Here is a 144,179-nt window from a genome sequence, read left to right as displayed (position 1 = left end):
GTGTGGCAGGAAATGCTCACTGGAGTTTACTGCTTGGGGCAGAGATAAGATTGAGGCCATTTAGCTACAAATAGAATGCACTGCGTGCCCCATTCCCTTCACTGAGGCTCTGGTAGAGGCAAAGAAGTCCCAGCTGTCAAGTCTGAAATTCCCAGGTGCATCAATCCCAGATTACTTTAACTATTGTTAATTCCTGGCACCTCACAACTCATTGCCCCACACCAGTGCATCTTAATAGCATGGCTGAGAAGCATGGATTTAACCTACATGTTTAAGGTCAACCAAAGAATCCGTTTGAAATCTAGAAATATCCACAGATCCAGATGCCAACGGCCAAACGAAAAAAAATCCCCAAAAAGCAGGACAGACAATAATGGTCAAGTTCATCGTGAATCTTTCCAAATCCAAGACTGGATCTGCACTCCTCTCCAGCCCAAAAGGAATTGGGGCCTGAGATGGTCTTTTCTGATCAGAGCTAAAGTATAGTGGGAAGAGCAGTAGACTCAGAGACCAGAGAACTGAATTCAATCCAACCTCTGTCACCAGCTCACCAAGAGGGAATGCTGAGTGGAGAGGTCGTGCAAAAAAAAAAAAAAAGGGACTTTGGAGCTAGACAGAACTGGGTTCAAATCCCAGCTCACTCAATTACTCTTCTTGTAACCCAGGGCAAAGCACTCCAGTTTTTTGTGCCTCATTTTTCTTGTCTGTAAAAAAAAAAAGGATAACAACATTTACTTATCAGGAATTCATTATAAGAATTAAATGAGACATATGTAGGCACTCAATAAAGGTCAGTTGCTGCTGTGTGGCCTGGGACAAATCATTTAACATCTCTGCACCTCAGTTTCCTCTTTTGTAAAGTAACAGAAATGGGTTACATAATTTCTAGAACTCTTAACAACAGGGAATTCTGAGATCCTAGACCTCAGATCTGAGATCCCAGATGTCAGATCCTAGCAAAGGATAATAAACATAAGGAATAAATAACTAAGGAAAATTCGACACGAGGGGTTGATTAGATCTTGCCAGAATGGTTATGGCGAAAGCAATACAGACCAAGCAGATTGGAAAGGCAGCCATCGCCCAGGAACTTATGGAAAGTAGATGTTCCCCAGAGAGCTGGGTACAGGGAGTAGCTCTCAGACCCTTCACGCAGGTCATTTCCACAGACGGAATAAATGGAGAGAAAGAAAAAGAACATTACACCCAAAAATATTTTAAGACCATAAGAAGTAGACTCAATTAAAACAAATGTTTTAATGGAGCAAAAAGCAAAATGGACTGACGCTTAATTTTGATGCTGGTTCTGTCACTAACTTGGTTTGCAGTTTTGCTTTGGCTACCAGGAAGCTCACAGTCAAATTTATTGTTCATGTTTAGTAACCCTTTAGAAGTTCTTATAGCCTACATGTTATGACTGCAATTCCACTTACCCCTTTCACTCAGCCATTATACTTGATTTTCCATAATCACAGTTTTGGGTTTTTTTTAGATTTTCCTATTTCATTGTATCTATTCTTGTAATCCACTTGAATTACTTTATGAAACAAGGCAGAATATAAATAAATAGAAATCATTTTGTGAGTCACTCAACTACTTTACATGTTCTTTTCCTGTGTTTAAAATAAGAGTTGGGGACTCTGTCCAACATTCCTTTCAGCTCTAACCCTGTTAATTCTAGTCTTTCATTTCTGCACCTCAAAGGCCATAATATTAGGTGGTCTTTATAGAGCCTTGACTTAGTAAATATGGACAGCACTGGGCTCTGCAATATGTTTTACCTGTTCCTTATACCTTTATTAGGAGTCACTTATGCTCTGGAAGATTATTGTCAGTAGAACTAATGAATTTTAAATGACTCATTTTGAAGATTTCCTTCCATCCTATAACTATTAGTTGGTCCATTAGTATCCTTAGAATTGGAGCTATCACTCTAACACTTGAATAGGGCTGAATGTTTGTATAGAAACTATTAACTTGACTAACAGTTTGAAATGATCCCACTTTGATCTTTAGCAACCCTGTGTGATAAGTCAAGCTGGGGACACATCTGCATTTTGTAGATAAGGAAAGGGAAATACAAAGAGATTCAGTGACTTACTCAAAGTCACATAAGTAATAATCAGCACGAGGACTTCAACTCTGATCTTCTGACTCTACTCCTTGGCCCTCTGCAACCTCCCAGCCTCAATAAAAGACTGGGAGGGGATGCTTCCAGGTCACACACCTCCTGTGACAGCCTCTTTGTTGTGTTGCCCTGGAGAGCCACCCGCTCCAGTCCCATGGAATGCCATAGAATTGGTCTTATCCCTCTTTCACATACAGACCTTCTACTTTTTGAAAACAGTAATCCTGTACCCTTTAAACCTTGTATTCCTGAGCTAAACATCAGAGTCAAATTCCCTGAGAGCTACTTTATCTGTGAGGTACAAGAAATTCAGTGGCTAGGGTCCATTGCTTTTCAGGGGCCTATGGAAAAAAAACAAAAAGGTTCCAAGCTACAGATGACAAAATTGAAATTAATAGCCATTTAATTAACTACCTGAAAAATGTAACATTATGTCAATGTCATTGTTAAATTTATTATTCATTTATAAATTTATTACAGGTGAGAACATTTGTAGATTAGATCCTCTTGTTTTGCAAGAATTCCTGAGTAGGCACACTGATTGATTTGTGCCTACTCAGGAGAGTAGACAAAGACAATTGTAAATTGAATAATCATGTATAGGCAAATAACTTCAAAGGCAAAAGTATAAAAATCCCTTCAACATTTTTATGGAAAATTTTACATTTAATTCAAGGTGTGGGTGCATTTTAATTTGTTTGATCTAAGTGACGATGCCTCCAAAAGAGTCTACATAAAGCTTAAAATGGTCCTGAGTCTTCCACGGCCTAAATTTCTCCATGTAGGCCAAGATAACTTTTAGTAAAAGTACTCCTTGTGGCTTCACAGTTTATGTAATTTCTTCTAGGTGCTGAATTTAACCAGTAAATTGAACCCCATTTACATTTGTTTGGAAGAAAATGAAGTTTCTGGGAGCACTCTGGGTCCTGCCACAATTCCACTAACATGACCTATTGTGTCAGAAGCTTCCTCTCTCCACAACACACAAATCTAATCTCTTCTAGACATGATGAGAAACTGCTGTAACTCTGGCAAAAGAGCCATTGAAGTCAGGCACATTGCCAAGGGCACGGTTTTAATTGCCTCAAGGAGCCCTGGGGTGCACCGGCAGCATCCTAAATATATTGTAGGTTAAAACCATCTTGCATCCAGACACAGACTGTTAATTCTATTAAACTTCTTCTATTCAAGTGATATGCCAGGTATCGAAAATGGGCAATTCTTTAAAGGTACAATGGCTCTGTGAGTGCTGCTTTCACAGGGCCTAACGTGAGACCATCTGGCACGAAAGCTTCATCTGTGATGCCCTCAGAAGTCACCAAGAGGAAAAGCTGGGAGGATCTGCTTGTGAATTCCTAGGGCTGGTAATGAATGACAAACCTGCTTTCTAGAGGGCTGGGCCTATGGGTCTTGGCTTCAATCCCAGGCCTGCGGGAAGTCGTGGGGAGCTGGATGATTGAGGCAATAGTACTGATGGTCTCTGCCAAAGCCACAGCCAATTCTAGAACTGGCTTCCCTGCTGGGAAGATGAAAGCCTGAGTTTTATTTGGGTTCTAGGAGGACCTCTAGAGTTCCTCTTCCTGAGGCAGGAAACAAAGCAAGTTCTTAAAGGGGGCGGGGTAGGGAACATGGGGCTCTGCATCAAGGTGTGTGTAGAAAAAGCTTCTGCCCAAAGCTACTCTGTTCTCAGAGGCTCAGCATCCTGAATGAGGATGCATTTGCCTCACAAAAGCCCTGTTTCAGTCAAGCCCTTTGGAGTCTATCCAGGGTGACCACCTGCCCTATTTTCTAAGTCTACTTGTTCCATCTCTGTGCTTCAAACCTGAGTTTGCCTCTGTCCCAGCCCTTTAGATTGATGTTCAAATCAGCTTGGGTCTAGTCCCTGGCTTCCCTGATGCTGTCTGCAGGCTTCCCTGTACTCCCAAAGCCAGTCCTGACTCCAAAACCCAGCCAGGCCTGCAGAGCTTCACCATCTCTGGTTGTCCAGGCAAAAACTCTGAATGCTGTAATGCAGAGATCACTAGAGCTTCTACGTAGAGAAGCTTCAAGGGTCAGCCAAGACCCTTGAAGAAGGGAGACAAGTTTGGCCATGAAGCAATAAACCACCTTTAGAAACTCAACGGCAGTTACTGGGTGCCTATGGAACAGTGCTAGGCACTGTGGGTACAGCAAGCTCTGCCTTCACAGAGCTTAGGGTCACCTTCAGACCTGCTGAACAGACCCTCCACTTCCTTACCTTCTTCTGGTAGCATGGTGTTTTGGCTTCCAGGGCAGCTTACCTCTTTCCAGTTCTGATATGGGCAATAAGAGAAGTCACACCTGTGTGGACCAACACCACCGGGAATAGCAATAAAACAAGGGATCAGACAGCCAAGGTACATTCCATCCCTTCCACCTGATTCTTTCTAGTTTATGCATTGTTGCTCTAGGAACCCCAGGATCTATGGGTACCTCCAGCATAGATCCATCAAGTTGCAGCTGTAGAGCAAAAGGAAAAAATATATAATAGATGATAAATACCCTAGGGCTGTTTGGTGTACTAAACATTGAACTTGATCTTCCCACTGGAATAAGGAGAAGTAATTTACCTCATTAGAGAGTACATGGCAGCAAGAAAAATATAGCTCATGAACCATATTTATTTTCCATTAATCTTAAAACAACATCCCTCATCCAGATTAAAATACCCAAAACCAAGGGCGTATGATTTGATTAAAGAGAAACATCCCTGAATCATGGGGTTGACTCCTGGAGGGGTAAAACAAGGAGACCAATTATTTGCTCTCTTATTACAGATTCCAAGATAAAACTCCTCCCACCTATGACCATGGATGGATACTGGCATCTCTGAATCTTTCAAAGCTTGGAATATCTAACTTGAATCTTTCCACAGTATCATTTAATCCTTATTCTCTTATGCTACCCTCAGTGATATTAAATTTTGAAGATTAATACACATCGTTTAGGTGGTAGACCTTAAAAACCAAGAGCCGATTTAACATTTTTCAATATTAAATTATTCTTAAATTGGGAACTTCATGGTCTTCTCTATATTTACTGTAATCAGGTGTGCCTCACTTTGTAGAATAAATGCATCCCAGAAGGTTCACCTTTAGAGTGAACTTTCCCCCTCTGAGAGTCATATAAAACCAATCCCAAGACAAAATGAAATCATCTTCAATGATGAAATCCTTTTTTAATCATGCATTTTAAAGGAGAAATTTTTGATAAAATAATAATACACTTATGAAAACAAAGTTTCTTTTGTCTGGCAGGATCCTTCTAGAGATAAAGGAAAAAACAGCAATTATAGCTTAAGAACAGAACATCCTAGACTAAGAATTCACTCAGCTTTTATCAAATCTCTTCACTGTCATTGTACAAGAGAATAACAGGAAATTCTCTTTGGGTGCTCAGACCTTGTTTCCTAGCAATCTATGGAGGCTGAAGGCTCTTAAGAATAAGCAATAGAGCTAAGACCGGGGAAGGGTAGAGACCAAGGTCCCAAATATGAGAAGAAGTGGACCAATGAGGCAGTCATGAGAAGGGGGCCTCCCTCATATGTGTTCAGTGTTACCTGTTATGCAATTTAAAATCAGGCTTTAGATGTCATATAATAATTCCTTTAATCAACCAGAAACCACACATATCCACAAAGGTTGAGAAGAGGAGACAGAACAGGTAAGAAAAAAAGTAACTGTTTAATAAAAGAGAGCCCAAAAGTTGAGTGTTATGAGTCAGGTTGTAGAGGAGCCAGGAGTTCAGTACCTGATCCTACCGTAAGATACCAGTTGGAGAGAGAGAAAGAGAGAAAGTGTGTATGCGTGTACATGTGTGCATGCCTGTATATGTGCACACACAAATAACGGTGTAATAACAGCCTCATGACTTTGGCAAAGGTTGATACAGACTAACTCAGAAGAAAAGATAAGGGAGAATCGGAATGCAAATCTAAATATACAGCATATTTTCACTGATGTAAAAGTAAAGGACATTTACCCAACTTTAACTTTGGTTATTCCTGGGATTGTGGATAATTGTGGATGGCTTTTCTTTGCAGGTTTTGTATTTTCCTGATTTTTACAATGAGCATGTATCTTTGACTTCCATGTATAAAGATGAAATGTGTTATTTTAAAAAAGAAAGAAAAGGTTTGAGATCAAGGAAGAGCAAGCAGAGACAAATTCCTCTAAGAAGAGAAAACCAAGAGAGGAAACAACTGCCAATTCCATCAAGAAGCTGTGGATGAAGTTGGCAGAGAAAATGTTAAAATCCACCTAAGAGGCTGAGCCTAAACAGAAGCCAGGGTTGGGCCTAAGGAGGGCTCTGGAAGTGAAACAAAGCAGGAGCCATAAAAGTGGTAGGACTCATTAGTGCAGCTCTGTAACTGTAATTTAACCTGCCTGTGTGTATTGGTATCATCCAAATTGCTCCACACTTTAATAAAATAGACCTTGGACCTATATTACCAACCGAATGTGTGAACTCAAGACCCACTCCAGAAGGGCATATGAGGAATGGAAGAGAAAGACAACCACCCCAAAAGGTGCAATCTAGAGAGGACAGCCCCTAATGCCAGTGGAAAGAGACCATGACAAACACGTCCCAGGAGTACGCTGGTAGGGACCCAGAGCAACAGCTTCCAACCTAGACAGACACCCAGACACAATAGCATCCCGAAGGCAGACCCAGGTCTGGAGTGGGGGAGACTCTGCAGACCACCTCCCCTGCCCCGCCGCCCCAGTGTGAGAATTGCAATTCAATCTTTCCTTCCCAGTGACTGTAACACAATCCAGGACACGACAACCTAAAAGTGGACCTTTAAGGGATGTATATGATGTACATGATGAAAGAAAAGCAAGTCATGTATGTTAGCTCCCAGCCTTTCTCCTCCTCCCATGCTTAACAGAATTTTGTTTGGACCATTCTCACCCAACTTCCACCCATGGACCATCCTGCTTTGTGAAATAAGCCCTTTGGGGCCTGGTAATGCAGAGGAAGGAAATTGGGGAGTAGGTAAGAAGCATAGGGTCTAGAGCTTGGGAGGGGGGCTATGGAGGGTTTTGCTGGAGGAAGGCTGGGTAAGGGAGATGGAGCAGCTTCAGTGTGAAGGAAATAGATGAGAGAGAAAAGGATATGTGGGATATTTCTGTGGTCTCTTTATCTCCCCTTGCAGAGTTCTAGAAAGGCAGCTAGATGGCTGAGATATTTGGAAATTACTTTTGAAAATTGGACTGTATTACTTTAACCACAGTGCTCTGAGACCGTCCCACAAGGAAGAGCCTTTTTAAGGATTGAACGTTGATGAGGCACATCTCATTCCTGTAGGGACCTTGGGGTTCAGAGGTGAAGTTAACTAGAGTCCAATAAAACCACAGCAAACAGCTTTACTTCCTAAGGTTCTTGTGTGTACTGGCTAAAATAAGGGTCCTTAGCCCTTACTGTTTCCCCCTGGGATTCTTTTGCTAACAGAATTGTCCCTGAAGCTCTTAACTCTGAAAGCTGCTCAAATTTCTCTGACAGTACAGAAAGTATAAAAGTGCATAGTGTTGAAAGTGATGGTAGAAAAATTATAATGTCTTCCCTAAGCTTGAGCTGTGCAGAAATGTCTACTCTGGGTATATTTTAAAGAATGAATAACCAAATCTGAAATATTCTTGTATCTAGAGCATGGTGCTAGACAATCTTATACACTGGTACTCTCTAATGTGAGCCCTTTAATAAAATCAAGTGTATTTAGCTGTATCAGCAGGAATAATGTGCTATTCTTTGTACACTAAGATGGTGCTACTAATCTTATATGCATTTACCCATATATGAAAGGTACACCCTGGTACCTTCTGGAGGTCGTCGTAAGAGCTCAATAGTAAACCCTGAGTCTTGGTGAACAGTCAAGAGCTAAATGGTAGCAAATTACTTCCTTGATGTGGTACAGGAATATTCACTGCATAGTACAATCAAGGAAAAAGATAGCAGGAATGTGGTGTGTGCTACCATCAGATCTCCAGTGACCCTGACAGCCATCAGGAATCCATTGATACAATCTTTCCTGCTGAACCAGGTATAGTCCCAGAATCCTTACTGCAGTTCCCCAGGCAGTGAGAGCTGGCATATGAGAGGAAATCTATTTGCCATTCCTACTCTGTGAGATGATTAAGGCCAAAATGTTAATTTGGGGATGAGTAGGGATTTTAGTGTTGATAATGCAGAGACAAACTGATACCAGAGTTGGCCTTCTGCAAAGGTCATAGACAGGGCATGAACAAGTGGCAGGTGGCAGAAAATGTCCCCCTGCACATAATCATCCCTTGGAATCCACAAACCTCTCCCATTTTACCTCTTGGTGTTAGGCACTGAGTGTCGCTGTTCAAACAAAGGAAAGAGTACCAGTTCAGGAAAGAGTAACAGTTTGAGCTATTGCCTTTCATAAACACCTTAGTTCAAATTAAATCTTCACATCAACAAGCCAGATACTTGGAAAGACCCTGAAGGATTAGGGTTCAAACTGGATCTGGTTTGAAGAAGCAAATGAGCATGGATTAGTCAAAGAAGGTGCCAAGGGCTGGGTGCAGAACACCGCTTCCCACCCACAGCTCTCTAGAGGGTCAGCCTTGGAACAAGGACGTTCTCCTTTGTAAACTGAGCATCAAATACTCAGGTGGCGATCAAAATTCCATAGTAAACAGCTGATGAAAAACATCTGATGAGGACTTTACCTTTAGTAAATGAAATTGAAATTTAAGACATGTTTGTTTTATCTTACTTTTTAATTAGGTTATAACTGGTGCAACCATGTACTAAGTCTTTGAAGAATTCAAATATTTATGCTAGGATGGCATAAATAGGGCCAACGAAAAGGTCATAATAATAGCATAAAATATCTTTCACTTCACACTTGATTTCTGTAGTACAATCTTAAAGAAGGTCACTACTCCAAAATTAGTCAAGGGATTACTAATTTACCAATATTAACATCTTTTGGTATTCAAATCATTTGCTTTGAAGACTATAATGTCATAATCCTTACTGGCTTTCTCTTCTCTAGTTGTTAATTTATCTGACTTTCCCAAGCTTCATGTATGTATAATGTGAGCATTACTCCAACATCATTTTCTCCAACTTCATGAAATCCTGAAGTGTTTGCAAGACAATTTCACTTCAGAACCTATTTATATTGATTTTGTATTTATACTATCAGATGTTACAATATCCATCAGTAAAACTGACTGGAAAAAATGTGTTGATAGGTGAAGAGATGGAGGTGCTAGCATTAAGCAGGAGGATATTTGAGAGAAGACAAATTGCACAAGTTAGTGAGTGATTATTTTCATGTGATGGTAAATTTTGCTTCCCTGTGAAACTACATAATCATTGTGAATGAGACAATAAACACTCAGATATTGAGGATGCCTGTATTATGCAACCCTCCTTCCTGGGCTACTGCTGACTGGATCAGAGAAGGACACCTGACCCAACTATATCAATCATTTTCTCTTTCCTAGAAATTTGAATATATATATACACACACTTATATACATATATATGTATATATATACACACTCATATATATACATATATATGTACACACACACACACACACACACATATATATCTTTGTCTTGAGTCTTGATTGGGTGCAGTGGCTCATGACTGTAATCCCAGCACTTTGGGAGGCTGAGACAGGAGATCACTTGAATCACTTGAGGCCAGGACTTTGACACTAGCCTGGACAACATAGCAAGACCTCATCTCTACAAATAATGTAAAAATTAACCAGGCCTGGTGGCACACACCTGTAGTCCTGGCTGTGCAGGAGCTGAGGCAGAAGAATACTTGAGCCCAGGAATTTGAGGCTGCAGTGACCTGAGATCATGCCACTATACTCCAGTCTAAGTGACAGTGAGGAATTTGAGGCTGCAGTGAGCTAAGATCATGCCACTAGACTCCAGCTTGAGTGACTGAAAAACAAAAAAAATGTATCTCAATCCCAAATATATGTATTATATATGATCTCTGAACTTTTTGACTATACATCTCTATCAGTAAAAAAATGTAACTACATAGTTTCAATAGGTATATTTTTATTTACAAACTGTATTCATAATTACATTGATAAATTATATGAATAAAATTTTTAAATCTTTTTTAAAAATGTAAAAGAGGAATGAAAGTATTTTGTTGTTTTTTGTTTGTTTTTATTATTTTTTCTTTGAGTGAAGGTATTTTTAATATTTTTAGTTTATAACTAATAAAAAAGTATTCTCTATAACAAAATTATAAATATTTTAATTTTTAATACTAATTTATTATTCATTGTTTTAAAATACTTCATTTAATTCTATGATGCAAAAGTTCACATTTGATGCTGTATAGGTTCAGTTTATTCCAAGAGTTGGTTTTAATGGCAGTACAACTGAAAACCTAATTCAGAGTGACAAATAGGTCCAAATGAAATAAAAGACACATCACTGGCCAGGTTTTTTATTTTTTAATCCCAACCACTATGCAAAGGCTTTTGTTGATATTAGGTTCACAAATTCTTACTTTCTCATGTCAATCAGTTCTCAAAAACTAATCAAACCCACTGACTTTCCTGGAGATGTTTACACAGTTAGAAAATTCTGTTTTTTAAACTACCAACATCATTTTTTATGGAATTAGAAAAAAAGCTCTTCTAAACTATATATGGAACCAAAAAAGAGCCTGAATAGCCAAAGCAAACCTAAGCAAAAAGGACAAAACTGGAGGCATCACATTACCTGACCTGAAACTATACTGCAAAGCTATGGTAACCAAAAGAGCATGGCACTGGAGCAAAAATAGACACATAGACCAATGAAACAGGATAGAGAACCCAGAAATAATGCTGCACACCTACAACCATCTGATCTTTAACAAAGTCGACAATGACCATGACGAAAGGACTCCCTATTCAATAAATGCTGCTGGGATAACTGGCTAGCCACATGCATAAGAATGAAACTAGACCCCTGCCTTTCCCCTTATACAAAAATCAACTCAAGATAGATTAAAGACTTAAATCTAATATCTACAACTATAAAAAACTATTGGGGTGATGGCTCACCCCTGTAATCTCAGCACTTGAGGGGCTAAAGCAGGAGGATCACTTGAGCCCAAAAGTTCAAGATCAGCCTGAGAAACGTAGGGAGACCCAGTCCCCAGGAAAAAAAAAAATTTAATTAGCTAGGTGTGGAGGCATGCACTGTGGCCCCAGCTACTCGGAAGGCTGAGGTGGGAGGATTGCTTGAGCCCAGGAGGTTGAGGTTGCAGTGAGCCAAGATTGTGCCACTGCACTCTAGCCTGAGTGACAGAGCAAAACCCTATCTCAAAAAAAATAAACAATAAAACTAGAAAAATCCTAGAAGAAAATGTAGAAATATCATTCTGGACATCAACCTTGGCAAAGAATTTATGACTAAGTTTCCAAAAGCAAAAATTGACAAGTGGGACCTAATTAAACAAAAGAGCTTCTGCACAGCAAAAGAAGAAACTATTAGCAGAGTAAAAAGATAACCTATAGAATGGGAGAAAATAATTTGCAAACTATGCATCCAACAAAAATCTAATATTCAGAATCTATAAGAAACTTAATTCAACAAGAAAAAAACGAATAACCTCATTAAAAAGTGGGTGAAGGACATGAACATTTTTCAAAAGAAGACATACATGTGGCCAAACAAGCATATGAAAAAATGCTCAACCTCACTAACATTAAAGAAATGCAAATCAAAACCACAATGAGATACCATCTCACGCCAGTCAGAATGGCTATTATTAAGGAGTCAAAAAATAACAGATGTTGGCAAGGTTGCAGAGAAAAGGGAACGCTTATACATTGTCAGGAATGTAAATTAGTTCAGACACTAAGGAAGCAGTTTGGAGAGTTCTCAAAGAATTTAAAACAGAACTACCATTCAACCCAGCAATCCCATTACTGGGTGTATACCCAAAGGAAAATAAATCATTCTACCATAAAGACACATGCATTTGTATATTCATCACAGCACAATACACAATAGCAAAGACATGAAACCAATCTAGATGCTCATCAACATTGAGTACACATGGACATAAAGATGGAAACAACACACGCTGGAGACTACTATTAGGGGGAGGGCAAGAGAGAGGTTAAGGGTCAAAAAACTACCTATTGGGTACTGTGCTTACTACGTGGATGACAGAATCATTCGTACACCAAATCTTAGCAACACACAATTTACTCAAGTAACAAACCTGCTCACGTACTCTCTGAAACTAAAATAAAAATTGAGAAATAAATAAATAAATAAATACATACATACATACATACATAGCTGATCACATAGGTTGTGTTTAAAATTTTTTAAAAGAAAACTGTGGTTTTTGAAGGGCAGAACTATCAAGATTTTTATGGACGAGACTCATTTTTCAACAATAAAATTGCATAGTAATAGAAACAATGCCAAACACCTATTTTCAAGATGTTCTTTCCCTAGGAAGAGTTCTTTTGAAAAGCAGATATAATACTTTCTCTCTCACTAACAAAACATCATCTTTTCCTTGAAGAAACAGAATAAACTTATTTTAAATAGCTGTTAGTATTACAGAAAAGGTCAGTGGATTTAGAATAAGTTTCTTCTTGAAAAAGAAAAGTATATAACTCATCTTTAAGAAAGGCCATCCTTTTTTTAACTTTTAAGTTCAGGGGTACATGTGCAAGTTTGTTACATAGGTAAATTGCATGTCATGGGGGTTTAGTGTACAGATTATTTTGTAACCCAGGTAATAAGCATAGTATCCAATAGGTAGTTTTTCAATCTTCACCTTCCTCCCACCCTCCACCCTCTAGGAGGCCCCAGTGTCTGTTGTTCCTTTCTTTGTGTTCATGTGTACTCAATGTTTAGCTCCCACTTATAAGTGGGAACATGCAGTATTTGGTTTTCTGTTACTACATTAGTTCGCTTAGGATAATGGCCTCTAGCTGCATCCATGTTGCTGCAAAGGACATGATCTCATTCTTTTTATGGCTACATAGTATTCCATGGTGTAAATGTACCACATTTTCTTTATCTAGTCTACTATTGATGGGTGTCTAGGTTGATTCCATGTCTTTGCTATTGTGAATAGTGCTGCAATAAACATACACGTGCTTGTATCTTTATGGTAGAACAATTTATACTCCTTTGGGTATATACCCACTAATGAGATTCCTGGGTCGAATGGTAGTTCTGTTTTAAGTTCTTTGAGAAATCACCAAACTGCCTTCCACAATGGCTGAACTAATTTACATTCCCACCAACCGTGTGTAAGCATTCCCTTTTCTCCACAACCTGGCCAACATTTATTATTTTTTGACTTTTTAATAATAGCCATTATGACTATGTGAGATGGTATCTTACTGTGGTTTTGATTTGCATTTAGTAAGGTTGAGCATTTTTTCATATGCTTGTTTGGCCACATGTATGTCTTCTTTTGAAAAATGTCTGTTCATGTCCTTTCCCCACTTTTTAATGAGATTATTTGTATCTTTCTTGTTGAATTGTTTAAGTTTCTTGTAGATCCTGAATATTAGACCTTTGTTGAATGCATACTTTGCAAATATTTTCTACCATTCTGTAGGTTGTCTAGTCACTCTGTGGTTTCTTTTGCTGTGCAGAAGCTCTTTAGTTTATTAGGTCCTGTTTGTCAATTTTTGGTTTTGTTCCAATTGCTTTGGGTATCTTCATCATGAAATTTTTGCCAGGGGCTATGTCCAGAATGGTACTTCCTAGGTTGTCTTCCAGGGTTTTTATAGTTTTAGGTTTTACATTTAAGTCTTTAATTTATCTCGAGTTGGTTTTTGTATATGGTGTAAGAAAGAGTCCAGTTTCAATCTTCTGCATATGACTAGCCAGTTATCCCAGCAGCGTTTATTAAATCAGGAGTCCTTTTCCTGTTGCTTTTGTTGACTTTGTTGAAAATCAGATGGTTGTAGATGTGCGACTTTATTGCTGGGCTGTCTATTCTGTTCTGTTGGTCTGTGTGTCTGTTTTTGTACCAGTGCCATGCTGTTTTGGTTACTGTAACCTTGTAGTATAGTTTGAAGTCAGGAAATGTGATGCCCCCAGCTTTGTTCTTTGTGCTTAGAAATGTTTTTGCTATTTGGGCTCATTTTTGGTTCCACATAAATTTTAGGATATTTTTCCTAATTCTGTAAAGAATGTCATTGGTAGTTTGATAGAAATAGCATTGAATCTGTACATTGCTTTCAGCAGTATGGCCATTTTAACAATGTTGATTCTTCCTGTCCATTCAGTGAGCATGGAATGTTTTTCCATTTGTATAATCTCTGATTTCTTTCAGCAGTGTTTTATAATTCTTATTGTGGAGATCTTTCACCTCTTTGGTTAGCTATATTCCTAGGTATTGTATGGAAAGACCATTGTTTTGCCACAAGATGACCAGAAAATTTCTTGTGACTTTGCATAATAGACCCTCTTATTTTTACAAAATATTGGAGTGATTCTGCTACTAAAGTCCTTGTTTTTATAAAATTAACCACATAAATGACCTCCTGTGACGGTACCCTTTTGACTTCAAGTCTTTTCTGAACTAGATTGTCTATGAATAACAGTGAATGGATTTCACACAGGGAGTTTATACTCTAGTCTTACCCTTGAACTATTTTTATTCCAATTATAGCAAGTACTCCATTAGTGGTTACACATCAGCATAAAACATTATTTTATTAAAGAGTTCATTTCTCGTGTGACAATGGCCGACAGCTGTGTGTCTGTGCATTGACCTGGGCAGCAGAAATGCCTCAAACCGGCTGGCCGTGGTGGCTCACCCCTGTAATCCCAGCACTTTGGGAGGCCGAGGCGGGTGAATCACGAGGTCAGGAGATCGAGACCATCCTGGCTAACACAGTGAAACCCCGTCTCTACTAAAAATACAGAAAATTAGCCAGGCGTGGTGGTGGGCGCCTGTAGTCCCAGCTACTCCAGAGGCTGAGGCAGGAGAATGGCGTGAACCCAGGAGGCGGAGCTTGCAGTGAGCAGAGATCACGCCACTGCACTCTAGCCTGGGCGACAGAGCGAGACTCCGTCTCAAAAAAAAAAAAAGAAATGCCTCAAACCTTAGATGTTCAGTTTCAATGAGTCATTTTGCCAGCAGCAAACAAGATGTGAGTGAACATTTGTCCATCATCAGGAATCTAGGAGCCACATTTCCCACTTGTCCCCTTCACAAAAGAAAGAAGCTGTTTATTGACAGTAGAGACAGCTGTTACATTAACATGTGAGAAAGTATCAATTATCATGACAAGAAAGTACAGAGCAAAAAAAAAAGTGAGAAAAAATGATCACTGGTGGAATTATTTAAATCCTTTCTCTTTATCAGGGCTACTCTGCAGCAAATATCCTGTAATCACTCTGAAGAGCTCTGAAAATGGGTTATTTAGCTTCCTAGTCCTATGATCTAATGCGACCAGATGGAATTTGCCCTTTAAAAAAAAATCCTTTTCTCTCTTTTATTCTCAAGTGATATCACAGTAATGATGAGCTGGATACCCAAAGTCTAGTTATTAGTTTTAAATGCTCAAATGGCTCAGCCTACCTACACTCTCAAAATCATCTGATTCACCGGAGGGGATTAAGAAAATGTACTGGAGTGTTAGAATGGATTTCCAAAGGAATCACATTTTTACCTCAGATCAGAGGTTCTTGGCCATAGCTACAAGCTTTGGCTCTTATTCTCACCTTACATGAAGTATTTTGGGATGTTTCTCACTGTTTCAAAGATTTGAAATTTAATTTGAAGTAGCTGAATAGAAATGACATTTCCTAAATTAAAAAATTAGCACTAACTGTATGACACCCTTCATACAAATACTTTTTAATCTTAAAATAGACAAAGCTCCTCTGACTACAAATGAAATTTAAATCAGAACCTGGAACACCACCTCTAGTAGGCCAGTCTTTCCTTGCCATCCCTGAGTGAGTGGGGTCTCTGGTAAAGGGTATCAATCCTACATATATGTTATTAGCAGCATTGCTTTCTGTTTCTTAAGATAGGATGACAAGAAATCTTGCTTTCTCAAGCCTGTTTGGAGGTGAGAGTATTCAATTCAGCACACATGTGTTGAGTTCCTGCTTTGTGCGAAGACTTGGTCTCAATACTGCGAGGGCGTAGAGTTCATACTCAGGAAAGAAGAGACATGTTCATTTAAAAAAAATGATGCTAGGAAGCTCAATATTATGAGTTACTAACTATTGAAAGGGTTTAGTTCCAAAATTCTAAATTATTAAATTATAACATTTAGTCAGCAGAATAATCCAGGCTAAAAGCTAAACTCATTTTTCTCCTTTGATCAAAACTAAAATTTCTGTAGGTTGAAAGTAGAGAAGGAAAAGGTATAAGGGCACAGAAAAGACAAATGCAGTAGGTATACTTTACTATTAACTGAGCTTTTAACACTTTCATAAGTATTATATAACTCAGTGTTTGCCTTTTTGAAGGGGCACAAAATGGGGAAGTGGAGTGACTCAGGGCAGCTGGTGTTTTAATGACAGGTCCTCCAGGACAGCAATGGGGCTGAATCATCAGGATCTACTCTCTGGTCTTGACTCAGTCAGGTCTGACAGCACTAGACCCAAGAAGAGTAGCCTCTCCATGACAAACTCATACTAAGTGAGCCAAACCAATTCCTAAACCCAGAAAGCCAATCTATTCATCTTGCAACCAAACCACACCTTATTCCACAGCAAATTTAAGGCCACTTAGAAATATGTGGGCAAGTTATCAGAGAAAATAAATTCAAAATTTAAAAACAGAAGAGGCAAATAACAAATAAAAATAAGACAGCAAGATGGCACTGGGAGTGAAGTAAGCTCACAATGTATAGAGAGAGGTATATGTTCTTGCAGAATAGCCTCCTTATAGCTGGAATCACAAGGCATACACAGTGAGTTACACGGTGCCGCCATCATCGTATCAAGATACCAGAGAAGCCAATCAGAAGATTATTCAGAACAAAGGAAATATAATGGGCTGGGGAGAGACATTCCCCTAAACTCTAGAAAAACCTGAGATCTGGTTCCTCAAACAAGACCCACAGCCACAGTAATTCAGTCTCCAGGCCCAGGGTTCCTCCCTGGACAGTGCCACAGAACTGCTTCTCTGCACCCACTTATTTGGGTTCACACTTCCCTTCACTGATACATGAGGGATCACTGAGGACATAAAGCATCCTCAGGCACTCCACGAATTCCTCATATGAGTCTTAGACACTCTTTGTCTAGTCCCATCTTTATCTTTGTCTTTCATCAGACCAATCCTTCAAATGTATCAGGTAAAATACACTAGCTATGAACTAGATAGATGACTTTCTCAAAGACAACAGAAGTATTTGTAATCCATCAGGGATCTTGGAATAGGTTAAAATAAGAAGAGTGGCTCCAGATACAAATTCTCTTTAAGAGATCCTACTGCCATCAATAAGACATACTCTAAGTTTCTGCACAAAACTTAGCATGCCCCTTGACAGTAATTCAGCAAGTGGGAATTACTGGTAATTTGGAATTTCTAAAGAAGTGGAATTTCTAAAGAAGAAATGCAAAATAGAAAAAAAAAAAAACCCTATGTCCAAATATATCTATTGTCAAAAGATATCCATGTTGTTTATAAAAACAAATAACTAGAAACAATCCAAATGCCTAAGAATTGAGAAACTGATAAGTAAACTACTGTTTCGATTGAGTGCTATATTATACATCACTAAAATGATGTATATTATTTTACATCATTTTAGTGATATAGAAATATATATAGAAGTTCTATACCTCTATATATAGAGGTATAGAAACTTGTGTATACATTAGAATTGCAACTTTTGGAGCTGTGCGCAGTGGCTCACACCTGTAATCCCAGCACTTTGGGAGGCGGAGGCAGGCAGATCACCTGAGGGCAGGAGTTCAAGACCAACCTGGCCAACATGGTGAAACCTCATCTCTACTAAAAATACAAAAATTAGCTGGGCATGGTGGGAGTGCCTGTAATCCCAGCTACTCAGGAGGCTGAGGCAGGAGAATCACTTGAACCCAGCAGGCAGAGGCTGCAGTGTGCCAAGATGGTGCCACTGCACTCCAGCCTGGGTGATAGAATAAGACTCTGCCTAAAAAAAAAAAAAAAAAGAATTGCAACTTTTGGAGAAAAGTTCCTGTGCATGGGATAAAACGGTTAAAAAGAAAATCAATCAAATGCTAACAATTGTTTTAGAATGGGATCATGGGTAATCTTTTAAAATCTATTTTACAAATTTTCTTTTACTGTGGTCCTATTATGAAATATAGGTAAACAAATAAAAACATTCAAACTAACTTAAAACTTATGACACATATTGAACAAGTCTTTAAACTGTTGTAAATAGATAGATAATTAGATAGACAGATGGAGATCATGAGAAGGCTGTGTTCGTGAGGATATAGGAGAATATCTCCCTGGGAATCATTTGCAATGGGGAGAAGGAGTAGGGAGACTCACAGTAGGGTAGGAGGTGCTACAATAGTAGATGGGGCTGATACAGACAGGAGACAGGGAAGTACTTGGTAGAAAAGGGCAGTTCCCTGGCAAAGGCCCCACCCCCACGCCTGGAAACCCACAGCCCTAAATGGGAACAGGCATTCCTATTTTCAGGCCCATATGTTGCCTTTTGGCCTGCCAAGGCCCCTGTCCTGTACCCATATAAACCGCAAGCCCCAAGCTCCATGAGCAGATGAGCAGATGAACAGAAGAGCAGAAGAGTGGCAGAATGGTGCAGCAGAGAAGGGAGAGGAGAAGGGGCATCTGAATGTTGGGAGTTCAGCTGGGCATGGTCAGAGAGGAGATAAGCGCTAGATGGCCAAACTCCAGGGGAAGGTCATCTTCCCACTCCATCCCCTTTCTAGCTCCCCACCCATTCCACTGAGGGTGACCTCAATCACCCAGTAAAATCCCTGCATTCACTGTCTTTCAAGTCCATGTGCGATCTGATTTTTCCTGGATGCTGGACAAGAGCTCAGGATACAGAAAGCTGTCACACTGGCCCTCTGCCTTGCAAAAAGGCAGAGGGTCCACTGAGCTGTTTGATATTTAAGCTGTACATGGATGGCAAAGCTAAAACAGCGCACTGTAACACACACCCACTTGGGCTTTGGGAATCACAGGCATTCACTCCTAGAGCTTCCATGGCACTGGAAGCCAAAAAAGCACTTGCCCCAGCTCCTGCACCTGCCCGTTTGCATGCTCCCCATCCCATAAGGGGTTTGAGTGCTCACAGTAGCCAAACAGACCAGCCACACCCTGTTGCATGTCCTGTGAGTGGGGGCAGGGAACTCCCATTTTAGGGCAAAAGCGCATATATACTATATACTGCCTGTTTTATTATTCCAACTTTTTTTTTTTTCTGGGATTACTTGAGATTTTTATTTTCTGATTGGCATTTCCATGGACTTGCCAAATTGTCTATAATGAACTTACACTACTTTTACAACTGGAAAAACAAATTCCATTAAACAAAGAAACAGAAACCCAGGTGAAACTGTCAGCCCTACCATCTGCAGCATTTGGGGGCCCATTTCTGCTCAGAGCCCACTCCTCTCTGCTTACTTGGGATCTCCTGGCTTGAAGGCTCCTTAATCCTTAGAACATCCTGTACAACTTCATTTTTACCTGAACATTGATAAAACCAAGGTGCTACACTATTTAAAAATCACTGCTTAGACCAGATAATAGTAAATACAAACAATTTCCAGATCTCTCTCCAAAGTCATTTCTCAAAATATCTCTACTAATCCCTAATGGAATCGAAGTAGTCTAGAACTCCCTCCCATCCCTGGCCTCCTATCAAAGACTTACTTCTGAGGCAGCTGAGAGATCTTCAGATGTAAAATAAAAGACAATCATAAATCTAAGATCCTATCTGATTCTCCCTGCTTTAATTCCTGGCCTTTAAATGCAACATCTGCCACTAGAAAAGAAAAAAATAAAAGTAAGTTTCAGTTCATCTGTCATATTTCTGCCTTCTCCATTAAAGGCATCTATTTTACATATCGTCTTGAGATTTGGCACTATTCAGAGAGATTTAAATATCTTGTATTAGTTTGCTAGGGTTGTCATAACAAAGACCACAGACTGAGTGACTCAAGTAACAAATTTCTTTTCTCACAGTTCTGGAGGCTAGAAGTTCAAGATCAAGGTGTCAGTAGGATTGGTTTCGTTCTGAGGCTGCTCTCCTTGGCTTTTAGATGTTTTCTTCTCTCTGTGTCTTCACATAATCTTTCCCTTGTTCATATCCATGTCCTAATAGTATCTTTTTACAACACCAGTCATATTTGTATTAGGATCTACCCTAAGACCTCATTTTATCTTAATTACCACTTTAAGGGCCCTATCTCCAAATATAGTTATATTCTGAAGTATTAGGGGTTAGGACTTCAACCTACTAACTTTGGGAAGGACACAGTTCCACCCACAACAAACCTGAATGCTGCTTTCTAGAAACTTTCCATCTAAAACAACACGGATGAGCAAAAACCAAATTAAGCAAGCACTGAGGAACTCCTGAATGGTGCTTCGGTCCAGTGCAATTAGCACTAGGATTATGGAGACTTTCATTGCCAATATTTTACCCTTAATTTAAATCATGTCATGAACCATGTCACACAGGAATTTCTAGCATTATGCTTTTCTGTTCCTAAATCCAGCATCACCACATGGCACCATAAGCTCTCAAATCCTTCATGTTGGGCCCTGAACTGCTTTGTAACTGACCTTTGATCCTCCCAGAAGGGATCTTCTGAAGTGTTACAGAAAGCATGATTTAATCACTCCATAGACACACACACCCACCTGTGTAAATAGGCCCCTTCTCTGCTACAGGCTTAGAAAACAAAAACAAGACTACTTCACGGATTTATCTCTACCTTCAAATAGCCCTAAGTTGCTCAGAAATAACAACAGAAGGGAGAGGAAGCTCTCCTTTCACTATACACTTTTTCAGTGTCTACTGAATTCATTGCATAGCAAAGGTATCATAGGTGAGACAAAGTGAAAAAGAACATAGCCCAGACTTCCAACTACTGGAGGACTTGACAGCTTGGCCACCAGCACACCTCCAGAAGAAATTCCCATTTGGTTTTGTGCTTTTTCCCTCCAGAAGATAGGTAGGTCGTAAGGATGCTGATGAGATACCTTTCCCCAATTCTCATTGCCTTATCTTTTTAAATACCAATCCTTTATTTGGACTGCAAAAGTTTTTCGCTAATAGATGGCTATCATTCACTAATAGGTGGCTGTATTTAAAATACAGATTTAAACAGAAGATATTTTCCCTACAAGATTCCAAGAATTAGTTAAGGAGAGTAGTTATGATGCAAACAACCTATTGACAAAAGCATCATCAAACAAAGATGTCTGAATTTGTCATTCTGATAAAATGACCCACAATAGGAATCTTTACAGAGCAAGTTTTCTTCCCATCCTCCCAATTCAGTATATCACATCTCCCTCTCCAACACACAAAAATCAATTTGCAGAGATAAATTTACATATAAATAAAAGTATGCCTGCAGCTTGCAAGTTCAATCAATAAAGCCACAAGCATTTGTTAAATGCTTCCTATATGCCTAGTTATGTTTTAAGTGCTTGGAGGTACAAAAGAGCTACATGGAATCTCTCTGGATTCATTTAAAACCTATTTTGTTACATTGAAAATATATCAAACGTTCCAAAGAAAAAAAAAAGAGAGACAAAGCCTCTTCAGGAAACTTTTCCTTTTGCCAGCCTTTGAAGCTCATGTTAAATACTATAGAAGAGTTTTTGAAACTTAGATTCTTAAAGGGAAAAATAATAGGTTGGCCTGAGGTTTGAAAGAAATGTTGTAACAGCCACTGTGAGGCATTCTTCAGGGAAAATCGTGCTTTCAGTGTTTATAAGTTATTCATTAGAAAACTCAGGGTCTAGCTGGCTGACACTGTAGGTGCCAAGGCAAAACTTTCATCCTCACTGGAAGCTAGGAGCTATAAAGCCAGGTGTGGGGTGTGATGTGTTTCTGGAGGGCAGTTCTAAATCACAAGAACATAAAGAAAGGGAGAGAGAACAAGAGCTAGAGATAGAGCCAGCCTTGCTGTTTTGTCCATGAAAGGAAATGGTACATGTCAGAGGAAGAGCTGCTTAGCAGAACTCATTAGCAGAGGGAGGAAGCAAGGAAAAGACCTCATTTTGAGAAGATAATCACAAGAGCTCAGAGCCAATACCATAATTTTTAAACTCAAAAACCAGAACTGTACAGCCTTAAGACTCTGATGCAAATAAGATATTCAGAGTTAGAGACCCAGCATTATTAAGTAGATGATTATAAGGAGAGAGTGTGTTTGAACACTTTTATTATGTTTAAAGACAAGCGATTACAGACATCCCACCTTTTGCATGGTTCTAATGTGTATGAATTTCAGTTACCATAGTTTATTTAAATAACATCAGTCACCCAACAAAACAACTCAAAGTGCAGTTACCACTGTATATTAATGGTGAGCAATCACATAAAGTACAAACTTTGCGCTAAACTAAGCCCACAAATCTGGTGACAGATGGGCATCATGATCAGTAACCAATCACATCACTTCTTTCAAAGTCTGTCAGTGACTGGTCACCACACATCTGTTATTCGGTTCAGGCACAGACAATAAAGCATAGAGTTGTGTCACCTTCTTGTCCCCAGTGATAAATTCATATAAAATTTTACAACAAATCTGAAAGTGCAGCAAAGAAATGAAAAGTGGTAACGTAGAAAATTGAAATTGGTGTGATGAGAAGATTTGAAAGTGGGTTCTTGGTCTCACTGACTTCAAAAATGAAGCCGTGAACCCTGCGGTGAGTGTTACAGTTCTTAAAGATGTTGTGTCTGGAGTTTGTTCCTTCAGATGTTCAGATGTGTCTGGAGTTTCTTCTTTCTGATGGGTTCGTGGTCTACGCTAACTTCAGGAGTAAAGCTGCAGACCTTCGCAGTGAGTGTTACAGCTCTTAAAGTGGTGCGGACCCAAAGAATGAGCAGCAGCGAGATTTATTGCGAAGAGCGAAAGCACAAAACTTCTACAGCCTGGAAGGGGACCCAAGCAGGTTGCCGCTGCTGGCTGGGGTGGCCTGCTTTTATTCCTTTGTTTGGCCCCACTCACATCCTGCTGATTGGTCCATTTTACAGAGAGCTGAATGGTCCATTTTTACAGAGTGCTGATTGGTGTGTTTACAAACCTTTAGCTAGACACAGTGCTGATTGGTGCGTTTTTACAGAGTGCTGATTGGTGCATTTACAAACCTTTAACTAGACACAGAGCACTGATTGGTGCATTTACAATCCTTTAGCTAGACAGAAAAGTTCTCTAGGTCCCCACCCGATTAGCTAGACACAGAGCACTGATTGGTGCGTTTACAAACCTTTAGCTAGACACAGAGCGCTGATTGGTGCATTTACAATCCTTTAGCTAGACAGAAAAGTTCTCCAAGTCCCCACCCGACCCAGAAGACCAGCCAGCTTCACCTCTCACTTTGAATCGAGGGCTGCGATAAAACATAATCTCAATCAGTTCAGCTAGCATCCCAAAGTGTGATCGTTGCCATGCTGAAAGAAAACAGTGATTCTAAGGAAGCCAAAGAAACTTCTATTGCCAATAAAGACTGGTTTCATCATTTCAGATGCCAGAATGAATGATTTACGGTAAGCTATCTGATTAAGTAGCTGGTGAAAATAAGTATTCTGCCGTGCAATTTGAAACAAGATTTCAAGAATTAGTTAAGGAAAGTAGGTTATGATGCTCTCAAACAAGAGAATGGCTATGACAAAAGCACGAAGATGTCCCAGAGAAAGGGATGCTGGCAAAAATGTCAGGTTAAAGAAACTCTCAAAGATATTTCACAACATTGAAAGTGCAGAAGATAAAATGTTAAAAGTGAATCCAAACTTGAAAGGATGATGACAATTTGCCAAGGAATAAAAAAGGATGAAATACTGGGAAGGGCTACAACGTGGACAAACCTTGAAATATTATGCAAAGCCAGCCATAAACGATCACTTACTATCTGATTCCATTTATATGAAATGTCCAGAATAGGCAAATCTATATAGATACAGAAAGTAAATTAATGGTTGTCTAGGGCTGAGGAGGGTATGATGAGAGGGTAGGAGGGTGATAGATAAAGGTTCTGAGATTTAAACTGTTTCTGTTTAACGTTATCAGAGAGCTGTCAAAAATATCTAGAATTTGAAAGGCTGATTCCAAAGAAAAAAGAAGCTGACTAAGTGAGTCCAATATTCCGTATACTTCTTTTGCCCTCAAGGCATTAATGACTCCTAGGGTGGCCAGGGTTGTAGGGGGCAGAGATTAGGGTTGCTGAGAAGGCAGGCAGAGAATGAATGCTAAGAGACAAAGAAGCTGGCAATCTTGTGGGGCTGGGTTGGAGCCTGCCAAGACAGCCGGGACCTAAATAGCCAAGATTCCTGAAGAGAGGAGGCTGGGGAAGACAGCCTGATACTCAGTAACTTTCCCTTCAACACTGAAAAAATAGGAATAATTATCTAGCAAGACTAATAAAAAAAAGAGAGATCAAGCACAAATTACATAAGTAAGGGAACAAAAATGGCCTCACTGCAAAAATGGCCTACACCCCACAAACATCAAAGAGTTACTAATGGGATATTAGAACAACCCCAGGCCAATAAATTTGGAAAATTAGATGAAATGGACAAACTCCTGGAAAAATAAAACTTATTAAAACTGCCTCAGAAAGATCAGAAAATCTGAATGGTGCTTTAGCTATTAAAGAAACTGAATCTATCATTTTAAGTCTTTCCACAAAGAAATCTCCAGATCCAGTTGGTCGTACTGATGAATTCTTCCACTGAGGAAGAAGAAAGACTAATACTAAGAAACTTCTCTCAGAGAAAACAATCTATAAAGAAGGGAATTGATCAAGTTTACTAGTAAACAAGATCAATATACAACAAAACACCAAAAATAAACTACTAAAAATGAAATTTGAGGCCGGGCATGGTGGCTTACGCCCATAATCCTAGCACTTTGAGAGGCCAAGGCAGGTGGATTGCTTCAGCTCAGGAGTTCAAGACTAGCATGGGCAACGTGGCAAGACTCCGTGTCTAAAAAATACAAAAATTAACCAGGCATGGTGGTGCATGCCTGCAGTCCCAGCTCCTTGGGAGGCTGAGGCAGGAGGATGGCTTGAGCCCAAGAGGTGAGGTTACAGTGAGCCAAGATCGTGCCACTGCACTCCAGCCTGGACAACAGAGTGAAAATTATATGATAGTGGCTCTCATCTGCTCCCCGCACCCGACCACTGGGGTAGATTTTAATTTTTTAAAAATAATCATCTGATGCTGAATTTAAAACTTCGGAGGGAATCAAAAGAGAAGGTCTTGCACTCCTGTTATCCAACAGACATAAATACATGTGTGTTTTCCTTTTAGGCAGAAAACAAGAACAACATTCCTGACATTCAACTATAAGGAAGCCCAATACCCCAGGTGCCATAAGACTTCCAGTATGCCTGCCTGAGCTTTGAAAAAGAGGAGAGGAAGCCAAGTCATCCAGCAGATCGGACCCACAAGCTCATCCTCTAGTTTTTTTCAAGGGGCACCATTCCTGTAAGAAAAACTTTCTTGGGCTTGGCTGGAGAATCTTCCAGAAATGTAAACCAAAGGGTAAGAGCCAAAGACTAAGAACCCTGGCTGGCGAGAGTCAGAGGGCCAGCATTTAGTGTAAAGCCTGCTCTAAACACTGTTAACACTTCCTCTCCACCACTGCATCAATGATTGTTTGAAAAAGTGATTGTTTGAACAAGTGTATCAGTGATTGTTTGAACAAGTATAAAAAAGGTTTATTAATGCCTTTAATAAAAAAGGAACATACAAATATCAATCCAAAAGACCTCTAAGTTCTCAAAATATAAATGGGCAACAAAACTGGATAGAATTTACAGAAAAAAATGTCTAATACAAATACAAATGTCTAGTAACCACATGAAAAGCGTTTGCCTGGAGTAGAAATCAAAATTAAAATGAATTACCAGTTTTTGCTGGACATATTACCAGAGATGTTTTTAATAAACATTTTCCACAAAAAAAAGAGTGACACAGGCACTCTTATATCTGATGGTGGGAGTATATTAATACATCTTCAAAATCTATAAAATGTTAACAGATAAGAAAGAGATCCTGACAGGGCTGATTCTAACCTCAATATTGCAAAGAAACAAATGCTGTGGGGATAGAGTGAGAGTTAATATGTCCTGGCGCACCTCATGTCTAAATATGCTGAAACAGCTTCTATTTAAAATAAGCACTGTCCTCCAGCTGTAGCAAATGGGAAGACAAGTATCTTTATGCTGTTGATCTGGTTTTCCTATCATGATTCACGAATGACTTTAAGAAAGAGCTAAATCAACTGGCAAACTACATTAGAAAGAAGAGTTTAGGGCCAGGTGTGGTGGCACATGTCTGTATTCCCAGTACTTTGGGAAGCCAAGTTGGGCGGATTGCTTGAAGCCAGGAGTTTGAGACCAGCCTGGCCAACATGGTGAAACCCTGTCTCTACTAAAAATACAAAACAGGCCAGGCACAGTGGCTCATGCCTGTAATCCCAGGGCTTTGGGAGGCCAAGGTGGGCAGATCACCTGAGGTCAGGAGTTCAAGACCAGCCTGCCCAACATAGTGAAACCCTGTCTCTACTAAAAATACAAAAATTAGCCAGGCATGGTGGCAGGTGCCTGTAGTCCCAGCTACTCACAAGACTGAGGTAGAAGAATCGCTTGAACCCAAGAAGCAGAGGTTGCAGTGAGCCCAGATCATACCACTACACTCCAGCCTGGGTGACAGAGCAAGATTCCGTCTCAAAAAAAATAAATAAATAAATAAATATACAAAAATTATCTGGGTGTGCACTCCAGCCTGGGTGTCAGAGAAAGACTCTGTCTCAAAAAAAAAAAAACACACAAGAGTTGAGGTAGAACACATTCAGATTGACAGTATATTCCTGATATATCCCTCCAGTAATACACACACACACACACACACACACTTGCACTCACACATGCACACTTGCTTCATGCAATTCTTTCTTCTTCATTTTTATGCCTTTTCAAAACATACCTCCTTTCAATCCCCTAACTTCTGTTCAGCCACATTCCCCTCTCTACCAGCCAGTTTTCCTCTGTCTGACCTTAAATACCCCAAATGCTTTACATCCTTGGCTTTCTTCTCTTTCAGTCTTACACCTTCTTGATCAATATGAGATTCTCAGACTCTGCTATTGCTTCAAGAACCCTTATCTCTATGCAATTTCCAAATCCATACCTCCAACTCTGTATGAACTTCCCTCACAAATACTAGATCAATATTTCTTGTATCGACTTTAAATGTACACACCTAAAATGAAATTTTCCTTTCTTACCCCCATCTCAACTTATTTCTGTCCTATATTTATTTATTCATTTGTTTATTCACTCATTCCACAAATAGCTAACAAATACTAGGCATTATTATTGCTTGGTACTTATTGTTGACCACTTGTTCTTCCAAATAGACATGTAAGAATCAACCTTCATTCTCCTCAGTCCTTTACTTGCTCAGGTCAACTGTGTGTACTAACTCACACAGGTGCCTTAGATTCAGCCCTTTTCTTCATTCCCACTAACATTTCAGCCCTAGCCCTCATCCTCTCTCACCAGGATGCCTGCAGCAACTCCTATATATTTTCCTTGCCAGTAAAGTCAGTCCATCTTGCACACAGTTGGCAGAATTATCTTCCTAAAAATTGGACCATGTCACTTCCAGTTCTGAAAAGCCTTTCATAGCCCGTAGCAATGGTGGGATCTGTGTATCAACCACATAAGAACCAGGCGGGGGAGCTCCTTAAGCTATTGCTTGCTGAGCCCCAGACCTACTGCAACCATCTCCTTGGAGAGAAGACTTAGGAATTCCCTTTTTTAATGAGCTCCCCAGGTGATTCTTGTACCCATGAAAGGTAGAGAGCCATGCGCCTGCAGAAGAGAATCCAAGTTCCTTAGGCAGAAATACAAGGTCCTTTACTCCCTTGGCCCAACTGGTCTCAGTTCTCTCCACTCTATACTGTTCACCCTACACACCAGTCACACTGAATTTCTCACTCTTGTCTAGACACTTTGGTCCCTCCACACCTCCATGCCTGTCTCTATACTCCGCGTCCCTGCCTTCTCCTCCACCTAGTAAAACCCTGATCCCCCTTCCTCTGAGAATCCTTCCCTGACCAACACTTGCTGCCCCACCAGAGATGTCTCCTGCCCCATCAGAGTTGTACCATATGTATTATATATGACATAATATTCTATATATTATATAGAATAGAGATTCATATTGGTTCTGTTTCTGTGGAAACCAATAAATATGTATTATTTAGACATACATAATAGAAGATATTCTCTCTCCCTCTAGAGAGATTTACTATAGCATTTATTATAATGAATTGACTCATGTGATTATGGAGGCTAAGAAATCCCAAGATCTGCAGTTGGCAAGCTGGAGACCCAGGAGAGCTGATGTGTGGTTCCTGTCCAAATCTGAAAAAGGCCTGAGAACCAGGAGATTTTATACACACACACACACACACACACACACACACACACACACATACACACACATCTGTTTCTCTGGAGAACTTTGACTAATACAGTCACAAAGCAGCCATTTGAAAAATGTTTCTATATTTGTTCCATTGAAAACACTGTCCATTAGCAAACAATAGGTTTCTGAAAAAAAGAGAAAAGAAAACCATTATGTTAAGTGCTTCACTGAAACAGTCATAGACACAACTTGAATGCCTGCTCACACCCGAATGTATACACCTCTTGTCCCCACCACTTCCCTGACATCCATACTTAAGGATCTACCTGACCACTGTCCACTTGACATCTCAACTGAGTTATATCTTTTATTTATTTATTTATTTTGAGACAGAGTGTCACTCTGTTGCCCAGGCTAGAGGGCAGTGATGTGATCATAGCTCACTACAGCCTCTTCCCTCCAGGCTCAAGCGATCCTCCCACCTCAGCCTCTCCAGTAATTGGGACCATAAGCACATGCCACCACACCCAGCTAAGTTTTTGCATTTCTTGTGGTAGAGACTGGGTTTCACCATGTTGTCCAGGCTAGTCTCAAACTCCTGAGCTCAAGCGACTCACCTGCTTCAGTCTCCCAAAGTGCTGAGATTACAGGTGTAAACCACCACACCCGGTCCAAGTTATCTCTTAAGTAGCTCAAATTAAACATGTCCAAAACAGAATTCCTGATTTTGCTCCCCAAACCAGCCCAGTCTTCATCATCTCAAAAGATGGATCATCATTCATCTACTGTCTCAAGCCAAAAACCTAGAGCAATCTCAGTTCCTCTCTTTCTCTTCTTTCCTTCATGCAGCAAATCAGCCAGTCTTGTTGATTCTACTTCCAATTCTGAACACTTAACACAACTCCACCAGCTTCATCCTGGATAAAGCCACTGTCATCTCTCGCTGAGACTTCTGCAATAGTCTCCCAGTTGGCCTCCCTGCTTCCACTCTTGCTCCCTGATATCCATTCTCCAGACAGCAGCCAGAGGAAATTAGAATTAGGCATTCAAATATACAACATTGCTCCCTGATTAAAATTTCCACTGGTTCCCAATCTCTCTTGGGGGAAATATCCAAATCTCTACAAAGCCATACATGGCTACCTTCTCTAACCTCATCTCCTACCAGGCCTCTGCCACTCCCCACCACCGCCACTGTATCCCCCACTCTGTACAAGTCCTCTCCAGTCCGACTGGCTGTTTCTCAAATATACCAAGTTTTTCCTACCTCTGGGTCTTGGAGCTTCCTTTTCCTTCTCCTGAAATGCTCTTTGGATAAAGACTGGGCTGGTCTGGGGAGCAAAATCAGGACTTCTGTTTTGGACATGTTTAATTTGAGCTACTTAAGAGATAACTTGGGTCAGGTGTGGTGGCTCACACCTGTAATCTCAGCACTTTGGGAGACGGAGGCAGGTGGAACGCTTGAGCTCAGGAGTTTGAGATTAGCCTGGGCAACATGGTGAAACCCAGCCTCTACCACAAGAAATACAAAAAGTTAGCTGGGCCTGGTAGCTGGGCTCCCTCTCACCATTCAGCTGTCTGCTCAGATGTCAGCTACTCAGAAACATCTTCCCCCGTCTTCCCAACACTCTATCTCATTCATCCACTTCATTTGCCTTCAGGGCACTCATCACTACCAGGAATTACTTACTTTACTGACTTTATTGACTCTTTCTCCCCACTAAACTATAAACCCTATGAAGACAGAGAATTTGTCTTGTACACCATCATATCCATGGTGCCTGGAACACAGTATGTACACAACAAATAAATCAATGGATGCATTCTTTTTGGTGTGTAGTACCATACTAAGAAAATGAAATATTCTGTTGTTTGCAAATTGACAAGCATTCTCTTATAGACCCAGGAGAGCTGATGTGTGGTTCCATTCCAAATGGTACTCTCTCTGAGAGTACCATTTAATGCTCTGAGAGTACTGTTGTTCTTAATGCTCTGAGTACCATTGTTTTTAATGCTCTGAGAGTACCATTTTGCAGAGACACTTACCTATTCCAGTGCAGGAATAGGTAAGAAAATTATGGAATGCATAAGGAAATTATGTAACTCATCATGTTTCTCCTGTCTTAACTTCCAGGAAGCTCAGTCTTAAATTTTGTACTCAAGCCTAACAATTTACCTTACATTGGGTTTCCTTTTTAATTATCTACTCATTATATGACTTTTGATCTTGTATCATTATTGTAACATTTATATAGCTATCTTTTATTGTAAAGCACCTCAATTCCTTCATGTGGGCAGACTGTAAAAACTAATACATACCAGTCCTCTGTTCTTTTATTGATTCACGTATGTTAATATTGTCTCTCTAACATGACTATAAGCTTCTTGAAAGCAGCCCAATAGATTTTATCCTTTTATATGCCCTCAAAACACATATTACATTCATTTAATAACATTCATCATTTACCAATTTCTTCATTGATTTGTTGATTGATCAATAGCATAACCCCATTTTGGTACAGGCGAATAATTCAGGGTCTAAAGAAAATTGTCATCACCCTTTGAAAATGTGGACACATTTATTAAAAGCAAGAGGTCAGGAGTTATCTACATCAAAAAGACAACTTGCCTTGGTGAGTTGGATGGGGAGGACATGCAGGTACAGCTAAGCCTGATGCAAAGCTTAGCAGCAGAGAACCTAGAAGGGGTAAAATATTCTACAAGAAAATGGTCCTGGAAAAACTGCTGGAGAGAAAGTGAAATGAAGGCAGGAAAGTCATGCCTGAGAAAAGATGAAGATATTGATCCACCTCTTGCTGAAGAAATAATGAAGAAGTTTTGGCTGAGTAGATGGGATTGAGGGGAGATGGGATAAACTTGGGATTAAAGGATAGGTGCAGGAGAAGGCTTTGTCATTAACACTGAATGAGGACTACCTGGAGGTCGTCCCTTTATCCACCTATGGGGCCCAGACTGAGGTTACAGCAGAAAAGACAGGAAGAGAGGGAGAGGTGAGTTCTGATAGAAACCTGGCAGGAATGCTTTCTCACTGATAACTTTTGACATTCAGCAAAACTCCCAGCAGTGATTGTAAAGACCAGCACTAACCAGGAAGGCCAGCAGGCAGAAGCGGATGCTGGCATGGTGGATGGAGCAGTTGTCCCCATCAGCATCTTTCCAGCTGGCTGGACACTACATGTCCTCACAAAACTCTTTTGCAGCGGCTTCAGTGCTAGACACGTGGAAGGCTCTGAGTTTCTGGAGGAGTTTCCCCACCTCCACAGCTCCCTTGAATCTACAATTTGCATTCCTCACACCAGGAGAGGGCCTGGAGATCCTCCTCAACCAATAGAAAGTAAAAAGAGAACACAAATGAGCACTTCACAGCAGGCACCACACATCCACAGTCTCCATTTCAGCACCCAGAGCCTTCTAATGGGCACTTTGCTGAGACCTTAATGTCTGCATAAGGGCCCAGAAATAGCCGAGACAAAATGTGAACTTTCATCTGAAAATCATGGCAAATAACTGCAGAGTCAGAGTGACTTGTATACTATGCCAGGCATTTATTGTTGTCATTGTTTTTAATGTTCTGAGAGTACTGTTGTTCTTAATGCTCTGAGTACCATTGTTTTTGATGCTCTGAGAGTACCATTTAATGTTCTGAGAGTACTGTTGTTCTTAATACTCTGAGTACCATTGTTTTTAATGCTCTGAGAGTACCGTTTAATGCTCTGAGAGTACCGTTTTGCTGAGACACTTATCTATTCCAGTGCAGGAAATAGATGATAAGGCCAATTTCAACACTGGAGAGAGAGCACTTTTGCTCAAAGGACTTCTGCCCTAACAATGAATCAGATCTACACCCACTGGCATCTTCAGAACCCCTCATGAGCATTTGTTAAGTGAGGCATTAGTTATCCCACCAAGAGGGCAGGTACACTGATGCACAAGGTAAGAGGTCACTCATGAATCTAATCAGTGTAGGCAAGCAAAATGGAATACATTCATAACAAATCTTGACAAAATGGCCCACTAATGGCTTCCCCCTTTCTCTATACCTGCAGAGGACAGCTATATCCGTCCAAGATCCTCTCATCATCTAAAGTGTGTGTTCACTGAAAACTTACTATGTTCCATGCATTATGTTTACATCATCATCTCACATAAGCCTCCCAACATCCCTGCAAGGAAAGTACCAACATTAGCCCATTTCACAAATTAGGAAACTCGTTGAAGTTAAGCCCTCACCTAGTTGGTGGATCCAGCAGCTGGACCCAGGCAGTCTGATTCCAGAGCTCCCATACTCAGCATCTAAACAACACTGTCTGTCTCCCACAGAGTGGCACAGGGCTGCTGGGGAGAGACACCAAAATGAGGTACATCATCCCATGTAGCCACCTCTGAAGAGCAAGAAATGGCTACAACTGACGAGAAGAAACAGATTTATACATCAGAGACAAAAGAGATAGGCCCTTTTGAATCTCTGAGCATAATAACTGAATAAAGTGGCTTTGTTTGCTTAATTAAACTTCAGCATTTACTGAAATTACAGTAATGCAGCAATCACTTTCACTTTAATCTAGCTTACAGTATTTGAAGTTTCCTCCTAAAAAGCCAACATTTGGGCTTAAGAAAATACCTACCAAATGATTTCTGGGGAGACAAAACATTTGAAAAGACTTTACCAATTGATCTCAATGCAGAGATACTTTTAAAACAAAAACCCTAAGCCCTGGGTCTCAGCTCCCTGCACAAGACCAGACATACACATAATCCACATTCATCACATACACACTGCACAAACAATGCACTTACACCACATGCACACACCACACACATATATACATAGCACATACATACCCAACACACAAACCACATACCCACCACATAGACACACATACACCACACACAAGACACCCATGCCATACAAACCACACACACAACACACAATCAACATACACTCATAGCACGCACACACACACACACTCAGTCACACTGAACAGCAAAGCAGCGTGTGCTGCCTCTCCTGGTGGTCCCCTCTCTGTCCTCATTTATGGTATAATTGCGCATTTCATTTCCAACTTGAAGAGCACAGCTCTGCAGGGCAATTGTTTTAAACCTGAGATTGCCTGAATTAAATGGCAATTTTAGTTTTTTATAGTCCAAAATACAGTTTACATTGGCAAAAAAAAAAAAAAAAAGATATAGAGTTTCAAAACTCATGCTCTTAAGCCTCCTGAATCACAGTAATTTTAAAATCTTGATTCTGCCATTAGGGTGAAAAAGAAAATCTATTTTGTAATCTGGCACCTTCTCATGATGAGTTTCTTACTGTAACTCATGCTATAGATGCCTTGTGCAAATGTAAAAAAAAAAAAAAACAGATTGATATGTGAGAAGAATTTCAATAACGGGAGAGGAACCATTTGGGTGAATCAAGCTCTTCCCAGTCTTCAATAACTTGGGGCTCCTTGGACAGCCCACATGATGCCAAAAAAGGCATTCTCACAGTTGGGAAGAACTGCATCGAACACCATTGTCAAAAAGAGGATTTTTAAACTTGCCCTGACCAACACCCCTATGCATCCACTGAGAAATATTCTCTGAGACCTAACAGCTGATATTCCTTTTGTTCTCCTAATTAAAAACTTTTATGGCTAAATGCAACATGGTATCCTGGATTGGATCCTGGAACAGAGAAAAGACATTAGTGGAAAAACTGGTAAAATCTGAATATGTTCTGTATGTTAGTTGATGAGATTATATCAGTGTTAATTTCCCAGTTTTGACAATGTACCATGGTTACATAAGATGTTAACATAAGGTGAAGCTGGGTGAAGGGTATATGAAAACTCTGTACCATCTTTACAACTCTTTTATAAATCTAAAATTATTTAAAAATAAAAAAAGTTTAAGTATTTGTGGTAGAGAATACCTCCCATATCAGTCTTTGCTTTCTTTACATAAGGAGAATACTGGTGCAACACTTTTCATGGAGTTTATAGGATATTGAGACAGCCAAGTAAAAAGGGCTCCCTGGAGAATCTCCAACCCACCTGTGCACTGGGAGGACGGGGTGGGGCCTCGGGAAGTTTGAGCTGTTTGCAGTGGGGAGGAGCCTGGCCACTCCTGTTCCCATGTGGTAACTGGGGATTCAATCTAGCAGGATTCTCACTTTGCTGAAAGTCCCTGTTTCCCTTTTTTTCTTCCTTTTCACCCAATGAACCCTGCCCTACACACCCTACAACATGTCCATGTGCCTAAATCATCCTGGTCGTGTCACAAGAACCTGATTTTCCAACAACAACATTTGGGCATAGTGTAATCATGGCTGCCTCCCAGGTTCAAGTGATTCTCCTACCTCAGCCTCTGGAGTAGCTGGGACTACAGGTACATGCCACCTCACCTGGCTAATTTTTTTTTTTTTTTTGAGATGGAGTTTCTCTCTGTCGTCAGGCTGGAGTGCAATGGCACAATCTCGGCTCACTGCAACCTCCACCTCCCCAGTTCAAGTGAGTCTCTTACCTCAGCCTCCCTAGTAGCTGAGATTACAGGGGCCCGCCACCACGCCCAACTATTTTTTTTTTTTTTTGTATTTTTAGTAGAGACGGGGTTTCACCCTGTTGGCCAGGCTGGTCACGAGCTCCTAACCTCAAGCGATACACCCACCTTGGCCTCGCAAAGTGCTGGGACTACAGGCATGAGCCGGTACACTCAGTCTAATTTTTGTATTTTTTTTTTGTATTTTTTTTTTTTTTTGAGATGGAGTCTTGCTGTGTCGCCCAGGCTGGAATGCAGTGGCGCAATCTCGGCTCACTGCAAGCTCCGCCTCCCGGGTTCACGCCATTCTCCTGCCTCAGCCTCTCCGAGTAGCTGGGACTACAGGCACCCGCCACCTCGCCCGGCTAATTTTTTGTATTTTTAGTAGAGACGGGGTTTCACCGTGGTCTCGATCTCCTGACCTCATGATCTGCCCGCCTCGGCCTCCCAAAGTGCTGGGATTACAAGCGTGAGCCACCGCGCCAGGCCTAATTTTTGTATTTTTAGTAGAGATGGGGTTTTACCATGTTGCCCAGGCTGATCTCGAACTCCTGACCTCAGGTGATCTGCCCGCCTCAGCCTCCCAAAGTGCTGGGATTACAAGCGTGAGCCACCATGTCTGGCCCCCAAAAAACTGTTCAATTCTGTTTTTATGCACTTACTCAAGTCCTATGCAAACTCTTGCCATTTGACAGGGATGTTATGATTTCACACACAGTGAGTGCTAACACCAACCATGGGGGGCTGGCATTACCAAAGCCCCAGCTGTCATTTAATTTGATGTGAAGATTCCCAAGAGCCAGTGTGCTCAGGCAAACTACAGCAGGTCCTCAAATAACATCGTTTCGTTCAACATCATTTCATTATAATGTTGATGAGTTCCCAGCCAGGGCTACTGTCTGTGTGGAGTCTGCATGTTCTCCCCATGTCTGCGTGGGTTTTCGTCAGGTACTCTGGCTTTCTCTCATATCCCAAAGCTGTACACATTAGGTAAATCGGGTGTCTAACTGGTCCCAGTGTGAGTGAGCATGGGTGCTCGTGAGTTTGCCTTATGATGGGATGGCGAACTCCAGGGTTGCTTCCCACCTGGCACTCAGAGCTGCAGGGCCACCTGCACCCTGAACTGGAATAAGCAGGTAGTTATCTGACTTGTTTTCATTAATTTTTCTTTTTTTTTTTTGAGACAGAGTCTTGCTCTGTCACCCAGGCTGGAGTGCAATGGCACAATCTCGGCTCACTGCAACCTCCACATCCCAGGTTCCAATGATTCTCCTGCCTCAGCCTCCCGAGTAGCTAGGATTAGAGGTGCTGCCACTATGCCCAGCTAATTTTTTTTTTTTTTTTTTTTGAGACGGAGTCTCGCTCTGTTGCCCAGGCTGGAGTGCAGTGGCGCAATCTGAGCTCACTGCAAGCTCCGCCTCCCAGGTTCACGCCATTCTCCTGCCTCAGCCTCTCCGAGTAGCTGGGACTACAGGCGCCCGCCACCACGCCCGGCTAATTTTTTGTATTTTTAGTAGAGACGGGGTTTCATCGTGGTCTCGATCTCCTGACCTCGTGATCCACCCGCCTCAGCCTCCCAAAGTGCTGGGATTACAAGCGTGAGCCACCGCGCCCGGCCACGCCCAGCTAATTTTTGTATTTTTAGTAGAGACAGGGTTTCACCATGTTGGCCAGGCTGGTCTCGAACTCCTGACCTCATGATCCACCCACCTCGGCCTCCCAAAGTGCTGGGATTACAGGTGTGAGCCACCACACCCGGCCGGCTAATTTTTCTTAAGTATATGTACGGTCCACTTTCATATTTCAATGTGTAATATTAAAAGTGTTTGGAGTCTTTATTTAGAAGTTTGGTCATGTTTTTGTGACCAGAAATATGCCACAGGAACTTGACTCTTGTTTATATCAATTAGCCTATGATAAAATTGGTTTTGTTAATAACAGATGTTGGCAAGATTTTGGAAAAAAGGGACTGCTTATCCACTGGTGATGGGAATGTAAACTAGTTCAGCCACTGTGAAAAACAGTTTGGGGGTTTCTCAAAGAACGGAAAACAGAATTACCATTCAACCCAGCAATCCCATTACTGGTTATATACCCAAAGGAATATAAGTCATTCCACCAAAAAGACACATGCACTCATGTATTCATTACTGCACTATTCACAATAGCAAAGACATAAAATCAAACTAAGTGCCCACCTACAGTCAACTGGATAAAAGAAAAATGTGGTACATATACATCATGGAATACTATACAGCCGTTAATTACAATGATGTCATGTCCTTTGTAGCAACATGGATACACCTGGAGGCCATTATCCTAAGCAAACTAACGCAGGAACAGAAAATCAAATACTGCATGTTCTCACTTATAAGTGGGAGCTGAACGTTGAGTACACATGGACATAAAGATAGGAACAACAGACACCTGGCCATACTTGAGGGTGGAGGGTGGGAGGAGTGTGAAGGTAGAAAAACTACTATTGGGTACTATGCTCACTATCTGGGTGATAAAATCACTTATATACCAAACCCCAGCAACACACACTTCACTCATGTATCAAACCTGCTCGTGTACCCTCCTGAACCTAAAATAAAAGTTGAAAAAAAAGATTTTATTATATGTCATCTTACTTAAAGTCAGTTTCCAGAGCCTATCAATGACGTTAAGTGAGGACTTACTGTACATAGATATTTACTTCCTATTTTTCCCTGAATTAGGCACCAGCACCAATTTTTTTAAAAAACACCTTTAAGTAGTAGTACTCACAATGGCCAAAAAGTGGAAGCAACCCTATTCATCGGCAGGTGAATGGATAAACAAAATGTGGTATATACATATAATAGAATATTATTCAGCCTTAAACTGGAAAAAAACTGTGACACATGCTGCAACATAGAGGAACCTTGAGGACATTATGCTAAGTGAACTAAGCCAGTCACAGAAAGACAATACTGTGCAATTCCATTTATATGAGGTATCTAAAGTAGTCAGATTCAGAGAGACAGAAAATAAAATGGTGGCTGCCAATGAAACAGGAGAGTTCCCTGTTCCCCCTCGCAGGACATGCAACAGGGGTGTGGCTTAGCTGTTCAGTCACTGCCGCTGTTCAAACCCCTGAAGGGAGGGGAAGCACGTAGATAGACATGTGCAGGATCCCAGGTGGGCATGAGTTACAGTGTGCCCTTTTAGCCCTGCCGTCTGTGGACAGCTTGAGTGTTAACCAGCTCAATGGACTCTGTCTTTTTGCAAGGGCAGAGGGCCAGTGTGACAGTTTTCTGTATCTCAAGCTCTCGCCCAGCATCCCCGGAACAATCAGGTCACACACAGGCTTGAGGGATGAATGCGGGGTTTTACTGAGCAGTGGAGGTGGCTCTCAGAGGGATGGGTGGGGAGCTAGAAAGGGGATGAAGTGGGAAGATGATCTTTCCCTGGAGTATGGCCATCCAGCAGCGGAACTCCCCTCTGACCACCCTTAGCCAAACTCCTCTCGGTATTCAGACATTCCTCCTCTTCTCTCTTTCTCTGCTGCGTTGTTCCGATATTCATCTGCTTGTCTCTTATTTCCCTGTCTCCTCACCTGCTCGTCTGCTTCTGAAGCCTGGGGCTCGGGGTTTATATGGATATAGGATGGGGGGCATGGCAGGCCAAAAGACAACTTTCTGGGCACAAAAACAGAAATGCCTGTTCCCACTTAGGGCCACAGGTCTCTAGGCTTAAGGGTGGGGTCTTTGCCAGGGAACCACCCTCTTCTCCTTAGTATTTCCCTGTCTTCTGTCCATATCACTAGGGGCTAAAGGGCAGGAGGAAATAGGGAGTTATTCAATGGGTGTAGAGATTCAGTTTTGCAAGAAGAAAAGAGTTCTGGGGATTAGCTGCACAACATATGAATATACTTAACACTACTGTACTGTACACTTAAAAATGGTTAAGATGCTAGGTTTGGTTTTGTTTACCACAATTAAAATTTTTAATATTTTTATCTTATTTCTAGGGGACTATTTCATTCTTTTGTTACTCATCAAAGTCAAGGGCTGAATGTAGGCTACCAGCCCACAATAAAGGATCACAACTTCTTAAATTTTAATATTTCTTTATTATACAAATATTTATGTTAGAGAAAAACTAGAAAACAAAGACAAGCCAAAAATAAATATAAGCTGGGCACAGTGGCTCATGCCTGTAATCCCAGCACTTTGGCAGGCCGAGGTGGGTGGATTGCCTGAGATCAGGAGTTTGAGACCAGCCTGGCCAACATGGTGACACCCCGTCTCTACTAAAAATACGAAAATTAGCCAGGCGTGGTGGCACACGCCTGTAGTCCCAGCTACTTGAGAGGTTGAGGCAGGAGAATCGCTTGAACCCGGCAGGCAGAGGTTGTAGTGAGTCAAGATCACCCCACTGCACTCCAGCCTGGGCAACAGAGCAAGACTCTGTCTGAAAAAAAAAAAAAAAAAAAAGAAATATAATCGTTTTTAAAACAACCATCATCCCTCCACCCAGAAATAACCCTGGGTAACATTCTGGTGGGTCCATCCAGATTTCTTTATTTTTGCAAGCCTAAAATTTGTTTGTTGCATATTTTCAGCAGCAATGTTAAAAATATCCAACACTTAAAGAGTGATATCAAGAATTGCAGGACTGGCCAGGTGCAGTGGCTCATGCCTGTAATGCCAGCACTTTGGGAGGCCAAGGCAGGCAGATCACTTGCACTCAGGAGTTTGAGACCAGCCTGGCCAACATGGTGAAACCCTATCTCTGCTAAAAGTACAAAATTAGCTGGGCATTGTGGTGGGCACCTGTAATCCCAGCTACCCAGCTACTCGGGAGGCTGAGGTGGGAGAATCACTTGAACCCAGGAGGCAGAGGTTGCAGTGAGCTGAGATGGCACCACTGCACTCCAGCCTGGGCAACAAAGCGAGATTCTGTCTCAACAACAACAACAACAACCAAAAAAAAGAATTGCAGGACTGTAGAAGTTTAGCCCTAGAAAGGAGCTTAGAGACTGACCAACAGAGTTACCTCATTTTACAAAGAAATAGGAAACAAAAGCTCAAAGAGCATATGTTTTAGGTAATAAGAAAACCAGGCCTTGAGTGTTAAACAAATCAGAAGAGAGAATGCTGAAGGTCAAATCAAACAGAATGATGTTGGGATTACTTGTGTCCCAGTATGGTCTATGGTTAAGAGGGCAGGCTCTTAGCCAAGATGCCTGGGTGTGAATCAAGGCTCTGCTGTGCACTTACTGGCTACTTGACCTCAATCTAGTTACCCAACTTTTTAAGCTTCATCTGTATTATTGCCTATTTATAGATTAAATCAGGATTAAAATTTATAGATTTATAGATTAAATCAGAATTAAAATTAAATCAGTCAGAATTAAAGGAAATAATTCAAGTAAACCACAGAGGAAGCACTTATCATTGATTACAATTACCACTGTTACAGTGAAAGAGATCCAAGTTTCCCCGAGTTACTGGCAGCATATCTGTATAGGTCCCAAATTCAACCAAGGGGCATAAAGCAGAAAAGAGATCAAGGCAAGTTTCAGAGAAGGAGTGGAAGTTTATTTAAAAGGCTTTAGAACAGGAAAGAAAAGAAAATTAGCTTGAAAGAAACCCAAGCAGGCACTGAAGGTCCAAGAGAGAAATGAGAGCAAAAGAAGACAGCAAAAGGGGCCTTTGACCTTGATCTTTATAGGTTCACCTTTATAGGGGACTTTATAGGCTCGCCTCTCTCCCAGGATTCTTCCCTTAGGGTGGGCTTTCTGCATGGCCGTACTTTCCTTACTCTTTGGAATTGAGCACACACAGTGAGTTTAGGGAGTTGTACACATGCCCATCTGAGGCTTTCTTCCTTTTCCAGTGGAGGGTGCCCTCAGAAGATCGTATTTCACCATTTTTGCCTCTTAACATGCATGCCCAGGAAGTTGCTTCTCCCTGGGGCCTGCACTCAATTAGCATTTTGATGTTAACAGGTGTGAACCATCAGGAACTGGCCTCTCCCTGGCGCTGCCAAATTATAAATTTCAGAGAAGCAATGCAATAATTGCCAAACCATCACCCGACATTTCTAGTGGGTGGAGGGAGAGCCCTCTCCTGCCCCACTCATGCCTAACTACCTGTAGCACTGTTACTAACACATCATCTTCATAACAAAGGATAATAAAGAGTGAAACCTGTTCACAACATTTTCTGTGCTTGCCCTGGACTTTGAACTGCTCATCCAAGGTTCTCTGAATGTTTGGAAGCAGTTTAGCCTAGTGGTGAAATTCCTAAATTGTCACCTTTCTCTACTTCATTTCTATCAGTGGGTCATTCCTTCACTACTAGAACATTTGAACTGCACAGCACGGGTAAACATAAGACTTAGAGAATCCCTAGGCAAGGCCATATCTGGTGGGGAGGATTCCAGTCCTGACAGCACAGGCATGAGAGTTGTCTGAAGCAGACACCATATAGGGCATGTTGAAGGGCTCCCATTGACTGCACTCACAGGGGGCCTCTGGATCCAGGCCATCTCTAAGCCTGGAAAGAAACAGAGCCAGTGAAGATGCTTTATTTCACTCTGCACACCAGACCACCATGATCAGGTTTTGAGAGAAGGATTTTTAATGACGTGCTGTATGGGAAACCACTTGTTATAGAGTGTTATCCAAACATCAGTACCATCCTCATTCCATAAATGTAGGGGTCCCATTAATTTACTCTCAACGGGATATATTTCCGGGTGTGGTGAGGAGGCCAGCCAAGGCTACATTTCCTAATTCCGGATACCTCTCCTCCCAGTCCTGCTCTAGTTTCCACCATTTGTTAAAAGGTTACTGGCTGACAGAATTTTTCTAATTTCTAATTTTCAGAAAAGCAAAATTTCCTTACAACATGCGATCTCTAGAGAGCAAATGCTCCAACTGTGCTCCTTACAGCTAATCTTTGGAATTACCCACATAAGAACATGATTTTCCCTAGAGGTTTTAATGCTGACTCCAGAGACTCCATCTAGCTCGTCTTGGAAGTCACAGTGTGAAGCATAGGGCCACAGTCAATGTTCATTCGGCCAAGACTACATGCTTGGCACTGAGCTAGTCTGTGATTTCAAAATTAACACACAAACGACCAAACATAGAACTCAAAATTAATATAACCCACTCTTTGGACCTCCAGGTATGACTACAGATCCACTGCAAATCATTTGTGAATATCTGTGATGCATTAAAAATCATTTTTTAAAGGACGCTCAAGAATACGACATTAGGGGAAAGCTGGGGAAATTTGAATAAGGTCTGCAATTTTGTTACGAGCATTGTACGAACGTTAATTTCCTGGTTTCATTTCCTGGTTAATTTCCTGTCAATGTTAATTTCCTGATTATGTAAGATGTTAACAGAGGTAGCAGGGTGAAGGGTATAAAGGAACTCTATTTAATTTTTGCAACTTTTCTTTAAGTCTAAAATTATTTCAAAATAAAAGTTCCAAAAATTCTTTTAAAAAGGATGCTCAGCTTTCAGGTGGCCCAGTGGCCTGGGGCGGCGGGCTACATCAGTCAGACACGGAGATGTGGAACCCTGCCCTTGTAGCTCCTCTGCCATGCAGGATCTGCAGGCTTCCTCTTCTGCACTGTGTTCATTGGATGTTTGCCTCCCAGACTGAGGGGGAGCTCAAAGGGACTCAAATTCTCAAAGAAAAGTTTTCTGGAGCTACAGCTATCCAAGTCACTGACATTTCAGGAGGCTGTAGGTGACGTACAAAATCCAAATCAAACCAGAAGAATTTAAAGAAACGAGAACTGTCCCTCAGCATCAGATGATTAATCAGGCACTAAAAAAGGAAAATCAAAGGGATGCACAGATTGCGGGTATTTACCTCTGTCCCCAGACACTGACCTCCATGCCCCCGGGCTGTGTAGATGCAGCTGCCTAAAACTTCGGATGAACTTGACTGGAACCACTCCTTCTAGGGATTTGCGAAGAAAAAAAAAGTATCTGTTCTGTTCGTAGACATTTCCATATTATAATTAAAGAAGAATGTGTTATCTATTTAGTTGTTAATTAAAGGCAACAGACAACTGGTGGAGGAGAGGGGTGGGAAAAAATGTTCAACTCGAAAAAACAGATGGAGATCTGAGCATAGGTGTCTGAAATGACTAAGGAAATGTAAAACTGGGACAAATCTCATTGGTGCTAGAAATTAAGGAAAGGTACCATCCGTGAGCCAAAACATTATTCTAGAGATAATGATATTGGTAGCCAAAATGAAGAAAGGGGGCAAAAGCCAATGTCCAACCCACTTCTCATAGAAAATTAGTGTGTCTGGTGGGAAGGACATAGAGGAGAACCTGAATCCCCTCAACAGCCACTCTCTCTTGGAGGAACTTTAGAGCAGTGGATCTAAGGCCCTAAGAAGGTAGGAGGGCTGGGGGCCCAGGGCATAAGCTTCAAACCAGAGCAGCAGCAGTGGAAGCAGGAGGCACATCTTCCCAGTGCAGCAAGGCTCAGCCCTGAGACAGCAACAGCAATGTCCAGAAGAAGCTGGGCAGGAGACAGGGCATTTCCTTCCCTGAAACAGCAGGCAGGAGCGTGAGGAAAAAGCCCAGTGGCAGCAAGTCTGACTCCCGGCACAGTCATTTCCTCAAACGAAGATGGTTGTGCCATATGTCCCAACAGGCCTGACCAAGGCTTAACGGCCTACACATTTCTCTCAGGCTGTGCCATTGCTGAGCAGGGAACCAGCCTCCAGCTCCAGTTAGGAGAGAGATCCTAAAAGCATCCAGAAGTGAGAATACCCAAGAAATATCCTTACAACACCAATATTGGATAGAATCTCATAGATTAAGTTTGAAAAAAAGAAACAATAGCCGGGCACGGTGGCTCACGCCTGTAATCCCAGCACTCTGGGAGGCTGAGGCGGGTGGATCACCTGAGGTCGGGAGTTCAAGACCAGCTTGACCAACATGGAGAAATCCCGTCTCTACTAAAAACACAAAAACTGACGGGGCGTGGTGGCTCACACCTGTAATCCCAGCACTTTGGGGGGCCGAGGCGGGTGGATCACGAGGTCAGGAGATCGAGACCATCCTGGCTAACATGGTGAAACCCCGTCTCTACTAAAAATACAAAAAATTAGCCAGGCGTGGTGGCGGGCGCCTGTAGTCCCAGCTACTCGGGAGGCTGAGGCAGGAGAATGGCGTGAACCTGGGAGGCAGAGCTTGCAGTGAGCCGAGATTGCACCACTGCACTCCAGCCTGGGCGACAGAGCAAGACTCTGTCTCAAAAAAAAAAAAAAAAAATACAAAAACTTGGCCAGGCCTGGTGGTGCATGTAATCCCAGCTACCCCAGAGGCTGAGGTAGGAGAATTGCTTGAACCCAGGAGGCGGAGGTTGCGGTGAGCCGAGATTGTGCCATTGCACTCCAGCCCAGGCAACAAGGATGAAACTCCATCTCAAAAAAGAAACAATAGTAAATATATAGTGGGACCTATTTTTTTTAATGTAAAACATAGAAATCCAGAAGCAATAAATTAGCATAATATTACATAATATAAATTTGTGTTTCCTCCTTTTCTTTTCATTTTTTTTTTTAAGACAGGGGTTCACTAATTGTCTAGGCTGGTCTTGAACCCCTGAACTCTAGCAATCCTCCCTCCTCAGCCTCTCAAAGTGCTGGAATTACAGGTATGAGCTACCACACCCTGTCCAACCTGTTTCCTTCTTTTCTTTTTTCTCTCTCAAGCAGTAACAGGCTCTGTGCTTCCTTCCTTGTGGAGGTTTACGGCAGGGCAGAAAGCAGAAGTTGCTGCAATGCTTCCCTTCCTGATTGTTGGCTCCAAAACCTAAAGCAGTTGGAGATTTGCCAAATGTCCTGAGAGAGAAAAGATTCTCTGAGGGAATAAGAAGGAACATGAGTATATTCCCTAAAACCAAGAAAGGATTCCCAGAAGCCTGCAAGTAGATAAGACCATCTCCCTGGCGAAGCCTGGAGATGTAAGCCCTCCGAGAGGAATCGCTGAGAGGTTCCCAGTTATGCCAAAATGCTGCACACGCCATGCCTGGCACAGAAACAGCAGACCTAGGACTGGAAGGTGCGGTGCAAGACGGCTCAGTAATAATCAGAACAGACTGAGAACCAATGCCTGGGGCTTCCACCCCAATGTCCTAAAGCTGTGAGAGACCTCCTTTTTACCAACCTGGAATGAGAAAGTCCATTAAAAAAATTAAGTGAATTCCCACCAATCTAACAAGATGGGGTCCAGAGTCAAAATTCAGGCAAGGAACGGAGAGTTTTAAGTGTGATGTTTCATGCATACCTGAGTGAGTATTCACTATACATCTGTTTTGCACATTCACTGTTTTTTTTAAAAAGTGAATTCAATAAAATATTAGTGCCTAAACAACTTGCCTATTTTCCTCTCTGTCGCTTTTTTCAAATTTGTGAAAGATGAAGCCTCTTGAGTTCAAACGTACATCCCTGGTCCAATCAGCCAAAGCCAGTGCAGGAAAGAGATGCCTCCGGTGTGCTGGGCTTGCCACTCCAGGGTCCTCGTAAGGGCTGTGAGCAGGGCAGGCCCAGACGGACATGTCTGGGGCAAGGTGTTAAGGCAGCCGCCTGAGTCGGAAAAGAGTCTGGCTCAGAGCCAGACAGCCTAAAATGAGAGCAGGAAGAATGTTGTGATACCAGATATGTGATGACAGAAGCTTACAGAAAACTGGAAGAAATGCAGAGTAGAATCAACACGGCGAAAAATTAAATCAATAATGTTTGTACAAATTTGAGATGCTTTCCCAGAAAGCTAAAGAAATAGAACAGAGATAAAATTATGAGAAAGAAAATAGATACCGAAAACAGACTGGCGATCTAACATATGAATAACGTATGTGCCTAAAGACCAAAACAAATAGAAAAGAAAGAACAATCATATAAAGAAAGAGAAAAAAACCTGCCTGAACTAAAAAAGAAAGAATTGCATCCTTAGATGAAAAAGACTCATTAGGAGCCAGGTGGAATTAAATGGCAAAAGACCAGCTTCCAGACACACCAAGATGCAAATAATGAACTCTAAGGTAAGAAATTAATCCTGGAAGCATCAAAGCAGCAAAAAGAAAATTACCTACAAAGAAGAAAAGTCAGGCTAACCTTTGCCCACAACACAAAAGCTAGAATTTTAAGAGGGAAAGATATAATCCAACAGTTCCCCCACCCAGTTAAAGCTGTGTTTCCCATGAAAAGCCCTCTGCCCGGCCACCCATCGTCTGGGAAGTGAGGAGCGCCTCTGCCCGGCCGCCCCGTCTGGGAAGTGAGGAGCACCTCTGCCCGGCCACCCACCGTCTGGGAAGTGAGGAGCGCCTCTGCCCGGCCGCCCCGTCCGGGAAGAAGTGAGGAGCGCCTCTGCCCGGCCGCCCCGTCCGGGAAGAAGTGAGGAGCGCCTCTGCCCGGCCGCCCCGTCCGGGAAGAAGTGAGGAGCGCCTCTGCCCGGCCGCCCCGTCCGGGAAGAAGTGAGGAGCGCCTCTGCCCGGCCGCCCCGTCCGGGAAGAAGTGAGGAGCGCCTCTGCCCGGCCGCCCCGTCCGGGAAGAAGTGAGGAGCGCCTCTGCCCGGCCGCCCCGTCTGGGAAGTGAGGAGCGCCTCTGCCCGGCCGCCCCGTCTGGGAAGTGAGGAGCGCCTCTGCCCGGCCGCCCCGTCTGGGAAGTGAGGAGCGCCTCTGCCCGGCCACCCACCGTCTGGGAAGTGAGGAGCGCCTCTGCCCGGCCACCTTATCTGTGAAATGAGGAGCGCCTCTGCCCGGCCGCCCCGTCTGGGAAGTGAGGAGCGCCTCTGCCCGGCCACCCACCATCTGGGAAGTGAGGAGCGCCTCTGCCCGGCCACCCACCGTCTGGGAAGTGAGGAGCGCCTCTGCCCGGCCGCCCCATCAGGGAAGTGAGGAGCGCCTCTGCCCGGCCACCTCATCTGTGAAATGAGGAGCGCCTCTGCCCGTCCACCTATCGTCTAGGAGGTGAGGAGCGCCTCTGCCCGGCCGCCCCGTCCGGGAAGAAGTGAGGAGCGCCTCTGCCCAGCCGCCCCGTCCGGGAAGAAGTGAGGAGCGCCTCTGCCCGGCCGCCCCGTCTGGGAAGTAAGGAGCGCTTCTGCCCGGCCGCCCCGTCCGGGAAGAAGTGAGGAGCGCCTCTGCCCGGCCGCCCCATCTGGGAAGTGAGGAGCGCCTCTGCCCGGCCGCCCTGTCCGGGAAGAAGTGAGGAGCGCCTCTGCCCGGCCACCCCGTCTGGGAAGTGAGGAGCGCCTCTGCCCGGCCACCCCATCTGGGAAGTGAGGAGCACCTCTGCCCGGCCGCCCCATCTGTGAAATGAGGAGCGCCTCTGCCCGGCCACCTATCGTCTGGGAGGTGAGGAGCGCCTCTGCCCGGCCGCCCCGTCCGCGAAGAAGTGAGGAGCGCCTCTGCCCGGCCGCCCCGTCCGGGAAGAAGTGAGGAGCGCCTCTGCCCGGCCGCCCCGTCCGGGAAGAAGTGAGGAGCGCCTCTGCCCGGCCGCCCCGTCTGGGAAGTGAGGAGCGCCTCTGCCCGGCCACCCACCGTCTGGGAAGTGAGGAGCGCCTCTGCCCGGCCACCCCGTCTGGGAAGTGAGGAGCACCTCTGCCCGGCCGCCCCATCTGTGAAATGAGGAGCGCCTCTGCCCGGCCACCTATCGTCTGGGAGGTGAGAAGCGCCTCTGCCCGGCCGCCCCGTCCTGGAAGAAGTGAAGAGCGCCTCTGCCCGGCCGCCCCGTCTGGGAAGTGAGGACCGCCTCTGCCCGGCCGCCCCGTCCGGGAAGAAGTGAGGAGCGCCTCTGCCCGGCCGCCCCATCCGGGAAGAAGTGAGGAGCGCCTCTGCCCGGCCGCCCCGTCCGGGAAGAAGTGAGGAGCGCCTCTGCCCGGCCGCCCCGTCTGGGAAGTGAGGAGCGCCTCTGCCCGGCCGCCCCGTCCGGGAAGAAGTGAGGAGCGCCTCTGCCCGGCCGCCCCGTCCGGTAAGAAGTGAGGAGCGCCTCTGCCCGGCCGCCCCGTCTGGGAAGTGAGGAGCACCTCTGCCCGGCCACCCATCGTCTGGGAAGTGAGGAGCGCCTCTGCCCGGCCACCCATTGTCTGGGAAGTGAGGGGCGCCTCTGCCCGGCCACCTATCTTCTGGGAAGAAGTGAGGAGCGTCTCTGCCTGGCCGACCCGTCTGGGAAGTGAGGAGCGCCTCTGCCCGGCCGCTCCGTCTGGGAGGTCTACAATGGAGGCCAGAAGCAATGTGGGGGCTGGACGTGGTGGCTCACGTGGCTCAGAGTGCCTGTGGTCCCGGCACTCTGGGGGGCGAGGCGGGTTGATCACTTCGGGCTAGGAGTTCGAGACCAGTCTGGCCAACTTGGCGAAACATGAAAAATACAACAGACAAACCAACCAACCAACTCAGTGACAACAAAACAGGTCTACCCTGGAGTCATACTCTAATGTTTTCTATTTTCCTCCCTTTCTGATCCTTTATCCCACTTTCTTTTTCTTCCTCTTCCTTCTCCCTCTTCTTTGTCAAATAGAGGATTGAGTTATTATCACTGATCCACATAAAGTCCCTCTCTACCTTATTTTAACTCCCACCCCCCATTTCTATTCCCCGACTTCCCATGTGTAACCTTCCTAATATGTTTGATACGCATCTTTTTGTCTGTATGTATTTTTAGAAAATGTTTATTGTTTTTGTGTGCAAAAAAAAATTAAAAAAAAAATAATAATAATAAATAAATAAATAAAATAATAATAATAAAAAAAAAAAAAAAAAAAAAAAGAAAAGCAACTTGTGCATGCTCAGACGTGCAAGGCCTTGGGGTTCACCACCACACAACCTTCCAGGGAAACTCCGACAGGCCTCACTCCAGCCACAGATGGAAACCAGAGCATGGATGTTATGGAATAAAAAGACCGCAGTGAGCACTACAATCCTGTAAATGTGACCATAAGTTCAAATTATTATAGATATTGCTATTTTAAAAGTCACTCTTTTTTTTCTGAGACAGGGTCTCACTCTGTCACCCAGGGCTGTAGTGCAGTGGCATGATCATGGCTCACTGCAGCCTTGACCTCCTGGGCTCAAGCCATCCTCCCACCTCAGTCTCTCAAATAGCTGGGACTAGAGTTGTGTGCCACCACACCTGGCTAATTTTGTATTTTTTGTAGATACGGGGTTTCACCATGTTGCCCAGGCTGGTCTCAAACTCCTGAGCTCAAGGGATCCACCCACCTCAGCCTCCCAAAGTGCTGGGATTGCAGGCATGAGCCACCGCACCCAGCCAAAAGTCACAAGAGAAGATACACAGCATAAAAGAAATAGACATACACACAGATTAAATTCTGAATAATCTAGTAAGTCTTCTCCTAGGGCTGGCGACTGTCATGACCAGCCCTCTCACTGGGACTACTTTCAGGAAGTAGGTGCTAGGGCTAGGTGAACATGTTTTAGAGTAATTCCATTAAGATACAATAATAGTGAATTTGTGGAAAATTTACATTTATTAAGGGGGTAGGGACAGAGGATCTATACTTTAGAAGGTGCCTACTGTCTGAAAAGATAGAGCCAACAGAGGCACTCCACATCTTCTACTGTGTGGAATGGCCCTTTCCTTAGACAGCTTGGGCTGGTGTAACAAAATGCCATAAACTGGGTGGCTCAAATAACACATGTATTTCTCATAGTTCTGGGGGTTGGGAAGTCTAAGATCAAGGTACCAGCAGATTCCATTGTTGGTGAGAGCTCTCTTCCCGGCTTGTAGACAGCCGCCTTCTCAGTGTGTGCTCACCTGGCCTTTCCTTGGTATAGAAAGAAACAGAACTCTGTCTTCCTCTATTTGTTTGTTTATGTATTTATTTATTTATTTTTGAAATGGAGTCTTGCTCTGTCACCCACGCTGGAGTGCAGTGGCACCATCTCGGCTCACTGCAACCTCTGCCTCCTGGGTTCAAGCACTTCTCCCTGCCTCAGACTCCTGAGTAGCTGGGATTACAGGCGTCCGCCACCACACCCAGCTAATTTTTGTATTTTAACAGAGACAGGGTTTTACCATGTTGGCCAAGCTGCTCTCGAACTCCTGACCTCAGGTGATCTGCCCTCCTTGGCCTCCCAAAGTGCTGGGATTACAGGTGTGAGCCATCACACTGGCCTGTCTTCCTCTTTTTATAAGGACATTAATTGCATCATGAAGATCCCACCCTCATGACCTAATCTAAATCTAATTACCTCCCAAAGGCCCCAACTCCAAACACCATCACACTGGGGGTTAGGGCTTCAACACAGAAATGTTGCGGGGACACATTCAGCCCATAGCAGCCCTCCTCCTTCCCATCAGAGGGCAGCCTGCAGTGCTGCATCAGAGGGACCTGCTGCCCACACCACTGTCCTCTGCAGTCCCCCACGACGTGGACCAGCACAGCTTTGATGGAGCCTACACAGGACAACTTCCTGGCAGCTCAGGTCCAGACACCAGACAGCTCTAGCTCCTGTGCCCCCTCCCTCCTGGCCTCACACAGCCCTGAGCCTGGTCTGTCAACTTTCAGTCAAATGTCAGGTAGCATTTCAGGCCCAGGGGAAGTGACCCTGAGAAGATGGAGGCTGACCGCCCAGATCCCTCCTGGGAGGAAGGGAAGGGGAATGGGCTGGGGAGGGGTGGGACGGCTGGCAGGTCATTCCTAGGTGTGCTCCATTTCCCTGCAGGAAGAGAAAATCCCACTCAGCCAGCTGCACACCTGGCACACTCACCTGTGAGCAGCCTCAATTGCCTCCAAGCTTAGAGCTGGGGGAGCTAATGGAGGAAAAGGAGAAGGAAGTTAAGCTGAATGGGTTCCCCCATGAATGGGTTTCTCAAAGTGGGAGGGGAGGTGAAGAAGAGGGGAGGGCAGAGCAAGGGGCTGAGGACAGTGGGTGATGCACATAGCCTAAAGTGTGTGCCCATTTCTGCATACAGTATGCACCAAATACATTTACATTCAATCCATTTTGTACACTGACTGGATGAGTTTGGTTTACATTATAATTTGGGGTTATCCATGGCCATAAAGTTATCTCACCATATTACTTATTGAATTGTGTTTAGGTTTCAGGGGGCAAAACTGCCAATAATTATTTCATTTTTTAATCTATTCTAGAAGAGCTCAGGTGTATGTTTTTATATAAACGTTAATTACAATTCACCTTTAAGGATGGTCTCAGAAGTTTTCTGTGAATCATTTACATCACTGAACACACAGGCTATTCATTATTCCCCTTCGTAAAAACTACTATTAAAATAGCATAATGCCAGCCTCGGCAACATGGCAAAATGCTGTCTCTATAAAAAAATATATATATACACGATTTAGCCAGGCATGGTGATGTGCGCCTGTAGTCCCAGATGCTCAGGAGGCTGAGGTGGGACAATCACGTAAGCCCAGGAGCTCAAGGATGCAGTGAACCGTGATTGCACCACTGCACTCCAGCCTGGGGGACAGAGTGAGACTGTCTTAAAAATAATAATAATAATATAATGTGTCTAAACAGTATTTCACAAATGTTAGACACAGTAAACTAAAAAAAGATCTATTGTGTGCTACGAGATAGGAACTAACAGGATTTTTCGTGCTAAAAAAATTCTTATCTTCTCCTTGGGTGTCAGATGCTGAAGAACAGTTAGTTCAATCAAAGCAAACGCATTTGTCTTAGACACTTTTTTTGAACCTTCAAAATCTAGCTAACAAGCACTTTACTGATAAGTTGGCTTCTATTTTTAAAGGGGAAAATTGTATTTTGCTTTTCCAATTTTCTTTCTTCTTAAAGAATTTATGTGATTTTCTTCCACACCCCAGTTGACATAATTTGAAAATAACACAACTCCAGGGTACAGGTAATTTCCATGCTCTGTAATCCATTCCAGAGCATTAAACTAGGGAACAATTTCCTTCGTTTAATAAAATTCACATATTCCTGAAATAAGAAATCAAGCCTGTTACAAATATAGAATAAGTTTTATAATCGAGACAGGAATAACCGATATTACAGCTATTATTTAACATTGCTCTGAATATTTTAACAAATAGGGGTGCGGAGAAGGCAATAAAAATAAATAAGTATAACTATCAGAAAGCGGTAAGAATTATCGAATGAAAATCCACGTACAAACTTCAGTAAATCAACTGCCAAACTATCAGAACTAATCAAAACATTCGCTAAGGAGCTGGTTATACAATAAATTACCCAAATCACTAACTTTGCTATATATGAACAATAAATCAAATATGATGAATATTATGAAAAGCATACATCCCACCACTTTAATAGCAACATGATCTGTTTATATATAAAGAATTACCACTAACAAGAAATGTGGAGGGTATAGATTGAAAGAAAACTACAAAACTGTGCTGTAAGACATAAAGATTTGAACCAAATAGTTTCCAGGGAAGTGCAAGGGTTGTACAACTGAAGTTCCCCAGGCCCACTGAGACCCCATTCAAGGCCAAAGGCAGTGACGATGTAATGGCAAACATAGAGAGCTGGGCTTTCTGCAGGATCCCAGTGATCAACCACTGGACAATGGGAGGACACTATGCTGAAAAGCTCACCAGGTCCATTTGTTGTCATGTTTTCATGGTAATGAGACTTCACACAAAAGAATATAAACGAGTGGACCTGTGCTATCTTCACAGATTGCAGGTTGCCTGGGGTAAGAGTATGTGCCTCTGTGTTATACTATAACTGAAGGTAACGCTTGCAGCTATAAAGATGAACCCCATTTTCTCAATAGTAGAACAAAATGAAAATTACTTTCTCGCTTACCTAAAAGTCTAATCATTGCCTCTTTGTGCACATTAAAATTAAAAAAAAAAGTCTGATCAGCCTTAGATAGAGAGGAAGGTCAGGAACCAGGCTGATGGAGCCCTGCTGTCTTCAATACAGGCTTTTCAGGGTGCCCTGAACTTTGACGTACCACCAACAGATAGGGAAAGAGGAAGAAGGATGTTGTTCATGGACCAGATCTGAATGAGATGCCTTCCCTTCTGCTCACATTCCTCTGAATGCACTCGGTCTCAAGGTCAAACTATCTGCAAGTGGGGAGCCTGGGAAGTGGACCCACACTGCTTCCACATCCCTCAAGGAAAGAATGGTCAACCGGGTCTACTCAATAGGTGAAGAAGGAACTACCCAGTTATCTTTTTCATGTAACTGGAGCTTGCCCTTTACACATTCGATTTTACATATTTTGATGAAACTTTTCCTAAGATGCATAACAATTTCCCTGTTTCAACACAGGGGGCAATTGTAAGTCTTCTCCTAGGGCTGGCGACTGTCATGAACACCAGCCCTCTCACTGGGACTACTTTCAGGAACTCTTGAGGATTTGCTGACCCTCCGCCTCTATACTAAAAGGTCCTTGGTTACTGTCTTTTTAAAACTCTTTTGAAATGTTTTTTTCTGAATCCTTCCTCGGAGTCAGATGGCATCTGTCACTTCTTCCTGCTTCCACAGGCATACTTCTAACAGTTCCTTTCCCTCTAACGTCTTGCTTCTACTAAGGGTTTATGCTAAGGTGTACAAATTGCATCTAAAGTTTAAAAAAAAAAAAAAAAAAAACAAAAAAACAGGGGGGCCAGTCACGGTGGCTCACACCTGTAATCCCAGCACTTAGGGAGGCTGAGGCAGGAGGATCACTTGAGCCCAGGAGTTCAAGACCAGCCTGGGCAACATGGCAAAACGCTGTCTCTACCAAAAATACAAAACTTAGCCAGGCATGGCAGCATGCTCCTGTGGTCTCAGCTACTCGGGAGGCTGAGGCAGGAAGATTGCTTGAGCCCAGGAGGTCGAGGCTGCAGTGAGCCGTAATCTCACCAGTGCACTCCAGCCTGGGAAACAGAATGAGACCTCGTCTCTAAAAAAAATAAAATAAATTTAAATTTTAAAACAAAATTGCCTCAGACTGAAATCCATTCCTGAGTAAAGAGTATGAGCTTTTATTACCTGGACATTTTAGCATTGATTTTGGTTATCTAATATCCTTTTTAAAATTTTTTCTTCCAAGTTTTTGTTGTTTCAGCAGTTGCAAATAAACAATTATATTGGCTGGGTGCAGTGGCTCTCACCTGTAATTCTAGCACTTTGGGAGGCCAAGGCAGGCAGACTGCTTGAGCTCGGGAGTTCGAGACCAACCTGGGCAACATGGTGAAACAAAAAAATACAAAAATTAGCCGGGCATGGTGACATGTGCCTATAGTCCCAGCTACTCTGCACTCCAGCCTGGGCGACACAGTGAGACCTTGTCTCAAAAAAATAAAATAAAAAAATTACGTTGGCTTATGATATAATCCTAGAAAGCAGAACAAAATTATACCTAAAAGAGAATGGCCTTTCCAATACAGTATTGACTAACAAGGAAAGAGGGCTACAATATATTGTTATGTAGGAAAGAGCCAGCTGCAAAACGACATTATAGTGTAATTCCATTTGTAAAATTTTTTTAAAAAGCATACATTTGCAATACATAGAAAAAATCTGAAGGAATCAGGAGTAGTTACCTCTGAGATGTAGGATTACTGAGAACTTTTACATACTATGCCATTTATTTATGTATTGTTTGGCCATTTTAGAAGAAGCAAGTATTTTATGTAAGCATAAAAAAACAAGAAGAAGCTGGGTGTGGTGGTGTGTGTGTCTCTAGTCCCAGGTACCTGGGAGGCTGAGGTAGAAGGATCACTTGAGCCCAGAAGTTCAAGGTCAGCCTGGACAATACAGTGGGACCCTGTCTCCATAAATCAATAAATTAAAATATTGTAAAACACAGTTCACACTGTCTTCTCCGAGCACGAGCTCTGAGAGCTCATGGAAGACATGGATGACAGATGAGCACTCCTCTATATACTGCCTGCCGCCACAAATAAGAAGCCTCTCAAAATTAAAACACTGATTTTTATAGACCAAAAAAGAAAAGAAAAGAAAAAACTAGAGAATAAACTCAAAGTTGATCTCATAGACAGAGCAAGCTCCAGGAAAGTATTGCTGCGCCCGCCTCGGAGGACCTCTGCCTGGAAATCTGCTGGGTACCATATTAAGCAGTTTCAAGAGCCCATCAAAGCCCCGGCAAGTTCATAGTAACCAGAGGCACATTCTAACCTATATCAGAACTACGGTGAAAATGTACTTTGCCGGGAAAGGATTCTGAGTTACTAAGGCTACTCCATTCTCTAATGAAAACACTGATCGTCTAATGTGGGCAACCAACATGTATTTAGTAGGTTTTTGCCTCCTGGTGCATCTGGTGCATACTGAGGAGATCCCACAAGACACCTTCTGCCCAGCATTTTCTTGCTACCATGAATAAATCTATAAAATATTCACATGAATACAAATATGAACTCCAGAATACCCCAGTTTAAATGAAAATGCATTCACTGGTAAAAGTAATGTATTCATTAAATGGTGCCACAAAAGTGCTGCTTAACAGATTCTTCCGAAACTGAGGGTCATGCAACAAGAAGCATTTATTCTCGTGTTCATAAGTCTGCAGGTCTGCTGGGACAGCTCAGCCTCAGGCTGTGGGTGTGCGAGTCAGTCGGGGCAGCTCTGCTCCATATGTCACAGTTTCTACTGGGAACAGCAGAAAACCAAGAAATGTTCACGGCAATGCAGAAGCACAAGAGGGCAAGCCAAAACCCACGAGCATATTTTAAGCCTTTGCCAACATCATGTTCGCTGACATCCCATTGGCCGAAGCAAATCACATGGCAAATCCCAACACCAGTAGGACAGGGAAATATAGTCCCTCTCTAGTGAGAGGAACCAAAAAGTCCCATGGCAAAAGGCAGGGACATAGGAGGGTTGAAGAATTGTGAACAAAAATACAATCTGTCAAAGGTAACATTAACTCACTGTTAACCAGTTCTACGGTGACATTTCTGTTTTAATATTTAACTGGTCTTAAAAGTAAGACACTAAAGGAAGAGGATGGAAGGAAGGGGGAAAAGTGAGATCTAGAAATGTGTAGCATTTTGGACATTGCCTAGGACAGAGGAAGGGCTAGGGAAGGAGCCACAGTGGCAGTCCCCGGAAAAGAACATCATAAAGCACAGCATCTTCACAATTGAAATTTACTGATGAAAATCAGAAACGAAGAAAAAGAAGATAAGACAGAAGGAAAACATAGATACATGAAAGATACAAGAAGTCCAAGAGAAAGACAAGTTTTAAGAAAAATCACACACAGAAATGAAGCTGTTCCAGCATAATGTGTTTCTCCATTTGAAACTGGCATTTTTTGTATGATCATCCCTAGTCTATTACCTGTGGTTTACTATTTATAATCTGAAAGAGCTGTGAGCCACTAGAACAATTTCTCTGCAAGAATCCGCTCTACAAGAAAAAAGAAAAGTGTGTGTGTACGGATGTGTGTGTGTGTACACACACAGAATTTTTTTTCAAACCAGAGGCAGATCAGAACCTCCCTGGAATTTGAACTCCAAATGTAGGGAAACAAAATTGAAAATAGTAAGAGCTCACTCATCCTTATGTTTGCCCTAAAGAGGCTGTATTAGTCCATTTTCACACTGCTGTAAAGAACTGCCCAAGATTGGATAATTTAAAAAGGAAAGAGGTTTGGCCGGGCGCAGTGGCTCATGCCTGTAATCCCAGCACTTTGGGAGGCCGAGGCGGGTGGATCACGAGGTCAGGAGATCGAGACCATCTTGGCTAACACGGTGAAACCCCGTCTCTACTAAAAATACAAAAAATTAGCCGGGCAAGGTGGCGGGTGCCTGTAGTCCCAGCTACGCGGGAGGCTGAGGCAGGAGAATGGCGTGAACCCCGGGGGGCAGAGCCTGCAGTGAGCCGAGATCGTACCACTGCACTCCAGCCTGGGTGAAAGAGCAAGACTCTGTCTCAAAAAAAAAAAAAAGAAAGAGGTTTAATTGATTCATAGTTCAGCATGGTTGTGGAGGCCTCAGGAACTTACAATCATGGTACGGTGGAAGGCAAAGGGAAAGCAAGGCACCTTCTTCACAAGCCAGCAGGAAGGAGAAGTGCCAAGTGAAGGGGGAAGAGTCCCTTATAAAACCATCAGATCTCATGAGAACTCACTATCATGAGAATAGCATGGGGGAAACTGCCCCTATGATTCAATTACCTCCACCTGGTCTCTCCCTTGACACGTGGGGATTGTGGGGATTATAATTCAAGATGAGATTTGGGTGGGGACACAAAGCCTAACCATATCAGAAGCTGTCCCACTATTACTGATCCCCAGGTCCTCAGAGTTGCTCCAAATTTCTGATCCCTCCAAAGTTCCTCTCTGAATTCCCTCTCTTCCACATTTCCTTTAACTCTATGAACCATCCCTTCATCCTACCAATACATTTTCAACTTAAATAAGCCAAAATTGACTTCTGTGGCTTTCAACCACAGAACTGCATCAGGTACAAGTCCCTTTCCCATTTTCTATTCCCCGAGGAGACAAGAAAGAGAGTACTAAAGATGCCTTAAAGCAAATAACAAGGCATGCCATCACTCAAGAATTTAGTATCTAAATCCACTTCATGAAAATGACTGTTACTGTGGTAACTTTTCCATGTGTATTCTTCAGTGACTTTATAATGTATTAACATTTTAATGTAAACTAAACTGTATTGGCTTATTTGGCCTTGAATCCTTTTTAAATATAGATTGTTTTATCTCATAAAAGTTATCAGAGCCTCTAGTCCACGATGGCAGAGTGAGCCAGCAAATTTACTTTTCCCTCTAAAATTGCTATGAAAATGACACCATAAAGGAAAGCCCTCCATGCTTACCTCCCACCACCAACATTCTAGACACACACACACACACACACAGACACATATATATACACACAAAACCCACTAGAGTCCTAGCTCTTGGCATCAAAATCTGTTCTGATAATCCAACACAGTTAATATGGGCAATACCCCTCCCATTAATTGATAAATTAAAAATAATCAAAGGAAAATCCTAATTTTTTTAAATAGAATCTGACAAGTTGCATAGAACATTCATCTGGAAGAGTAACTTTTGAGCTAATAAAATGTTTTCTGTTTGTTTGTTTTGAGATAGAGTCTTGCTGTGTTGCCAGGCTGGAGTGCAGTGGTGCAATCTCGGCTCACTGCAACCTCTGACTCCTGGGTTCAAGCGATTCTCCTGCCTCTGCCTCCCAAGTAGCTGGGACTACAGGCCACACCCAGCTAATTTTTGTATTTTTAGTAGAAGCGGTGTTTCACTATGTTGGCCAGGCTGGTCTTGAACTCCTGACCTTGTGATCCGCCCGCCTCAGCATCCCAAAGTGCTGGGATTACAGATGTAAGCCACCGCACCCGGCCGAGCTAATAAAATGTTTAAGAAAAAGAACACTGTTCAGACAGGCCGTGACCATAGAGAAAGTCAAGATAGGTCACAGTAGAATAGTCCAAAGAGCCCTGGGAGGTGGAGCATAGGGAGGGATGCTCCTATTTCTCATCATTATGGGTCACATGAACTTCTTCATTATCTGCATCCAGGACAAATTCAGCCAGAATCTGGGGCAGCAAATTGTTCACAAGACCATATGGGACTACTGAGCACTATGTAACTCATTCATGTGCCACATAATTCTGAGATTCACCCACTCACTATATCAGAGAAGAGCTTCATCTTTCCTGAAGAAACCAATCAGGCAGTCAAAGAAGATGAATAAAGGAGGAAATAAAGAAAGAGGTGAATCCATATATCCTGGTGTCAGTGATGTTTTTACATCTTCAGAGAACCTGAAGAGAATTTTTAATTCCAGCAACAGAGAAAAACAGAAGATTTTGCACAATGCAGGTCCAAAAAGAAGTGTAAAAAAAAAAAAGTTTGAACTACAAATAGCAATCCTATTAATTCTAGAATTTCCACACAATGCAAGACCTAGAAGGCATGATACTGGGCACCAAAGAAATGGAAAGGTGATGAGTAGGAAAGGTACAGAAGAAGCTATAGTTGAGAAGATAGAGAATGAAGCGTGCACCTGCTTGCCTCATCTTCATGGGGGTACTGTATTAGCTTGGCTAGGTTAAACGGAAGTAGGAAAGACAAAAGTAGGGAGGAAAAAGAGAAGAAAAAGAAGGGAGAATAAAGAATTTCTACAAGGAAGGCGTGTTGGCTCATGCCTGTACTTCCAGCTACTCAGAGGCTGAGGCAGGAAGATTGAGCCTAGGAGTTCAAGACAAGTCTGGGCAACATAGTGAGATCCCATACCTAAAGTTAAAAACAATAATTTCTAGAAAATTGTAGTAATAAAAATTGTGATGAGTTGAGTAATCGCTCAATGGAACTGGAACAGGGAGTCCATAACAGACTCATATGTATTGGAATTTAACTTACCATAAACGTGGCATTTCAAATGAATGAGAAATGAAGTCTAGTTTAATAAATAAGTTGTAGCAATTAGGTAAAAATTGAAAAAATAAAGATGCATCCCTACCTCACACTATACCACCCGAAAAAAAATGCCAGATATGATAAAGACTTAAAGTCAAAAAACAAAAGTATAAAATTACCAGAAAAAAATGTAGGAACATATGGACAGGAAAGGCCTATTTAAGCAAAACATAAACATCCAGAAACAATGAAGAAAAAAAGAAAAACTGCCTAATTTAGCTACATTGGGGTCCCCAACCCCCAGACTGTGGGTCTGTGGCCTATCAGGAACTGGGTCTCACAGCAAGAGGTGAGGCAATTACTGCCTGATGTCAGATCAGCAGCCACATTAGATTCTCATGAGAGTGTGAACCCTATTGTGAACTGTGCATGCGAGGGATCTAGGTTGTGCGCTCCCCATGAGAACCTAATATCTGATGATCTGAGATGGAACAGTTTTATCCTGAAACCATCCATACCCCACCAACCACCACCAACAGTCCAGGGAAAAATTGTCTTCCACAAAACTGGTTCCTGGTACCAAAAAGGTTGGGGACCACAGAGTTGCATAATTGTTAAACTTTGTATAATGAGAGAAATCTTTAAACGAAGTTAAAAGATTGAAACATCTAAATCTGTAACATATTTGCAATATAAGTAATAAATAAGTCAAAAAGAAAAAGAGGCAACTCAATTTTTTTTCTTGTGCAAAGGAACATTGGCAGAGACTTTTCAACATCTCCAATTTTCATTTTGTCCTCCTTCCATAATAATAAAAATTTTAATTGGACATGCAGTTGCCCAAAATAAAGTGCATATTTCACAGCCTCCCATAAAGCTTAGTCACATGAGGCCACGTGGAGTCACATGGGCTTTCTGCCCACAGCAATGTAAAGAGAGAGTCATGAGGGACTTTCCAAGAACCTTCTTAAGATATAATCTGTGTGAGCCCTTGACATCCTTCATCTGTTCATTCATCCTGCCACCCAGAGGGCAGATGCTTCTGTCTTGGACCTTGAGGGCTGGAAGAAGAATGCAGTAGGATACAAGGCTGCAGAGGGGACAACAGTAGACCAGGGAGACCAGGTATGTCAAACTGAGCGATTTGGACCAGACCCTATAATCAGAAGTCTCACTCAATCCTTTCACACCCAATGTCTCCTTTTTTTTTTTTTCTTTTGAGACCGAGTTTCGCTCTTGTCACCCAGGCTGGAGTGCAGTGGCACAATCTCAGCTCACTGCAACCTCTGCTTCCCAGGTTTAAGAGATTCTCCTGCCTCAGCCTCCCAAGTAGCTGGGATTACAGATGCCTACAACCACACCCAGCTAATTTTTGTATTTTTAGTAGAGACAGGGCTGGGCATGGTGATTGTGGTTCATGCCTGTAATCCCAGCACTTTGGGAGGCCAAGGCGGGTGAATCACCTGAGATCAGGAGTTCGAGACCAGCCTGGCCAATATGGTGAAACCCTGTCTCTACCAATGTCCCCTTTCTATTGAAAGATTCTGTAGCTTGCCTTTTACTATCCTGAAGTGAAAATCATGGATCACATAACCTATCTGCACTCCTAATTTTTAATAATACAATATCTTAACTATAAAGGAAAAAAGCAAAGTAATTAAATAAAATACTATGCTCAGACACACCCATACCTACTAGAAAAGAAATACTACTGATCACCAAACTGCTGTCCCCATCCCCATAAACACTTCTGGAAGCAATAAAGAGCCAAGGAAAGCTTCTCAAGCAGAAAATAACTTCATATCTTAGCCCAAGTTCCCTAGAAAACAGAGCTTAAGGGTAGGATTAAGGTGCTAAAATTTTACTGGGAAGTAAAGCCTCAGAGCAGTGAAGTGAAGGAAGAATTGAAAACAAACGCAACTGCTTACTGCTTTATGACAAGCCATAAAGAGGCAAAGCCAATTTTAGCTTTACTCGAAAGCTAAAAAGTACACTGCTTGGCCACACAAGATGTCCCTGGACAGGGTATGTGGGAAAACCATGCCCCGGACAAGTCCATGGAAGGGACTCCGTTCTCCTGCTCGTCAAAGTTGCCCCAGAGGATTTAACCCTGGCTTCTTTACCCAGAAGTAGGGGAGAACAGTATGGTTGGTCTGCCTCAAGTAGAATTGCAGGGGCCTGCACAGAACAATAATCCGAGGGTCTGTGAAATTGATCAAGCTGAGAGAATCTACAGAGGTAGCAAAGATGTGTCTGATATACATGGTTAGATTTGTGCTTTCAAAAAAATGGTCCCTAGAAGGTGTAGAGTGTGGATTTGAAGGGGGTAGAAGGTGGCGACAGCAGGGACACAAAAAGACCAGATAAGAAGCTGGGCCAGGCATGGTGGCTCATGTCTGTAATCCCAGCACTTTGGAAGGCTGCAGTGGGTGGATCACCTGAGGTCAGAAGTTTGAGACCAGCCTGGCCAACATGGTGAAACCCCCATCTTTACTAAAAATACAAAAATTAGCTGGGCATGGTGACACACGTCTGTAATCCCAGCTACTCAGGAGGCTGAGGCAGGAGAATCACTTGAACCAGGGAGGCAGAGGTTGCAGTGAGCTGTGATCTCACCACTGCACTCCAGCCTGGGTGACAGAGTGACTCTGTCTCAAATAATAATATAATTAATTAATAATTAATTCAGCAATCACTGCAGAAACTCAACCCCGTCAACTGAGCCAAATTTCTGAAAAGAAAATAAATTGTTATTTATTTTTAAATAAAAAAGAACCTCATTTACTGTTGGGAGAAAAAGCTGAGTGTCCAGAGAGAAGCTGAGGCAGGGCTTGCGTGTCTGCTAGACTTGCTGGCTCCTTGCTTCTAGCACTCCCATTATCTCAAGCCACGATATATTTTTCATTCACTTGATACACTGTTTCCTTTCAACCCCCACATCCTCACCACCTGTTTCTTTGTTTGAACACCATTAAATAGCCTGGGCTCCCAGAGCTCTGAGCCTTCACAGGCTCCACACTCACGATGGCCCCCTGGTCCCACTTTCTCTCTCAAACTGTCTTTTTCTCATTCCTTTGACTCAGCAGGACTTCATCGCCCCCACGACCTGGTGTTGGGTCTGATCACCCCAACATTTACAGATAACAACTAAAAAATAATCATAAGTAAACAGACAACATGCAGCTTAGAAATGGAAGAATTGTTCTTAGAAATGGAAGAATTGTTCTTAGAAACACTGGAAAGGATATCCTCAGAGTTTTCTAGCGCAGTCAGTAAAGTCCGGATCAGAAAACTTCTCCTACACCACATGCCCTTATCACTCCCACTCAGTGTGTAAATGATTGCCTGAAGTGTGGACAGTGTGTGCCTGTATATCAAAGATATGAAATAAACATCAGTAGGATCCTTATGATGCACTCAGAGAGCAGGGCTAGTGTCTTTGGCTAGAGGAGTAGCTGTAACTTTGTCTCCGTTTGTTATGTTTGAAGGCATGCAGTTTGCTCTCTGATACACCAGAATCCAATGAACTCAAATGGCTTATAGACCACACAAATACAAGGCAGTAGCTGCTGTCCAACGCCTACCACACTGCAGGTACTCAACAAATGCTAACAAAATCCATTTGTTTATTTATGCAACCAACATTTATTGAATGCCAAATATGTGCCAAACACTGTTCTAGACATTGGAGATACAGCAAACACATTTTTAAAATTTCTCTTTTTTGTATTATAAAAGTATTAAAGATTGTGCACAAAATGAAGCAATACAGGGATATATTTAAAAAAAAAAAAAAGCTAATCAGCCCCATCCATACCCCATACCTTCCAAACCCACCCCTCTGAGGTAACCAATTACTTTTGTTTTTGTTTTTTTGAGACAGGCTCTGGCTCTATTGCCCAGGCTAAAGTGGAGTGGCATGAACATGGCTCACTGCAGCCTTGATCTCCTGGGTTCAAGTGATCCTCCCACTTCAACCTCCTGAGTAAGCTGGGACTATCGGCACATGCCATCACACTCACCTAGTTTTTTTAATTTTTGTAGAGACTGGGTCTATGTTGCCCAGGCTGGTCTTGAACCCCTGGCCTCAAGAGATCCTCTTACCTCCGCCTCTCAAAGTGCTGGGATTACAAGCATAAACACACCATGCCTGGCCCAATGTATTTTTTTCTAATATTTTTAATTGACAAAAATTATACATATTTATTGTGTACAGTACATTGTCTTGAAATATGTATACACTGTGGGGTAGCTAAATTGAGCTTATTAACGTATTACTTCACATACCTGTCTTCTTTTGAGGTAAGAACACTTAAAATCTAATCTTTTAGCAATTTTCAAGAACACGATGCATTGTTATTAACTGTATTCACCATACCGTACAATAGATTTCCTGAACTTATTCCTCCTAACTGAAATTTTGTATCCTTTGACCAACATCTCCCCAACACCCAATTCTCAGCCCCTGATAACCACTATTCCACTCTCTGCTTCCATGAGTTCAACTTCTTTAGAATTCATGTACAAACGAGATTATGCAGTATTTGTCTCTCTGTATCTGACTTATTTCACTTAATATAATGTCTTCTGGGTTCATTCAGGGTGTCACAAATGGCAGGATGTCCTTCTTTCTTGAAGCTGGATAGTATTCATGTAGAGCATTTACATTTTATTAGGTATTATAAGTAATCTAGAGATGATTTAAAGTATATGGGAGGGGGCGGGGCACAGTGTCTCACACCTGTAATCACTGCATTTTGAGGGGCCAAGACGGGAGGATCACTTGGAACTAGGAGTCCAAGACCAGCCTGGCCAACATGGTGAAGCCCCATCTTTATATAAAAAATAAAAGTATATGGGATGATGTGTGTAGGTTATATGAAAATACCGTATCATTTTATATCAGGGACTTGAGCATCAGCAGATTTGGGTATGTGCAGGGTGTTCTGGAACTAATCACCCACAGATCACAAAAGATAACTGTGCTTGGTCATTTGTCGTTTTTTGACAAATGTCTATTCAAATCCTTTGACCATTTTTTAATTGCATTATTTGTTTTCTTACTATTGAGTTGTTTCAGTTCCTTATTATTTTAGATATTAATCCCTTATCAAATGTATGGTTTGCAAATATTTTCTCCCATTCTGTAGGTTGTCTCTTAACTCTGTAGATTATTTCCTTGGCTGTGCAGAAGCTTTTTAGTTTGATACAATCCCATTTGTCTATTATTACTTTTGTTGCCTGTGCTTTTGGGTTTATATTTAAAAATTCAGGCCTGGGTACAGTGGCTCATGCCTCTAATCCTAACACTTCAGGAGGCCAAGGCAGGAGGATCTCTTGAGGCCAGGAGTTTGAGACCATCCTGGGCAACATAGCAAGGCCTCGTCTTTAAAAAAATTAGCTGGAAATAAAGGGAATTCAATTAGGAAAAGAGGAAGTCAAATTGTCCCTGTTTGCAGATGACATGATTGTATATCTAGAAAACCCCATTGTCTCAGCCCAAAATCTCAAGCTGATAAGCAACTTCAGCAAAGTCTCAGGATACAAAATCAATGTACAAAAATCACAAGCATTCTTGTACACCAATCACAGACAAACAGAGAGCCAAATCATGAGTGAACTCCCATTCACAATTGCTTCAAACAAAAATACCTAGGAATCCAACTTACAAGGGATGTGAAGGACCTCTTCAAGGAGAACTACAAACCACTGCTCAATGAAATAAAAGAGGATACAAACAAATGGAAGAACATTCCATGCTCATGGGTTGGAAGAATCAATATCGTGAAAATGGTCTACTGCCCAAGGTAATTTATAGATTCAATGCCATCCCCATCAAGCTACCAATGACTTTCTTCACAGAATTGGAAAAAACTACTTGAAAGTTCATATGGAACCAAAAAAGAGCCCGCATTGCCAAGTCAATCCTAAGCCAAAAGAACGAAGCTGGAGGCATCACGCTACCTGACTTCAAACTATACTACAAGGCTACAGTAACCAAAACAGCATGGTACTGGTACCAAAACAGAGACATAGATCAATGGAACAGAACAGAGACCTCAGAAATAATGCCGCATAGCTACAACTATCTGATCTTTGACAAACCTGACAAAAACAAGCAATGGGAAAAGGATTCCCTATTTAATAAATGGTGCTGGGAAAACTGGCTAGCCATATGTAGAAAGCTGAAACTGGATCCCTTCCTTACACCTTATACAAAAATTAATTCAAGATGGATTAAAGACTTACATGTTAGACCTAAAACCATAAAAACCCTAGAAGAAAACCTAGGCAATACCATTCAGGACATAGGCGTGGGCAAGGACTTCATGTCTAAAACACCAAAAGCGATGGCAACAAAAGCCAAAATTGACAAATGGGATCTAATTAAACTAAAGAGCTTCTGCACAGCAAAAGAAACTACCATCAGAGTGAACAGACAACCTACAGAATGGGAGAACATTTTCGCAACCTACTCATCTGACAAAGGGCTAATATCCAGAATCTACAGTACTCAAACAAATTTACAAGAAAAAAACAAACAACCCCATCAAAAAATGGGCAAAGGATATGAACAGACACTTCTCAAAAGAAGACATTTATGCAGCCAAAAAACACATGAAAAAATGCTCATCATCACTGGCCATCAGAGAAATGCAAATCAAAACCAGTGAGATACCATCTCACATCAGTTAGAATGGCCATCATTAAAAAGTCAGGAAACAACAGGTGCTGGAGAGGATGTGGAGAAATAGGAACACTTTTACACTGTTGGTGGGACTGTAAACTAGTTCAACCATTGTGGAAGTCAGTGTGGCGATTCCTCAGGGATCTAGAACTAGAAATACCATTTGACCCAGCCATCCCATTACTGGGTATATACCCAAAGGACTATAAATCATGCTGCTATAAAGACACATGCACACGTATGTTTATTGTGGCACTATTCACAATAGCAAAGAGTTAGAACCAACCCAAATGTCCAACAACGATAGACTGGATTAAGAAAATGTGGTACATATACACCATGGAATACTACGCAGCCATAAAAAATGATGAGTTCGCGTCCTTTGTAGGGACATGGATGAAACTGGAAACCATCATTCTCAGTAAACTATCGCAAGGACACAAAACCAAACACCGCATGTTCTCACTCATAGGTGGGAATTGAACAATGAGAACACATGGACACAGGAAGGGGAACATCACACACCGGGGACTGTGGTGGGATGGGGGGAGGGGAGAGCGATAGCATTAGGGGATATACCTAATGCTAAATGACGAGTTAATGGGTGCAGCACACCAACATGGCACATGGATACATATGTAACAAACCTGCACATTGTGCACATGTACCCTAAAACTTAAAGTATAAAAAAAAAAAAAATTGTACAAGAATGAAAAAAAATTAGCTGGGTATAGTGGTGCGTGCCTGTATTCCTTATTAATTGGGAAACTAAGGCAGGAGGATCCCTTGAGCCCAGGAGTATGAGGCTGCAGTACAGCTATGCTCCTGCCACTGCACTCCAGCCTGGGCAACAGAGCAAGACCCTGTCTCTGAAAATAAATGTTTAAAAATCTTTAAATAGATTTTATGATTCCAAGTCATCAAAGAACATGAGATGTCTTTCCATTTGTTCAGATAACATTTATAACTTTACTTGAGCTTTTATAACTTTAAATAGGTCTTATACCTTATTAATTTTACTGTCAAGGTGAAATTATTTTGATTTCTGAAATTTGCTTTAAAGTACTCCAGTAGGTAAGGTGGAGAGGCAGGATGAAACAACAAGGGCAGAATATTGACAATTGTTGAAGCTGGGTTGTGGGTACTATTCTCTGGGTTTTTGTGGATGGTTTGGTATTTTGAAATTATACTCCTCCCTGCTCTGTCGCCTGCCACCGCTCCCCGAGCCCGAGTGGTTCACCGCACCGTGAAGACACATTGCAGACGCCAGGAACTCGAGCCTCCAATCCCAGACGCTATGTCCAGCAAAGTCTCCGTGGTTCTGGCCTACAGTGGCAGCCTGGACACCTCCCGCATCCTCATGTGGCTGAAGGAACAAGGCTATGACATCATTGTCTACCTGGCCAACATTGGCCAGAAGGAAGACTTCGAGGAAGCCAGGAAGAAGTCACTGAAGCTTGGGACCAAAAAGGTGTTCATTGCAGATGCCAGCAGGGAGTTTGTGAAGGAGTTCATCTGGCCGGCCATCCAGTCCAGTGCACACTGTATGAGAACCGCTACCTCCTGGGCACCTCTCTTGCCAGGCCCGGCATCGCCAGCAAACAAGCGGAAATCGCCCAGCGGGAGAAGGCCAAGTATGTGTTCCACGGCACCGCGGGAAAGGGAAACGATCAGGTCTGGTTTGAGCTCACCTGCTACTTGCTGGCCCCCCAGATAAAGGTCATTGCTCCCTGGAGGATGCCCGAGTTCTACAATCGGTTCAAGGGCCTCAATGACCTGATGAAATAGGCAAAGCAACATCGGGTTCCCATTCCAGTCACTCCCCAGAGCCCGTGAAGCATGGACGAGAACCTCATGCACATCAGCTATGAGGCTGGAATCCTGGAACCCCAAGAACCAAGTGCCTCCAGGTCTCTACACAAAGACCCAGGACCCAGCCAAAGCCCTCAACACCCCTGACATTCTTGAGATCGAGTTCAAAAAAGGGGCCCCCGTGAAGGTGACCAACGTCAAGGATGGCACCACCCACCAGACCTCCTTGGAGCTCTTCGTGTACCTGAATGAAGTTGCAGGCAAGCACAGCGTGGGCAGTATTGACATCGTGGAGAACCGCTTCATTGGAATGAAGTCCTGAGATATCTGCGAGGCCCCAGCAGGCACCATCTTTTACCACACTCATTTAGACATCAAGGCCTTCACCATATACCGAGAAGTGTGCAAAATCAAACAAGGCCTGGGCTTGAAATTTGCTGAGCTGGTGTATACCAGTTTCTGGCATAGCCCTGAGTGTGAATTTGTCCGCCACTGTAACACCAAGTCCCAGGAATGAGTGGAAGGGAAAGTGCAGGTGTCCGTCCTCAAGGGCCAGGTGTACATCCTCGGTCGGGGGTCCCCACTGTCTCTCTACAACGAGGAGCTGGTGAGCATGAACGTGCAGGGGGATTATGAGCCAATTGATGCCACAGGTTCATCAACATCAATTCCCTCAGGCTGAAGGAATGTCATCTCCAGAACAAGGTCACTGCCAAACAGACCCCTGTACAATGAGGAGCTGGGGCCTCCCCAATTTGCAGATTCCCCAAGTACAGGCGCTAATTGTGATAATTTGTCATTGTGACTTGTTCTCTCCAGCTGGCAGCGTAGTGGGGCTGCCAGGCCCCAGCTTTGTTCCCTGGTTGCCCTGAAGCCTGCAAACGTCGTCATCGAAGGGAAGGGTGGGGGCAGCTGCTGTGGGGAGCTATAAAATGACAATTAAAAGATTTTTAAAAATTACACTCCTAAGTATTTTAAGCTTATATAAAACTGTAGAAAATAAAATAGTTTTCTAATTTCCTTTCAAAGTACTTACTGCTAATATAGAGAGAAGTTGGTGCTTTTTGTATATTTATCTTGCATCTGCCCACTTTTCCAAAATGACCTACAATTCAAATAGTTTATTACTAAAGTCCCTCGAGTTTTCTAGGCAAATAATGAAGTCACACAGACAAACATAAATAGTTTTATTTCTTCTTTTTCAAAGTTTATGGCAATTATTTTCTTACCTTACTTTGACAATGTAACATAATAATAGCACATGGACATCCTTTTCTAATTTCTGATTTCAATGAAATGATTTCAGAGTTTTGCTATTTAGAACAATGTTTGCTATTGGGTTTAGAGATACAGTCCTTATCCTAGATAAGTAGTTTTCCTTGTATTGTTACTTAGACTTGTTTTTTAATAGAAAAGTCATCACACCCTATTAGCTTAGAATTTTTATTAGGAATGGCTATTAAATTTTATAAAATGTTCCTCCAGTGTATATTGACAGGATCACATGGTTTTTTCCTTTATAGTATTATCATAATTCATTACTAATGGTAATAGATATCTTGATAGTGAACCAGCCTGTATACCTGAAATATATAGAATATGGCATAATTAAAATACTCTATAGCAGTATATTATTATATAACTTGATTTTTATTAATACTTTATTTAGAATTTTTGCATCTGTATTAATAAGTGTAAGGATACATAAATAACAAAAGTGTTTTTTCTACTCTCTACTCCCACAGAGTCACTCAACATTTCTGACACCAGATGTGTGGGTTTTTCTCCACACACCAAAACAGTTCTGCAGATGATTCTCCAGTGGACACCAGCTAGGTGGCTACCAATTCAATTTAACTCTGACACTATCCACCTGGAGATTGCATCCCACAGGTGAGGGCTCAGTCCCACAAGACTGCCCCACCACTGCAGATGCTGGTTGCAAGCACAGATTGTGGCCTGTGCTTCTGCCCAACCAGCTCTAAGTCAGGGTTTCCACAACTCCCTCTTGGGATTCAATTAATTTGCTAGAGCAGCTCACAGAACTCAGGGAAACACTTACTTACATTGACCCATTTATTATAAAGGATACAGATGAACAGCCAGCTGGAAGAGATGCATACCACAAGGCATGTGGGAAGGGAAGCAGAGATTCCATGCCCTTCTGGGGTGCCACCCTCCAGGAAACTCCATATGTTCAGCTATCCAGAAGCTCTTCTGAACCCTGTCCTTTCATTTTTATGACGGCTTCATACCTGATAACATTACTACCCATTGGTAATCAACTCAACTTTCAGCCCCTCTTCTCTCCCTCGAGGCTGGAGGGTAGGGCTGGAAGTTGGAGCCCTCTCATCATGTCTTGGCCTTCCCAGTAACCAGCCCTCATCCTGAAGATCTCTAGGGGCTCCCAGTCACCAGTCACCTCATTGGCATATAAAAGATATTCTTATTACTCCAGAGATGCCAAGGGAGGTTTTTGCCAGTATCACAATAATATCAAGAAAGCAGAGACTTAACCTGTTTTGTTCCCTGCTATATTCCCTGCCCCTAGAACAGGACCTGACATTCTTAGTAGGTGCTCAATAAACATTTGCTGAATGCATGTGCAAGTGAAATTAGTCTATGATGCCCTTTTCTTTGCATCCCCTGTACCTGATTGAGCTATGAAAGCCGTGCTGGCTTTATTAAATGACTTAAGGAGCTTTCCATCCTGTTTTATGGGTTGTTGTTTTGTTTGTTTGTTTTTTCAGATGGAGTCTCGCTCTGTCGCCCAGGCTGGAGTGCAATGGCGTGATCTTGGCTCACTGAAACCTCCGTCTCCCAGGTTCAAGGGATTCTCTTGCCTTAGCCTCCCAAGGAGCTGGGATTACAGGTGCACAGCCACCACGCCCTGCTAATTTTTGTATTTTTACTAGAGAGAGGGTTTCACCATGTTGGCCAGGCTGGTAAGGAAGTCCTGACCTCAAGTGATCCACCCACCTCAGCCTCCCAATGTGCTGGGATTACAGGTGTGAACCACTATGCCCGGCCTGTTTTATGGTCTTGAGTCATTTAAATCCTTGCTGTGCAAAGAGCATGGACCAGTAACATCAGCATCACCTGACAGCTTGTGAGAACTACAGAATTTCAGGTTCCACCTCAGACCTATTGAATCACAGTCTGCAGTTTAACAAGATTTCCAGGTGATTCCTATTGATGTTTGATACGTATTAGTTTAAATAACACTGTATTACCTGCTTTTTAAAAAATAGTCAGGTCACACTGAGCTGGGAAATCACCTGGCACCAGCTCTTTTTTAAGGATAGAGCTATAATCATTTCTCCAACCTCTTATGGTAATGAGTCTGTTCAAGTTTTCAGCTTCTCTTTACGTCACTTTTATTCATTTATATTTTGCTAGGAAATCCTCAAGATTTTCAAATAGTTAAAGTTAACATTCTCTTTTTTTTTTTTTTTTTTTTTTTTGAGACAGTTTTGTTGCCCAGGCTGGAGTGCAGTGGTGTGATCATAGCTCACTGCAGCCTCGACCTCCTGGGCTCAAGCAATCCTCCCACCTCAGCCTCCCAAGTAGCTGGGACTATGGGTGTGTGCCATCTAAACCCAGCTAATTTTTAAATTTTTTATAGAGATGGGGGTTCTCCCTATGTTGCCCAGGCTGGTCTCAAACTTCTGGGCTTAAGCAATCTGCCCACCTCAGCCTCACTAAGTGTTGGGATTACAGATGTGAGCCACTATGCCCAACCAACATTCTCTTTAAATCGTTTTTAACCTTTTCTATTTCTGTGGTTATGTGTGGGGAAAAGAAAGAGATCAGATTGTTACTGTGTCTATGTAGAAAAGGAAGACAAGAAACTCCATTTTGATCTGTACAAAGAAAAATTGTTTTGCTTCGAGATGCTGTTAACCTGTAACTTTAGCCCCAAACCTGTGCTCACAGAAACATGTGCTGTATTGAATCAAACTTTAACGGATTTAGGGCTGTGCAGGATGTGCCTTGTTAACAATATGTTTGCGGGCAGTATGCTTGGTAAAATTCATCACCATTCTCCATTCTCAATTAACCAGGGACACAGTGCACTGCGGAAAGCCGCAGGGACCTCTGCCCAAGAAAGCCTGGGGATTGTCCAAGGTTTCCCCCAACTGAGACGGCCTGAGATATGGCCTCGTGGGAAAGACCTTACCATCCCCCAGCCCGACATCCCTGAAGGGTCTGTGCTGAGGAGGAGTAGTGAAAGAGGGAGGCCTCTTTGCAGTTGAGATAAGAGGAAGGTTTCTGTCTCCTGCTCATCCCTGGGAATGGAATGTCTCGGTTTAAAGCCCACCATTCCCATTCGTTCTATTCCGAGACAGGAGAAAACCACCCTGTGGCTGGAGGCGAGATATGCTGGCAGCAACACTGCTCTGTTACTCTTTGCTACACTGAGATGTTTGTGTAAAGTGAAACAAATCTGGCCTACGTGCACATCCAGGCACAGTACCTTTCCATGAACTTATTCATGATACAGATTCCTTTGCTTACATGTTTCCCTGCTGACCTTCTCCCCACCTGTTGCCCTGCTACACTCGCCTTGCTAAGACAGTAAAAATAATGATCAATAAATACCGAGGGAACTCAGAGACCAGTGCCGGTGCAGATCCTCGCATGCTGAGTGTGCCGGTCTCCTGGGCCCACTGTTCTTTCTTTATACTTTGTCTCTGTGTCCTATTTCTTTTTTTTTTGAGACAGAGTCTCGCTCTGTCGCCCAGGCTGGAGTGCAGTGGCGCAATCTCGGCTCACTGCAAGCTCCGCCTCCCAGGTTCACACCATTCTCCTGCCTCAGCCTCTCCAAGTAGCTGGGACTACAGGCGCCCGCCACCACGCCCGGCTAATTTTTTGTATTTTTAGTAGAGACGGGGTTTCACCGTGGTCTCTATCTCCTGACCTCGTGATCCTCCCACCTCAGCCTCCCAAAGTGCTGGGATTACAAGCGTGAGCCACCGCGCCCGGCCCCTATTTCTTTTCTCAGTCTCTCGTTCCACCTGACGAGAAATACCCACATGTGTGGAGGGGCAGGCCCCCTTCAGTTATGTCTCTTTCTTACTCAAAATATCATATAATTGTGCTTTCTTTTTTCTTTAACCTGGTTAGTGATGAGTTTATTTACTTTATTGCTCTTTTCAAAAAAACCAACTTCTGAATTTATATAACCTTTTTTTTTGAGACAGTCTTGCTCTGCCCAAGCTGGAGTGCAGTGGCACGATCTCATCTCACTGCAACCTCCGCCTCCTGGGTTCAAGCGATTCTCCTGCCTCGGCCTCTCGAGTAGCTGGGATTACAGGCGCGTGCCACCACGCCCAGCTAATTTTTCTATTTTTAGTAGAGACAAGGCTTCACCATGTTGGTCAGGCTGGTCTGGAATTCCTGACCTCGTGATCCGCCTGCCTTGGCCTCCCAAAGTGCTAGAATTACCAGCATCAGCCACTGCACCCGACCTATATAACCTTTTGATACTTAGGTTTTGCTTTCTATTTTGTTAATTTCGGCCTTAATTTTGTAACTTCCCTTTTCTTAATTTCTCTTGGTTAATTTTCTCTTTATTTTTTACATATTTCTTCTAAGTTCTTAAGATGAGTTTATCTTCAGTCTCTTGTCTGTACAATGAAAGCTATTTAAGTCAATCTATTTTATTCTGAAAATAGCTTTTGCTATATCATACAGATTCTTGTATAAAATGTTAGACTTTACATTGCTAAGCGTGCAAGTTCAGCATTGATTTCTTTAACAATCCAAAAGTTATCTGGCAGTATAATTCTTCACATCCAAGTGGTCAAGATTTTTAGATACTTTTTAAATTATTAATTTATAATTTTAATTATGTTCAAATACTGTGGCCTGTATTGGTCCATTCTCACACTGCTATAAAGAACTACCTGACGGTCAGGAGCGGTAGCTCACGCCTGTAATCCCAGCACTTTGGGAGGCCGAGGTGGGCAGATCACCTGAGGTCAGGAGTTCGAGACCAGCCTGGCCAACATGGGTGAAACCCTGTCTCTACTAAAAATAAATAAAATAAAAAAAAAAATAATAATTAGCCAGCCTGGTGGCATGCCGCTGTAATCCCAGCTACTCAGGAAGCTGAGGCAGGAGAATCGCTTGAACCCGGGAGGCAGAAGTTGCAGTGAGCTGAGATGGCGCCATTGCACTCCAGCCTGGACAACAAGAACGAAAACTCCATCTCCAAAAAAAAAAAGAACTACATGAGACCGGGTAATTTATAAAGAAAAGAGGCTTCACTGGCTCCCAGTTCTGCAGGCTGTACAGGAAACATGATGCTGGCACCTGTTCAGCTTCTTGGGAGGCCTCAGGAAACTTTCAATCATGTCAGAAGGCAAAGGGGACACAGGCACATCTTACATGGCTGGAGCAGGAGCAGGGTGGGAGGTGTTATACACTTTTAAACAACCAGATCTCATGACAACTCTATCAGCAGAACAGCACTAGAGGAATGGTGCAAAACCATTCGTGAGAAACTGCCCCCATGTCCAACCATCTCCCACCAGGCCCTACCGCCAACCCTGGGGATTACAATTCAACATGAGATTTGGGTGGGGACACAGATTCAAGCCATATCATGGCCTGTGGTATACCTCTTCTATTTTTTAATGTATCAAGAATTGCTTAGGCCAGGTGTGGTGGCTCAAACCTGTAATCCCAACACTTTAGGAGGCTGGTGGGGTGGGGAAGGATCAGAATCACTTTAGGCTAGGAGTTTGAGACCAGCTTGGGTAACATAGTGAGACCTCATCTCGACAAAAAATTTAAAAATTGAAATTAGCTGGACATGGTGCCATGTACCTATAGTCCTAGCTACTCAGGAAGCTGAGGCAGGAGAACTGCTTGGGCCCAGGAGTTTGAAGTTACAGTGAGCTACGATCATGACACTGCACTCCAGCTTGGGTGACAGACGGAGACCCCATCTCCAGGGGAAGAAAAGAAAAAGAATTTCTTTGTGGCCAAATATGGGATCAACTATTTTAAATGTACCATGATCATATGGGGGGAAATGTGTATCTTCTCTATTCAAAGAATATAAAGATCTTTCTAGATCCTCTACACATAAGTGTATGTATGCACGTGGGTGCACACACGCACACAAATGTTTACTGAATTGCTCAATTCCTAAATGTCCTTATTTTTTGCCTCCTGGATTCATTACCAGAAAAGGAGTCTTGATCCAGACCCCAAGAGAGGGTTCTTGGGTCTCACGCAGGAAGGAATTCAAGGTGAGTCACGGAGTGCAGTGAAAGAAGCAAGTTATTTAGAAGCTACTCCCTTCCAGAGTACAGCACCCTCAGAAGGCAAGCAGAGGAACGCACCATCTTTGCTTTAAGTTTTTCTTATGTAGGGGGTCTTTTTTGTTGCTGTTTTTTTTTTTTTTTTTTTTTTTGAGACAGAGTCTCGCTGTCACTCAGGCTGGAGTGCAGTGGCAGGATCTCGGCTCACTGCAGGCTCCACCCCCCAGGGTTCACGCCATTCTCCTGCCTCAGCCTCCCGAGTAGCTGGGACTACAGGCGCCCGCCACCTCGCCTGGCTAATTTTTTGTATTTTTAGTATAGACGGGGTTTCACCATGTTAGCCACGATGGTCTCGATCTCCTGACCTCGTGATCCGCCCCCCTCGGCCTCCCAAAGTGCTGGGATTACAGGCGTGAGCCACTGCGCCCGGCCATGTAGGGAGTCTTATGTATGTAAAGACTAAGCTAAGCTGAGTCTACATGAGGGTGAGCAGACAGCATGACAAAATGTATAATATTGATTTAAATAAAACTATCCTTGACATTCTAGTGTGTGAGGACCTCAAACCATAACTACAATTATATTCAAAGCACATACTGTTATGGATATTGGGACATCTGGACTTTCTGTTATTGTAGGAGTGTGTCCTTGCAGGTGTTAACAAGCTGCTACTTTAGCTGTAAACATCTAAGGACCACGGGTCATGACTGGCAAGGAATGTGCCTTGCTAGTTTTAAGATGGAGTTGATTTTAAAACGATATCATCCTGGCTCCTCTAGGCTCCTGCTTCCCTAACAGAGATGTCCAAGTTTGATATGCACATATTAAAATCTCTCACTATAATTATTTTGTTTATTTCACTAGTCAATATAAGATTAAAGAATCATACAATAGTCAATCAAGACACAAGAGCTAAAGTAATCCCTTTGTTAAGCACCAAATGAATCAGAAAAACATTAAAGGAATTCTGTCAATAAAACTCTCTATAGCTAAACACATTGTGGATTAAATTAATTTTTTCTTCAGAAAAAAAATTCTTTTTCTGTTGATGTCTAATTAAATCCCTCACGCACAAGAACTACATATCAGATTATTTACCTCTTCCCAGCCTGCAAGTTGTAATTATTTCCCTTTGCTCATTTTTAATGTTGGCTTTTGTATCGCTGAAAATGACTGTGCAATTAGATAATGCCATTTAAAAAAAAAACAAATATTAGGTTTTTCTCCAGAAACAGAGCTATAATGAATACAGTGATGATGAACTAAAAAGCAATTCAGAAACACTTTTTATTATAATACAAAGTCCTATTAAGCTAGCCTACAAATGTGATTGTGAGCAAGTAACTTGACTGCATTGTTCACCTTTAAAGAGATTTCTTCTCTTTTTGGTAAGTCCTCTTTGGGTTTTAAATAAAGGGGTCGATAACATGCAAGACTCAATTGTGTTGTGTCTATGGAGTCGTCTCACACAGAAAGAAATGAGTCACAGAAGGAGGAAAAATGCCCTCATGACCACCTTTGCTATTAGTCATACTGGCTTACAGCCTTTTAGATTTGGGGGATAAAGCACGTGGAAAATAGCAGGAAAGGATGCAGAGGGTGACTATGAGAGTAACAACAGCTGTTTTCAATTATTCAGCATGTTTACCTTCCACACTGGCACAGCAAATGAGTGGGAAATGATTCTTTACCTGGCCAAATGTCTGGACGTTGGCCTTGAAGTTAACTGTTGCTCCAGACACTTGTGAAATGAACTCCCCTAAACCTGTCGCCGGTCAGAGCATTTTTTCCATTTTAAAAACATAAGTTTATTAATGAATATAGAAACTATCACTGTAAGCTCTTATCTTTGGAAGGGGGGCTAAATTATTTTTTCTCAAAATTCTTTTGAATTTTGTCTTGTCAAGGATGTCTTACTTCGTCCTAAGCCGTATTTAGCATCTACCAAAGTTGATATTTTCTTAAGCCTGCTCATTGTTGTGTAGTTCCTTAAGACAGAAAAGAAACAAAGAATGCAGATGAATAAATGTATTAAACCAATGTCACAGGAAAGTTTCCCTTGAAAAACAACTCCTTGCCATAATCATCACATTCATTGAGTGACCATCTACCAAATGTTTTACTCTCATGATTTCATGTAATATTGACATTCACCCTACAAAGTAGATGGTATCACAGTGTCTGTTTTGTAAGTGAGAAATCCGAGGAACAGGAAGTCAATTTGCCAAGTGTTGCACAGCTGCTAAGTGGAGATTCTAGAGATTCTAACCCAGTGACCTCAAAGTTTCTAGTGGGGCTGTCATCTAGGTTGTGGTCGCTTTGGTTAACAGGAGACGCTAAGGAAAATCAGTACTGGTTACTGAGGATGGAAGAGGGGTAGATATTTCACCACAAGGCGACCAAAACCCCACTTTTAGGCTGGCCACACAGGAGCCCCGAGGAAACCATGCGTCCCCTTCCTCCCGGCCCCCACACTGCCCTGGCCTGGGCGGAGCAGCGGCCGCGGTGTAACTGCTGTTGCCCAGATCCAACCAAGCCCGGTCCCGGTGACGAGCAGCGCCTGCGGGGCCAGAGCGTCTGGGAGCCTTCCATGACCCCAAAGCCCAGGGAGGTCCCCACACCAGCGGCCCCGCGCCCTACCTTGGTCCGCCGTCGAGGGTGCCTGGAAGTCCCCTGCGGGAGCCCGGGAGAGAGTCCGGGGCTTAGCCTCCTCCATCCCCAGCCGTCTGTCACCGCCTCCTAGGCCCCGGCTGGAGCCCCATGGGCGCCTCCCGCGCCTACCAAGGAGCCAAGGAGCCAAGGAGCCCGGAGACCTCTGGGAGCGCCCTCCAGCTGAGGATTCCGCCGCGGCTCCCGCAGCCGCTTCTCCCCATTCGGTGCAGCCCACCTGGCCCAGCTCTCAGCCGGTCTCCCTCGGAGGTCCAAAAAGGGAGAGGGCGGGCCAGGGCTCCCCGCTGGCCGGAGCCGCAGCCCCTTTCCCCCTCCCCCGCCCAGAGACCTTCCCCGGACCCTCCCGGGCGCAGCCCTCACCTGTTGCCCGCACCGCCTCCGAGGAAGGCCCTCGGGCTCCACCTGGCCTCATCACCGCTTCCCTTATCCGGGAGGGGGAGGAAACTCAACCCTCTAGGCCAGGCTCCGTGCTCACTTTAGATACTTTATTTCGCTTAATTCTTAGCGTTTTAACCCCTGAGTTTAAGGCGAAGGATCCGAGGTTCAGAAAAGCCATGCAGGGCAGGGAGGATTCAAACAGCCAAATCTGCTGGTCTCTGTGCTCTAGGTAGTGGAAGAGATTTTGATGGAGTAAGTCGTTTTTTAACTGTATACCCTCTGTTAACATAATTAAAACTGGACCACCACCTTCTGGAAAGAGAGGCAGCTGGACAGCACAGGGGCTTTTATGAAAGGGACTAAAGGAAAATAGCATACCCCCAGCCCTCCTCTCAGCTTGGTAATTCTCATTTGCCTTTGAACGTTAACAGAAATTCCAGACTCAGTAACCAGTTTCAGGAAAATGCTGTGCGTGAATACAAGAGGAGGCGCCTTGGCATGTGGGAAGCATTCTATCCTCTGATGGCCAGATCCTCCTCTCCCATCTTGGCCTGTGACACAAACACCTTGAGTTGTAAATTCCAAGAGCAAAGTGAGGCATTTTGGCATTTGCCAGGGGTAGTTACTGACACACAGGGAGCCTCAGTACAGTTTATTTGGTGTCTCCATACCTAGCAGACCACATTTTCCAGGCCCCAGGTAAGGGGTGGGAGGGATCTCATTTTAAAGAGATGAGTTGATATTTCTCTTGGCAAAGCTAGCACAGGACTTACTTTTGTCCCCAAAGACTCCTATTCTCACTGCTTGCCCACATGCCTGGGCAGCCTAATGCTCTCTATCCCCATCTTCCCTTCAGGAATGAGTTCCCATCTCTTTCTCAACAGTGGACACCACTCCAGTGTTCCTCCCACCACCTTTAACTGAAAAAACAAACTGCCTTTACAGAACACTATGCACACAGGTCAGCCTGGCTCCTGGAAATGCAAACTGGAGTTTCAAAAAGATGAAAACATTCCTGGAGAATTTTTGGTGTTTTGGAGAGTGCCTCTGGGCAGATCACACACTGTGACGAGTTCTCCAATTGTGAAAATTCAATCATGCTTTCCACAAAGAATCGACTTTTCACACAACACTGGAGGTTGTTCATTTTTCCCCAAATCTTGAAGTGGATTTGGGATTAAGATACCAAAGCAAATGCACAGTTCTTTGAGCACTTCTCCTATCCCATGGTGTCTGCATACTGGCAGACAGACACAGGCAGGAAGTAGGGGGCCTCTGCTGATGATTTCCTTGGAATTAGACAGGTTTGACACATCCAGCCCAGAGAAGGCAGAGGCTCCTGTAACCCCACCCTGCTACCAGCTGTCAGTGGAAGAAAAACAGCTGGAGGAGGGAGGAGGTCTCACACTCCAGTCTCCCTAATTTGCATGACTTTCTGCTAGCAACTGTATTCTTTTCTCTTAAAATTATTGTAATCACAAATTCTCATTATTAGGGACATGGGACATTGGGAGAGGAGAAAACACTTTATATGAAAAATTTCCGCTTGGTTCCAAGATGGCCGAATAGGAACAGCTCCAGTCTGCAGCTCCCAGCATGATCAGTGCAGAAGATGGGTGATTTCTGCATTTCCAACTGAGGTACCTGGTTCATCTCACTGGGACTGGTTGGACAGTGGGTGCAGCCCACGGAGGGTGAGCCAAAGCAGGGCGGGGCATCGCCTCACCCAGGAAGCCCAAGGGGTCAGGGGATTTCCCTTTCCTAGCCAAGGGAAGCCATGACAGACTGTGCCTGGAAAAATGGGACACTCCCGACTAAATACTGCACTTTTCCAACGGTCTTAGCAAATGGCACACCAGGAGATTATATCCTGTGCCTGGCTCGGAGGGTCCCACACCCACGGAGCCTTGCTCACTGCTAGTGCAGCAGTCTGAGATCGACCTGCAAGGCAGCAGCCTGGCAGGGGGAGGGGCATCCGCCATTGCTGAGGCTTGAGTAGGTAAAGCTGCTGGGGAAGCTCGAACTGGGTGGAGCCCACCGCAGCTCAGCAAGGCCTGCTGCCTCTGTTGACTCCACTTCTGGGGGGCAGGACATAGCTGAACAAAAGGCAGCAGAAACTTCTGCAGACTTAAACGTCCCTGTCTGACGGCTCTGGAGAGCAGTGGTTCTCCCAACGTGGCGTTTGAGCTCTGAGAACAGACAGACTGCCTCAAGTGGGTCCCTGACCCCCGTGTAGCCTAACTGGGAGACACCTCCCAGTAGGGGCTGACTGACACTTCATACAGGCAGGTGCCCCTCTGGGACAAAGCTTCCAGAGGAAGGATAAGGCATCAATATTTGCTCTTCTGTAATATTTGCTGTTCCGCAGCCTCCGCTGGTGATACCCAAGCAAATAGGGTCTGGAGTGGACCTCCAGCAAATTCCAACAGACCTGCAGCTGAGGGACCTGACTGTTAGAAGGAAAACTAACAAACAGAAAGGAACAGCATCGACATCGACAAAAAGGACATCCACACCAAAACCCCATCTGTAGGTCATCGACATCAAAGACCAAAGGTAGATAAAACCACAAAGATGGGGAGAAACCAGAGAAGAAAAGCTGAAAATTCTAAAAACCAGAGCGCCTATACTCCTCCAAAGGATCACAGCTCCTTGCCAGCAACAGAACAAAGCTGGACAGAGAATGACTTTCACGAGTTGACAGAAGTAGGCTTCAGAAGGTCAGTAATAACAAACTTCTCCAAGTTCAAAGAGGATGTTCGAACCCATTGCAAGAAAGCTAAAAACCTTGAAAAAAGATTAGACGAATGGCTAACTAGAATAACCAGTGTAGAGAAGACCTTAAATGACCTGATGGAGCTGAAAACCATGGCACAAGAACTACGTGATATGCGCACAAGATTCAGTAGCCGATTCGATCAAGTGGAAGAAAGGGTATCAGTGACTGAACATCAAATGAATGAAATGAAGCAAGAAGAGAAATTTAGAGAAAAAAGAGTAAAAAGAAACAAACAAAGTCTCCAAGAAATATGGGACTATGTGAAAAGACCAAATCTACATCTGATTGGTGTACCTGAAAGTGATGGGGAGAATGGAACCAAGTTGGAAAACACTCTTTGGGATATTATCCAGGAGAACTTCCCCAACCTAGCAAGGTAGGCCAACATTCAAATTCAGGAAATACAGAGAACACAACAAAGACACTCCTTGAGAAGAGCAACTCCAAGACATATAATTGTCACATTCACCAAAGTTGAAATGAAGGAAAAAATGCTAAGGGCAGCCAGAGAGAAAGGTCAGGTTACCCACAAAGGGAAGCCCATCAGACTAACAGCGGATCTCTCGGCAGAAACTCTACAAACCAGAAGAGAGTGGGGGCCAGTATTCAACATTCTTAAAAGAATTTTCAGGGCCGGGCGCAGTGGCTCACGCTTGTAATCCCAGCACTTTGGGAGGCCGAGGCGGGTGGATCACGAGGTCAGGAGATCGAGACCACGGTGAAACCCTGTCTCTACCAAAAATACAAAAAAAATTAGCCGGGCGTGGTGGCGGGCGCCTGTAGTCCCAGCTACTCGGAGAGGCTGAGGCAGGAGAATGGCGTGAACCTGGGAGGCGGAGCTTGCAGTGAGCTGAGATTGCGCCACTGCACTCCAGCCTGGGCGACAGAGCGAGACTCCGTCTCAAAAAAAAAAAAAAAAAAAAAAATTTTCAGCCCAGAATGTCATATCCAGCCAAACTAAACTTCATAAGTGAAGGAGAAATAATATCCTTTACAGACAAGCAAATGCTGAGAGATTTTGTTACCACCAGGCCTGCCTTACAAGAGCCCCTGAAGGAAGCACTAAACATGCAAAGGAACAACGGTACCAGCCACTGCAAAAACATGCCAAATTGTAAAGACCATCGATGCTAGGAAGAAACTGAATTAACTAACAGGCAAAATAACCAGCTAACATCATAATGACAGGATCAAATTCACACATAACAACATTAACCTTGAATGTAAATGGGCTAAATGCTCCAATTAAAAGACACAGACTGGCAAATTGGATAAAGAGTCAAGACCCATCAGTGTGCTGTATTCAGGAAACCCATCGCATGTGCAGAGACACACATAGGCTCAAAATTAAGGGATGGAGGAAGATCGACCAAGCAAATAGAAAACAAAAAAAGGCAGGGGTTGCAATCCTAGTCTCTGATAAAACAGACTTTAAACCAACAAAGATCAAAAGAGACAAAGAAGGCCATTACATAATGGTAAAGGGATCAATTCAAGAAGAAGAGCTAACTATCCTAAATATATATGTACCCAATACAGGAGCACCCAGATTCATAAAGCAATTCCTTAGAGACCTACAAAGAGTCTTAGACTCCCACACAATAATAATGGGAGACTTTAACACCCCACTGTCAACATTAGACAGATCAACGAGACAGAGGTTAACAAGGATATCTGGGAATTGAACTCAGTTCTGCACCAAGCAGACCTAATAGACATCTACAGAATTCTCCACCCCAAATCAACAGAATACACATTCTTTTCAGCACCACACCACACCTGTTCCAAAATTGACTACATAGTTGGAAGTAAAGCACTCCTCAGCAAACGTAAAAGAACAGAAATTATAACAAACTGTCTCTCAGACCACAGTGAAATCAAACCAGAACTCAGGATTAAGAAACTCACTCAAAACCGCTCAACTACATGGAAACTGAATAACCTGCTTCTGAATGACCACTGGGCAAATAATGAAATGAAGGTGGAAACAAAGATGTTCTTTGAAACCAATGAGGACAAAGACACAACGTACCAGAATCTCTGGGACACATTCAAAGCAGTGTGTAGAGGGAAATTTATAGCACTAAATGCCCACAAGAGAAAGCAGGAAAGATCTAAAATCAATACCCTAACATCACGATTCAAAGAACTAGAGAAGCAAGAGCAAACACATTCAAAAGCTAGCAGAAGGCAAGAAATAACTAAGATCAGAGCAGAATTGAAGGAGATAGAGACACAAAAAACCCTTCAAAAAATCAATGAATCCAGGAGCTGGTTTTTTGAAAAGATCAACAAAATTGACAGACCGCTAGCAAGACTAATAAAGAAGAAAAGAGAGAAGAATCAAATAGATGCAATAAAAAATGATAAAGGGGATATCACCACCAATCCCACAGAAATACAAACTACCATCAGAGAATACTATAAACACCTCTATGCAAATAAACTAGAAAATCTAGAAGAAATGGATAAATTCCTGGACATGTACACCCTCCCAAGACTAAACCAGGAAGAAGTGGAATCTCTGAATAGACCAATAACAGGCTCTGAAATTGAGGCAATAATCAATAGCCTACCAACCAAAAAAGTCCAGGACCAGACAGATTCATAGCCAAATTCTACCAGTGGTACAAAGAGGAGCTGATACCATTCCTTTTGAAACTATTCCAATCAACAGAAAAAGAGGGAATCCTCCCTAACTCATTTTATGAAGTCAGCATCATCCTGATACCAAAGCCTGGCAGAGACACCACAAAAAAAGAGAATTTTAGACCAATATCCCTGACGAACATCGATGCAAAAATCCTCAATACTAGCAAACCGAATCCAGCAGCACATCAAAAAGCTTATCCACCACAATCAAATTGGCTTCATCCCTGGGATGCCAGGCTGGTTCAACATATGCAAATCAATAAACAAAATCCATCACATAAACAGAACCAACGACAAAAACCACATGATTGTCTCAATAGATGCAGAAAAGTCCTTTGACAAAATTCAACAGCCCTTCATGCTAAAAACTCTCAATAAACTAGGTATTGATGGAATGTATCTCAAAATAATAAGAGCTATGTATGACAAAACCACAGCCAATATCATACTGAATGGGCAAAAACTGGAAGCATTCCCTTTGAAAACTGGCACAAGACAGGGATGCCCTCTCTCACCACTCCTATTCAACACAGTGTTGGAAGTTCTGGCCAGGGCAATCAGGCAAGAAAAAGAAATAAAGCGTATTCAATTAGGAAAAGAGAAAGTCAAATTGTCCCTGTTTGCAGATGACATGATTGTATATTTAGAAAACCCCATTATCTCAGCCCAAAATCTCCTTAGGCTGATAAGCAAGTTCAGCAAAGTCTTAGGATACAAAATCAATGTGCAAAAATCACAAGCATTCTTATACACCAATCACAGACAAACAGAGAACCAAATCATGAGTGAACTCCCATTCACAATTGCTACAAAGAGAATAAAATACCTAGGAATCCAACTTACAAGGGATGCGAAGGACCTCTTCAAGGAGAACCACAAACCACCACTCAATTAAAGAAAAGAGGACACAAACAAATGGAAGAACATTCCATGCTCATGGGTAGGAAGAATCAATATCATGAAAATGGCCATACTGCCCAAGGTAATTTATAGATTCAATGCCATCCCCATCAAGCTACCAATGACTTTCTTCACAGAATTGGGAAAAACTACTTTAAAGTTCATATGGAACCAAAAAAGAGCCTGCATTGCCAAGACAATCCTAAGCAAAGGGAACAAAGCTGGAGGCATCACGCTACCTGACTTCAAACTATACTACAAGGCTACAGTAACCAAAACATCATGGTCCTGGTACCAAAACAGAGATATAGACTAATGGAACAGAACAGAGGCTTCAGAAACAACACCACACATCTACAACCATCTGATCTTTGACAAACCTGACAAAAACAAGAAATGGGGAATGGATTCCCTATTTAATAAATGGTGCTGGGAAAACTGGCTAGCCATATGTAGAAAGCTGAAACTGGATCCCTTCCTTATACCTTATACAAAAATTAATTCAAGATGGATTAAAGACTTACATGTAAGACCTAAAAACTATAAAAACCCTAGAAGAAAACCTAGGCAATACCATTAAGGACATAGGCATAGGCAAGGACTTCATGACTAAAACACCAAAAGCAATGGCAACAAAAGCCAAAATTGACAAATGGGATCTAATTAAACTAAAGAGCTTCTGCACAGCAAAAGAAACTACCATCAGAATGAACAGGCAACCTACAGAATGGGAGAAAATTTTTGCAATCTACTCATCTGACAAAGGGCTAATATCCAGAATCTACAGAGAACTTAAACAAATTTAGAAGAAAAAAACAACCCCATCAAAAAGTGGGCAAAGGATATGAATAGACACTTCTCAAAGGAAAACATTTATGCAGCCAACAGACACATGAAAAAATGCTCATCATCACTGGTCATCAGAGAAATGCAAATCAAAACCGCAATGAGATACCATCTCACACCAGTTAGAATGGCGATCATTAAAAAGTCAGGAAACAACAGATGCTGGAGAGGATGTGGAGAAATAGGAATGCTTTTACACTGTTGGTGGGAGTGTAAACTAGTTCAACCATTGTGGAAGACAGTGTGGTGATTCCTCAAGGATCTAGAACTAGAAATACCATTTGACCCAGCGATCCTATTACTGGGTATATACCCAAAGGATTATAAATCATGCTACTATAAAGACACATGCACACATATGTTTATTGCAGGACTCTTCACAATAGCAAAGACTTGGAACCAACCCAAATGTCCATCAATGATAGAGTGGATTAAGAAAATGTGGCACAGATACACCATGGAGTACTATGCAGCCATAAAAAAGGATGAGTTTATGTCCTTTGCAAGGACATGGATGAAGCTGGAAACCATCATTCTGAGCAAACTATCACAGGGACAGAAAAACCAAACATCACATGTTCTCACTCATAGGTGGGAACTGAACAATGAGAACACTTGGACACAGGGCAGGGAACATCACACACCACAGCCTGTCATGGGTTGGGGTGGGGGCTGGGGGAGGGATAGCATTAGGAGAAATACCTAATGTAAATGACGAGTTAATGGGTGCAGCAAACCAACTTGGCACATGTATACCTATGTAACAAACCTGCACGTTGTACACATGTACCCTAGAACTTAAAGTATAATAAATGTATATATATATGTGTGTGTATGTGTATATGTATGTGTATACATATATGTGTATATATATGTATGTGTATACATATATGTGTATATATATGTATGTATATTTATATGTGTGTGTGTGTGTGTGTGTGTGTGTGTATACAAAAATTAGCCAGGCATGGTGGCAGGTGCCTGTAATCCCAGCTACTCGGGGGGCTGAGGCAGGAGAATCGCTTGAACCTGGGAGGCGGAGGTTGCAGTTAGCCCAGATCGTGCCATCACACTCCAGCCTGGGGGACAAGAGCAAGACTTCATCTCAAAAAAAAAAAAGTTTTCAATTTTTAAATTTCTACTGCTATCAGGTTTTTATTCTGAATATTGTTTATTTCTGCCTTCTTTATAAATCAGCTTATGTCATTATTACTGTTATATACAATATATGTTTTACATAAGAAAATAAATGTCTTTTCTCACTAAAAAAAAAAATTCCCCATCTGGTAATGCTTAAAAATGCTTCAACTGGACATTCACGGAAATGAATCTAAATAATGATCTTACTCCTTTCACAAAAATTAACTCATAGACATAATGGATCACAGACATAAATATAAAACTTAAAAGTATAAAACTCCTAGAAGATAATATAGGAGAAAATCTAGGTGACCTTGAGTTTAGCAATGACTTTACAACACCAAAACACAATTTATAAAAGACAAAATGTAGAAATTGGACTTCATTAAAATTAAAAATCCTTCAATTGAGGACGAAGCTTTTTGTTGTACAAAAAGAATTGAAATGCAAATTCCTGTCTGGAAAAGATAACAGTGATCTGTAAAATCATGCTGAAGTATAAAAGACTAACGGCAGATCCTGTGTTTTTGTGGTCGGGGGTAGAAGGTTACTCATGTATAACAAAATAGGAAGAAACAATATTTGTGGGCTAAGATGGGAGGATCACTTGAACCCAGGAGTTCAAGGCTGCAGTGAGTTATAATCATGCCACTGCACTCCAACCTAGGTGACGGAGTTAGAACCCATCTCAAAAAAAGAAAAAAGAAAAACACATTGTGAAATATACAAGGAACAAAGCCTTATCCTACGGTCAAACACTTAAGCATCCTGACGTGTGACTTCTCTGATGGAAACAAGAAAACTTGATGGTTCAGGTCTTGAAACTAGAGTAAGTATTTTCTTCTTATCAACAGCCAAGGCAGTCTCTGTAAATCTCAGGTCCAACCCAACATTCAATTTATAGCCATAAATATTTTCATTATTTTTAAAAATTTATTTCATCATAAAAACAAAATTCTTTTTTTTTCTTTTTGAGACCCAAAAGAGACTCCAGCTTGTCACCCAAGCTGGAGTGCAGTGGCATGACCATGGCTCACTGTAGCCTTGACCTCCCAGACTCAAGCGATCCTCACCTCAGCCTCCCGAGTAGCTGGGACTACAGGTGTGTGCCACCACACCCAGCTAATTTTTTAACTTTTTTTTTAGAGACAGAGTCTCACCATGTTTCCCAGGCTGATCTTGAACTCCTGGGCTCAAGCAATCTGCCTGCTTCAGCCTCCCAAAGTGCTGGGATTACAGGCGTAATTCACCATACCTAGCCAAAGAAAATTCTTAATATTAAAGTATATGAACTTTGTATTTGACTCAAAAGTTTTTTTAAAAGCAAAAGAAAAGAAAGGCAAAAATAAGAGTTATAAAGAAGAACTACTTTTCTAAAAAATAGCATTTTATAAGCAAACATCTAGCAAATGTTATCAAGAAAAAAAGAAGAAATACAAAATGCAAGAAATGAGAAATTGGAACAGGAACAACAGAAGTCAACATGTGGCCAAAAAGGCCAGGTGCAGTGGCTCATGCCTATAATCCCAACACTTTGGAAGGCTGATGGGAGGATCCCTTGAGGCCAGGAGTTCAAGATCAGCCTGAGCAACATGGCGAGACCCTGTCTCTACCAAAAAAAGAAAAAAAAATTAATCAAGTATGTAATCTTTGTTTGTATCTCTCAAAAATATATTAAAAGGGACTCATTTATACCTAGAGAGACCAACCCTTCTTCAAATCCCCTTCTTTTCCCCAAATCTCCCAGAGCACTCCAAAGCTCCCACCTCCCAGATGCCTCAAAGTCTGCCCCAAATATTTACCCCACATATCTTTTTCAGTCCTTCTCCGCCTTCTGTCTTCACTATGTAGATTGGTTTAGCTTCACTAACTTTCCTGTTTTCTTTCCACTTCTCCCATTACTTGATTTCTTTAACACAAGGGATGTTCTGGGAACTGATCCAACAAGCCAAAATTCTAACCATTCTTCTCATTTTCCGTCTTTTCTTCCCCTTTTCCTGATACTTTTGTTAAAATCTGGGGACCAGGCCAAATACATAAATCAATCTATAAATCTTATTCCCCAAACCCATCCCATCATGAATGTTTCAGAGTCAAAGTCAATACTGAAAGAGAAGCCCTAGGGAACCAAGAGGATTCACCCCCAGAATTCAAGGTGGTTCAGTATTTGGAAACCTAATGTAACATTTCATATCAACATAATTTGCAAGGGAAATTGTGGGATCTCAATGGGTGGTGAAAGGCATTTGTAAGTACAGACAAAGTTGCTATGGACAGCAATTTTGAATAACTAAAATGTAGTTGGTGTCTCGCGACATTGAGGTTAGGGGCAAACAGAGAAAAAGCCACTATTTTTCTAGATCTAGTGTTAGGAATATCGGATCCATCAGATCAAATGAATTACCTTCACGTGTGTCATTCTCAGACTCAAGCAAATTCGGTCTTGAAATCTGGCCTTGCAGGATGCCTGTCTCTGGAGGGCCATGGAATACTGGAATGGAACTGGCATTATCTGTAAAAAAAAAATTAGCCACTTTTTTGTTTTATCAGCTATTAATATAAATAATTGAATGTTGATTACATTCCTTTGCGACCTATCACTTTTTAAAAATAAAATTTGAGGCTTTTTTCACACTCCCAAATATGTATTCACTGTAGCTAATTTAGAAGCATGCACAACAATATAACACAATTTAAATTACCCACATTCTTACCACCAAGAGAGGACCGCTAATTAACGTTTTAGTATATTCTCTCCCAGCATGAATTCGGGAATGCAAGCACTCTTGATGTTTAATTAGGACATAAGTTGGTTGCTGATATTATAAGTCACTTCTGTTTCAAATCCCTCAATGGAACATCAGAGGCTACTAGAATAAAGAGTTCTGATAGATTCTCCAGGCAAGAGATTAAACTTTGCCCCAAAGCACTGGAGAGATTAGATGCCCAGTGGTAGCAGAGTGACTTTCTGTGTGTAGTTTGGAAAAAAGGAATGCCAGTTGGTTCAAAATAATTAGAATCTAGGGGATACACACACACACACACACACACACACCACACACACACCAGCTGAGAAGATCTGCCCTAGAAAATCCATGGATTATTGATTTTTGGGGTGTGCTTCCCTTGAAATTACATGCAAAACATATGGGAAAGGGGCTATTATCTTCACCAAATTTTGGATCTATGACTCCCTCAAAACGTCAGGACCCCTGGTATATAAAGTCCTTTTCAATTTTAATATTCTGGTACTATTTGGCATTGGAGCTTTTATTCTGCCTGCTTAAAAGACAGAAGGCTTGCAAGAGCTGGAAGACAGATGAAGCTAGGTTCTTCTATCAAAAGGTTTGCGGGGAAGCTGGCCCATGGAAAATGCAGACACAGCCCTTCACCTTCTCTGTATATGAACCATCCTGCTTTGACAGTGCTTCCTCTAATATCTGACGACTAGCGACTTAGCAACTGTAGACGTAAAAATGATGCCATTTTTGAAGAATATGCCCAAAAGAAGTGTCTGCTTCCAGTGCTACTCCCAGGTATTCTTGTGATGAGAACAACAGTCACTAACTTGGGGTCAAATTAAGAAAATTTGCCAGCATATTTTCAATGCCTACCATGCATTGACATGTCCCAAGACCCATTTCATGAGTGCCAGAATCAGGCTTCAACCTTGGCTCTAGCCAACTTATTATTATTTTTTTTTGATAGAAAGAATGTTTTTTGGGGGTTTGTTTGTTGAGACAGAGTCTTGATCTGTCACCCAGGCTGGAGTGCAGTGGCGCGATCTCAGCTCACAGCAATCTATGCCTCCTGGGTTGAAGCGATTCTCGTGCCTCAGCCTGCCAAGTAGCTGAGATTACAGGCGCATGCCACCACACCTGGCTAATTTTTGTATTTTTGGTGGAGACAGGGTTTTGCCATGTTGGCTAGGGGCTAGGCTGTTCTCGAACTCCTGACCTCAAATGATCCGCCAGCCTCAGCCTCTCAAAGTGCCGGGATTATAGGTGTAAACCATCGCGCCCAGCTTCCAGCCAACTTTAGAGTCTATTTCACCTCTCAGCCAAACAGCCTCCCAGTCAATCGTGTATGTTTTGTATTTTGACCCACACACTGGGTTTCCTTCAAACTTCTATCTTAATTAGGAGATACGTTAAACACACATCAGTCTTATTTTAAAAGCCCCTTATATATTTTATTTTGAAGCATTGATTCTGAAACATAAGATACATAAAATGGCTTCAAAAACAGCTTTGGCTTGTAAAAGACAATTAAAAATTTATTGTTCAAATGCTGCCATCTGGTGGCCAAACATGGCAAGCCCCGAAAATAGACCATTCATACAAAAGATACGGAAAACCCCAACTTCCCTAATCACTTGCTTTGTTAGCAAAGATTTGGAAGAGTCTGTGGAAAAATATTAACATGCTTATGTTCCACTAATTCTAACCTGTAAGATATACTTTTTTCCCATAAACAATGGCAGTAAGATGTTTATCAGAATGTTTCCAAAGTCATATGAAGGAAAAATGAAGAAGGCAAGAAAAAATGTTTAAATAAAAAAAATTAAAGATCAACACCTGTGAAAAGAAGGGTTTTTTTAAAAAAAAATAAAAATAAAATAAAAACTGTTTCTAAGGGCAAAGATGCAGACTTACGGGACAACACGCTTGCCAATCAAATTCAGATGTAACAGAAAAAGTTCTCTTTTCTACATCCATTCCAAGTGTATTGACACAGGCATCATTCACTCAACAAAATTTTATTGCAAGGCTGTTTTGTTCCATATTCTTTTAATTTCGTTGGGTACATGATGGAGAACCAAAAAAACTACCTTTCCTAGAGAACCTCATGAGAAACAGGGACCCCACACAGTAAGATTGTACAGTTGCACCCTATGTGCCCCTCAGTCTCAAGTGAGTGTGAGCTAAAAGCTTCTGCTTGCAGGGGGTGCCTTTTCTCATTCACATAAAGGGGACATAGAGGCTTTGAGCTACTGCGGGGATGTGGGGGATTCAGATACCTATTGGGGCCTCCCTCCCACATCCTGGGTCTCTTTCCGAATGCCTGGCCAGCTGGAGGGAACACATTTCAGTATTTGACCTATTGACCCTCTTGCTTTGTCATGAACATCTTCCACTTTATGGGTTCTCGAAAGCAAGTTTCCAGTTCCTAGTCTCTGAGCAATGTATTTGTAACCTAGAGAACGCTTGTGATTCAGCTGCTCAACTGGCTCTTCAGACATCCCCAGATGCCCCCTCCTCTGCCCTGGGCCCAGCTTCCTACCTCCAGAATGTCGCTCTAGAAAGAGCCGCAAAGGCTGGTGGTCTGGTGACCCAGGACATGGAGGTGCCTCTGGACCCTGGCAACTCCAACTAGCATTCTAAGAGGACCTCCTACAGTTTCTGGAGAAGATTCTTCGAAAGGTCTTTGGCCAGTAACTAATTCTTCAATGTGAATAAATGATAGTTTTTTTCCTCCAATAAATGTCAAACAGTACAAGTTGGGGGTGGGGCAGTGGGTTGTGTCAGCTTTCAACTTGTGGCTGCCAGAACTACAATGCTTATTCTTGGTTGGTAAAATATTTTTTAAAAAAAGAAAAAGCCTGACGCAGTGGCTCACGCCTGTAATCCCAGCACTTTGGGAGGCCGAGGTGGGAAGATCACTTGAGCTCAGGAGTTTGAGACCAGCTTGGCCAACATGGTGAAACCTCATCTCTATTAAAAATACAAAAATTAGCCAGGCATGGTGGTGGGCGCCAGTCCTCCACAGTGACCTGAGACCCCTCCCATATATCCCAGACGCATGGTGATGACCGTTTTCTCTTGAGATTCTTAAACTGGGGTCTACAGACCCTATGGAAACGCTTCAGTGGTTCCATAAATTCCCTGATAACATATACAAAATGTGTAAATATTAATTATGCTGAAGAGGTTTCACGGCTTTCATCACATTTTTAAAAATTAGTCTATGGTAGAATCTTCAGAGCCCTGCGAAAGTCTCCCTCCAGTTTGGAGTTGTTGGAAGCAGAGGGAAGCATTTAGGCCAACACTGACAGATGAGTCCTGAATCTCTGATATCCAGCCATGTCCAGTCTGTGTGACTATCAGATGCCAGGCTTTAGAAAATATCCCTGAATCTAAAGACATCCTTAATGACCATCTCAAGTATGATCTGGTCCCTACAAGGATCATTTGTACCTGGGTATCTCAGAGACAGGCCCAGAGAAGGAAAAATACTTACGCTCTTGAGCCTAAGGCTGGCAGTGTTCATTACATGTCCCAGAACAAGCCACTGGACTGATCTCTGGGCATGAAGAGGGAATGGGAGCCACTGAGGGGAAGTCATCTCCAGACCTGGCTCCTAAGAACCTGGGGCCAAAGGAGCTCTGCCAAACTCCTGAAGAAAGGAAGGGCAGATCCCTGTAATGAGGGACTCCCCTTCAGCTAATGCTGGAGGTCTCCCCAGACTCTGAAATAACCTTGAGACAGCAGAGGGAAGGCAGACCTATGACAGGCCCAGGCAGCTAACCAGAAAATGCTATTTGTATCCTGGCAGGGCACAGCTAAATCCATAAGCTTCAGAAATGCAAGGTGCTTTGAAGCCAAAGGTTCATTTACATTGTGGTTCTCAAACATCAATAAAGTTCACCCTGAATAGTTTAAAATGAAGATTCTTAGGCCTGTAGGATTGTGACTCAGTAATTATTTGGTAAAGCCCAAGTGCTTACATTTTTTTAAAGGGAAACCAGTAATTCTGATCTAAGGAGTCCATGGAGTACGTATTTAGAAAGTTTCCAGGGGCAGTAAGGCTTCAGATGCAGACAGAGGCATGGATCAGGTGAATTCCTCCTTTCCAGCCTCCACTGAGATAAAAGCAGAGGCTTCCAGTTACCATTTATTGAGTCCTTCTCTGTGCCAGATACTATGCTAAACCCTTTACATAGATTATTTAATCCTTATAACTCAACTCTGTTATGCCCGTTTACATACGTGAATTCCAAAGTTCAGAGAAAATAAGTAACTTGCCCAAGATCCCTTAGCTGTGAGTAGCAGAGCCAGGATTGGGACCCAGGTCTGAATCCAGAGCCTGTTCTTAACTAATATGCCCATGATTTTTTTGTTTTGTTGTTTTTTTTGTTGTTGTTGTTTTTGAGATGGGGTCTCACTCTGTCCCCAGGCTGGAGCGCAGTAGCGTGATCTTGGCTCACTGCAAGCTCCGCCTCCTGGGTTCACACCATTCTCCTGCCTCAGCCTCCTGAGTAGCTGGGACTACAGGCGCCTGCCACCATGCCCAGCTAATTTTTTTTTTTTTTTTTTTTTTTTTTTTTTTTTTTTTTTTTGTATTTTTAGTAGAGACAGCGTTTCACTGTGTTAGCCAGGATGGTCTCGATCTCCTGACCTCGTGATCTGCCCACCTCGGCCTCCCAAAGTGCTGGGATTACAGGTGTGAGCCACCGTGCCGAGACAATTTTCAAGAGTTTCTGTGCCTGGTACCTGATGACTGCAAATAAAAGGCTATGAAGCCACATGCCCTCTGCAGCTGGGTTGGGGAAGAACCTCCAGGAGCCACCGTGTCTGTAGACAATCACCTCAGGAGTGGAAGCAGACAATCAAGCAGGCCCAAAGGTCCAGCATCAAGCCAGATAGAACTATGGATGGATGGACTAATGACGTAAGGATTACAATCCTGGAGTGCAGAAGGAGCAGAGAAAAGAGATGAAAGATGTTGGGTAGTGAGAGATGGACAAAAAGGGCTAAAGGAACTGGCTGATCTCAGGGAAATCAATGAAATGCCACAGAAAGCTTTTGATCAGCACAGGTCCAAAGCCCCTGGGTTCTGTGGCTTCTGCTGTTAGTCTTGCATTTATACTGTGCAACTGATAGGAAAAATAATGAGTTGATGCATCAGAATCAATACCAACTTTGGATGGTGCCCAGGACCCATTATAGAATATTAGATCCTCATCCATTAAAGGGGCATAACAACAGCACATAACCTCATAGAGTTATGTACAGTGAGAATTCAATAAGATCCTTTGAGTCAAGTGTTTAGCATAATGCAGGACACACAGGAGTCAGACAAATGTGAGCTGCTATGATCACTAATTATATAATTATTACTATACCTATGCTAAGTAACCACTGTGGCATCTTGTTTGTTTGTGAAAGACATTGAGGTCAAATGTCTCTATGGACTGTGGCTTTTTCTCTCCAGAAGAAGCTTTTGTTAAGGGTGTTTCCTTTTTTTCTCACAACTTGAGTGAAAAGTCACATCCTCAAAGATATCCACAATTTGATCAAAAACAACTTTTTAGTTTTCCCTTCACCTTTAGTTCTAATATTATCCCAAAAAACAACTGAATACAACTGTTTTATCCAAATTTATTCTCAGGGAAAAATAAAGTAGTGGCTCTACACAACTTTTTCATTCACCAACCACCTTTTCATGCATCAAAACCCATGCTGTGATTGTCAGCTGAATTTCAGTAGTTCCCACCTACTTAAGAGAGATGCCTCAAACAAATTAACTTTATTTTCAGACAACAGGTCCAAGAAGACTTCACAGCTGAATCATGACGAACATATGGCTGTTTCCTCACAGCCAGGAACCCTTGATATTAGAAGAAAACTCCAACCCCAAACCATCATCTAGCCTCTTTTCTCACAGTGAAGAACTGATGAGACAGTTCCCTGAGAAGGGAACATTTAGGTAATCTGGGATAGAAGGGCATGGAAGGACTGGACAAACTAAGCCTCCCCATGAAGAAAGGGAAAAGAATATTACAAAACAGACTAACAGAAAACAAGACCCATCAGTATCTCTAGGATAAACAAGAGGCCACTCTAGGTACTCGGATTAAAGGGTGTCCATGCCTACAGAGGCAGAGGATAAATCTAAGAAACAGAAATTTACAACCAGCCCACTGCTTCCATACTCTGCATTAGGTCAGTGTGAACGTAGCTTTGGTCCCATTGGTCAGACCTGACAAGGGTCCTTCTGAAGATGGTGGGTCAGGTATATCCCAGCCACCCTCACCAGAGAATACATCTATGACAAACCCAAATTCCTAATCCTGAACTCCTTCGAGCCACTCTACATTGTGGTCACTCAATAATAGAATAAACTTTGTGAAAAAGCTGCATGTTTTAATTTAGGAAATGAGTAGAAGTTCACAAGCAACCCAGAATAGATGCCAGCAGTTTGCTCCAGTGGACCACACCGCAGCAGCAGCTCAGGCTCTGCGGAATCACTGTGTCCAGTGCTTCTTGAGATGTTCTTTCAGCTGAGGAATGGAAGGCAGCAGCTGCTGGCACTCATGACAACGAAGGGGCAGCTTCAAGAGCTCAGGCATCCCATCTCGGACAGTCACTCTACCAGCCTCTTGTACCATCTCGATCACAGCTGCAGACAAGGAAGAAAAGTCAAATCCCAGCTAATCTGGAAAACTAATATGAGATACCAAAAAAAAATAAATAAATAAAAAACATGACTCCAATCAGTATGCCAGGCCAGGTGTTCTAAAGCTCCATAAGCTTAGTTTAGACTTCCCTCAGGCAAAATGAGCTTAATCAGATTATAAATATAAGCAACCCACCTTTGAAATAATACACTCCTTCAGGACACACTCTAGGCAATCCATGTTACTCTGTCAAGAGCTCATCACAGTGCTTTACCTCTGGTTGGCCCTTGGTAAATGCCAGCTGCCATTGTGAACACCCCAGCAATGCTTAAGCTCTTACACACCAGGAAATGCTTTCTTCTACATATACACAGCCTTCCCCCTGCTAATTCACCACTCCTGACAGGAGGCAGCCCCGAAGCTCCCACCCAACTGATGGCAGAAGAGACAAGGAATTGTCCACAGCTTTCTTATCCATGAACTCCACTAATTCTCACAGCAGCCTTTAAGTCCCCTGTTGTCACAATAAAACACTGACCCTGACATAATAGCTTCCTAGGTCCCCCAAGAAGACAACTCACAGCAAAGTGGCAATAATACTACAATCCAAATAATCCAGTTTCTTTTCATAGGGCTCGCTTTATAGGGAACACAAAGTTGTAGGTAGGTTTTTGAGGTCAGGTTGTTATTCAGGGAAACAACCAAATCAAATATAAGAACAGCTCAGAAAATGAAACAAATGTGAAAACCAAGGAACACTGTTTACCTTGTGATTCTAGGAAGTATTCTGTATTGAAAGAATTCCAATGTTTTTTGTTTTTAAGGCAAGGAGAATCAAAATCCTGGCTGATCACATGAAGATGTACATGGCTAGTTGAAAGAAAAAAAAAAACCTGAGCATTAAACTCTTTAACAACTATGACTTAATCAAAATGACAAACAGTATGAGTACACTGTATTCATACTCTTTGACTATTCATACTATTGAATTGATGGTGTGTCCATTTGATTCAACTGATTCATTCATTTACTTAAGAATATTTAATGCTCAATAAGTATGTACTATGGCCAACATTGTTCCAGGCACTGAGACTTTAGCAAAAAACAAAATGGGAAAAGCCTCTGCCCTTATAGAAAATGTATGCTAATGAGGAAAGACAAATAATAAATAAGCAAACAAATAAACAAAAAAAAAAGCTTCCAAGAATTAACATTGCCAAGAAAAAATAAACAAGGAAAATGGGATAGGGTGCCCGGGGGTAGAAGCTGCCTCTTTAGTTAACAGTGTTCAGGGAAAGCATCTCCCAGGAAGTGATTTGAACTGAGACAGCAGCCAGGCAAGCAAGGTCTGTGGGAAGAGTGTCTCAGAAAGTGAGGAGGCCAAGAGCAGGGGCCTTGAGATGAGGAAAAGCTCAGTGCAACCAAGAAGCAGAAAGAAGATAATATGGCCCAAATGTACGGCCTGAATTGTTGGAGCCAAGCAGCAGAGACGAGGCAGGAACCACAAAGGTCATAAAGGTTCTTAAAGGCCGACAAGGGGTTTGCATTCTATTCTGAATCTACTGGGAAGCCATTGAAGGATTTTCAGCCAAAGAGTGCTATTATCTGATTTATACTTTTTTGTTGTTGTTAACAACAAAAAACTTGAATTACAAATTTTAAAATGGACCACAATTTAAAAGTGGGCCTATTTTAATTTTATTATTCTTAAATTCATTCTTTTGAAAATGCGACCAGGTGCAGTGGCTCACGCCTGTAATCCCAGCACTTTGGGAGGCTGAGGCAGGTGGATCACTTGAGGTCAGGAGTTCAAGACCAGCCTGACCAATATGGTAAAACTAACTACTAAAAATACAAAAAACTAACTGGGTGTGGTGGCAGGCACCTGTAATCCCAGCTACTCGGGAGGCTGAGGCAGGAGAATCACTTGAACCTGGGAGGCGGAGGTTGCAGTGAGCTGAGATCGTGCCACTGCACTCCAACCTGGGTGACAAAGTTAGACTCCATCTCAAAAAAAAAAAAGAAAAAGAAAAAGAAAATGCACTTTATTTTTGAAATGATAAAATACTTAACTATGAACTGACAAAGCAGAGGTTGGCTGACACTAGTGGGTCAATTCTTCATGTAGATATTTAAATGCTGTTTTCTGTATTAATCAAAATGATTTGCAATAGGAAATTGGAAAAGGGGAGCAAAGCAGAGTGCAAAGCATATACTGAGGTCTTTCCATGGGTATCTGATAGAATGCAGATTCAGCACAATAAAACGTAGACTTTGCAGCAGTGGCCTGTAAGTGTACTCCAAGTGTACCCTAAGAACCTATGTAAAAACCATTTTTTTCTTATTCCTAACAGAAAAACAAATTTTGTTTTCTTTAAACAATAAAATGTAATGGAAAGATCTGTACTGTAAAACTACTTGCTATAAACTATCACAAGGACAGAAAACCAAACACCGCATGTTCTCACTCATAGGTGGGAACTAAACAATGAGATCACTTGGACACAGGGCAGGGAACATCACATACTGGGGCCTGTCGACAGGGTGGGGGGCTCAGGGAGGGACAGCATTAGGAGAAATACCTAATGTAAATGATGAGTTGATGGGCGCAGCAAACCAACATGGCACATGTATACCTATGTATCAAACCTGCATGTTGTGCACATGTACCCTAGAACTTGAGTATAATAAAAAAAAAAAATACTCGCTATAGCTCATGTGTTCAGTTTGTTCAACAACCTCATTCACACATGATGAATTACATGAATAGAAAGTCACCAAATAAGACTCAAGACAAAAAAATTATCTATCAACTTTCATATGAAAAGACCACAGCTTTAATTATTTATACAATCCTTAATACCTGGTCAGTATAGGTTTCTAAATCAAAATCAAGTCATAAGCTGTTTACAACAACTGCATTATACTAACATTTTCTTTCCAGTATTTCTTCCTATGAGGGAAAAAATCATCAGAAGCTTTCACTCTTGAAGAGCCTCCTAAACTGAAACAGTGTTCTTCTGCAAAACAAAAATACCTACAAAGTCAAACAGTAAATAAACAAAGCTAAGCTAATTTCAACAGTCATGTTTCCAAAAGTAAAATCTATTAAGTACAATACACCTTCACAAAAATTACAAGAAATGATTACAGTTACAGATGCAAAATAATATCTAATTATCCCAGGCTTGTGAACTAATAATTAAAATCAAATTCATATGCTAGTTCCAATATTATGTACAATTTAGATAAGGTGGTCAAGTATTACTTGAATATACACCATATTTGTTAAACCTAAGATTGTATTACCTTATCTCATCCTTTAATATTTGTAGATAAATGCCAATATGAAAAAAAATGTAATTTCCATTTATATATTAACAGATAATTTCTACTGCATATGTTTTAAACTGTTAAAAAATAAAAAAGTCAAGGTACATTTTCACTTAAGAGATAAAAATAAATTACCAGAATTTTAACTGAAAAAGTTTCATATCAATTTATAAAAATGACCCAAGCACATGGCTCATACCTGTAATCCCAGCTACTCAGGAGGCTGAGGCAGGTGGATCACTTGAGGTCAGGAGTTCAACAGTGGCCTGGGCATGAGACCCTCATCTCTAAAAAACTGTTTTAATTAGCCAGGCATGGTGGCGCACCCATAGCCCCAGCTACTCGGGAGGCTGAGGCAAAAGGATACCTGGAGCCTAGGAGTTCAAGGCTGCAGTGAGCTATGATCTTGACACTATACTCCAGACTGGGAGACAGGGTGAGACTCCCATCTCTTAAAACAAAAACAAAAACAAAAAATGAAAAAAAAAAATCATTTATAAAAATGGGGGGAAAAAAAGCTGGGTGCAGTGGCTCACGCTTGTGATCCCAGCACTTTGTGGGGCCAAGGCAGGTGGATCATTTGAGGCCAGGAGTTCAAGACCAGCCTGGCCAGTATGACAAAACCCCATCTCTACTAAAAATACAAAAATTAGCTGGGCATGGTGGTGCATGACTGTAATCCCAGCTACTCAGATAGCTGAGGCACAAGACTAGCTTGAACCCGGGAGGCAGAGGTTTCAGGGAGCTGAGATTGCACCACTGCACTCCAGCCTGGGCGACAGAGTGAGACTCTGTCTCAAAAATGAAAAAAAAAAAAAACTGAAACAGATACCATAAAATTATCATATGGTCCCCGATATAAGAAGGTATTTAAAGAAGGGGCGTTAGGTCAAAAACAAGGACTAACCCAAGTGTGTTGCTTTAAAAATCTAATTTGTAGGAAAACTAGTTGCTTGGCCTAATTTTAAATCTAATTACAAAATCCATCTTTTTTTTGTTTTTTGAAAAGCATAACAAATTTATTTAATCCAAGTTTTATGTGACACAGGAGCCTTCCAAATGAAGATGCAAAGATACAGGGAAAACTATCCATTTTTACACTTGGGTTTGTTGAAGCATGGAAAGCCATGTAGAACCATTATTGCTTCAAAAGGGTATACGACTTAATGAGAATAGACTGAGTGGGGAAACCCAGCAAGGCCTGTCTGTCCAGATTCTTCTTAACCTCTTCGTGCAGCATTCCTTCTTCCCAGGTATGGGAATGGCAGTCTTATGACCTACCATCAAACAACGTAGATCAGAGAATTTCTTTATAGCCAGGTCTACATAGAAAAGAAGGTTAGAGTAATATTTTGGGTTTTTTGGTTGGCTTTGAGGAAGAAAGGTTCTAGTTTCTATAACCTGCCTTGAGAAAGAGGAATTATAGTTTCTATGGATTGCTTAGGGGAAGAATGAGGGGCAAGAGACAGGGGGCAGGAGAAGGTCAAGGAGAAACTTTGCTTCTGAGGCCTTTATTTGGGGTTATCATTTTCTAAGCCCCAACAACCCTATCTGTGAAATGGAAGTGAAGATACCTATTTTACAGGGTTGCTAAGATGACGAAATGAAAGAAATAAAGCTCAAGTGGAATTTCTGATAAATAATAGACAGCAGATTTTAAATGAGGTATCACCTGTCCCATAAACATTTATGGTATGTATCCTCCCACCTTCAATAACCATGGTCGGGGACAGGAGAGCAGGACAGGAAAAGGGTACAATTCTCCCTTAACTACAAGCCGGATTAGCACTGTTTCTGCTGACTCCACTTTCATGACCCACTTTCTTACATCAGTGGTTCGCAAACCCTAAAGCTCTATTGCTGATATTCACTTTTTGATCCATTTACTATGATTGGGCTTCTGTCCCATCACACTACTAAAAGCATATTTTTTTGGATATAACTTATGTTTTGCTAACTACCAAGTTGGTTCTCTTTTTTTTCTATCATTAATATATTTAATATAGGTAACTTTTTAAAACTTTTAGGTTCAGGGGTCCATGTGCAGGTTTGTTATATAGGTAAATTGTATGTCACAGGAGTTTGCTATACAGATTATTTCACCACCCAGGTAATAAGCATAGTACCCAATAGGTAGTTTTTCAATCCTCCCCCACCTCCCTCCCCCCACTGTCAAATAGGCCCTAGTGTCTGTCGTTCCCTGCTTTGTGTCCATGTGTGCTCTGTATTTAGCTCCCATTTATAAGTGAGAACATGAGGTATTTGGTTTTCTGCTCCTGTGTTAGTTCACTTAGGATAACGGCTTCCAGCTCCATCCATGTTGCTGCAAAGGACGTGTTTTCATTCTTTTCTATGGCTGTGTAGTATTCCATGGTGTATATGTACCACATTTTCTTCATCCAGTCTACTACTGACGGGCATCAATCATGGTTGATTCCATGTCTTTGCTACTGTGAATAGTGCAGCAATGAACATACAAAATCTAATTTAATAGTCCAGATATTTTGGTAGTTATTCCAACTCAACAGAACTTCCACTGACGTCCACATTCATTACAGACAACAAATGTTATCAGTCCATCAGCACTACCTTTGCACATGTGAACAAGCCACTCTGGATTCCACCTGCCTTGGCCACCTAATGCTCTCTGATGGCTTCTTTGGTCAAGTTTTTCCATATCTCTCTGAGCCCATCACTAGCCATTTCCTGTGCCATCATTCTAGCAAATAAGACAGGAGGAATATTCTCACATGGTACATTTTCCCTTAAATTTGGATTCTTTGCTCTTTAAGATTTGATATCCTACTTCATACTCTACTTTTGCATTTCGTATCAATATTCCTTAATTTCTTGATATACAGCCTCCTCAATTTGAGATCCTAATTCTTCCTCACCAGCTCCAATAGCAGTGTAGCCATCTCCTGTTTGGAGAGCTGCAGCAAGCATCTCCCAACACTTTAACCAAACAGAGTCAGAAGTGCTTCGTTCCTGAATAAAAGATGAAACACGAGTATCTAGAGCATTTGTCTCACCCTCTCTGCTGCTTGCATTGCCACCGGAGCTACTTTCTTCTCTCACTTCAGGGCTATTCTGCAATGTAACTGCAGGTTCTTTTTTCTTTTCTTCAGGGTCTTTCTCGGTTGATAGTAACTTTTTCCCAGATTTCATGACAGACTGTTAAAGATGCAACTTCTTCATCTTTATGCTGCTTGCCATTAGCATTAACTGATATTCTGATTCTTCTGGAGGCTGTAATAATTCCATGGTCATGGGAATATTTTTAAGCTCCTTTGGCAAATCCAATGCTCCAGCTGTATTCTTCTGTACCATCTTGTCCATCTACTTGGCCATGGGAACCACCTTGTCCTCTGTGGCTCTGGCAGGTCTTCCCCACACCCAGTCAGCTGGTGGTGAGAAGTGCATAAAACCGAGGTGGAAAGGATGGCAAGAAACAAGCCTCAGTGGTCCTGACAGGCTGGGCCAGGCCCTTCCTCACAAACCAAGCCCATAGGGGCAACCTGATTTACACGTTTAAAAGATCACTCTGACTGCTGTGTGAAGAAAGTACGGGTAGGGAGGGACATGGAGAAACCAGTTAAGGAGGCTGCTACAGCAGTCTAGGCCAGAAAATCACAGCCTACACTAGAGCTGAGCTGTAGCAGCTGAGATGGCAACAAGCAATCCTGCTTTGAATGCATTTTGGAATAGAACAAACAGAACTTAATAACGGGCTGCATGTTGTTTTGGGAGAGTGTTACTTACTGAGATAAAGAAGGTTAGGTGAAAAAGCAGGTTTGGGGAAGAACATCAGGAATTCTCTTTTGGACTTGTTAAACCAAGTAGAATGCCTTTTTGTATAACAGCTTTCACTCTTAAAATCAGTCATATTTCACATTCTCCCAGTAAACAAAATCAATCAACATGTGTGCAGAATCCAAAATGAAATATAAGCACTAATAAATAAGCATAGCTGTATTACAAATGAATGAGGAAACCACACTAAACGGGCTGAGGAAGAAAATACAGTAACTAACCTAGCTTTGGAGAACAGTGTTTTGACTAGATACGATAAGGCTAAAAACAAAAAGAGCTATAGGCAAGTACTGTACTCTAGTTAGTAAATGTCTTTGTCACAGGGGTATGGGTTAGGAATCCTGTAACTATTTTATGGGTACTAGGACTGAACAAGTAAATGAATTTATTGTAACTAATGAGAGCCAGGTTTCTCACTGTTGGAGAAAGCAGTTACAAAAAAGGAAAAGGGAAACAAGAATGAAACTTACAGAGTTGGAATGGTGTCAGAGATATCAGTATGAACTCATGGTTTTCCACATACAAATAAAGGTAGATAAACACAGAATTATAGAGGGGTGTGTGTGTGTGTGTGTGTGTGTGTGTGTGTGTGTAGGGGTTAGGATTCATACATGCATTTCTGGCTCTATGGCTGAGAGGACCTAGAAGCAAGGACATCCTGGAATCAACCACTTCTCTCACAGAAACCTAGTGCCCAAGAAGACCTAGAGCTCTTTGGAGAAGTAGTTCATTCCAGATAAGCCTGGAACATCTTGTGGGGCCAGAAAATAAATTGCCCAAAAGATGTTGAAGGCATATCAAAGTGACACAAGAGCTGACCTAAAGGGGCTTTCAATAACCAAAGCTGAACAATTTGAGCAACAAAATAATTATAGTATTGAATTATAAACTATAGAATAAACATCCATGAGTCCATATCATTAAATGATTGAATAAAGAACTAATGAGAAAAACGGAACAGCGCTTTCACACAGAATAATTTCAACTAATAAGTTAGGTGAAGGAAGTATAAAGTCACCATAGAGTAAATACCAATACAATAACTATTACAGGCAGGATGCACCAATAGATGCTAAAATCATTGGGTGCAAGTTTGAGGAGAAATAGTAGCACAGTCTCAAAATATCTAACCCAAAATATTCACGAATTTAAAAAAAAAAAAAACAAACTAATTTTGAAGGTGGAAAGCTGGCAGACACCACCTTAACAAAATGATCAAGATTAACATCACCAGTAATAAACCATCTCAACATCATGCCCCCCTATATGACATATTGAGGACACAATCAGAAATATCACTTCAATGATTAAAAAAATGCATAACATCAACCTAATCATGAAAAAAAAAATTAGACAAACCCAAATTAAAAGACATCCTAAAGACAATTAGCCAGTATTCATCAAAAGTGTCAAGGTCATGAAAGCCAGGAAAGTAGGAATTGTCACAGATTGAGGGAGACTAAGAAGAGAGAACAAATAAATGAAATGTGAGATTGGATTCTGGAGTAGAAAAAGAACAATACAGGAAAAATGGGTGAAATTCAAATAAGGTCTACAGTTTAGTAAGTTATCTAAAATAAGGTCTATAGTTTAGTTATCTACAGTTAGTATTATGAAAGGTCTTTGTTCTTTTTCATACTTAATTTTTTATATTTTCTTAATTGAAAACACTACTTTTACAACAGGCAAAATAATTTTACTTGTTTATCACCTTTTCCTTTCTAACATGTTCATTTATTCAAAATTACATCATACAGGGTAATATAAAAGGGTATATAAATAGCAACTTTGCTTATTGCCTCCCATATATATCTACCACAGCTCTTGCTGTGAGCATTCTCCTCAGCATGACAACATTCACTGTATGAAAAAGGTATGAGCATCATGATCACTACGTGAAAAGGGCTCAGTGGCCAAGGGCTCTGTTAGTCAGGGGCTCTGCATTAGGGAAACAGGATTATGGGTGACTTTCCCTCCTAAATTTTCAAATCAGCCTTTAACAATAAAAATATATTTATATTTTTAAAGTGAGGTACAACATACATCCACCCTATGACCTAACAATTCCATCTCCAAATATTTATTCTTTTTTTTTTCTTCTTCTTCTTTTTTGAGACAGAGTCTCACTCTGTTGCCCAGGCTGGAGTACAGTGGTGTGATCATAGCTTACTGCAGCCTCAACCTCCTGGGCTCGAGTGATCCTTCCACCTCAACCTCCCAAGTAGCAGGTGTGCACCACCACCCTCGGCTAATTTTTTGTATTTTTTGTAGAGACAGGTTTTGCCATGCTGCCCAGGCTGGGATCCCTAAATATTTACTCAAGGGGAAAAAAATAAATAAAGTACATATGTCTATGATATACACAATAACACACATGAATCTCAAAATTATGCTGACCCAAAAAAGCCAGACCAAAAAAGAGTATGCAATGTATGATTCCATTTATACATGTTAGCTCTAGAAGAGACGAAAACTATCTATGCTGAAGGAAATAAAAGCAATCCTTGAGGGAGGATTAACTGGAAAGGGGCACAAGGGAACTTTCTGGGATGAAAGGATAGACATCTGTATCTTAATCAGAATGATAGTGTCAAGATGGTACACGCTTATGAAAACTGATCAAACTATGCATCTTATTATGCACTTTATTGTATGTAAGTTATGCCTCAACTTAAAAGAATCAGTAATGACTAGGGAAAAATCTGGCACAAAGATTTCATTTGGTTCAAGTGGCCAGTAACCTAAGTCGTAATTATTCACCTAAACAAAATGTGAGTGTTGGTAGTCAAAAAAAAATAGGCAGAGAAAATCCTGTCACATGCTACAACATGGATAAGCCTTGAAGACATTATGCTAAGTAAAGTAAGCCAGTCACAAAAGGACAAATATGTCCTTGTATGATTCCACTAATACGAGGTACCTAGAGTAATCAAATTCACAGGGAAGGAAAGTACAATGGTGGTTGCCAGGAGTGGGAGGGGGAAATAGAGAGTTATTATTTAAGGTACAGAGTTTCAGTCTGGGAAAAGAAAACAGTTCTGGAGATGGATGGTAGTAATAGTTGCATAGTAATATGAATATAGTAATGCCAATGAATTGTACACTTAAAGACGACTAAAATGTAAATTTTGTTATGTATATTCTATCACAGTTTTTTAAAAACAAAATAAAAACTCTAAAATCTAGACTCATCATCTTATTGCTTAAATCAAAGGAATCATGGAGATCCACCTTGCTTGTATTCTTTGAAAGAAATCAATCATTCCTTTCTGAATCCATCTGGGCATAAGCCACAGGAAAACAAATTCTATACTTTTCTCTCATTTTATTTTCAAATCCTGGATCTACTAAGCTGTCATTACAGAAGTCTATGATGTTTGTTTCCTTCAGAGTAATGGTCCTTAATCATTCTGGGGTTACGGATGCTTTTGAAGAATCTGATAAAAGCCACTGACCACAATTCTTTACCTGAGGATAATGAAGCTGCTTCATCTAGTTCACATATTAGGCTCTCGAAGGTTTATATTTTGAGAGGAACAAAGAACCAAATGTGACTGAATTATAGGCAGAAGTGGGAACTCAAAGCTTGCATGCAAGTCAGGCAGAGAGGTGGAAGCTTCAGCCCACCTGCTCTGGAAAAACTCCATCCCACTTCCCTGGGTCTCAGTGCAATATGCGCCCTCAGCAAGCCCAGGCTGAATCTATCTGCCCACCTGGATGGAACCAGGAGCCAGTAGCACTACCCACGTGGCTTACCTCATACTCGGAATGGCGTGGTAGCCCAATCGGAAGCGGAGTTTGCTGGACCCAGCAAAATCTACAATCACCTTTTCCCCCACAGTGTGCATATGCTTGAGGAGTTCAAGGTGTTCCCTGCTCACAGCCTTCAGACTGGAAATGGAGGTCCAAGGTAAGACCAGCCAATGGTAACGGGCCTTCGGGTATTTATCCTTTATCACCACCACCTGCTCATCTTTGTAAACCTAGCAAAGGGACACAAGAGAAGGAAACAGACATCTACTGAGAATCTTTGGTGTGCCTGGTTGTTATATTCACTAAGTCACTTAATTCCCACAGTCTTGTGCAAATGGTTTTAATAGCCCAGTTTTGACAGAGGAGAGCACTGAGATTCAGATAGGTTGAGTGTCTTGTACAAGTCATAGTTCCTAAGATGGAAATCTAGGATTCCAACTCAGATCTGGTTGACTCCAGAGTCTGTTTTCAACCACCACACTACACAGAAGATGCACAGTACAAAATAGTTCCCAAGAATCTGATGTAAAATCTCTATAGGCATAAATTCAAAAGCATCCTTCTCCACTCCCACATGGCAGACTGTGTGACTCATACAAGTGGGTTCCAGTGAGCCCTATTAGACCTGCCCCTTGTCAACAAGGAATGTAATTGAAGTGGAACTCAAAGGCTCCTCAAAGATGATGCCTGTTTTTTTTTTTTTTTGGTTTTATTTTTTGAGATGGAGTTTCGCTCTTGCTGCCCAGGCTGGAGTGTAATGGTGCAATCTTAGCCCACCGCAACCTCCACCTCCCGGATTCAAGTGATTCTCCTGCCTCAGCCTCTCAAGTAGCTGGGATTACAGGCATGCACCACTACGCCCAGCTAATTTTTTGTATTTTTAGTAGAGTCGGGGTTTCTCCATGTTGGTCAGGCTGATCTCGAATTCCTGACCTCAGGTGATCCTCCCGTCTCGGCCTCCCAAAGTGCTGCGATTACAGGGATGTCTGACTGTTAATGCCAGGGCAGCACAGTACTACTGTCACAGTGTATTATCTCTGATGCTTCCCTGAAAGGAACCATACTAAGGTTAATGCAACTTCTCTTAAAGTACCCAGAAGTTTAAAAGGCACAAGGCAGAGGGGATATTCATTTGAAGAACTTAGCTTTCTCTCAAAACAATTCCAGCTGCTACTTTATTGCCAATGTGAAAAGCCTCTTGTTCTCACAGAACAGCCCAATGAAATGAATCTCATTCAGAAAGACTGATATCCTTTGATTTCAATTGCAATTAAGACCTCTGTGGAGTGGTCATTTACAACATGAAATGTACTGAAATTCCAAAATTGTATTCTGACCTGCATTTTGGGGTCCTGCATAGAAATCTTCAAGCCTTGACTCCAGTGGCCCAGTGACTCCTAAAAAAAAAAAAAAAAACGAGCAATGTAAATTACAAATGCCAATAATTAAATTTGGCAACAGTTAATACTGTGTGATAGCACAACTAAACTTGGAAATAAGCTTAGTTTTTGAGAATTAAACTAGATTCACTTGACTACTTCACTCCGTTGCCTTCCTATATTCTCTTTTTTTTTTTTTTGAGACAAAGTCTCACTCTGTTCACCCAAGCTGGAGTGCAGTGGCATGATCACTGCAACCTCCGAAGTGATTCTCCTGTCTCAGCCTCCCAAGTAGCTGGGATTACAGGTGCCCACCACCACGCCCAGCTAATTTTTGTATTTTTTAGTAGAGATGGGGTTTCACCAGGTTGGCCAGGCTGGTCTTGAACTCCTCACCTCAGGTGATCCACTGGCCTCCACCTCCCCAAGTGCTGGGATTACAGGCATGAGCCACCACACCCGACCCTATATTCTTTTTTTTTTTTTTGAGATGGAGTTTCGCTCTTGGTGCCCAGGCTGGAGTACAAGGCACAATCTCAGCTCACTGCAACCTCTGCCTCCCGGGTTCAAGCGATTCTCCTGCCTCAGCCTCTGGAGTTGCTGGGATTATAGGCATGCACCACCACACCCGGCTAGTTTTGTATATTTAGTAGAGACGAGGTTTTGCCATGTTGGTCAGGCTGGTCTCGAACTCCTGACCTCAGGTGATCTGCCCATCTCGGCCTCCCAAAGTGCTGGGATTACAAGCGTGAGCCAGCACACCCAGCCGTTTTTTATTGTTGTTGTTTTTTGAGACGGTGTCTTGCTCTGTCGCCCAGGCTGGAGTGCAGTGGTGCCATCTCAGCTCACTGCAACCTCTGCCTCCCAGGTTCAAGCAATCCTCCTGCCTCAGCCTCCCGAGTAGCTGGGATTACAAGTGTGCATGTACCACCAGGCCCAGCTAATTTTTGTATTTTCGGTAGAGATGGAGTTTCACAATGTTGGCCAGGCAGGTCTCAAACCCCTGACCCTCAAGTGATCTGCCCGCCTCGGCCTCCCAAAGTGCTGAGATTACAGGCATGAACCACTGCACCCAGCCAGCCTTCCTATATTCACAGCTGGCTGTTCTAGATGAAGGCAAGAAATGCCAGAGTATGAGTCATACCTTCTTTGCCCTCTCTCACTCCAGCTACAGCCTGACCAATTCTCCACTTTGACATCAGCATATGAATTACACGATCTATGAAAACCTTCTATAGATGCATTAACAACTGACCCACTTTAGTTGTTCAGTGTTAAGTACACACTGCCATTATTGCTCTACCTTCAGGTGGCTTACCTCGGGAATTTAAGAAAAAAGCACATAAAGGAACATTCATCCAAATGATTTTCACGCCACAAACAAATGACTCTTTCATCATGGTTAATAACCCCTCACGCATTTCTGAACTTTACAGTGTACAAAACAATTAAGCAGTCATTATATTTCATTTCTTCTCCACATCATCTACCAATCACACTACCCTCACCTTTTTGATAGGTGCATCTTTTCCCTTCTTTAGGGGCACAGAGCATTGGCTAGGGTTGCTCCCAGGTTCCAGCCCTGTCCCAGGCTCAGCTTCCTGAGCAGCATCCCTTTCTATAGAATCACTGTTGCCTGATCTCTTTCTCTTCCTGTGTGTTTCCAGGCCAGGGTTCTTTGCCTCTTCCTCAAACTCTACAATATATGGATAAAGTTCATTCACCATGTGGAGAACCTGGCCAGGCTGCAGCTTCATCTCTTGGTCCTTCCCAATTACGACTGAGTCAATGCTGGTGGGATTGACTCCTACCTATGGAATAAACAATCGGAAAATAATTATAATAATAGCAACAGCACCTACAGTAAGATAGCCACTGCTATGTTAACCACTTACTATATGCCAAGCACCTTGCCTAATGTTCACCTATATTACTCCATCACTTCCATACATGATAGAGAAGCCTTCACTGGCTGGCAGAGACACTCTAAAGTCAACAGCATAAGAAAATCATCGAGTATAAAATTCCAAGTTATAAATACACCCACCTGCTTTACCTTGACATATCCCTTGTTACACTCTGCTTTCAACTGTACTGAAAGAGATTGGAAAAAGTTAAACACAAATGCAACAAAGAACCAGGCACTTGCTCCTATTTTCCCTAAAGAAAACAAGCTTCACTACAGGAGGCAGCTGAACAGGTATTTCCTTAAAGGCCTATTAGCAATCACTTGTTATGCAGGTGGCTGGAGCTCCAAATCCCACCAATTTCTAAAGGTTTACATCCTTCCATAAAATGTCCAATAGCATACGTACTCCCTTAGCTATTGCCAAGATCCCTATGAGGCAGCTTCAATTAACCCCCACAAGTTTCCCTATTCCAGAACCCCTGGCCTGCTCATGATCACAGACTCTGCCGCCAGAAAAGAAGACCCATTTCTCCCAGCCTGGGCAGCATGGCAAAACCCCGTCTCTACAAAAAAAAATACAAAAATTAGCCAGGTATGGTGGCACATGCCTGTAGTCCCAGCTACTTGGGAGACTGAGGTGGGACAATCACTTGAGCCCCAGGAGGTGGAGGTTGCAATGAGTCAAGATCACACCACTACACTCCAGCCTGGGCAACAGAGTGAGACCCTGTCTCAGGAGGAAAAAAAAAAAAAAGACCCATTTCTCACACAAACTCTTGACCAAGGATTAAATCAGGCTTCCACTATTATTTTGGAAAAACAACAACTATTAGATGCCTTTAAAAGATAAAACAGTAAAAGACACATTCCTGGAACACAGAAACTCAGGTGGCTTTGGGTGGAAGGAGTGGAAAGAATGTTCTAGAAAGATGATTGCAGAGCCAGAACAATCTGAGCACGTGTGAGAAGTGGTAACATTAAGCATTCTTGTTCTGATAAATGAACAAGGTATCTGGAGTTGAGACAGGGAGGAAAGAAGAACCACCACAGCTGCTCCCCAGAGAGGACAGGGTGCCACACACATGCCCCTTCAGTTGCTGTTGTGAGGAAGGGAACAGAGAGAGAAGCAGCTGCTGCTTCTGCATCTTGGGCCTACTCACCTCAAGCATGGCTTTGTATCCCTCCACTTAGATTAACTCATATAGGAAAGATCATAATCAGTGCTGCAGATGCCAACTCTCTAAGTTCAGAACCCTTGGGAAACCTTGCTATGGGGGGTCACACTCCAGGCAGCAGTGTGCATGTTTACAGGAAAAAACAAGGTACATGGTAAGGATTTTTTTCTGAGGGCAAGGAGTTTCATGTTATTAAACCCTAAGACAAGTGCTAGATGCCATTGTCTCATAAAGATGTTACTCTCTGCGTGAAGCAATATGTAAAGGATGGCACTACTCCATTACTTCTCAGAGAGACATGGTTTCACCTGTAGACTCCAGAGTTTACATCTTGCTGCCCATTGAGCAATGTCCCTGGGGAAAGGAGGGCAGGACTCAATTCTACCATCCCATGGTAACAGGATGAACTTGCCTGCTCCCAACCTTCACCCACGCTGCCTTGAACATTATCACATTGGGAGGGAAGAATCAGGAATAAATAGGGCCCTGGTGTTGGCTAAAAGAGCTCAGTTCCTGAGCTGTATTTTTAGCAGACAATAGGTTTTCCATCAAGATCACCCAGAAAATATGCATCTTTGGTTATCACTATCCCACATAACCAAACATAGTAATTTCCACATTTCTATGACCAGTTACCTTGCTGTCGAGAACATTTCTTATCAGTGATCTTGGTCTCTGGGCCACGCCCAATCACAACTGCTTCCAAATGTGGAAGTCTGATTCGCTGGTGCCGGCTGTCCTGTCTCACCAACCAGCACACCCGCATCATCACTCTGAGGGACAAAACAAGAGAATCACTAGAAAAACGGATCCACTAGCACGCGTCCTCCGGGGCCACACCCGGTGCCACCACGCATGTGAGTTACCAGCTATTCATCTTGAGGCAAGTGACTTCACCACCCTAGTCTCAATTTCCTCACCTATAAACCATGATAATGACGGGACTCAGGAGGCTGTTGTGAAGATTAAATGAGATAATGTGAGTAAGTATTTACCTCCCTGCCTGAATCATGCTAAGCAATCAAATATTTATTACACATTTATTTATTTATTTTATTTATTTTGAGACAGAGTCTCGCTCTGTACCCTAGGCTGGCATGCAGTGGCACAATCTCGGCTCACTACAACCTCCACCTCCTCGGTTCAAGCAATTCTCCTGCCTCAGCCTCCTGAGTAGCTGGGATTACAGGCACCCGCCACCACACCTGGCTAATTTTCGTATTTTTAGTGGAGACAGGGTTTCACCATGTTGGCCAAGCTGGTCTCAAACTTCTGACCTCAGGTGATCCACCCGCCTCGGCCTCCCAAAGGGCTGGGATTACAAGCATGAGCCATCACACCTGGCCTGTTACACATGTATTGATATGTGCTGGACATTAGGCTACATATTGAAAGTCAAAGGATGAATAAACCAGGGACATTGTCCCTGTCTTTGAGGAGCCTGGAGTACAGTAGGACAGACAGAATCATATACCAATATTTACAATATAATGTGATAAACACAAGAAGACAGTAACCAAATATGGCATTAGCCCAGTAAAAGGACTGACTCTTGTGGAGAATATTTTAAAAGGCTTCACAAGGAAGGGATATTAATGTGCGGTTTTAAAGGATGAGAAGGAGTTTGCCTGCCAGAGAACTAAGGACATAAAAAAGATGTTCTCTAGTGCTTAGGTGTCTTTATGTGTCATAGGTTTTCCTTCCCTGTCATGACATACTGATGCTAGAACAATATATTTTACTCCCATCTGCCAGGAGACAGTCATAATAAATATGCAAATCTACAATTTCTTTTTTTTTTTTTTTTTTTTCTGAGATGGAGTTTCACTCTTGTTGCCCAGGCTGGAGTGCAATGGCACAATCTTGGCTCACCGCAACCTCTGCTTCCTGGGTTCAAGTGATTCTCCTGCCTCAGCCTCCAGAGTAGCTGGGATTATGGGCATGTGTCACCAGGCTCAGCTAATTTTATATTTTTAGTAGAGACGGGGTTTCTCTATGTTGGTCTGTCTGGTCTCGAAATCCCGGCCTCAGGTGATCCGCCTGCCTCGGCCTCCCAAAGTGCTGGGATTACAGGCGTGAGCCACTGCACCCGGCCACAAACCTACAATTTCTAAAGTGTGAATGTGGCAATTTTGTGCAATACACAACCTGCAAAACAATGGAAGTGCTGATATTCTTTTGAAAAACAACCCTTATGGCCATGTGGACTATCAGTAAAAGAGAAAGAGACAAGAAATTCAGAAGAAAGATGAGGCCTCAACAATGGCCGAAGCAAAGGGGATGGAGAGCAAGAAGAGCCAGGAGAAATCTGGAAGATATACTTAATTACTGATGACATTTGGGGAATGACAAAGGAATAAAAGGACACACTGGCCAGGTGCGGTGTCTCAGGCCTGTAATCCCAGCACTTTGGGAACCCAAGGCAGGCGGATCACGAGGTCAGGAGTTTGTGACCAGCCTAGCCAACGTGGTAAAACCCTATCTCTACTAAAAATACAAAAATTAGCCAGGCATGGTGGCAGGTGGCTGTAGTTCCACCTACTCGGGAGGCCGAGGCAGGAGAATTGCTTGAACCTGGGAGGCAGAGGTTGCAGTGAGCCGAGATCGCACCATCGTATTCCAGCCTGGGCAATAGAGCAAGGCTCCATCTCAAGAAAAAAAAAGCGAGACACTCACCAAAAACTTCAAATTTGGAAGATGCCCATTAACAAAAATGAAAAATACACAAGGAGACATAATTTGGGGATAAAAAGGAAGGTGAAGAAAGAAGGACCAATTTCATATTGAAATGTAATTAGTTTAAGTTGCCTGTGGAAGATCTAAGACTCAAGCTGTGATAGATGGGTATGAAGCTCAAGAGAGGGGAATGGACTAAATACATATATTTGAGAGGCATCAACATGTCACAGAGGCTGAGGCAAAGAGAGAGGATGAGATCACCCAATGAGGTGAAACAGGGAATTATGGGCAGAGAGAGGATGCCTCTCTAGACTCCAGACTCTTATCAGTGCTCAAGCCTCTAACACACCTCTCCTGGAAACCTGCCTACAGTCAAGGCAGCACATACGCCCTCTGCACAAGTTTCATGTCCATAAGCAAAGAAAAAAGAAACCCGATTTTTTTTTTTTTTTTTTTTTTTTTTTTTTTTGAAATGGAGTCTCGCTCTGTCGCCCAGGCTGGAGTGCAATGGCACCATCTCGGCTCACTGCAAGCTCCGCCTCCCGGGTTCACGCCATTCTCCTGCCTCAGCCTCTCCGAGTAGCTGGGACTACAGGCGCCCACCACCACGCCCGGCTAATTTTTTGTATTTTTTAGTAGAGACGGGGTTTCACCGTGGTCTCGATCTCCTGACCTCGTAATCCGCCCACCTCGGCCTCCCAAAGTGCTGGGATTACAAGTGTGAGCCACCGCGCCCGGCCAAGAAACCCGATTTTTAAAAATCAGTTTCATTACCATCTGCAAAGACAAGACAATGCAAGGCAAAGTGAGCAAATGACAGCTGAGGAGATGCAAATTCAAATGAATAAGATTAGTGCGAGTATATGAGCACTAAGGAGGTAAAAAGTCCTGTATTAGCCAGTACAGGCTTCCAGAAACCTGGTTAGAGACGGCTAAGAGCCAAGGGGACTGGTAAAGAAGAAATGGAGTGGGAGGGGCCATTCCATTTTAAAAAGCACAAGTGACAACACAGATTTCAGCAATGGCAAGCCATAGGTCGGGGTAAAAGCAGACTTAGTTGGCTGAACCAGAGGAGCTGCCTCGGAGAGTCACAAAAAAAGACGGAGGTGTTGAAAGAATACTGGGCTGAAAAGTTTACATTTAACATAATCAAGAGGAAATAACTGCCAGGTTTTGAGCTTCACAGTAAGATAAAACAACAGCATCCAAAGAACACTTAACAGCTGTGTGTAGGCAGTCTAGCATGGAGAAATCCAGAGTCAGAGATCAGTGAGGAGGCTGTTAATATAACGTGGGCCAGAGAGGTCAAAAAGGCAGTTCAGCAAGTCTCTGTGAAGGAGTTGATGCAGGTGCATGAAGAGTCAGCTATAAATCTAAAAGCCTAAACCTGGAGCCTCAAATGATGATGGTGCTACGGGCAGGTCCCACTTTTAAATGCTATGCGTTCCAAGGGGCATCTGTTTGCACTTGCTGGAAACTGATGAATGAGCAGGTAACAGACTGAGAAGTGAAATATGTCTTCACTAGGCATTGGGAAATATGTGGTGACCGACTACTCACACTGACAATAAAAGAAGCCAGAAGAGAACAGATTTTGAGAGCAGGGCAAGAGAGGAATCCAGTGAGCAGCAGAGAGCATGGCTGGCAGATGCAGGATAATAGGAACTACCGGCCGGGCACGGTGGCTCAAGCCTGTAATCCCAGCACTTCGGGACGCCGAGGCGGGCGGATCACAAAGTCAGGAGATCGAGACCATCCTGGCTAACATGGTGAAACCCCGTCTCTACTAAAAATACAAAAAATTAGCTGGGCGTGGTGGCAGGCGCCTGTAGTCCCAGCTGCTCAGGAGGCTGAGGAAGGAGAATGGCGTGAGCCCAGGAGGCGGAGTGTGCAGTGAGCCGAGATTGCGCCACTGCATTCTAGCCTGGGCGACAGAGCTCCGTCTAAAAAAAAAAAAAAAAAAAAAAAAAAAATAGGAACTACCCTTTCTGTCCTCCATCAATACAGATACTTTATTCCCCCAAAGTTCTCAAGTTATGGTGTTCCTTTTTACTACTTCCTGAGAAGCTGAAGTAGTGACTGCACAACGGTTATGTAACTAACCTTAAATAGTAACTTCACCCGTTTCAGCCTCCAACTTTTAGGAATGCAGTGTTTTACAATATGGCAAGTGCAGAAGGATGGGCGTTCCTGAATCTTCAACCCAGTCCCTCCAGTAAAACTCCATAAACTGAAAACTATGACAGTAGAGGTCATGTCCATTTTTGCTTATCAATATATCTCTAGCACCTAATCTAACACTTGGCATACAGCGGGCATACAATAAATATTTACAAGTGAATTATCAAATGCTATTTACTCTCTGCATGACAGTAATAATTATCCCAGTTTTCTTTCCTGCCTTCTCTCTCCCTTCCTTCTGTGGCTCTTCTTATGATGGAATGCTCTGTTACTCTCTTTGGGCAATCCCATCCATTCTCACATCTAGGTGGATAAATCCCAATTCTCTATTTTTCACCTCTGTATCTTCTTTTTTTTTTTGAGAAGGAGTTTTGCTGTTGCCCAGGCTGGAATGCAGTGGCGCAATCTCGGCTCACTGCAAACTCCACCTCATGGGTTCAAGCGATTCTCCTGCCTCAGCCTCCTAAGCAGCTGGGATTACAGGAGTGCACTACCACACCTGACTACTTTTTGTATTTTTAATAGAGACGGGGTTTCACCACGTTGGCCAGGCTGGTCTCGAACTCCTGATGTCAGGCAATCCGCCCGCCTTGGCCTCCCAAAGTGCTGGGATTACAGGCGTGAGCCACCGCGCCCGGCCCAGCTCTACATCTTTCATTCTAGAGTTGAGGGGATTCGTCAGAATGAAATTCTTATTATTCCTTAAAGAACTCAAGTGATCTGATAGACCACACAAGGCCAGAAATCAGGTAACCTCAAATAGTGCTGTCCAATAGAATTTTCTGCAATGATGGAAATGTTCTAAACCTGAGCTGTCCAATAAATCACCCACCACGTGACAATCGAGCATCTAAAATGTAGCTAGTACAACAGAGGAACTACATTTTTTACTTAATAGTTAAATAACTCCACGTGGCTGGGGGCTACCATAATATCCACCACAGTCCTGGAAACTTGCCCTGCCCTGATCCATCTCAAGTCCCTCAGGCCTGAAGTTAAGCTCATCATACTGTAACTCCACAGTGCTACGTATTTCACCTCCCATTCCTCTTCACAGAACTAGTCCCACTTGCTCATCCCTCTCTCTCCTCTCTTCCCCAAGAAACACATACATACTGGCATACCTGCTTTGTGCTCTGCTCTATTACATTTCAAAGATATTGCATTTTTTTTTTTTTTTTTTTTTTTTTTTTTTTTTTTTTGAGACGGAGTCTCGCTCTGTCACCCAGGCTGGAGTGCAGTGGCGCAATCTCAGCTCACTGCAAGCTCCGCCTCCCGGGTTCATGCCATTCTCCTGCCTCAGCCTCTCCGAGCAGCTGGGACTACAGGCGCCTGCCACCACGCCCGGCTAATTTTTTGTATTTTTAGTAGAGACAGGGTTTCATCATGGTCTCGATCTCCTGACCTCGTGATCCGCCCGCCTTGGCCTCCCAAAGTGCTGGGATTACAAGGGTGAGCCACCGCGCCTGGCTGCATTTTTTACAAATTGATAGTTTGTGGCAATCTATGTCAAGCAAGTCTTTCAGTGCCATTTTTCCAACAGCATGTGCTCACTTCATGTCTCTGTGTCACATTTTAGTAATTCTCACAATATTTCAAACTTTTTCATTATTATTATATCTGTTACAATGATCTGTGATCAGTGATCTTTGATCTTTGATGCTACTGGAAGAAAATGCCATCTAGGACTTTCACAGGTAGAGAGAAGTCAATGCCTGACTTCAAAGCTTCAAGGACAGGCTGTCTTGTTAGGGACTAATGCAGCTGGAGACTTTAAACTGAAGCCAATGCTCATTTACCATTTCAGAAATCCTAAGGCCCTTAAGAATTATACTGAGTCCACTCTGCCTGTGCTCTATAAATGGAACAACAAAGCCTGGACGACAGCACATCTGTTTATAGCATGACTGACTGAATATTTTAAGATCTCTGTTAAGAACTACTGCTCATAAAAAAAAGATTCCTTTCAAAATATTACTGCTCATTGACAATGCACCCAAGATCCCTGATGGAGATATATTATACAGGGAGATAAGTATTGTCTTCGTGCCTGATAAAACAACATCCATTCTGCAGCCCATGGATCAAGGAGTAATTCTGACTTTTAAGTGTTATTAATTAAGAAATACATTTCATAAGGGTATAGCTGCTATCAACTGTGATTCTTCTGATGGACCTGGGAAAAGTAAATTGAAAACCTTCTGAAAAGGATTCAACCATTCTAGATGCCCTTAAGAACATCTGTAATTTATGGGAGGAGGTCAAAATATTAACATAAACAGGAGTTTGGAAGAAGTTGATTCCAACCCTTATGGATGACTTTGAGGGGTTCAAGACTTCAATGGAGGAAGTCACTCCCAATATAGCAGAAATAAACAGAACTAAAATTATAAGTAGAACCTGAATATGTGACTGAAATGCTGCAATCTCATGATCATACTTTAATGGATGAGGAGTTGCTTCTTATGGATGTGCAAAGAAAACGGTTTCTTGAGATGAAATCTATTTCTGGTGAAGATGTAATGAACATTACCGAAACGCCAACAAAGGGCTGGGTGTTATGGCTCACACCTGTAATCCCAGCACTCTGGGAGGCCTAGGTGGGCAGATCACTTGAGGTCAGGAGTTCAAGACCAGCCTGGCCAACATGATAAAACCCTGTCTCTACTAAAAATACAAAAATTAGCCAGGTGTGGTGGCACGCGCCTGTAATCCCAGCTACTTGGGAGACTGAGGCACGAGAATCACTTGAACCCAGGAGGCGGAGGTTGCCATGAGCCGAGATCATGCCACTGCACTCCGGCCTGTCTCTCCAAAAAAAAAAAAAGAGGTTGGGTGCAGTGGCTCACACCTGTAATCCCAGCACTTTGGGAGGCCAAGGCAGGCAGATCACAAGGTCAGGAGTTCGAGACCAGCCTGGCCAACAGAGTGAAACCCCATCTCTACTAAAAACACAAAAATTAGCCAGGTGTGGTGGCACGTACCTGTAGTCCCAGTACTCAGGAGGCTGAGGCAGGAGAATCACTTGAACCCGGGAGGCGGAAGCTGCAGTGAGCCGAGAGCACGCCGTTGCACTCCAGCCTGGGTGACGGAGTGAGACTCCGTCTCAAAAAAAAAAAAAAAGAAAATGTCAACAGAGGACATAAACTTAGCTGATAAAGCAGCGGCAGGGTTTGAGAGGACTGATTCCAATTTTTGAAAGAAGTTACACTCTGGGTAAAATTCTATAAAAATCCATAAACTGGGCTCAAAAAAATAAATGAGACAAAAAGAAAAAGGAAAAATAATGCCATCAAACAGTATCACTTACTACAGAAAAACTTCTGTGAAAATCGATTGAGGCAGCAAACTTTATTGTCTTATTTTAAGAAATTGCCACAGACAGGCCAGGCGCAGTGGCTCAAGCCTGTAATCCCAGCACTTTGGAAGGCCGAGGCGGGCAGATCACGAGGTCAGGAGATCGAGACCATCCTGGCTAACACGGTGAAACCCTGTCTCTACTAAAAATACAAAAAATTAGCCGGGCGTGGTGGCGGGCACCTGTAGTCCCAGCTACTCGGGAGGCTGAGGCAGGAGAATGGCGTGAACCCGGGAGGCAGAGCTTGCAGTGAGCCGAGATCGCGCCACTGCACTCCAGCCTGGGAGACAGAGCGAGACTCCGTCTCAAAAAAAAAAAAAGAACTTGCCATAGACATCCAAACCTTCAGCAACCACGACCCTGATCAGTTAGCGGCCACCAACGTCAAGGCAAGACCCCCCCTACATCAGCAAAAAGATCACAACTCACTGAAGGCTCAGGTGACTATTAGCAATTTTTAGCAAAGTATTTTTAATTAAGGTATGTACATTGTTTGTTCAGCCATAATGCTATTGCACACTTAACAGACTACAGTATAGAATAAACATAACTTTTATATGCACTAAGAAACCAAAACATTCATGTGTTCACTTTATTGCAGTTGTCTAGAACCAAACCCATGTCTCCAAGGTATGCCTGTATGTATACCCTTCAAGTATAATATACTGAACAGCATCTCCCAAATAAATCACTTTTTTTTTTTCTGAGACAGGGTGTCATTCTGTTGCCCAGACTGGGTGCAGGGCGTCATCACAGCTCACTGCAGCCTCAACTTCCTTGGGCTAGAGTGGTCCTCCAGCCTCAGCCTCCGGAGTAGCTGGGACTACAGACACACACCACTATGCCTTGCTAATTTATTTTATTTTGAGATGGGGGCCTTGCTATGTTGCCTATACTGGTCTGAAACTCCTGGCCTCAAGCAATCCTCCTGTCTTGACCTCCCAAAGTGCAGGGATTACAGGTAGGAGCCACGCCTGGCCTAAGTCATTCTTAATATGGTCTCGTGGTATTCCTTTCTCCTAAAACCCAAATCCTATTTAACTTTCAAGCCTCACCTCCTCCCAAAGGCCTTCACTGAGCTGTCTTCTCTTCTCTACATCTTATTATTGGATGTGGTCAAACTACCTTCACAGTTCTCTGACTGTTTAATGTGGATGTAATTCTACTTTCCAAACAAGATTAAAATCTCCCTGCTAACAGACTGCATCACTGCCTACGCATTCACAAAACAATGAGGAGGGGTTTCGGGAGATCACTGTCCTGGGCTAGGCCTGGTCTTTACTCCAGGATCCCCTGGTTTTCAGCACACCTTTATCAAGTGCATACTATGTGCTAAGCACTATGCTAAATGTCTTACTTACATGGTCTCATTTTAATACTCACAACTCCATTCTGAGAAGAGAAAATTCAGGATGAGAAGATAAGTAACATGTTCAAGTCACATAGCCAACATGTGCCAGAGCTACGATTTGAATTCCAAAGAATGGGTTCTTAACCACTGCATCATATAACTTTTGGCTTCACTCACTGATCACTCAGTCAAAATTACTACACTCCTGTGTACCTTGTGCCATTCTAGTACCGGGAATAAAGAGATAATATATGAGCCTAGCCTTCAAAAAACTCAGCCTTAGCCAGGCATGGTGGCACATACCTGTTGTCCCTGCTACTTGGGAGACTGAGGTGGAAGGATTGCTTGAGCCTAGGGGTTCAAGTCCAGCTTGGGCAACACAGCAAGACCTCATCTAAAAACAATAAATCTTGTGGAGGAGAGAAACACAGAAACAATTACATTAATAGTAGATGTGGTAAATATGATGATTGCTCTGTGCAAAGGGTGGATGCACAATGCTAGAGTACCCAACCGAGATTGGGCGGAAGGAGGTGTCAGGAAAAAATTTCCTGGAGGTGGACCTAAACTTTATAAATGAGTCCCATTTATAAACTGGGTTAATTAGGTGAAAAGGAGCAGGCTAATTAGGTGAGGAGCAGGAGGTGGAGAAAGGAAACAGGGAGAAGAGTCCAAGCAAAGAGAACAACAAGGGCAAGTACACAAAGAAGAAATAGCACAGTACCCATGAAGATGCCATTCGGTGTTGCTGGAACCTAAAGCATGAGGCAGAGAAGAGGCTGGAGATACAGGCAGGATTCAGATGAGGCAGAGCCCTGGCTGAGAAGCTCAAACTTTAGAACTTTCAATGGATTTTGCAAGCCATTAGACAATGAATGTTTGCTGAATGAATTAGAGAAAAGAATGGATGAATGCATGGACAGATCTTTAAAGATTAAGCAGGAATTTGATACAGACTTCTTTCCAAAGACCATCTGGGGGTGGAGAGGAGTAGTGTGGAGAACAGATATGGGGGAACAGGCCTAGAAGCAGGGAAATCAGTTAGAAGGCCATGATATTGCAGGTAAAAGGACAACAGTAGAGATGGGGAAGACTGCACAGATTTGAGAGATGTTTAGGGGGTAAAACTACCAGGACTTAGTGATGAATGTGATACGAGTTAAGTCCAGGAAAGACACTGAGTTCAGTTTCAGTCTTCTGAATTTGAAGTGTCTGTGGGACTTGCAGGCAGAGCTGTCCAGCAGGATAGTCAGAGGTGAGGGTAAAGCTCAGAGAGGTCTAAGCTGACAACTTCAATTTGGGAGCATGTAGGAGGTAGTTAAAACCAAGCCAGCCAATGGCTTCACTCAGGCAATGTGTACAGAATGAAAAGAACCGTTTTCACTCTGAATGCTGGTAATATTATGTATCTGTATCCTAATCTGGATGGTGGTCACATAGGTATAATCATTTTATAAAAATTGGTCAAGCTTCACATCCACATGTATGTTTATTGCAGCACTATTAACAATAGCAAAGAGTTGGAACCAACCCAAATGCCCATCAATGATAGACTGGATAAAGAAAATGTGGCACATATACACCATGGAATATTATGCAGCCATAAAAAAGAATGAGTTCATGTCCTTTGCAGGAACATGGATGAAGCTGGAAACCATCATTCTCAGCAAACTAACACAGGAACAGAAAACCAAACACCACATGTTCTCACTCATAAGTGGGAGTTGAACAATGAGAACACATGGGCAGAGAGAGGGGAACATCACACACTGGGGCCTGTCAGGGGGTAAGGGGCTAGGGGAGGGATAGCAGTAGGAGAAATATCTAATGTAGATGACCGGTTGATGGGTGCAGCAAACTACTACGGCACTTAGTATACATCTATATAACAAACATGCACGTTCTGCACATGTATCCCAGAACTTAAACTATAAAAAAAAAATTAGTCAAGCTAAAAAAAAAAAAAGAACAGTTTTTCATTGTTCATATGCCAAAGTCACAAACAACAGAAACACCCAACATTTTAGGGAAGGAAGAAAATGACTACCCATAGCAGAAATGACTGGTAAGAAAGGCACATGGAGAACAGCTAGAATGTAAATTCCTTAAGAGAAAACAATTTATCTGTCTTGTTCATCTCTGTATCCCAATCAATACTTGTTGAATAAATCATCTGAGAGCACTGACATGTAAAGCAAAGAAAAAGGGAGTAAGAGGGATGACCAAGTTCCAAAAGCAGCAAAGAGATCCCGTAATAATTGAAAAATTTCTATCTGGTTTGATAATCAGTCGCTGGTGACCTTGGGGTGAAATTTCAGGGGAATGATGGGTCTGAGAGCTAGATACCGAAGGAAACAAAAGGTGAGGAAATGGAGGCAGAGTTCAGAATACTCACTAAAACAGTTTGGATATAAAGGGAAAGAAAGTTATTGGATGACAGCTAAAGTTAAAATGGATCACCAAGGACTTTTTCTTTCTTCGGCAGGGGGAAGTGTCAGAGATCTGAGAAACCTGGCCTTGTTTATACACGACTAGGAGACAGAAATGACAAATGAAAACAAGGTCTCGTAAGTGACAGCATAAAATATCAGAAGCAAACATAAAGAAATTGCTTTGATGAGAGAGACAATTCATCCTCTGAGACAAAAGGAAAAGGGTATAAATCTTGATGACTTTAAAAGGGAAAGCAGAGGCAGAAATGTGAGGGAAAGCACATCTCATGATCCTAATTTTCTCCATAAAATAAAAGGTAATAAATAGGCCGGGCGCGGTGGCTCACGCCTGTAATCCCAGCACTTTCGGAGGCCAAGGCGGGCGGATTACGAGGTCAGGAGATCGAGACCATCCTGGCTAACACGGTGAAACCCTGTCTCTACTAAAAAATACAAAAAATTAGCCGGGCTTGGTGGTGGGCGCCTGTAGTCCCAGCTACACGGAAGGCTGAGCCAGGAGAATGGCGTGAACCCGGGAGGCGGAGCTTGCAGTGAGCCGAGATCGTGCCATCGCACTCCAGCCTGGGCGACGGAGCAAGACTCCGTCTCAAAAAAATATAAAAATAAAAATAAAAGGTAACAAAGAGTAGGTGTCTGGGAGCTTAATGGACAGTCGAAGAAAAACAATATAGAACAGTGGCAAAGATCAAGGCCTCTGAAGTTGGATTGCCTGAATTCAAATATTGGTTCTACCACCTACTCGCTGCGTGACTTGAGGCAAGTTATTTAACCTCTCCAAGCCTACATTCCCTCAAGTGTCAAGCGGTATTAACAATTGCTCTACACCATGGGGTTGTCACAACAGCTAAAGGGCAGAGTATGTAAAGCTCAGTGTCTGATAAAAAGCATTCAACACTATTATCACTCTTGTGATAATAGTGAAGGTAGGGCAAGCAGGAGCTGTGGACATATAAAAAGATCATTTGAAAGCAATAACTGTGGCTGGGCACGGTGGCTCACGCCTGTAATCCCAACACTTTGGGAGGCCAAGGGGGGCGAATCACCTGAGGTCAGGAGTTTGAGACCAGCCTGGCCAACATGGTGAAACCCCGTCTCTACTAAAAATACAAAAAATTAGCCAGGGGTCGTGGCACACGCCTGTAATCCCAGCTACTTGGGAGGCTGAGGCAGGAGAATCGCTTGAACCCGGGAGACGGAGGTTGCAGTGAGCCGAGATCACGCCGTTGCACTCCAGCCTGGTAACAGAGTGAGACTCTGTCTCAAAAAAAAGAAAAAGAAAAAAACAAAGTAATAATCGTGTAACTAAGAAGAACGAGCACAAATCTGTATTGCCTCGCATATGAACAATCCCAAAAAGTTCCAAACCTAGACCACAGCAATTCCAAACAGAAATTTCATCCCTGCTTTGTTGAGCCACTATCACTGGTATGTATGAGGAAAGGCTTGTTTTTTGTTTGTTTGTTTGTTTGTTTGTTTTGAGACGGAGTTTCACTCTTGGCATGCCCAGGCTGGAGTGCAATGGCGAGATCTCGGCTCACCACAAACTCCGCCTCCCGGGTTCAAGAGCGTCTCCTGCCTCACCCTCCCGAGTAGCTGGGATTACAGGCATGCGCCACCACACCTGGCTAATTTTGTATTTTTAGTAGAGACGGGATTTCTCCATGTCGGTCAGGCTGGTCTCGAACTCCCGACCTCAGGTGATCCGCCCGCCTCGGCCTCCCAAAGTGCTAGGATTACAGGTATAAGCCACCCCGCCTGGCCAAGGACTGCTTCTTCTGGCATTCCTATAAGGCCTGTTGAGGATGCTGCTAAGGTCCCTCAAGTGCCTTTCACGAAGCATTTCTGGCGGAAACACTGTCCTTCCCGACAAGCTGGGCCGCCTCCTTGGTTGGACAGGGCCCACTCTCTAATATTTTTTCTGCTTGTGTTGCGACCAATGTACATACAGGTGTCGGGAGCACACGTGAACAAACGCAAAGTGGGTCGAAGACCAACGGGAGCGCCAGCTGAAACAGCCCAAGGGAGTAGGAGGGGAGGACAGAGAAAGCAGCCGTGAGAGCAGCGAATGAAAGCAGCGTCATTCAAGGCACATCACTCCAGGGTAGGAGCAGCCTCGGCCGAACGCTCACCCGCGGTATTGAGCCCAGCCAGCAGAGGGGATAGGCTGACAACCGCCTTACCTCCAGATATCGGAGACGGACAAATTCAAACCACTCATCTGTGCCTCACCGCTTCCGGCGCTGCGGGATGACGTCAGAGGCCGGCTGGAGCTCGGCCAGTAACGTCACCAGCACCTCTCTAACGGATTGGCTGAAAGAATCTTGCCCAATTCCCAGATCAAAAAGCGTCCGCCCCAACTGGGTTTTCCCTGGGCTGTGGTCCAAGCGAGGATCCTGGCAGTTATGCCTGTGGGGACCAGCTCTCTCAGCATCTCTCTACCTGAGGACCACTCGCCTGTCACTGCCTCACAGTCTCTGAATGGGGTGACATTTCAGACCCAATCCCTCTGTGGACGTTTCTAGGTGGCTGTGCAGCTTCTCGATACTCCATAAGGAGACGTTCACAACCTTTAAGGCCATCTCTCCTGCTGCAGACAACCTGCTGTAGCACTGCCACTTGCTTTTTAAACTACAGTCCGCTTTCTCCCTTGTGCAGGGAGGAAAGAATGGAGGGGTAAGAGGCGGGGAAACCTGTTAAAATTTTTGTAGTGCTGTCTACACTAAATGAACTGAGGGGCAATCCGGGAGAAAAAAAAGCAGGATGCAGGGATAAGATGCGTGTACTGATTTTTTACAGCAATTCCAGAACGTTCCCTAAGAATCATATTGCAATTATTCAAAGGCATTTTGGCAGAAGGAACGATCCCTATCTCGGGGGTAAAAGTATAGTTTATAATTTTTCTCAAGTACAACACACCGGCAAAGATTCTTTGGTTGAATTAGGTTTCTGAATTTTCTGCTAGGCCCATCTGTGCACTTCCCTGTAAAATCCAGTTTTAGCACAGACCCTGGCTAAGTCAGTTTAGCAAGAACCACCACCACCACCCCGCCTTATGTGGTTATTCTCAATATCTGATCAGGTTCCTTATTCTCCACTATCCCGCAGATGATGTCTGATTACCTTGGCCTGTCTCCAGCAAGAATCCTGTTAGGTCTATTTAGCCAGAAACTCCTTTACCCCTGATGTTTCCTCTTAGTAATTTTCCATCCACTGACCCCTACACAGCTCCTTGGCCATAAATGCCCACTTGCCCATGCTGCTGTTCGGAGTTGAGCTGAATCTCTCTTCCATTGCAAAACTCTGTTGCAGTGAGCTCTATATACCTATCATGAAGTTCCTGAATAAAGTCTTCCTTACCATGCTTCAGCAAGTATCATTGAATAATTTTTTCTTTAACAAAATTGAGACTTAAGGAGTCACCTTCATCAGGGTGGAGTATTGTTTCCTTCCATGGAAAAGCAGAGACTTAACGGTATGATGGAGCTATCAGAGCCTTCAAGACAGAAGGTGAGAGGATCTTCCAAGAAACACAGAGGACAGGCTTGCTTTTGTTAGCAGAGAAGATGCAGGTTTATATTAGGGTCATATGAGGAAGTCGGAAAACATAAGCAGCATCTCAGCAGCCACACAGGCCTTACAGCTGAGGAATGTTGTTCACAACTGCTCAAGATAAAAAGAGGCAACTCTGGTGACCTGACCAGTTTTGTTGTTCCCTCAGAATTAAGCATCCCTCTCGGTTAAGGGTGCTTCTTTGACCTGCCTTTGTGTGTCTTGCATCCAAAAGTTGGATTGGATCTTCTAATTACATCATTCACTATATAATGTGCAAAATTGGGCAGAGTTTCCATGTCCTGCTTGTTAGGCCTAGTCCATTGTCTATAGTGTATTAGTGGCCAGAAAAGCAAGATCACATGGCACAATGCATAGCTAAAGGTATGGCAGGCAGTTAAGACTTTCAGGAACTTCATATTGCCATGCTAATCACCAGAACTTTTTCATCTTGAAAAACTGAAACTCAGCCAGGCACGGTGGCTCACACCTGTAATCCCAGCACTTTGGGAGGCCGAGGCAGGTGGATTACCTGAGGTCAGGAGTTCGAGAACAGCCTGGCGTGGTGGAACTCGCCTGTAGTCCCAGCTACTTTGGAGGCTGAAGCAGGAGAATTGCTTGAACCCGGGAGGTAGAGGTTGCAGTGAGCCAAGATCACTCCACTGCACTCCAGCCTGGGCGATAGAGCAAGACTCTGTCTCAAAAAAAAAAAAAAAAAAAAAAAAAAAAAAAAACACTCTATCAATTAAATAGCTCCCATTTTCCCTCCCCCAACACCTGGCAACCACCATTCTACTTACAGTTTTCATGAGTCTGACCACTCTAGGTACCTCATATAAGTAAAATCAGGCAGTATTTGCCCTTTTGTGACTGGCTTATTTCACTTAATATAATGTCCTCAAGTTTCATCCACATTGTATCCTGTGTAAAAAGTTCCTTTTTAAAGCTGAGTAACACTCCATTGCATGTACACACCATACTTTATCCATTCATCCATCCGTGGATATTCCACCATTTGGCTATTGTGAATAATGCTACTATGAACATGAGTGTATAAATATCTCTTCGAGATCCTCTTTTCGCAATTTGCAATTGCAAAAACATGGAACCAACCTAAATGCCCATGAACTGATGAGTGCATAAAGAAAATGTGGTACATATACACCGTGGAATACTACTCAGCCATAAAGAATAATGAAATAATGTCTCTTGCAGCAACCTGAATGGAACTGGAGGCCATTTTTCTAAGTGAAGTAACTCAGGAATGGAAAACCAAATACCACATGTTCTCACTTATAATTGGCAGCTAAGCTTTGGGTATGTAAAGATGTAAAGGCATACAGAGTGGTATAATGGACATTGGAGATTCAGAAGCGGAGAGAGTGGGAGGAAGATGAGAGATTTTAAAAAACTACATATTGCATGTAACTACTACTTGGGTGATAGGTACACTAGAATTTCAGACTTCACCATTATACAATTCATCCATGAAACCAAAAACCATTTGTACCCCTAAAGCCATTGAAATTTGTTTTTAATGTGAAACAATTTTTAAAAATTCTTCTTTCAATTATTTTGAATATATACACAGAAGTGAAATTGCTGGATTACATGGTAATTCCATTTTTAATATTTTGAGGAACTGTCACACTGTTTTCCATAGCAGCTGGATGATTTTACATTTCTACCAATAGTGTACAAGAGTTCCAACTTCTCCACATTCTTGCTAACACTTCTTTTTTTTTTTTTTTTTTTTTTTTTTTTTTTTGAGATGGAGTCTCGCTCTGTTACCCAGGCTGGAGTGCAGTGGCGCAATCTCGGCTCCCTGCAACCTCGGCTCCCTGCAACCTCCACCTCGCGGGTTAAGGCGATTCTCCTGCCTCAGCCTCCCGAGTAGCTGGGACTACAGGTGCCTGCCACTACACCCGGCTAATTTTTGTATTTTTTTTTTTTTTTTTTTAGAAGAGATGGAGTTTCACCATATTGGCCAGGCTGGTCTCGAACTCCTGACCCTGTGATCTGCCCACCTCGGCCTCCCAAGTGCTGGGATTACAGGCATGAGCCACTGCGCCCAGCCACTTGTTACTTTTTTTTTATAGCAGCCATCCTAATGGGTGTGAGATGGTATCTCATTGTGGTTTTGCTTTGTATTTCCCTAATGATTAGTGATGTTGATTTGCTTTGTATTTCCCTAATGATTAGTGATGTTGATCTTTTCATAAGCTTCTTGTCTATTTGTATGTATTTGGAGAAATGTCTATTCAAGTACTTCGTCCATTTTTAATGGGGTAATTTGGTTTTTTGTTTTGTTGTAGGAGTTCTTTATATATTCTGGATATTGACCTCTGATCAAATATAAGATTCCCATTTCATAGGGTGCTTTTCACTCTGCTTGCTGGCTGTATCCCTGGATGCACAAAACTTAATTTTGAAGTACTTCAATTTACCTATTTTTACTTTTGCTGCCTGTCTTTTGGTGTTATATCCAAGAAAACATTGCCAAATATGTCATGAAGCTTTTCCCTTATGTTTTCTTCTAAGAATTTTATAGTTTTAGGTCTTATGTTTAGGTCTTTGATCCATTTTTGAGGCGTGGTTTTGTTTTTTTGTTTTTTTTTTTTTTTTATTAATTTTTTTGCACACAAAAACAATAAACATTTTCTAAAAATACATACAAACAAAAAGATGCGTATCAAAATTAGGAAGGTTACACATGGAAGTCGGGGAAAGAAATGGGGGGGGAGTTAAAATAATAGAGAGGACTTTATGTGGATCAGTGATAATAACCTCTATTTGATAAAGAAGAGGAGAAGGAAGAGGAAGAAAAAGAAGTGGATAAAGATAAAAGGAGAAAATAGAAAAAATTAGAGTATGACTCCAGGGTAACCTTTTTGTTGTCATGAGTTGGTTGTTGTTTGTCTGTTGTATTTTTCATGTTTCGCCAAGTTGGCCAGACTGGTCTCGACTCCTAGGTGATAACCCCTCGCCCCCCAGAGTGCCGGGACCACAGGCGTGAGCCACCACGTCCATCCCCCACATTGCTTCTGGCCTCCATGGTAGACCTCCCAGACGGAGTGGCCGGGCAGAGGCGCTCCTCACTTCTTCCCAGACATGGGGCGGCCGGGCAGAGGCGCTCCTCACTTCCCAGACGGGGCGGCCAGGCAGAGACGCTCCTCACTTCTTCCCAGACGATAGGTGGCCGGGCAGAGGCGCTCCTCACTTCCCAGACAGTAGGTGGCCGGGCAGAGGTGCTCCTCACTTCCCAGACGATGGGTGGCCGGGCAGAGGCGCTCCTCACTTCCCAGGCGGGGCGGCCAGGCAGAGGCACTCCTCACTTCCCCGACGGTGGGTGGCCGGGCAGAGGCGCTCCTCACTTCCCCGACGGTGGGTGGCCGGGCAGAGGCGCTCCTCACTTCCCAGACGGTGGGTGGCCGGGCAGAGGCGCTCCTCACTTCCCAGACGGTGGGTGGCCGGGCAGAGGCGCTCCTCACTTCCCAGACGGTGGGTGGCCGGGCAGAGGTGCTCCTCACTTCCCAGACGGGACGGCCGGGCAGAGGCGCTCCTCACTTCCCAGACGGTGGGTGGCCGGGCAGAGGCGCTCCTCACTTCCCAGACGGTGGGTGGCCGGGCAGAGGCGCTCCTCACTTCCCAGACGGGATGGCCGGGCAGAGGCGCTCCTCACTTCCCAGACGGTAGGTGGCCGGGCAGAGGTGCTCCTCACTTCCCAGACGGTGGGTGGCCGGGCAGAGGCGCTCCTCACTTCCCAGACAGGACGGCCGGGCAGAGGCGCTCCTCACTTCCCAGACGGGGCGGCCGGGCAGAGGCGCTCCTCACTTCCCAGACGGGGCGGCCGGGCAGAGGCGCTCCTCACTTCCCAGACGGGGCGGCCGGGCAGAGGCGCTCCTCACTTCCCAGACGGGGCGGCCGGGCAGAGGCGCTCCTCACTTCCCAGACGGTGGGTGGCCGGGCAGAGGCGCTCCTCACTTCCCAGACGGTGGGTGGCCGGGCAGAGGCGCTCCTCACTTCCCAGACGGTGGGTGGCCGGGCAGAGGATCTCCTCACTTCCCAGACGGTGGGTGGCCGGGCAGAGGCGCTCCTCACTTCCCAGACGGTGGGTGGCCGGGCAGAGGCGCTCCTCACTTCCCAGACGGTGGGTGGCCGGGCAGAGGCGCTCCTCACTTCCCAGACGGTGGGTGGCCGGGCAGAGGCGCTCCTCACTTCCCAGACGGTGGGTGGCCGGGCAGAGGCGCTCCTCACTTCCCAGACGGGACGGCCGGGCAGAGGCGCTCCTCACTTCCCAGACGGGGCGGCCGGGCAGAGGCGCTCCTCACTTCCCAGACGGGGCGGCCGGGCAGAGGCGCTCCTCACTTCCCAGACGGGGCGGCCGGGCAGAGGCGCTCCTCACTTCCCAGACGGGGCGGCCGGGCAGAGGCGCTCCTCACCTCCCAGACGATGGGTGGCCGGGCAGAGGTTCTCCTCACCTCCCAGACGGGGCAGCCGGGCAGAGGCGCTCCTCACTTCTTCCCGGACGGGGTGGCCGGGCAGAGGCGCTCCTCACTTCTTCCCGGATGGGGCGGCCGGGCAGAGGCGCTCCTCACTTCCCAGACGATGGGTGGCCGGGCAGAGGCTCTCCTCACTTCCCAGACGGGGCGGCCGGGCAGAGGCGCTCCTCACTTCCCAGACGATGGGTGGCTGGGCAGAGGCGCTCCTCACTTCCCAGACGGTGGGTGGCCGGGCAGAGGCGCTCCTCACTTCCCAGACGGTGGGTGGCCGGGCAGAGGCGCTCCTCACTTCCCAGACGGTGGGTGGCCGGGCAGAGGCGCTCCTCACTTCCCAGACGGGACGGCCGGGCAGAGGCGCTCCTCACTTCCCAGACGGGGCGGCCGGGCAGAGGCGCTCCTCACTTCCCAGACGGGGCGGCCGGGCAGAGGCGCTCCTCACTTCCCAGACGGGCGGCCGGGCAGAGGCGCTCCTCACTTCCCAGACGGGGCGGCCGGCAGAGGCGCTCCTCACCTCCCAGACGATGGGTGGCCGGGCAGAGGTTCTCCTCACCTCCCAGACGGGGCAGCCGGGCAGAGGCGCTCCTCACTTCTTCCCGGACGGGGTGGCCGGGCAGAGGCGCTCCTCACTTCTTCCCGGATGGGCGGCCGGGCAGAGGCGCTCCTCACTTCTTCCTGGACGGGGCGGCCGGGCAGAGGCGCTCCTCATTTCCCGGACGGGGCGGCCGGGCAGAGGCGCTCCTCACTTCTTCCCAAATGGGGCGGCCGGGCAGAGGCGCTCCTCACTTCCCAGACGGGACGGCCGGGCAGAGGCGCTCCTCACTTCCCAGACGGTGGGTGGCCGGGCAGAGGCGCTCCTCACTTCCCAGACGGTGGGTGGCCGGGCAGAGGCGCTCCTCACTTCCCAGACGGTGGGTGGCCGGGCAGAGGCGCTCCTCACTTCCCAGACGGGACGGCCGGGCAGAGCGCTCCTCACTTCCCAGACGGGGCGGCCGGGCAGAGGCGCTCCTCACTTCCCAGACGGGGCGGCCGGGCAGAGGCGCTCCTCACTTCCCAGACGGGGCGGCCGGGCAGAGGCGCTCCTCACTTCCCAGACGGGGCGGCCGGGCAGAGGCGCTCCTCACTTCCCAGACGGGGCGGCCGGGCAGAGGCGCTCCTCACTTCCCAGACGATGGGTGGCCGGGCAGAGGCGCTCCTCACTTCCCAGACGGGACGGCCGGGCAGAGGCGCTCCTCACTTCCCAGACGGGACGGCCGGGCAGAGGCGCTCCTCACTTCCCAGACGGGGCGGCCGGGCAGAGGCGCTCCTCACTTCCCAGACGGGGCGGCCGGGCAGAGGCGCTCCTCACTTCCCAGACGGGGCGGCCGGGCAGAGGCGCTCCTCACTTCCCAGACGATGGGTGGCCGGGCAGAGGCGCTCCTCACTTCCCAGACGATGGGTGGCCGGGCAGAGGCGCTCCTCACTTCCCAGACGATGGGTGGCCGGGCAGAGGCTCTCCTCACTTCCCAGACGGGGCGGCCGGGCAGAGGCGCTCCTCACTTCCCAGACGATGGGTGGCTGGGCAGAGGCGCTCCTCACTTCCCAGACGGGGCGGCCGGGCAGAGGCGCTCCTCACTTCCCAGATGGGGCGGCCGGGCAGAGGCGCTCCTCACTTCCCAGACGGGGCGGCCGGGCAGAGGCGCTCCTCACTTCCCAGACGATGAGTGGCCGGGCAGAGGCTCTCCTCACTTCCCAGGCGGGGCGGCCGGGCAGAGGCACTCCTCACTTCCCAGACGATGGGTGGCCGGGCAGAGGTGCTCCTCACTTCCCAGACGGGGCGGCCAGGCAGAGGCACCCCTCACCTCTTCCCAGACGGGGCGGCCGGGCAGAGGCGCTCCTCACTTCTTCCCGGACGGGGCGGCCGGGCAGAGGCGCTCCTCACTTCCCAGACGATGGGTGGCCGGGCAGAGGTGCTCCTCACTTCCCAGCCGGAGCGGCTGGGCAGAGGCACCCCTCACCTCTTCCCAGACGGGGCGGCCCGGCAGAGGTGCTCCTCACTTCTTCCCGGACAGGGCGGCCGGGCAGAGGCGCTCCTCACTTCTTCCCAGACGGGGCGGCCGGGCAGAGGCGCTCCTCACTTCCCAGACGGTGGGTGGCCGGGCAGAGGCGCGCCTCACTTCCCAGACGGGGCGGCCAGGCAGAGGCGCTCCTCACTTCCCAGACGATGGGTGCCTGGGCAGAGGCGCTCCTCACTTCCCAGACGGGGCGGCCGGGCAGAGGGGCCCCTCACTTCTTCCCGGACGGGGCGGCCGGGCAGAGGGGCTCCTCCCTTCTTCCCGGACGGGGCGGCAGGGCAGAGGTGCTCCTCACTTCTTCCCGGACGGGGCGGCCAGGCAGAGGCGCTCCTCATTTCCCAGACGGGGCGGCTGGGCAGAGGCGCTCCTCACTTCTTCCCAGACGGGACGGCTGGGCAGAGGCGCTCCTCACTTCCCAGACGGGGCGGCCGGGCAGAGGCGCTCCTCACTTCTTCCCAGACGGGGCGGCCAGGCAGAGGCGCTCCTCACTTCCCAGACGATGGGTGGCCGGACAGAAGCGCTCCTCACCTCCCAGACGATGGGTGGCGGGGCAGAGGCGCTCCTCACCTCCCAGACAATGGGTGGCCGGGCAGAGGCGCTCCTCACCTCCCACACGATGGGTGGCCGGGCAGAGACGCTCCCCACCTCCCAGACGGGGCGGCGGCCGGGCAGGGGCTGCAATCCCAGCACCCTGGTAGGCCAAGGCAGGCGGCTGGGAGGCGGAGGCTGCCGTGAGCCCAGACCACGCCACCGCACTCCAGCCCGGGCAACACCGAGCACCGGGTGAGCGAGACTCCGTCTGCAGTCCCAGTACCTCGGGAGGCTGAGGCGGGCAGAGCACTCGGCTTCAGGAGCTGGTGAGCAGCGTGGCCAACATGGCGACCGCGCGCCTGCAGCCAAACGAGAAAAAGCAGGCAGCGGTGGCGCGCCGCGGCAGTCCCAGGCAGTCGCCGGCAGCAGCGAGTGATTGCAGCTGGAAAGAAAGAGGAAGCTTTTTGTTTTGTTTTTGTGAGACAGGGTCTTGCTCTGTCGCCCAGGCTGGAGTGCAGTGATTGCATCACAGCTTACTGCAGCTTGACCACCCAGACTCAAACAATCCTCCCACCTCAGCCTCCCAAGTAGCTGGGACTACAGGCATGTCCCACCAAGCCTAGCTAATTTTTTTTTAAAGAGACAGAGGTCTTGCTCTGTTGCCCAGGCTGATCTTGAACTCCTGGGCTCAAGCAATCCTCCTGCCTCAGCCTCCCAAAGTGCTGGCATTACAGGTGTGAGACACTGTGCCTGATCTTGAGTTCATTTTCTGTACTACGTAAGGTAAGGCTCCAACTTCAATTTTTTGCATGTGGATACCCAGATTTTAGCAACACCATTTGTTGAAAAGACTGCCCTTTCCTCACTGAATGGTATTGACATACTTATTGAATATCATTTAATCATTTATGCAAGGATTTATTTCTGGGATTTCTATTGTATTCCATCAGTCTGTATGTCTGTCTTTACACTAGTACCACACTGTTTTGATTACTATAGCTTTGTAATACTTTTTGAAATCAGGAAGTATAAGAACTTTATTCTTTTTTTTTTTTTTCCAAGATTGTTTTTGGCTACTCTGCTCAGGGTTTTGTTGTTTGTGTGTTTCTTTTAATTCCAATGGTTAGAAATGAGATCTCACATGAAAACCCGGATTCTGGCTGGGCTCAGTGGCTCATGTCTGTAATCCCAGCATTTGGGAAGATGAGTCAGGAGGATTGCTTGAGGCCAGGAGTTCAAGATGAGCCCAGCCAACATAGCAAGACCCTCTCTCTATAAAAAAAAGTTAATAAAAAGAAATTTTTAAAAAAATCAGGATTCCCAGGCCGGGTGCGGTGGCTCACGCTTGTAATCCCAGCACTTTGGGAGGCCGAGGCAGGTGGATCACGACGTCAGGAGATCGAGACCACGGTGAAACCCCATCTCTACTAAAAATACAAAAAATTAGCCGGGCGTGGTGGCAGGCGCCTGTAGTCCCAGCTACTCGGAGAGGCTGAGGCAGGAGAATGGCGTGAACCCGGGAGGCGGAGCTTGCAGTGAGCCGAGATTGTGCCACTGCACTCCAGCCTGGGCGACAGAGCGAGACTCCGTCTCAAAAAAAAAAAAAAAAAAAAAATCAGGATTCCCGATCTCTTGGGGGAAAAATCAATAAATCTAGCCAAGTCCAACAACAAATAGCCAGAATTGTGAATAGCTGCCATGTGCTCTCCAGTTTGCCACTGTTTCCACCCACTCACTTATATAACCTGTCTGGCCCCCTGAAAGCCCTTCTTTCTTTAAGATTTTGAGACTCCTGCTCTAAGGGAAAAGCAGTTGGAGGGCAGAGTACCTACCTGATCTAAGGGAAAAGCAAGTGAAGCCAGAGGCTGTGGTTGCCTGGTCCAGAGACTTGCTCAGAAGGAAAAATATGAAATTCTGAGAGAGAGTATAGCTGGGACACCTCATTTTGTTTTGGCATTTGGGGAAAGTTGTATTAGTCAGAGTTCTCCAGAGAAACAGTAGGGAGGGAGAGGGTTGTGAGGGCGTCAAGAAAGACCTATCTGGCTGGGCGCGGTGGCTCACACCTGTAATCCCAGCACTTTGGGAGGCCGAGGCGGGCGAATCACGAAGTCAGGAGATCGAGACCATCCTGGCTAACACGGTGAAACCTGGTCTCTACTAAAAATACAAAAAATTAGCCAGGCGAGGTGGCGGGCGCCTGTAGTCCCAGCTACTCGGGAGGCTGAGGCAGGAGAATGGTGTGAACCCAGGAGGCAGAGCTTGTAGTGAGCCTAGATCACGCCACTGCACTCTAGCCTGGGCGACAGAGCAAGACTGTCGAAAGAAAGAAAGAGAGAAAGAGAGAAAGAAAGAGAGAAAAAAAAGAAAAGAAAAGAAAAGAAAAAAAAGAAAAGAAAAAGAAAGGCCTATCTGAGGAAAGGACAATTAAACTGAGTCCAGAAAGACAGAAAGGAAACAAACACCTGAAGACTTGATGGAAAAATATTCTAGGTCTGTGATCCAAACTGAGGAAAGAGCATGTACAAAGGCCCAATAGCAGGGCTTTTAGATTTTTTTTTAGGGTTGCTAGAAGTCCAGTGGAGGTGAAAATCCAATGGAGTTAGTGAAAGGAAGATAAGGAGGCCCGAGCAAGGACAATAGTAAACCATTTAAGAACTGTATGTGGATTCACCATTCAATGAAAAACCCCTGAAGAGTTAGTTAGGAAGTGACATATTTGATGTTCATTTTATGAAGGTCATTGTGGCTGCTGTGAGCAAGAATGGACTAGTGGGGATGGCAAAAGCAGAAAAGTGGAAAGCAGTTAGCAGTTTACTGATGCAGTGCAAAGGACGTTGGCAGCCTGAACGAAGGGACAGAAGTTCACTGACTCAAGAGATATTTGGGGGCAGCATCAACTGGACAAGACAAAACATACTCTTTTCTATAGGCAGTCCTAGGTCTGATGCCAAATCATAAAAGTTATTTAGTGGTGATAGAATGAAAATCTAGCGAAACATAAATTTAGTTGCGTGTTTCATATATCCAAAAACTTCTTACTGCAAGAACTGCGACATTGCTTTCTCTGACCATATACAGGTCTAAAGTGAGGGAATTTATGCTACTGAGCATAATGAAAATGATATTTAAAAAAAAGTAGGTAAACATGTTTTCTCACCCCTAGGGTGAAACAACTTTGACGTGTGTACTACACTGTCTCCCCAACGCTCCCCACCAAGACTGATGGGGTACCCTGCCTATCAACCCGTCCTCTGCTGGTTTCCTCCCCATTCTTGTCTCACTTCTTCACTCCCCTACTGGTAATTCTTGGGATCATCTCCAAAATACTAGCATTCCAAATCCTTGTGACAGTGTCTGCTCTGGGTGAATCCAACCTAATGCACTCCTCCTATTTTCTAATGATATCATTTTATTTACTTTTTAGGTAAGTTAACCTCCTACTGCTTCCCAACTTCATTATGTCATGGCAAAAAGATAAAATTCTAATATTTGCAGAACACATGGAGGTAAATCTGAGGGGAGGCCCATGAAGAGCTTGGTGAAAAAAAAATCCTTATTTTTTCTTTATAATTATATATAATAATATAAATAAAAAACAAAGTATTGGGGAAAATAACGTTGATTTTGGCTACATATCCAAGTAAAATATTTTCAGATTTTTTTGATGAGGAAATTGAGCATATTTCTGTAAATATAACCTTTATGACATTAAGGTTTCATGATAAAATAGCTATACGATTTCTAAGATTTTTTTTTTTTTAATTAGAGACAGGGTCTCGCTGTATTACCCAGGCTGGTCTCAAACTCTTGGCCTCAAGCAGTCCTCCAGCCTCGGCCTCCCAAAATGCTGGAATTACAGGTGTGAACCACCACACACAGCTTCTGATTAAGATTTTTTTTTTTTTTTTTGAGATGGAGTCTCACTCTGTCACCCAGGCTGGAGTGCAGTGGCACGATCTTGGCTCACTGCAACCTCCACCTCCCTGGTTCAAGCAATTCTCCTGCCTCAGCCTCCCCAGTAGCTGGGATTACAGGCAAGTGCCACTATGCCCGGCTAATTTTTGTATTTTTAGTAGAGACAGGGTTTTGCCATGTTGGCAAGGCTGGTATCGAACTCCTGACCTCAGGTGACCCACCAGCCTCTACCTCCCAAAGTGCTGGGATTACAGATGTGAGCCACCTCGTAGGCCTGATTAAGATTTTTTAATTATACGACCAGGCGCGGTGGCTCACGCTTGTAATCCCAGCACTTTGGGAGGCCGAGGCGGGCAGATCACGAGGTCAGGAGATCGAGACCACGGTGAAACCCCGTCTCTACTAAAAATACAAAAAAATTAGCCGGGCGTGGTGGTGGGCGCCTGTAGTCCCAGCTACTCGGAGAGGCTGAGGCAGGAGAATGGCGTGAACCCAGGAGGCAGAGCTTGCAGTGAGCCGAGATTGCGCCACTGCACTCCAGCCTGGGCGACAGAGCAAGACTCCGTCTCAAAAAAAAAAAAAAAAAAGATTTTTTAATTATAATCTTTTCAAATTCTTGGTAATCATACCTGTAATTGGGACACCAGTTGAGCAGTTCTGTTCTATACATTACAGTGTAAACATGATGATGTATCCATAAACTACACCCTGTAAATTCACTTTAAAATCTTCCAACTATAATTTACCCTCTATTATTTTCAACTCCTGCTTCTAGGACTGGTTAACTTCTCCCACTATGTGCTGATTTCTTGAATCTAATTAACTCTTAACTCTTTCAAGGATCTAATTTTTAAGAGTTTAGGAGATGATTACTGTAATTCCAAGCACCGACATTCATATCATTGGTGGTTTGTGTGAAAATTTTATTTCAATTCAGCAATGCTGATCTGTGTAAATCACAAATCTTATAGTGGTCTATCCTGAAATTTCTTATAAACATTAAGAAGAAAGGCACAGGAATGCCTTCTAACTTACTTAACCTGCCTTGCCTTCCACCACCTCTTTAGTCCCAGCCTTGTACCAGCAACATTGAACTTCCTACCCTTTCCCCCACCCCAATACATCAGTATATTGAGTTCCTTGATGTTCGTGCTATTCTTTCTGGAATGTTATTCTTTCTTTTCTCCCTAATTCACTCGTCCCCTCCAATCCAATCACACTGCAACTAGAGAAAATATTTCACATGCCTGTAATCCTAGCATGTTAGGAGGCCAAGGCAGGAAGACTGCTTGAGACCAGAAGTTTGAGACCAGGCTGGGTAACAAAGTGAGACCCTGTCTCTATAAAAAAATAAATAACTTAGCCAGGCACGGTGGTATGTGCCCGTGATCCCAGCTACTTGAGAGACTGAGGAAAGAGGACTGCTTGAGCCCAGAAGTCCAAGGCTGCAGTAAGCCATGATTATGCCACTGCACTCCAGCCCTCCAGCCCAGGTAACAGGGTGATACCCTGTCTCTAAAAAATAATAATAATAAAGAAAAGAAAAGGGAAAAAAAATTCAAAATACAAACAAACCTGATCATGTCACTCCCCTGCTTAAATCCTTTAGCAATGCTCATCAAATTAAGAATAAACTCCCTTGTTTGGTCAGTTTTACAGAAGTTCTTGTCCATCTCTCTAATCTCATCTACCACTCTCTCCTTGCCTATTTGCCCAAACACAGGGCCTTTCCTTCAATTTCTTGAACGCATTCAGTCAAGAGTCCTGGGTTGAAACTTAGAAAACTTCTCTGGCTACTTTAAAGACTGATGGGGCTGCCTTCTGCACCATCTCCAAACCATAAGAACCTTACGGTATCCGCGCCCTCAATCTCACAATCGCAGACAGGCAATAGTACTTCCCAGAACAGGAGGGCCTGGGCTCTTGGCACTGTCAGACCAGCTCCTCTTACTAGTCAAGTGGGAGAGACATGGCTATAGGAGCCCACACGGATACCCACATCCCACAGTCTCAGGGTCTTGGCCTCCAGTCAGATGAAACCAAAGCAACTCTAGCTCTCCATTGGCTGGTACATTCACTCATTCATTCAACTCTGAGCAACTTCTACATGTCAGGAATCACTCTAGGAGCTGGGGCTACCACAGTGAACAAAACAAAGTTCCTGCATTCGCCAGGTGTGGTGGCTCACGCCTGTAATCCCAGCACTTTGGGAGGCTGAGGCGGGTGGATCACCTGAGGTCAGAAGTTCAAGACCAGCCTGGTCAACATGGTGAAACCCCGTCTCTACTAAATATACAAAAATTAGCTGGTCGTGGTGGCAGGCGCCTGTAATCCCAGCTACTCAGGAGGCTGAGGCAGGAGAATTGCTTGAACCCGGGAGGCAGAGGTTGCAGTGAGCCGAGATCACGCCATTGCACTCCAGCCTGGGCAACAAGAGTGAAACTTCGTTCCAAAAAAAAGTTCCTGCTTTCAAGGATCTTACAGTCTAAATGGGTGAGGCAGACCATAAGAAAAGAAAGATACAGGTCATGTGAGGATAAATGCTATAAAGAAGAAACAAGTGGGATATAGAAAATGGTGAGGATGGCCGGGCGCGGTGAGTAACGCCTGTAATCCCAGCATGTTGGGAGACCAAGGCAGGTGGATTGCCTGAGCTCAGGAGTTTGAGACCAGCCTGGCCAACATAGTGAAACCCTGTCTTTACCAAAAAGTACAAAAATTAACAGAGCGTGGTGGTGCACGCCTATAATCCCAGTTACTTGGGAAGCTGAGGCATGAAAATTGCTTGAACCTGAGAGGCAGAGGTTGTAGTGAGCTGAGATCGTGCCACTGCACTACAGCCTGGGTAACAGAAATTGTGTCTCAAAAAAAAGAAAAAAAAAAGTGGTGAGGATGTCTTGGTAGTGTGGGAGGCCTCTCTTGAGCACAGACCTGAAAGAAGAAGAAAGTCATGTGGATATCTGGGTGAAATGAGAAACCATTAAAGGATTTTAATCAGTGGAGTGCCATATATATATATATATATATATTATATATATTTTTTTTTTTTTTTTTTTTTTTTTTTTTTGAGATGGAGTCTCGCTCTGTCACCCAGGCTAGAGTGCAGTCGCACGATCTCGGCTCACTGCAACCTCCGCCTCCCAGGTTCAAGGAATTCTTCTGCCTCAGCCTCCCGAGTAGCTGGGACTGCAGGCGCCTGCCACCACGCCCAGCTAATTTTTTATTTTTAGTAGAGACGGGGGTTTCACCATCTTGGCCAGGCTGGTCTCGAACTCCTGACCTTGTGATCCGCCCGCCTGGGCCTCCCAAAGTGCTGGGATTACAGGCGTGAGCCACCGCGCCCAGCCAAAGCGCCATATTTTTTAAGGTTACTCTAATTATTTTATGGCACCAGAATCTTAAAGAGAGGGAATGGTTTCCAATTCTGCATTTCTTTAAATGCATCCATTCATCAAACACTTAGAGTGCCTTCTCTGTGTCAGGCAGTGGGGTCCATGTTGAGTCAACAAGCCAGACACAGCCCTTCCCCTTAAGGAGCTTTCAGTCTAGTGAGGACAGCTGCAGCACACGCTCACCTTTCACAGCCTCAGTGCTGAGCCGTTCCATTCTCCCAAACCTGCAGTCTCCTTACTGCTAGTCTTTCCAATATTGCATTGCTGCTCTTTCTCCCACTTGTCTTTCTTACTGCACTTCAAACTGGACATCCAGTGGCATTTTCCTGAGCATGGTTTGATTCCTCTTGACAACAAATTTGAATGTCTACACATTTACACCATTCAGACAACCCCGAGACACTCCTACTTTGTCATTCTTTTCACAAGCAAAGCTCCAGTTCTCTATGTGAAAATAATATGGCCGGGCACGGTGGCTCACGCTTGTAATCCCAGCACTTTGGGAGGCCGAGGAGGGCGGATCACAAGGTCAGGGGATCGAGACCACGGTGAAACCCCGTCTCTACTAAAAATACAAAAAAAAAAAATTAGCCGGGTGTGGTGGCAGGCGCCTGTAGTCCCAGCTACTCGGAGAGGCTGAGGCAGGAGAATGGCGTGAACCCGGGAGGCGGAGCTTGCAGTGAGCCGAGATTGCGCCACTGCATTCCAGCCTGGGCGACAGAGCGAGACTCCGTCTCAAAAAAAAAAAAAAAGAAAATAATACGATTTCAGTAACTGTCTTCACCATACTTTTAACCACAGTAAACTTCTGCTTTCATAGAATAATATTGCTCCTAAATTATGAGGCCTATAACAAAAATTTTAACCACTCTCCAAAGGGCTTTGATTCACAAGAGACCTTACTTTTCACCTGTGTGACTTCTTGGATATTTGAGAGGACATAGCATACGTGATTAAAGAAAAAAAAGAACACAAAATTTTTTAGAAAATGTATACTTAGCCTTTCTCTCTGTGGTAGCCAATTATTTTAGTAGACCTAATTGATTCTCACCTTTCAGAATTCCTACCTTTGCGTAGTCCCCTTCCACATTGACTGGACTTGGCTGAGTGACTGGCTTTTGCCAATGGGACATTAACAAGTACAATGCAAGCAGAGCCTTAATAAATGCTTACACATTGTGGCCTATCCTCTTGGGGTGCTCCTGTTCAAAGGATCCAGCTACCATGCTGTAAGAAGCCCAACTTAGCCACATGAAGGAGAGGTCCCAGCAGAGCTCCCAGCCAGTAACAGCCAGCATATGAGTGACCCAGCTTGGAAGTGGGTCCTCCAGCCCTGGGGAAGCCATCCTAGCAGCTGCTACACAGAACAGAGATGCACCATCCCTGCTAAGCCCTGCCCCAACTGCGGAATTCTGAGCAAATAAATGATTGTTACCTTAAGTCACCAATTTTGAGGGAAGCTTGCTAAATAGCATTAGGTAACCAGAACACTCGCTTTTAAAAAAAGGGTGGGGGCACTATTCCTATCACGTTCTGGAAGTCATAAGATTGTCTGAAATCTGGGTCAAGGCTCAACTTCCTAATAGAAGAGTTGCCTTATATACTTGTGTAATTGTTAGTTTAATGTCTGTGCCCCACTCATCCGTAAGCTCCATGAGAAAAGGGATTGTGTCTCTCACAGTCAACATTGTTTTTACTGACCTAGAAAAGACCCTGACATATAGTAGGTACTCAATATTTTAGTAAATCAATGTAATGTTGATTTACTACCTCTACTATTTCCTCTGTTTGAATAGGATAATTTCTATGACCATTATTATTATTATTAGCAAATATTTACATGTAGATACTCTTCTGCACACCTTGTACGTGTTAACTCATTTACTCTTCACATGTAGATACTCTTCTGCACACCTTGTACGTGTTAACTCATTTACTCTTCACATGTAGATACTCTTCTGCACACCTTGTACGTGTTAACTCATTTACTCTTCACATGTAGATACTCTTCTGCACACCTTGTACGTGTTAACTCATTTACTCTTCACAATAACTCTATGATCTAGATACAATTATTATCCACTTTTACAGACAAGGAAATTGAGGCACAGAAAAAAATAAGTAACTTGTTTGTGGTGGGGCCAGGATTGTTTCCAGAATTTGTATTGTTAGCCACTACAATGCCTTTCCCAGTTTCCTGTCCTAGATCTGACAGTGCCATTGCTGTTGAAAAAAGAAAAAGGTAAAGTTACACAGCAGAAGATGAACAGTTATCTTCATCACAACTTCTTCACGGTGAAGACATCATCATGACTAGGCAGGTAGGAAGCTGCTCATGGAGGGCCGGGCGTGGTGGCTCACGCCTGTAATCCCAGCACTTTGGGAGGCCGAGGCAGGCAGATTATGAGGTCAGGAGATCGAGACCATCCTGGCTAAAATGGTGAAACCCCGTCTCAACTAGAAATACGAAAAAATTAGCCGGGCGTGGTGGCAGGTGCCTGTAGTCACAGCTACTCGAGAGGCTGAGACAGGAGAATGGCATGAACCCGGGAGGCGGAGCTTGCAGTGAGCTGGGATTGTGCCACTGCACTCCAGCCTGGGCGACAGTGCAAGACTCTATCTCAAAAAAAAAAAGAAAAAAAAAGCTGCTTATGGGACCAAGCTCCTGCTTTA

The 144,179-nt window shown here is 43.6% G+C and overlaps 1 protein-coding gene and 2 pseudogenes across 4 annotated transcripts; 1 reads left to right on the top strand and 2 right to left on the bottom strand.

Annotated features, from left to right (window-relative positions):
- The first annotated feature begins 67,343 nt into the window (after positions 1–67,343).
- Positions 67,344–68,878, top strand: LOC100598220 (annotated as a pseudogene).
- Positions 68,879–95,143: 26,265 nt separating this feature from the next.
- APTX (aprataxin) lies at positions 95,144–125,815 on the bottom strand. 4 transcript variants are annotated; one of them, XM_003263429.3, is made up of 8 exons: positions 125,747–125,815; positions 112,181–112,317; positions 110,508–110,554; positions 109,969–110,271; positions 108,419–108,478; positions 107,085–107,311; positions 96,949–97,052; positions 95,144–96,184 (listed from the first exon to the last, which is right to left on the bottom strand). In XM_003263429.3, exons 1-8 carry the CDS (start codon positions 125,782–125,784, stop codon positions 96,030–96,032), a joined length of 1,071 nt encoding a protein of 356 aa, XP_003263477.2. In that variant the 5' UTR covers positions 125,785–125,815; the 3' UTR covers positions 95,144–96,029. The 4 variants fall into 4 exon arrangements, with proteins under 4 accessions (XP_003263477.2, XP_030673448.1, XP_003263482.2 ...); XM_030817588.1 differs by lacking the exon at positions 125,747–125,815 and adding an exon at positions 119,389–119,421; XM_030817589.1 differs by having other exon boundaries at positions 95,150–96,184; positions 110,508–110,549; positions 125,747–125,808.
- On the bottom strand, positions 102,037–102,878 carry LOC105740182 (annotated as a pseudogene).
- Positions 125,816–144,179: the final 18,364 nt, after the last annotated feature.

The sequence above is a fragment of the Nomascus leucogenys genome, chromosome 8 (genome assembly GCF_006542625.1).
Source record: "Nomascus leucogenys isolate Asia chromosome 8, Asia_NLE_v1, whole genome shotgun sequence".
Lineage (NCBI taxonomy): Eukaryota > Metazoa > Chordata > Mammalia > Primates > Hylobatidae > Nomascus > Nomascus leucogenys.
The sequence above is the reverse complement of the archived record's forward strand: the minus strand, read 5'-3'. Positions and strand labels throughout refer to the sequence as shown.

What these genes read in the sequence shown, in the direction of transcription:
- APTX (XM_003263429.3), bottom strand. Translation starts at nt 125,784, where the DNA reads ATGAGTGGTTTGAATTTGTCCGTCTCCGATATCTGGAG. An exon ending in TCCGTCTCCGATATCTGGAG is followed by an intron (nt 112,318 to 125,746) that starts GTAAGGCGGTTG and finishes TTTGTCCCTCAG; the next exon opens with AGTGATGATGCGGGTGTGCT. An exon ending in ATACTTCCTAGAATCACAAG is followed by an intron (nt 96,185 to 96,948) that starts GTAAACAGTGTT and finishes CCTTGTCTGCAG; the next exon opens with CTGTGATCGAGATGGTACAA.